At 33.8% G+C, this 104,184-nt stretch overlaps 7 protein-coding genes, 2 long non-coding RNA genes and 1 pseudogene across 31 annotated transcripts; 5 read left to right on the top strand and 5 right to left on the bottom strand.

Annotated features, from left to right (window-relative positions):
* Positions 1 to 3,812: 3,812 nt before the first annotated feature.
* LOC140957855 (uncharacterized) lies at positions 3,813 to 7,953 on the top strand. 3 transcript variants are annotated; one of them, XR_012171706.1, is made up of 3 exons: positions 3,813 to 4,198; positions 4,698 to 5,022; positions 5,091 to 7,559. It is a non-coding gene; the product is annotated as an uncharacterized lncRNA (long non-coding RNA). The 3 variants fall into 3 exon arrangements; XR_012171705.1 differs by having other exon boundaries at positions 3,820 to 4,198; positions 4,718 to 5,022; XR_012171704.1 differs by lacking the exon at positions 3,813 to 4,198 and adding an exon at positions 7,745 to 7,953 and having other exon boundaries at positions 4,316 to 5,022; positions 5,091 to 7,438.
* Positions 7,954 to 9,520: 1,567 nt separating this feature from the next.
* Positions 9,521 to 14,954, top strand: LOC140957468 (pumilio homolog 12-like). Its single transcript, XM_073414754.1, has 6 exons — positions 9,521 to 9,655; positions 13,583 to 13,740; positions 13,806 to 13,968; positions 14,044 to 14,210; positions 14,305 to 14,569; positions 14,649 to 14,954. Exons 1-6 carry the CDS (start codon positions 9,521 to 9,523, stop codon positions 14,712 to 14,714), a joined length of 954 nt encoding a protein of 317 aa, XP_073270855.1. The 3' UTR covers positions 14,715 to 14,954.
* A 2,845-nt stretch (positions 14,955 to 17,799) lies between these two features.
* LOC140958046 (uncharacterized) lies at positions 17,800 to 23,795 on the bottom strand (annotated as a pseudogene).
* Positions 23,796 to 37,106: 13,311 nt separating this feature from the next.
* Positions 37,107 to 39,309, bottom strand: LOC140957445 (germin-like protein subfamily 2 member 4). Its single transcript, XM_073414714.1, has 2 exons — positions 39,059 to 39,309; positions 37,107 to 37,757 (listed from the first exon to the last, which is right to left on the bottom strand). Exons 1-2 carry the CDS (start codon positions 39,180 to 39,182, stop codon positions 37,219 to 37,221), a joined length of 663 nt encoding a protein of 220 aa, XP_073270815.1. The 5' UTR covers positions 39,183 to 39,309; the 3' UTR covers positions 37,107 to 37,218.
* Positions 39,310 to 40,658: 1,349 nt separating this feature from the next.
* LOC140957442 (nuclear pore complex protein NUP98B-like) lies at positions 40,659 to 45,448 on the bottom strand. 3 transcript variants are annotated; one of them, XM_073414704.1, is made up of 9 exons: positions 45,320 to 45,448; positions 44,047 to 44,595; positions 43,743 to 43,958; positions 42,697 to 43,656; positions 42,539 to 42,596; positions 42,293 to 42,428; positions 42,065 to 42,181; positions 41,801 to 41,933; positions 40,659 to 41,379 (listed from the first exon to the last, which is right to left on the bottom strand). In XM_073414704.1, exons 1-9 carry the CDS (start codon positions 45,339 to 45,341, stop codon positions 40,811 to 40,813), a joined length of 2,760 nt encoding a protein of 919 aa, XP_073270805.1. In that variant the 5' UTR covers positions 45,342 to 45,448; the 3' UTR covers positions 40,659 to 40,810. The 3 variants fall into 3 exon arrangements, with proteins under 3 accessions (XP_073270805.1, XP_073270806.1, XP_073270807.1); XM_073414705.1 differs by having other exon boundaries at positions 42,697 to 43,647; XM_073414706.1 differs by lacking the exon at positions 45,320 to 45,448 and adding an exon at positions 45,090 to 45,286.
* A 1,157-nt stretch (positions 45,449 to 46,605) lies between these two features.
* On the bottom strand, positions 46,606 to 56,636 carry LOC140957443 (membrane-bound O-acyltransferase gup1). 15 transcript variants are annotated; one of them, XR_012171634.1, is made up of 21 exons: positions 56,474 to 56,636; positions 56,348 to 56,403; positions 55,830 to 56,011; positions 55,679 to 55,727; positions 55,076 to 55,179; positions 54,913 to 54,977; positions 54,579 to 54,649; positions 52,064 to 52,123; positions 51,833 to 51,946; positions 51,100 to 51,224; positions 50,929 to 50,980; positions 49,795 to 49,857; positions 49,583 to 49,692; positions 49,407 to 49,499; positions 49,227 to 49,308; positions 48,492 to 48,569; positions 47,927 to 48,002; positions 47,803 to 47,852; positions 47,639 to 47,722; positions 47,431 to 47,505; positions 46,606 to 47,175 (listed from the first exon to the last, which is right to left on the bottom strand). XR_012171634.1 is itself a non-coding variant. In XM_073414711.1 (21 exons), the coding sequence occupies exons 1-19, from the start codon at positions 56,577 to 56,579 to the stop codon at positions 47,666 to 47,668; spliced, it is 1,593 nt and encodes a 530-aa protein (XP_073270812.1). In that variant the 5' UTR covers positions 56,580 to 56,636; the 3' UTR covers positions 46,606 to 47,286; positions 47,462 to 47,505; positions 47,664 to 47,665. The 15 variants fall into 15 exon arrangements, 7 of the variants coding, with proteins under 7 accessions (XP_073270812.1, XP_073270813.1, XP_073270810.1 ...); XR_012171630.1 differs by having other exon boundaries at positions 46,606 to 47,286; positions 47,462 to 47,505; XR_012171632.1 differs by having other exon boundaries at positions 47,462 to 47,505.
* Positions 56,637 to 66,527: 9,891 nt separating this feature from the next.
* LOC140956508 (pentatricopeptide repeat-containing protein At3g56550) lies at positions 66,528 to 69,879 on the bottom strand. 4 transcript variants are annotated; one of them, XM_073413271.1, is made up of 3 exons: positions 69,754 to 69,879; positions 69,404 to 69,606; positions 66,528 to 68,641 (listed from the first exon to the last, which is right to left on the bottom strand). In XM_073413271.1, exon 3 carries the CDS (start codon positions 68,362 to 68,364, stop codon positions 66,628 to 66,630), a length of 1,737 nt encoding a protein of 578 aa, XP_073269372.1. In that variant the 5' UTR covers positions 68,365 to 68,641; positions 69,404 to 69,606; positions 69,754 to 69,879; the 3' UTR covers positions 66,528 to 66,627. The 4 variants fall into 4 exon arrangements, with proteins under 4 accessions (XP_073269372.1, XP_073269371.1, XP_073269375.1 ...); XM_073413270.1 differs by lacking the exon at positions 69,404 to 69,606; XM_073413274.1 differs by lacking the exon at positions 69,404 to 69,606 and having other exon boundaries at positions 66,528 to 68,576; positions 69,754 to 69,865.
* A 4,891-nt stretch (positions 69,880 to 74,770) lies between these two features.
* Positions 74,771 to 78,567, top strand: LOC140957323 (probable receptor-like protein kinase At5g18500). Its single transcript, XM_073414526.1, has 8 exons — positions 74,771 to 75,243; positions 75,870 to 76,538; positions 76,649 to 76,753; positions 76,874 to 76,996; positions 77,091 to 77,261; positions 77,396 to 77,525; positions 77,744 to 77,956; positions 78,263 to 78,567. Exons 2-8 carry the CDS (start codon positions 75,871 to 75,873, stop codon positions 78,359 to 78,361), a joined length of 1,509 nt encoding a protein of 502 aa, XP_073270627.1. The 5' UTR covers positions 74,771 to 75,243; position 75,870; the 3' UTR covers positions 78,362 to 78,567.
* A 5,301-nt stretch (positions 78,568 to 83,868) lies between these two features.
* On the top strand, positions 83,869 to 84,939 carry LOC140957027 (uncharacterized). The gene is made up of 3 exons (XR_012171573.1): positions 83,869 to 83,992; positions 84,244 to 84,466; positions 84,720 to 84,939. It is a non-coding gene; the product is annotated as an uncharacterized lncRNA (long non-coding RNA).
* Positions 84,940 to 91,149: 6,210 nt separating this feature from the next.
* On the top strand, positions 91,150 to 97,023 carry LOC140956746 (serine/threonine-protein kinase haspin homolog). 2 transcript variants are annotated; one of them, XM_073413615.1, is made up of 14 exons: positions 91,150 to 91,394; positions 91,469 to 91,558; positions 91,694 to 91,784; positions 92,012 to 92,571; positions 93,436 to 93,559; positions 94,035 to 94,144; positions 95,219 to 95,330; positions 95,461 to 95,553; positions 95,639 to 95,700; positions 95,781 to 95,911; positions 95,996 to 96,066; positions 96,150 to 96,202; positions 96,455 to 96,521; positions 96,648 to 97,023. In XM_073413615.1, exons 1-14 carry the CDS (start codon positions 91,261 to 91,263, stop codon positions 96,768 to 96,770), a joined length of 1,821 nt encoding a protein of 606 aa, XP_073269716.1. In that variant the 5' UTR covers positions 91,150 to 91,260; the 3' UTR covers positions 96,771 to 97,023. The 2 variants fall into 2 exon arrangements, with proteins under 2 accessions (XP_073269716.1, XP_073269715.1); XM_073413614.1 differs by having other exon boundaries at positions 91,466 to 91,558.
* Positions 97,024 to 104,184: the final 7,161 nt, after the last annotated feature.

Raw genomic sequence — 104,184 nt, 5'->3', positions numbered from 1 at the left:
TATATATTCAGCCTTTAAATAATAGAAATATACAGACTTCCATTCTTCTTCTTCTTCTTTATTTTTTTTTTATGGATATACATTGACACCTTACGCGTCGTACGAAAAGTTTTGATGTGAACAAGGAAATGGTTTTCATGAAATCCATCCCCATTGTAAACGACAGACAACTACACTTGACTTGCCGATGAAACCGAAGTTATCTAGGATGTTTTCTTGGACGGATATGGCTGCACGTTGATGGTGATTCGTTTTAATTCCTTGAAGAGTAGTTGCGAATTTTATAGGAGAAAATTATATAACATTTACCAGTTCAATATTTTCAAATAATTTTGTAACATAAAATATTTACCCAATTATTGAGGACGTACGTACACCCACTTTGATATAATATATTTGTAAGTATTACGAACAATAATAGTAATTTTCTTGGTTTCTTCTCTTTGATATTTCAATCAATGACGTCATGAAGAAAACAACATTTTCGCAAAACGAAAACCAAGAAAATTACATCACATGCTTGAGACATTTATAAATAAAAACTTTTAAAAGTACCGTCAAAAATAGATAACTATGGAAATACAACGTAACGACTAAGACGGATCATCGTTCACGATGAAGCCAGCCCGACCACCTGTCGTTGAACACCAGCATGCATCGTCATGAAGTAGACGCAAGTCATGAATACAGCCATGACCAAACCTACGTGAAACGCGAATGTCAACCCACGGGCCATTTCGAGTTTTTTTCCCAATTATTTTTTCCCTAATGTTACGAAAGCAGTGAGGAAGGTGAGTATTGAAGTTTCAGCAATGAGTTTGGGTAGAGGAGTGTAGTAGTAAATAGCAGTGTTCTAAAAAACCCGCTTAAGCCTCGCTTAAGCTTGAAACTCGACAAAAACACCTCGCTTCGGAGAAAACGAAAAAAAGCGGCCAAACTGTAGTTTGACCGAATTAAGCTTAATTAAAACGTTTAATTAAGCATATTTAAGCACAATTAATCACATCTATTTATTTTTTAATTTTTTTATTTTGAAGGTATGTCTTTTTATTTTAAAATAATAAATTAGGTTTATAATTTAGATGTTTATTTTTTTAATTTTAATTATGATTAAACGTGTCTGATAATGATTTGACAAATATTTAACATTTTTAACGTGGTCTAGTTGCAAAAACAAATAAATATTATAATTTTGAGATTTTTATGCTTCTATAGATATGAGAATTAATGCATCAGACTTAAATTTATCATATTTATGTATTATTTTATCTATTTATTGGTTTGAGATAATTACAATTACACTAAAGATAAAAAACGCTTTTTCATGCTTAAGTCTGTGTTAATCTCGCTTAAGCTTGAAAAGCTTGGAGCTCGACATCCGTGCTTCGGGACGCTTCACGCTTTTTAGAACCTTGGTAAATAGGAAGTAAGGTGCTCCTGGGCGGCGTGTTTATATAGTTAATTCAATGGTGATTGGTGATGCATTTGAGGTTGTCTTTACATATCAAAGGTCTTCAAATTTTCTCACCTTATTTAATTTAATTATTGTATTTTTTCTACCAGCTTTTCTTGCTTTTTACCTTATATTTGTGTTGCCTTGAAATAAATAAATAAAAGAAAAAATATTAATGTGAGATAAATAATTGCTTTATGAATTCAATAATTTGGAAAAGTTAAAAAAAAAAATTAACATTTACACGAAAGACTCAATTACGAGTTTTATAAGGATTTATTAGGCATCAAACTAATGTTAAGTACTAAGTTGTGAGGAATGATTGGATTCAAAAATCTGTAATTCGAGTTTTATTGAGGATAATATTAATTTCAAGAGTTTTATACATGATAAAATTGTTTACTCTGATTTTTAATGAAATTACTTTATGTTGTTTTAATCAAGTACTTATGCAAACTTAGTTACATTTCAAATATTTAGTCAATCATTTTATTTACTACTGCTTTTTGAGAGTTTATTACAAATTTAAGAAAAAATTTTATTTTCCGTAAATTTTAAATGTTTTTAAATTACGGTACGCTACATAATATCTTATAAATCGTCTAATAATTTAAATTGAACTTTAAAATACTAAAATTCACACATCATTTGAAATATCTAATTTTCTTGGCTTAAAATAAAAATATAACATTTAATTTTATCGTCTTAATCGTCTCCGGTCCATCGGTCGGTTCGGTTCGATTTTCGGTTTTTTATTTCGGTTTTCGATTTTATAAATATATAATCCGATATCCGAACCAATTTTCTTCGGTTCGGTTCGTTTTCTACCAAAACGGTTATGTTATTTCGGTCGGTTAATTCGGTTTTGGTATAATTATTTAAATTAATAATATAAATATATTGTAAAATATAATATGTTAACTTTCTATATATTTTCTTATTAAAATATTTAAATATAAGGTCTAAATTAATTAAACAAACAACAATCAACTAAAATTTGTTCAAAATTGTTTTTCATTCACTAAATATCATATCAAAATATATAATATAAATAAAAATATAAAAAAATTATTAATTTAATGAAATTTCGATTTTTTCGGTTTGTTCGGTTTTGACATATATAATCCGAAACCGAACTAAATAAACTTCGGTTTAACATTTATATCCGAATTACAAAATTCGGTTCGGTTCGGTGTTCGGTTTTTTCGATTTAGATTTTCGGTTTTTTCGGTTTTATCCGAAGTTTGAACACCCCTATCCCCGACCAAACATCGAATATTCACCTGAAAAACTCAAACTCGATAAATATTTAATTTTGAATAAACAAAGGCATATAAACACATTAAAAAAATGACTTACCTATCTTATGCATCATTTAAATCATTTTAAATTAATTAAATAAGTTAAAAGATTTAATCATGTATGGGTTTACGTGTACTGGTTTTTGGACAATACATGGAATATGTCCTTGTAAGTGGTCGATCAAATCTTCATGGTTTTGGCTTTGGTTGGCTCGATCGGATGCTAGGAGGGGAGAAGTGGTGCAAGGGGTGTTCCTGGCCTTGGATCAGACCCTGGTGGGTCTGAGACGTGGCATAAGGTGGCTCGTGCACGGCTGGTCGTGGTCCACGGGCAGATCTAATGAGCTAGAGGTGGTCGTGTCTCGGTTTTGGTTGTTTCGGGTGAATCATGCACGTCCACGTTCATGGGGCTGAGGACCATGGTTAGATCAGTCCAGGAGGGTCCAATCGTGGTCTAGGAAGGTCTGGTTCGGGCTGGTTCAGTGTAGGGTTGAGTTTTTGGCTTGAACATATAGTTATGGTTTCAGGTTTTTGGTGCAGAATTTTCCAGCAGCTTGCAAGGGGTTTTTCGAGGGTCTTGTATGGTCCGGACATGGTTGTTTTAGGCCTAGTTAGATGTCATCAAGTCATAGTTATACGTAACCAACAGCTGATACGAAAGTCACAACTAATGATCTGAATTCAATAAAAGAAAATGTATATATTTACGATGACATGATATGTTTATGTTTATGTTTATGTTCATTCTTTTGAAAATCATGCAAATTATTTTAATTACTGAACTTTTTATTGTTGCATAATATGTATACGTATTTTGTTATAACGGTTCAGGTGTGTTGAGTCTTTAGACTCACTAGGTGTGATTGATGCAGGTGATCGTGTTGAAGATGAGACTGGAGGTGCTGAGGACTGAGTGGACTGAGCCGGAGGTGCACGGAAACCGAGGACCTTGTATTTTTCCGCACATTATATGATTTTATGAGAGTTATGGTTAAAAGTATTGCAAAACGATCATGATTTTTATGGTTTGAGGATTGCTAGATTTTTAGTAATATGTTGATGTTTTATTTTAAACAGTAAACGTTTCCGTTTGTCACATTTTCAAGATTTGAACCGCACTCAATTTTATACCGGCTTTGGTTTTATGTTAGTGTATGGTTTGAATTGTATATATATGTGTATGTATTTTCGGTCAGCATTAGTAATTGTTAAAAAAAATTCATTAGTATTTTAGTAGTAGATGTTTTTGTCATTTTTATTATTTTAGGGAATTTAAACAAAGTTTTTTAAATTTATTCTAATTTTATATTTGAGTTTAAGGATTTATCACCAATTTATCCTTTTATATTCATATAATTTATATTGAAATTGAAATTGAAATTGCCAAAACCTAGAAACGTGAAGGGAAGTCTCTGCAGTGACCGAGGAGGACAGAACGATTCAGGTGAGTAAATTTTTCCTTTTTAATTCTTTGGCCAAATCTCTCGTCTTGCCCATCTGGTGAGCAAAATTTTCATTGTACTGTAAATTCACACATGTAGTGAATTGAATTAAGGTGCTCCAACTTGTGTTTTCTTCTTGTCAGCAAATAATTTCACCCACATTTACGCATAGTAGTTGTATCAGACACTTTTTGGTTTGTTTATTTTCTTTTACTGGTTTATTGGATAGTAATTCAATCGAAGTGTTTTGAGATTCGGACAAAAGTATGATGTTTCTTTGATTCTTTTCATATTTCTGAACCAAGGAAAGTTTCACTTGATGAAAGCTCCGATTACAAGCTCATGATTATCATTACGCAACCAAATTAGCTCAACATCACTTGTTAAATTCCGAATCTTTTAATCAATTTTTTTATTTATTATAATGCAGTAAGATTGAATCTTAATAGGCTAATTTAAAGCTAAAACCACTGGAAAATCCATAATTTTCTAATTTTGCAGATTTGAAAAATGGCTTGCAGAGGAACTCGTCGTCACACAAGAGTCCGTCGTACCCAAGCCCGTGAAGTGTCGTCGATTATACCGAAAGAGGATTATCAGTTGGGCAAACTATCCGTCTGGTGGGATATTGAAAATTGTCATGTCCCCAAAGACATAAAAGGCTCCGGTCTATATATTATTACTTGTAATATCATGCTAGCCCTAAAGAAGTTGGGTCATCAGGGAGAAATCTCCATATACTTGTATGGAAATTGTGCTAAGTTGTCCCCCAAATTGCAAAGGACGATGACCTCCAATGGGGTGCAACTTATGCATGTGACTCCTGGTATGGGTATTTTTTAAAGTGGATTTATTGGTGATATTGTTGTTTATTTATTCTTTAATTTAACACAGGGGAAGATGCTGCCGTCAAAAGTATGATAATTGATATGATATTTTGGGCACATGAAAATCCCGCTCCTGCGACTTACCTACTCATGTCAGGAGACAGTGATTTCATGTATGTACTGGAGACATTGTACATGCAGAAGTACAAAGTTATGATAGCGTGCCGAGAAAATAATCGTCTCTATAATCCTCCGATCACGTCAACTACATGGGATTTGAATAGCTTATTAAGAGGAGAGATTCCCATAGGATGTGAATTTTATTTTTGAAATTGGTGTTGTAAGGTTACATTTTATTTTTTTCCCTGTGGTTTTTCTTGAAGGAATGAGACTATAGAGGAGCTGCTATGTATGAACTAATTCATATAGGACATGATAACCTTATAGAGGAAATCATTCAGTTGGAAGGAGATTCTACCACTATTCAAGGCTTGTATGTTTTTAGTTCTATATTCTCTTCTTCCTATTGGATTTTTCTGTTTTCTCTTTGTTGCATTAATTTGCCATACAGCACCCTTCGTTTGTTAACTGATAGGCCACACTATGATAACCCCCTAACAACTCATCAAGTCAAATGAGAATAAGGGAAAGTGCATCTTCTCCACTTTCTCATTATCAAGGTTACCAAATACAAATTAATTTTTTGTGGTGTGATTATTATTGCTTGGTGTTGTCATATTTCAGTATATGAGGAAACAGCTGGACTAATGGTGAATGATCTTGTTCTTTGAATAATGTCAAGTGACTAACTCCTAGATTTTAAGATGTTGGTTTGTTTTTCTGTCAACTTGCCAAAGCTTCACCCAGAAACTTTATACAGCCTTAATCTATGGAATTGGGTCTAGAACATAGTTGTAGGAAACATGCGCCTACGCGCCTTGGTAACCACCCTTCTGTATTTTGAGTGAAGACTGGCCCAACCTCTCTATTTTTAAACAAAAATGGTCTGTAAATCCTAGAGCCGAATGTTGATTTAGAAAAAAAAAGCCCCGAGCATAAGCGTAAAAAATAAGAAGCAAGGCAGCAATGATCAAAGCCCCACACCAGCAAGCAACCTGAAGAAGAAGAAGAAGCGCAACAACGGCAACGAAGGGTCTCCAAATCATCAAACAAACAAAGAATCATTTTTGTTGATGAATTTTCACTCTGGTAAGCTTAATTATATCAAAAGTAATATTTTTGTCATATAATGATATAGTGTATAAATATGTTTTTTAAAAATTAATCATGCGTCTTTCTTCAATAAGGCACACCTCGCCTTTCGCCTAAGGTTCCAAGAGCCCTTTGCACCTTGGTGTGCGCACCTAAAAACTACGGCCTAGAAATTTTGGGAAATATAGTTGATGGTATCTAGGTTTGTGAAATTCTTCCAATTTCAAAATGTGAAACTCTTATAGAGCAGTTGTTCTTGATCGTTCTGTCTGTGAATGTCACCTCATGGTGTCTCTTTCATTTCTTGGGGTCAAACACTCAATGCAGAGGCCTATAAAAACAATCGCTCTAAAATCTTGTGATGTTTATATTCCTCGTGGTTTATTTGTCCCTGCACTTGACAAAGATACTCTTTGGGAATTTCAGCCTGAGAAAATAGGGCTTTGTTATTTATGTGACTTTTATTATTTTATTTTAGATTCAAAATTGTTTTGATATACAAGTAAAATTTTTGTTTCTTGATGCATCCTCGATAATCTAGTCTGGTACACTTGACTGCAGGAGAGTGAGATCTTTTGACATGTGGTGACTTGTATGCGGTGAATTTGACTGAAATATTGTCTGGAGAAACTGAATATCATCCCAACGAAATTCTATTGATAAGTTAATTAGCCTTTTTTTAATATATTTTGGCAGTAATGTCTTTGCAAACTGTATTTGAGAAAAGTTTGATGCAACATCATGTTGCACTTCCACCTGGTGCTATGGGGAAGATAACCTACACTGCGCTTGCTGGTCAGTATTCATTGAAGGTTTGGCCCCTTGCCAAACTGCACGTTAGGCGCATATGAATATCCTGTTGTCTTTTTCATTGCAGAAGAAATACTCAAAGTCTAATTGATTTGAACTCTTATCTTGATAGATTAGGATCACATCACTAATGCATTGAGTGTTCTTCTTCTGCAAGACATTGTCACTGAGCTTGAGTTTCAAGGCATAAACAATAAATTTGCCATGCTGTAGGCAACCCTTTTCAGTTGAGGATTATTTTTTAATATGGGTTACGTGGCAGGTTCAATATAATAAGCATACTTATTGCAAACTTGGCCACTGCGAACTCCTAGGCCTGTGCCTTCAAAGATTGCTCTGCTGATACTCATCTCTTGACTCATCTCTTGAATGGACAGATGACCAATATTTCTAGTGATATACCTTTTCCAATTTTTGTGATTTGTTGCACATACTTTTTGCCACTCAGCGTGTTCTTGACACTCTATCCCCCACTGTGCTTGGTGGTAGCTGTGAATTTTGTTGTGGAAAAACACACACACNAAAAAAAAAAAAAAAAAAAAAAAAAAATTGCTGCCAGTATTTGATTTCTTCTTTTATCGTTGGTCAACTGTTCATAGAAGTGTTATTCAATTTCCAACACATGAAGGAAGTATCCTCTGCTATTACTGCCACAAAATCATTTCTTCTGCTCAAGCTTCACCAATTTGTTGCTTTCAGCCGGAGTAGAGTTTCATCTGGGTGGATTATGTTCGTATGATGATGCTAAGTGTCACTTCATTTCCATTTCTAGTATTGTTGATTTAGCTGTTCTTCGTTGGTCACTTGATATACACTCATCAATACAAGTCATTTGATGGATTAGGGTTCGTAATGATTGGAAATCATATGCATGTACAGAAGCTATGAATGTCGATCTTCTGAAGCCCTTCAAACTGCGACACTTGCCATGCCATACTTCATATTTTTACATATATTTTCATTGTTTATTCTATGCTTTGATCTATCTACCTCTTGTCTATACAATTCTTATCTTCTTTTGAATGCCCAAGTGGCTGAATACTTCAAGTGATATGGCTACCATGGTATCATGTATATAATTTTAGATGAAGATGGAATTCCAAGATTGTTTAATGTGTTTTTATTTATTAAATTTAATCAGAAATAATTGAATAGTTTGCTCTCGTCGTATATCTCGATCACTCGTTTGAAATTTGATTGTATCCCAAGCTTAATCCTAACTTCAATTTATTTAGTTGTAAAATTTATATTTGCATAGAAAATCGATTTATATTAGCAAATGTAAGCATAGAAAATCGATTTATGTTTTAATATAATTTAAAATATTTTGACTAATGCATAGAAAATATAAATCCAACATTTGATAAAATTTAAGATGGTTAAAAATATTTTGTCTTTTTGAAATTAAAAAATTCTTCTAATATTAATATTTAGTAATTGCGCCATCAAACGTACTTAATACAATCAAACAAAATTTGTCTGCTTGTTTGTACTTTTTACTTCCTCTTCATTCTCAATCTCACAAGATCTTGTTTCCTTAATTAAAACATTGAGGTATGATCAAATTTGGGAGCATAACTTCTTTCAGGGTAAAGAACCCAAAAGGGAGTATCAAAAATGAATTGAAGGTAAATTAATATAAATTAAAAATACCTAATTAAATATCTATAAAAAAAAAATACACGATGGACTCAAGTGGGAAATATCAAATCCATCCATTTCAAATCTTCCTATTAAAATGCAATCTCAAACAATTGGAATAGTTAGACATTTAAATATTTTGATTTGAACAAAAATAAGTTAAGCAAATAAAAAAAAAAGAAAAGACGTAACGACATCTTAGGTCCTCTCAAATTAATAATTTGTTTTATAATAATTTCCATTATTCCCAAGAGTGGGTCTCATGTGAGACCGTCTCACGGATTTTAATCTGTGAGACGGGTCAACCCTACCCATATTCACAATAAAAAGTAATATTCTTAACATAAAAAGTAATACTTTTCATGGATGACCCAAATAAGAGACCCGTCTCACAAATACGACCCGTGAGACCGTCTCACACAAGTTTTTGTCTATTCCCAAACACGAAAAAATTTTATGATGGAATTCATATTTAAAACATTTTATGGATATTCGGGAAAATCGCAGATCTGGTCATGTAATTTTAGTATGTTATATTTGTAGTTTTGTTCTTTTTCTCGATGTGGCACGCTGAGTAATAAAGCATTCCTGTCATACTACACATAGGAGGACTATCTTAAAACTTTAAGAAGCTATTTTTGTAAATGTTTCGATTTTGTTAATATTTTGTAAATATATAGAATCACAATCCATATAAATTTGGAAGATAAATCCGCACAGGATCGTTAAAATTTTACGAGTATAAAAATAAGTATATGGTACCAATTCCAACCCCATTAAAAAAAAAAAAATCGTTTTCCAATATTTTAGTTGGAGTATTGAATAAATTTTACGATGAATAAATTTTATTTTTTAGAAGATTTTAAGGGCAAGGTGTTTTGGAAAGCAATGGATTATGGCAGCAGCAGCTTCTTGTGTGAGGTACTCGAAAGAAGGAAACCGAAAGACATCCGGATGATCTTTTCAGAGGTGAAGGGCTTTTTTTAAAAATATTATTATTTTAAAAGTAAATCATTAAAATATTACAAAATAGAGGAGTTTATGTAAATATTGCAATCCGTATAATTCTGTCCCGGATTCTTCTTTTTTTAAAAAAAAATTAAAAAAAGAAAAGAAAAGTAAGGAGAGAATCTGTCAACGGATTCTAGGACATTTTGCATTTCTTTTCTTTTTTTAAAAAAAAAATTTAAAAAAAAAGAATCCGGGACAGTGACACTTCTTCCCCTTTTAAATAAAAATACCTTCTTCTTATTCATTTTCGTACGGGTTCATATCCTCTGCGGTGCAGAGAAAAACAGCAAACGGTACTGTGCCATCAAACGACGTCGTTTATTGTCTTTTTCCCCCTTTTGTTTTCATTAAATTTTTACCAAACACTGACCAGCAACTTGGGCTTCTTCAGCAAAACCACATCATCAAATTTTGGTTTGCTGGATTAATTACTAACAACAAGANTAATTTTTTAAATTAATTATATAAATTAAATTCTTGTTAAATTTATTTTGTATGAAATAATATATATAGTTTAATGCTATTAAGTTAAATTAATGATTTTAAAATTAAATAATATTATATTAATAATAATATTTTTACCACTTGTTAACAATTTCTTCATATCATTTCTCTGAATTCAACGAGTATTGTCAAATTTATTTTTTCAATGAATACAACTATCAACAATATAAGAATATTAGCATGCTAATGCTTAAATTAAAATTTAGAACATTTACATCGTCGAGTATAATATAAAACTAAAAGTTAGCATTACATTTAATTTGTGTCTGAAATTTTAAAATATGTTTAGATTTTAAATTCAGCATACCCAAAATATAGTTTATAGACATTAAAAATATGACTACATTGTCTTCTTCATCAAAATGCAAGGTACATCCTCTAATCAAAATGCATAATAATTTCACATTTCCTAAAAATATAACCTAAAAATAATTCTAAATGTATATTAATTTCCTTAATATATATATGGAAAACTTTTTTTATTCATTTGAAATAGATGTGATCTAACATTTTTAATTTAATAATAAGTAGATACATAATTCAAAAAGATGAATAATAACAATGCATCATCAGTTTCCATGCATTTCAGTTTTTCAAAAATAGTCTAAAGATGAGATAAGCCAAACTCGTGAAATTCGAAGTATATTCCAATATGAAAAAAATAAATAGTTCAGACATTTTGAGCCTTCATTTCAATTAACACTATTATACCTTCAAAAAGAAAGAGAGCTATTCAAGAATATGTAAAGGATATATCTCCATTGAAATTCATGACATCAAGAGAATACTATGAATGGTCAAGTGCCGCCTACATTCGATAAGAATACAAATTAAACAAACATTTTCACCTTATCGGAATGATTTTTTTAAGGCTTAAGATTTTTATACACCAAAAAATTTCTAGACATCATTAAAGTTCATACGATCAATAATTCAGTTGTTAGGATCCGAGATTGATTTTGAGGGGGGTAAATAAACAATCTTAATAATTTATTAAATATAATTCAGTTGGGCTTAGCATCAATGAAATTTAATTCTCTTCAGTTGGGTATCAATAAACCAAAAGTTGGACATTGCGTGAAAATAGGCTCACCGATTTTGTTTGAATACAAAAATGGCTAATGTATGAAACAATAATGCTACAAAACTGACGGTAAAAGTAAGGTGATTGAAAACTAAATTGCATGTGTTTGTTTTTGGATGTTCGGAGACTTGAATAACTCATACATCACTAATTCTTCCTCACATAAAGATCATACTAAAAGAATTTGACAATTACAATGGTTTGCAACTACCCACTTCAGCAGGACGTACCAATGCTTAGCTAAAACTCTTAGTATCTCAAAAACTTAACATAAGGTTAAGACTTCTAACTATCAATAATTTTAAAATCATTAATTTAACTTAATAGAATTAAACTAGATATATTATTTCATACAAAATAAATTTAACAAGAATTTAATTTATATAATTATTTTGAAAAATTACCCTTTAATTAAATTTTTGTTGAGATTTAATTTTTTAAGTCAAGCTAATAATTAATTTATCATTTAATTATTCTATCGGGTGATTTTGGTCTAATTTGATTTCTCAGTGTGTTTTTTAAAATTTTAATAGTAATAAACTTTGCATGAATTAATTGATTGTTTAAAAAATAATTAATTGATTGTTTAAAAAATAATATTTAATTATTATTTATATTGGCCTTGTTGTTGGTAATTAATCCAGCAAACCAAATTTTGAGGATGTGTTTTTGCTGAAGAACCCCAAGTTGCTGGTCAAAATCAGGTACAAATTTAATGAAAACAAAAGAGGGGAAAAAGACAATAAACGACGTCGTTTGATGGCACAGCATCTGTGCTGTTTTTCTCTGCACCGCAGAGGATCTGAATCCTTTTCGTACGCGTTATTTATTTCCTCCAATTCATTTACGTAAAATCCATTTTCTTTCCTTCGACCTTGTATTAATATTATTTGTTTATTTTATCATCAATTTCATTCGAAGAAATATCAAGAGGTAATATTTAATTTCATTGATAATATTTTAATTATTTATTAAGAAGTAATAATTTTTTTTATATATTTTTGATAATACTTGTCATTTATTTCAGATATTAACATCGTCCGTTGATATTATTACAAGTTCCGTATAATTAAATCTGAGAAGATAATTTAACTAATTTTTTTAATATTTTATTTGTATTATTTAAATTATATTAATGTGATGGTAATTTTGTTCACTAATATTATATGATTAAGTATAATTTTGTTAAATAGTATATTTTTAATATTAATCGTGAAATTTATATAAAACGAAATTATTCCTTATCTGAAGTTTCTTAACTGAGTTGAATTGATTTAATCGGGTCAATTATAGGTTCAAATTTGCAGCACTTCTCCAGATTTTCCCATTAGAATAAACTTTGCCAACTTCATAAATATATATTCGGACTTGATCGGAGTCTGATAAGAAATTTAAAATGAAATCACACTACGTTAAATGAAAACTTTTATATATGATTCTTAAGCCTTATAAATCCATATACATTAAGGAGCATCTATTTAAAATTAAAAGGAAAAACAAAAACAAAATTACACAATTTGTTGATTTTTTTCCTCATGATATTGAATTTGCACGTCAAGCTTCATTATAGTCTTGATTTAATAAAACAATTTTAATTTTGTAATTATTACTACATTAAACTAAATTTAATAATATAAATTATTGCAATAATAAAAGTCAGACAATCAAATTTAGTTCGGTCAATATACGAACATTAATAAATATAATGAACAAAAATAATAACCATACTTCTTAAGATTTTCTCGTATGAAATAAATAATTAATCAACGAACAATATAATCACATGTCAATGTTAAACATTCTTAAAAAAAATATATTAGAAAACAATATTACATCAACAATAATAAAATAAAATAATACTTGATAATTCTCGATATCAAAAAAAAAATAAGAACATAACAAACCGACGAGAATTATTACCAACAAACGAAAATTTTGATGTTGCGCAAATAAAAATACCGAAGACAGAATAATATGTCACCGATTAGCCAACAAATGAAAATACCGAGGACAACCAACAAATTCAAAACACCAATAGAAATACCGAAGCCAACGAATTGAAATGAAATTGAAAAAAGGAGAAGGGAGGAATGATCGGCAATAAGGGGAGAAGGTGCAATAAATAACGGATTAAAGAATCTGTGCCCTCCTTCGTCTTTATTTTTTATTTTTTTTTAAAAAGTCTGAATCCGGGGTAGTGAACCCTGGATTGTAATTCTTTTGTAAACATTTTTAACTTTGCAATATATTTATAATGATTTTATTAATTTATAATATTTTTAAAAAAAACTCCAGAGGTGAAAGATCAGATATGTATGTTGATGTTCGATGGGTACAGTAGCAGTGTCATTATAAAGCTCGCCAAAGTCTGCGACGGACAACAGATGAACCAGTTGGTTTCTTCGGTCACTGCTAATGTCAATTTACTCAAGGCTCTCTGTCTCCACCCTCAAGGGTATGTTTACTTACAACTGCTCCTAATATATATGCACTGTAATGATTCGATTTCTTGATTTTCAGATCTGAGTCCATGCAGAAATTTCTCCCGTGTCTCAGGACACCTGAGCAAATAACTCGTATGATATCCGTCTTCAGTTCCCTCACCGTCCCATTCCTGAAGGATGAGTTCGGTTCTGGCGTTATCGACTATTGCTTCCATGTCTTCCCTACAGAAGAAACTCAAGTAACCATTACTGAATTTCATTCTATTTTTTCGAATTTACCATATCTGTGACTAACAGTACTTGTGTCTGCGCAGCCAATAGACGATGTGATAACTGATAATTTTCTTGAAATCGCCACCAATGAAAACGGATCCTACCTACTCAAAGTCTTCTATTCAAAAGGGTTTCTACTGGAATGCCGACCACGGATTCTCTCAGAAATAATATCAAATGCACATCATCTGTCTCATGATCGATTCGGGTATGCACACGCATACACCATTCCTTTTCTTATCCGGCCTCTTGCAAGTTTGCGTATAAAATCTAGTAAGAACCCAACAATTTTCTGGTTCCAGGTCTCATGTGTTGGTCTTCCTAATAGCATCATCTAAGATGCGGGATTTGGTTGGAGGAGGGATAGTAGCTCGACTGACGGGTGCTTTCGCTTCCCTGTCGATCAACAGATATGCATCCTCGGTAGTATTGGAATTGATGAAGCAATACAAAGAAGAATACATACCTCAAATCGTCAATGAGATAATAAGCAGTCCTGATTTCTCCAGAGTCCTACGAGATCCATATGGCAAACGTGTTCTCAAGTACGCCAAGAAATACTCTACGGTACCTCATCATCTTTATTTCTCTATCTGCAATATGGCTAGATTGTTTAGCTTTAATACAACCTTGCACAATATCGCAGGAAACCATTTGCGAGATTTTGAATCACCAGATCTCCCTACACTCTGATCACATGCATTATGCATAGTCATCGCCATGGAAAGAAGGTGCTTCCTAAAAGGAAAAGGCAGAGGAATGATCATCGAGAAATATGACCTCCTTTCTGCTCGGAAACCCCACTCCGTTATTCATATGACCTTGTTTATTTGTTTTATGGTATCCTCTGGTATTTAATACTTGTAATTTTTTGTTTTAGGATGCATGTGGTTTCGAAGATTGAATGAGTAACCTTATTAGCACGTACGTTTGTCTTCTGTGTTTGAAGTTCCATCCCATCTCAAGATAGATTTCCTCTCTTGATTATTTGAATCTTTTATGTCCATTAATTTCGATGTTCACTTATTTGATAATCTGAAAGTGCTTCTCAGTTATGATTATAGTTTTTATATATATATATAAGATTGAAATCCAGTAGATGAACTTAAACTGAAAACACATCTCTTACTATTTAATTTAGTTTGAGGGTTCTAGAGAAGCTGTATATGGCGTCAGGTTGTAACATTTTGGAATTCCAGAAACACACCAATCCCAATTAACTGAAAATGGAAAACATATGCCACTGGTTTCGATCTTTATAAAATATAAAAGGAAAAGGGTTGTGCTGTAATTTTCGCGGTCAGTTTTTCTAGCTTCCCATCTACGGAATCAAGATTTCACATCATCGGTTTCTCTTGAGGTCTCCTGATCTTGGTGTGCATCAGTTTTTCCCCTCTGCATTCAAGAGATTTCAGAGACCGATTTAAGTGATGACCACCTTGTTTCCCCAATGTCATTTTAAGCATCTAATCAACTCGTTTTCTGATCCACTGTTTATAATTTATTTGAATCTTGATATACAGTTCCCATCAGTTTGCTGCTGTCCTTGGGATCTTGACATTGTTCATCAAGGTTATGTCCTAATTTCTTTTTTACCCAGTTCTGGCCCCCATTAGTTATCCCCTCAAGAAAACCGATGCTTTCCTCTTGCAAATTAGTGTGTGCCATGTGTTTTGAGGAGAGAAGGAGTTGTGTGGTGTTGAGGGGGAATTGGGCTTGAGTTTTAAAGAGTTTGGGGTAGGGTTTTGGGCTAATAAATTGATAATAAAACTTATGTGCAAGCTTCAACCCATTAACTTGTTATACTAAATCCAATAAGCCCAATAATACATTTAAAAATTATTTTGTTTAGGAAAATTCGTGAAATTATTAACCGAATTGTCAAAAAGATCATATTTTCGTTGAAAATCAAATGCCGATAAAAATTACATCTCGGCGTATAAAATCACCTCTAAATTCCTTCTTTCAAAAATATCAAAAAACATCAACATTATTTTAAATAATTAAAAATAATTATTTAATAAAAACATTTTCCATTTTTCAGCTCTCGGTCTCTGTTCTTCGATCGCATCACGAATAACCTTTAAAAATACATTTTTATGCATTCATGTTGAAGTGTATATTTTAAACATGTAAACATGACATCATAATTAATTTATGAAATTAAAACATTCAATTAAAATACATAAAAAATTTGATAACTTGCATGCATGTGATTCACGTGGACTTTCAAATTTTCGGGACGTTACAAACCCTTCACGAAGGCACACTTTCATGAGCTTGTAAGTGAGAAGTGTCAGCGCTCCTGCGCATCTTTCCACATTCTTGAGAACTTGGCTGCTAAAGAAGTGTGTGGGGAATCTGGAGGAGAAAACAATAGAATAGTGAGTATATATGATAAAATCATCAAATGGTAAATTGACTGGTTGAAATTTCTAACTCATAAATCACATCGAGCCAAAGCAATCCAAAAAAATAATTTAAGCATTTTGAACTCAAAAATGAGTAGGTAATCAAACTAAATATCAACCAAGTTTCAATGGGGGTAGAATTATGTAACTTGGTCAGTGTGTCCTACATTCTCCTCTAACCAGAGTAATAACTTATGTTCCAAAACACCTTACATTTCAACTATGTAGCTCCTAATAATGATCAACACGTATCAACAAATTTCACAACACAACTTTAGAACAACTACAGCCCTCGACTGTGAACGCTTTTTAACAAGTGAAACAAATTTTCATCAGGTTTAGACCTTAAGACTGACTTGTTATCGACTTTATTCAACTTAAGAAATAAGATTCCATCCTAATCAAAAAACTTAATTACTCTTCAAACAATTGCTAATTTATTTATGTTCTTAAAATGTGGAAATGTACTCACTTGGACATTGATGCAACCGCATAATTTCTACCAGGCATTAGCAAAACACAAGGGGGGGGGGGATAAAAACTTGACAACGAGACGCTCTGAAAAAGAGATGTTGATAATGTACATTACAGAAAACTTATTCAAACAAAAATACATAGATGTAATTTATGTTCTTAAAATGTGGAAATGTACTAACTTGGATATTGATGCAACTGTATAATTTCAACTAGGTATTAGCAATAGCAACACACAAGAGGAAAAAAGCGAATAAAAACCTGACAAAAAGACGCTCTGAAAAAGGGATGTTGATCACGTACATTACAGAAAACTTATTCAAACAAAAATACATAGCTGTAAATCTATTTGTTTATGTATTACTTAAAATACAAACATAAATGTGTGACTATTTAAGAATACTAAAAGACAAGTCTGAAAACACGTGATCCTCCAAAAGAAAATTATCTTCCGTAAACAGAAGAACGCACCACCTCTTGTGAAAGAAGAATTTTTCGGGACGCCCAGGTGGCTTAGTACATAAATGCAGAAATGTAACAAAATAGTTGAGGGATTTACAAGGGACTGAGCATTTTGTAAAACTGTATTGGATGAACTTAGATTAAATTCTCAACTAATATAATTACGATGGTTCATTGTAAAGGTAATGAAATTATTGACAAATAAAATGTGGATGCCTATTGAAATAAATGTCAGACTATATTTTTAAATTCACAGTGCAGTTTAAAAGCAGTCCACGAGAACCCATAATGAATCAGCAACAAATATGCTTTCTTTAAACCTTAAAAAAATTGATTTTCGGCCTATAGAGTTTGCAGGAAAAATACAATATGGCCCATAGAAACAGTAGTTTCATATTCACCAAATTAGGCATGCACAACATAAGATAGCCACTAAAAGCACAAGACATGTTAACCATCAAAACCTTCTTGTATCATAAACATAAGGACAAATGTGGATACTTTACCTTCCGAATCTTTAAGAACTGAAGCATTACTTCGGAGGTATAATCTATCACACTGAGGTAATTCTAAGCCTTCCATCTTAGCAAGATCGTCCAACATATGACCTATAAACTGATAGGCGACCATACTCACGGCATCACAAGCTTCCTGCACCTCAAGGTATTGATTAACACTCCTGCTCTGCTCAGGGAAGGGGATTTTCTGTTCAACTGGTGCATCAGAAAATTCAAATTTCGAGGTGGAAAATGAGAATTTTGTCGTCTTTCCACCATTAATTTCATTGTGGCTGGTGTCAGATGAGTTAGATAGAGAAAATAGTTTTTTCTTGATTGTCGCTTTAAGAGGATCAGGATAAGCCAATCCACATTCCCCAAAACATCCCGGTAGGTGATGTTTCGTATCTGTGAATGAACAATCTAGTACTTTTGAGTCCCCGCATTTTGCGGAATGAACAAAACTATGGTTTTTATCTGGATCCATTTCTGTGGTATGAAAAGACATTAGAGGTACATCCAACTTACTGCTTGAGGACAGAAGAGGGGAAAAGCAATTTGATTTAGCCGTTGATACAGGTGAAGTTTCACAAATGCTTTCTGATCCACAATATGAATCATGAGAATAATGTCCACCATACTGAGGGTTCTCTCTTACTTGTTCATCGTCATCTTATATATAGAGGATATCACTTTTTTCTAAATCCTCCATGTATGCGTTAGAAAAATCTCGTTCAAATGCATACTCAGGTAGAATGTTCCATACAACTACTTTTGCTTGAGCACTGACAATTAATACATATTCTACCTCCTTTTGTATTTCCTCCTCCACTAACTCTTTGGTATGAATCCCTGAAGAGGGCAATCTTCTGAGACGTGGACGTCGAGATCTATCATTGATGATAATGTCAAGAGTTTCCAGTAAACAATTTGGGACCTTGTCCATATCACTGCACTCAAAAAGATATTCAGTCAATAAATTCCTTACAGCCCTGCGTAAACTTCTGATCGACATCTCAACATTAGGAGACAATAAAACATTCACTCTTCTCACTTCTATCAAGCTTACTATCTTCGGATCATTTATGAAGAAAATAGCCCTTGCTATGTCATTTTGTAATGCTTCGATTTCTGGTGAAAATTTCCTAAATTCTATTGCAGCAGGCTGGTTAAGCATCAGCTTTAATGTCAAGCCAGCAACTCCCAAGGCCCCAGCTAACGACTCTGCAGGCTCATTACCATTACTAAGATCCAAGAGCATCTTCATGCACTTTTTCCTAATTACATTGATTAAACCATCACGGCTCCATCCAGATTTTGGTGACTGCAGGGTTGGGATGTATCCCCTAACTCCTCTCACCTTCCTATGCATAGCGCTTAAAGCTCTAAAAGGGAAGTCCTCAAGCCCATCCAGTATCTTGATACCTGCAGCGCAATAAGCTTCAGAAGGAGTTGGACAAACCGCCTGATACCCACGAAAAATTGTCATATCTTTCAGTAGTTGAAAAATATGTTTCAATCTTGTTTTGGAAATGTCACTCTTATCAGCAAGAACTTCAGGAAGAAACTCTCTAATTATCTTCTTCATACACCAATTGGTTTTTTCGTATTTAACTAATCCCCCCGTGAGTATCTCAACGAAAGAATATAATCCTTTGTTTGTCATGTCATCAAGAAGGAAGAATACATCTTTGAGATCATCGTGGGAATTAAAAATTTGTAAACCCTCTAGAACACCATGGTTTTCCATTTTGCAGTTATATGCATTATATCCCCTTTCTACGCAACTTCTTATGTCATCATAGTTCACCTGGAATGAAACATCAAATTTCCAGAACATCAGACAAAATAACCTCCATATGCATAATGTAAATTCACGCATGTGTTCAAAGTTTGCAATTAAACCACTACACGAAGCATGTGATAAAAGGATCAAAAGAATGTGACCAGTGCAATTTTCTTAAAAAATAATAAGATATTTCATAATTTCATAGTAGTCAACGCAAGTCAGGACATATGATCTAAGTTATGTCAGGACGTATGATCTTATTTCCCTAATACAAATCAAGTTTGCAGGTAGAAGAGATGAAGTTCAAGAGGCATATAGTGCTCAAAAATCAAAATAGAAATAGAGATTGAGTAATTTATTTTCTAAATACTATTGAAGTTTCTAGAGATTTTGTTGTGTGATCTCTCCTTGAATGCTTAGAGGATTATAAGTAATTCCAAAATATCCAAGTCATACTTAGTCTTTTTCTTTCACTTCATCGCTGCTACTTTCCACCGAAACTTCAGTTTCACCCAGAATATCACTAGAAAACCTAATAAGGATGTCCTATAGAGAAGTAATGAGAATGTCAATGCCTCAACCCTACACCCCTATGCTTACACAGAAAAAGATGAAGGGACTGAGTGCAAACCATTAAAATAATCCAAAATCAATTAATCAAGTGTTATAACACAGTATTGTAAGAAAACTCACATCATCCTCTCTAACTAATGACTCAGGTAGAATCCTGCCAAAAAAAAAGAGTAAAAACACTTCACCACTATTATTCACTCGAAATCAGTAAAATGTTTCCAAAAAACCCGGAACCGCATTTATCAAAACATCAAAGACAATAATATCATCAAGGAAAAAACAAAAAATCCCCTAATATGCCCAACTTTAAAGCACAAATGCAATGTGTGGCCATAAATTATTAGGAAATAAGTATAATCCGAATTTAAAATATAAATACATTGATTGATTAATAAAATGATAATAAATGATAAAATATGACCATGTGGGAAAGTATATAATATTATTTTAAAAACAAAAATATATTATGGAGTTGGAGCATATGGTTACACATATAGAAAAGGTTTCACAAATAACTATAATAACAAAACCCTTTTCTGCAAAAAAATACAGAATATTTCAAGTTCATAACATACACCCGAAGGCTTAATGCACATTGACAATTTTTTAAAAAGACAATAACACATCCCTAATATAAAAATAAAGCAACAAACTGTCACATAGCAAACTCAAGTTTTTTTTAGAAAAAATAATGCACAAAAAAAATTTATATATCATGTTGATTATACCATGGGGTCATTGACAACAAATTTTTTTTATTTTCTTGTTTTTAAAAATATTCCTCATAGTTGGTAAGTAATATAAGAACATAAAATTAAAATTCATTCCGAACATAATGATTATTTGTGTAACCTCATATCCAAACCTCAACTCCCAACCTTGTCCAACCCCACTTCCCAGTCACATCCCGACTTCACCATCTACATTTAACGTGTTATAATTCCCTTCAAAATATAACCACCATTTTGACACAGATCTTCAAACTCATTGCTATATGTTAACCATGGAGTAAAACCATATTCAAACTCTTTAAAGCCAAATCTTTATCGATTTAAAGGATTACCTTGATAGGCAGTATAGTTTCTGTTTACAAACTTGGTTATTGTGATTGACAGATAGTAGGGAGTGTGATGTTCACCAAAACGTTAATATTGATTTATTTAGAATTCAACCTTCTTCGAAACAACTCAATAAACCCAGGAAAAAAAAACATACAAGGACATATTAGTTTTCATATTTCTCTTACGAACTCAAGCAAATTAATCAGCATGCTTAACATGAAGTAACATATCCAAGACTAGCAGTTCGTTGCTCACGCAATGCACGTGATAAAATATGAAATAAGTATAATCCAAATTTAAAATACAAATGCATTGATTGAGGAACTGATATGACGATAAATGACAGAATATGATTATGCGGGAAAATTATAAAATATTATTTTAAAAATAGATAAGGTTTCACATGACAATAATAACAAACCCCATTTTAGAAAAAAACGTAAACGCGAAATATTTCAATATCATAAACATATTCCCGAAAGCTTAATGGAACACATTGACAATTTATTTTTATTTTTTTAAGTGACAAAATTAACACATCCCTAATGTCAAAATGAATCAACAAATTTTCACATAGAAAACTCAGGTCTTTTTACAAAAAATAACAAAAACTTATATTAATCATATTGATTTTACAGTGGGGTTATTAATAATAATTTTTTATTATTTTCTTGTCTTTTGAAAATATTCCTCCAAGTCAGCAAGTAATATAAGAACATAATTTAAAATACATTCCAATTAAAACATTGTGGTTGTTTTGTGTTACCTCCTACCCAAACCCAACCTTGTTCAAACCTACTTCAGTCACATCCCTACTTCAAAGTTCAATCGCATCCCTACTTCAGTCATCTACAATTTAAGTCTTATAATTCCTTTCAAAGTATCACCTCTATCACAGTACACATCAAATATTTTGACAGTGAAAACTTCATACTCATTGCTATGTGTTAATCATGGAGTAAACCATACTCAAACTCTCTTTAAAGCCAAACCTTTAGAAACTCCCTTTAAAGCCAAACCTTTAGAGATTTAAAGGATTACCTTCAAAGCCAGACAGCCAGTACAGTTTCTCTTTAGAAACGTGATCATATGGCTTTATTAAAGTTAACATAACAGGGAGTCTGAATTTTTCACCATCAAAACATATATTTATCTGAAGTTCAACCTATTTTTAAGCAATTCAATTTACATAGAAAAAAAAATATAGAGACATAGTTCATACATCAAGTTTTTCACATTTATCCAATGAATTTTTACCAATTAATCAACATGTTTAACATAAAGCAACATGTAATAATAAAAGGATCTGGAAAACAAAATTTATACAAAAAACAAAGAAAATCTATACTAAGATAATCGAAGATGAGTATTATATGGACGAAAGAATTTCTAGCGTTTTCCATAAAATGTGTGTGGGACACTCTACATATTTGAGTAGAACAAATCGAAAGTCGTAGTTGTTTTAGGGTGACAATATCATAGTACTTGACCTTAAAATATTTCATCTACAAATTTTAAAAAAAAAATCAGCAACAATTCTTAGGAGGCTATAAGCTCGAAAGGAGACACCAAGCCCATAAAACTAGATTTCTAGGTAGATGATCTTTTCTAGACTTGTTAGCCACACCACATTTCTTGTTAGACGAGCTTTCTAGACTTGTTAGCCACACCACAATTTCTTGTTGAACCAGTATGGGATTCTTAGAGGCTGATTCTAAACAGTGTTCTTTTCTCGATCAATAATGACCCCAAAACTAGAATTCTCCACCATGATCACATCACACTGAAAAAAGGTTTAAAAAAATACACTCACATGAAAACAAAAACAAAAGAAAAACAATTTTGTGCATACTTATCATTGGGTGGCAGTAGTTCTTCAGCACGTTCTTGTTCTCTTTTGGACAAGGATAGACCCATCAAACATCTACGAAGTAATTTTTCAGATTTAATTACAAAACATGCGTCAAAAGAATGAACATAAAAAATATAATTAAGAGACAAAAGGAATGGAAGGAAAAGTGGTTGGAAGAATTAATTACCGGCGCTTGAGCCTAAGAAGAGACTCACGCTCCTTAAGTTGAGATGTCAAAGCTTTAAAATCTTCCTTATGCCATCCTCTTTCAGTCAGTCCTTCAAAATTCTCCTCCATAGAGTCGAGTCGTGAAGGAAGCTTAAAAAATAAAATTGCCGAAATAGGAGTTAGAAAAATTCCCTGCAATTACAAGTAGCAACTTTCCGCGAAGCTCAAGCAAAGTAAATCAGCAACTTCTAAATAAATCCGAGCATTATATTTAGTTTTATTGCTAACGCTGTGGCAGATAATTTATTTCAACGATTAATCATCAACCTTAATTTCAATCAACAACTTAGGCTTTATAAAATTTCAGAAAATTACGACTTTCAACTAAAATGCCCAAGCTCATATATTTTAGTTTAAATCACACAAATTACTAAAATTCACAATATTAATATTTCTTGGCTAGAATATTCGCAACATAATTGCATAATTTTCGAAGTATCGTTAAAGATAATTGCATTACTAGTTCAATAATAATTTATAGGTTCGTCGGAATATACCAAGAAATCGATCAACTCTTTTAACTACGATCTTAAGTCTTAACCCAGTAATTAACCAATAATGATGTGATATTTGAGCCAAAATTAATTTAAATTGAGTCAATAAAATTCCTCACCCCGGGCAGCTTCTATAATTGAACAATAAGCTTGAATCGAGCTTCAAAATCGCCGAGAACTAAAACAAAATTTCAGCAAGGTGCAATGTTGGTGGTGACAAGGCATAAGTTGACCGGAGAAATTCGGTTCACGGCTGGCTCAAAGTGAAAAAAGTAGGGTTGGTCGGAAAGTGTTCTAAAGTTCGAGTACCACATTCCTTATGTCGGAACCCAAGCACAACATTGGTAAGACAGCCAGAATCGCGTGGAAACAGAGCTGCACAGGTGAGGAGGCCTAGGGTTCAGGTTCAGCTCAAGTCGCGATTCTGAAATCCATTTGAAAGTATTTATAAAATATTATACACAAAATTTTTATAAAATATTTTAAATTGTTCTAAGAATATGTCTCCGATTAGACAATTACTTATAAAACGTTTTTATAAAAGTGTTTTTTACAAAATATTTATTCATAAAAACATTTTTATAAAAAAAATTATAAATAATTGTCTAATCGGAGCTATGTTTATTCTTAAAACAATTGTTAAAATATTATATAAAATATTTTATAAATTCTTTCAAAAAAGCTTTCAGAATCGCGACTTGAGACGAACCCGAAAACCCCTAGGCACAATCCTCGCCTGCATGGCTTTACTAACCTCTCGATTTCCGACTGTTTTACTGACGTTGTGCAAGGTTCTGACATAAGGAAGGCGGTACTCGAACTCTATAACACTTTCCGACCAAACCCGACCTATTTGACGTTGAGCCATCTCGAAACGAGTTTCTCCGGTGAACTTATGCCGCATTACCACCACCATTGCACCTTGCTGAAATTTTGTTTCAGTTCTTGGCAATTTAAAAGCTCGATTCCGGCTTATTGTTCAATTATAGAAGATGCTCGTGGTGAGGAATTTATCGCTTCGATTTAATCTGAGTGATGAGAAATATGCTGCATATTCAGTGAGGCATAAGCTATACGGCGTTGGGGAGGCAGGTCGAGGCGGCGAGCAGGCGGGTGGGGCGGGCAGTCAAGATTTTTAAATTGTAATCAACAAATTTAAAAACCTAGTCATCAATTTTAAAAACTTTGTCAAAGTCAACTAATTTTAAATATCGAAACCCTAGCACACCTTACTTTCTCTATTTTGTTTTTGGTTTTCACTCTCAACTCTCAAGTCTCAACCACCATACACAGCCCACCGCCGCCGCCAGCAGTCAGAATATTTAGGTTAGTCATTGCATATTTATTATTTATCATACTTTTTTTATAATATGCAATGCCTAACTTAAATATTATGTTTAGTCTTCTACTTGTCTAATGATGGATAATTGATTGAAACTTTGAAATTTAAACTTAGTTTTTTGGTAAAAGTAATCATATTACTTTGTTAACATAATAACATTAATATGATGATGAATCTTTATTAATTGCACATTATCTAGATGATATTATATTGTATGAAGCTTCTTTTTGTTTAAACATTATTTAATTGTACATTTTACATAAAAAAATGATGACTGTTTGTGATTATATTGCATGATTATATATAGAAAAAATTACTTAAAAAAATTCAACCGCCTAGGCGGCCGAGGCGTTAGGCGGTCATCGACCGCCCCGCCACCGCCTCCCGCCATTTACAAACTTGTTAGTACTTAGTAGCTAGACCTTATAGTTGTTGGGAAAAAGCTTATAATAGAGCCCCAAGGGAAATTATGAGGAGAATTCTAGAAAAGAAAGATGTTAGAGTAGCGTATATTGAAGCAATTAAGGGTATGTATGGGGATAGAATGATAAGAGTGCCAAAGAGTTTTTAACAAAGATATGGTTACATCAAATATCAGCTCTAAATCCATATCTTTTTACAGTAATCATGAATGAACTCATTGGACTTCGAGAGATACGATAAACCTGGTATGGACATGTACTTAGGAGACCAAAAAACGACACAGTTAGGCGACATAAGAAAATGGAAAATACGTATATTATGCCAGGAAAACAAGATAAAGTTCAATTAAATAAAGATGAGCAAATGGTGCGATTAGCACAATGACACAGGAGGATTCAAATAGCAGACCCCTGGGATAAAAGCTTAAATGTTGTTGTTGTATAGAAATTAACTATACCATCATTCATGACAACTGTGACATGTGATTTCGTTGTGAATGTCCTTTCAAAATCCAAATAATGATAATGTGAATAATGTAATTATAATCAGGCCAGTTGCACAGCTAAAAATGACCCAGATTGACATATAAAACCACCACCACACAAATTAAAAAATTGCAAAACTCCCAAGTTTCTTACAAGTATGACTATATCAAATATACAGAAATCATGTATCTCGCATAACAAAAATAGAGAACTTGGATATGAAAGATCAAGAACATACTTATTCAATGTGAGCACACCAGACAAGAAAAAGGAAGTCAGAAAATGGGAAACGTCTGCAAGTCTAACGTGATTGATAGGTAACGAAATCGAATAGCAAAAACTAATCGTCGTCTGTGGGAGAAGGAAGAACAAAAATTCAGGAAAATTTCCAATGAATATATATTTGAAAAGCCCACGAATAAAACAAAAAAGCGAAATTTCGTATCATCGTAGAGCTTACCTGTGTATAGGTATACAATTCAAGAACCAACGGAGGACTGTCGAGGGCTTAACAAAGAACTGTCGAGGGCTTCAGCTTCTGAACCAACGTTTGCTTGAAGAGAGTAGAATACAAGTGGGCTTCATCCTTTTATTGGGCCCCTCAAGAAAATAAATTATAATGAATTTCCTTTCAAATTTCCAAATGCAACTTAAAATAAATTTATTATCATTTTAATACATAATCTCTATCAATTGTTTTTTTTTAAAAAAAAGTTATATTTTAAAAATTATCTACCCTTCAAACAATTAAATATAGTTTTGTAAACGATTAGTTACATTTCTTTTTTCAGTATTTGTATAACATGATAAATCTTGTGCCGACCCTATTAAGTTTTCGAAACTCGAAATAATCCTAATTTGCGTATGTTTTTGGATCAAGTTACTTGATCAATGATTTCAAATGTATTATGAGTGTATTGAAAAGACTCCAATAGTCCGAGGATTTGGCATCTATTTTTATCAATGGATTTGAAAATTATACAGATAATCAAATCAATTTGTGGGAAAGATTTGAAATCTTGATCCATCACCTACAAATTCTCCTTCATTCCAAATGGAGGCTTATAATATTGGTGTTATCGCAAAGTAAAAAGATCTAAATTAGATTGCATGAATAAGAAGAAATCAGATTCTTAAGCACCACTTTTGCTCAATTGTAACTTTCTTGGCAGAAGGTCAGTACAAGTAACAAAAGTTAATGAAGAACAAAATAGCTAGCCAGCCCTCAACACTGACATTCAATTTTTATTGGACAAGTAGTTTCATCCTTATACAATCAAGGAGTCATGTAATACAAATAGCAAAAGCACAAATATAAATAACTTTCACATTAAGTTGATCCTTTGGAGCTGGCTCAAGATAAAAAATGAATACCTTCCAAAGTTACGGTAGCTGTAAGTTAAAACGCTAAGCATAAAAATCATCGTCCCTGAGTTTCTGCCCGACTTTCGTTCTTGTTCGGAATCAAAGTTGAGCTACTATCTGTACTGAATCTTCCCCATCTCCCTTATGGGGCAGGAGGGTTTCTGCAAGGAGATACAACTGTTGTGCTTCGAAGGATTTCTTTTACTATATCTATTAGTTTCTTCTGGTGTGCTTTCTGGCATGGTATCTACTGGCTGTGAACTAAAAATACCGAATTGATGAACTGGGAATGCTTGAATGAGACAAATCTTGCCTGGAAAATTCATTAGCAGGAACCTCCACTTGCACCGGTGTTCTGAATTTGGGTGATACATCTGTATAAACTTGTGGTTGTTTTCCTTGTTGTGGAACCTTGAAGGCTCCGTTCATTGGGTTCTGTGCAGCGGTGTCATAAGAACTTAATGGAGAATACCGAACGCCTGAACGAGAAGAAGGTTGCTTGGATGTTTCTTCAGAAGGGACCTCAAGTCGGCTGAGGTTTTCTCATTTGAGGTGACGTGTTCATACTGAATTGAGGCTTTCCTTGAGTTGGAATCCCAGGAACGTTACTAGGGGAGCTCCTTGTATCACTGTCACTTGTAGATATTCCAGAGCTTGAATCTCTCGAGTATCTATTAGCTATGCCTTGCTTTGGAACCTCCGTGGACATATAAGAGGCTGCATGGGATCGTGCAGACTCCAGTACAAGTCTAGAGCTAGTATCTGAAGAACAGGGTGATGTTGCAATTCCTGATTGTTCGTTTCTGGGCAGGTCATGTGCTTCATCCTCAATTTCAAAAACTGCGTCGAAATCTTCAGCACCATGAAAAACAGCCCATTCAGATTCGCTGGTCTGAGCATCTTTATCCAACAAATTCTTCAGAATCTGGTACATACCTCCCCAATTTCCAAGCCAGTTTCCACTATATCCTCATTTTCTTCCAAAGGAGATCTTGCAGTCGGCGCAAACCCACTATCCATTAATGAAGAGTACTTTTTTATTGATTCAGAAGCTTTGGTAGCTTTCTTTCCAGAGCTTTTTTTAGAAGGACCAAACTTGACGTGCCTCACAACCACAAATGCCTGCTTCTTTTCAACTTTTGGTTCACTTTCCTCAACGGCAACATCTTTTATCTGTGCAAAATAACAACTATGACATCATCAAGTGATCAGTAAGGAAACACAATGTGAAATAATAAGAACCTTGCATGTAGAACCATGAGAAGATTGGACGTGAAACTTTACCAAAGTAGAAAAACGAGATAGCAATGTTTCCAAGTCAACATCCCCGGTAGGCTCAATTGCAGTGCACTATCAAAGTACCAGAGAAATAAAGAAATTAATTCAGTCTATCTGCTTTCAATTTTTATCATGCAATTCTAAAACCCAGAGTTCATAATTTGCTTTCAAGAACCATATGATATTCTCTCTTCAAGTATTTGCCCTTGCAAAGAAAAATGATAGAACAATATGAAACTCGACTCAAAATTTTCATCAATCAAAAAAACTTTAATAAAACAAGATTTTAACTTAAATGGTTTTCATCATCATTACATGGTTTGGGATGTGTTTTGATGCAGGATCGACATGTTGTGGCATAGGCCTCGAGACAGCTGAAACCACATGAAACAAGGTACCATGTGCATGATTTGGAGTTGGCAGCCATTATCTTTGCCTTGAAGATATGGCGACACTATTTATATGGTACCTCGTTTACGATTTATACGGATCATAAGAGTTTGAGATTTTTGTTTACTCAGACAGAGTTGAATATGAGGCAGAGAAGGTGGTTAGATTTGTTGAAAGATTATGATTGTGAGATTGAGTATCATCCTGGTCGAGCTAATCTTACTGCTGATGCATTGAGTCGTAAAGTTAGTTGTAATGCAGAGGATGTGAGTCGTTTATCAGCTATGATGATGTCTTGTTGTTCCTTGGGATATGATTTTGATATCTCGACGACTCCTATCCAGGTATCTACCTTATTAGCTGAACCTGATATATATGGTTGTATTCGTGACGCACAGATGACAGATGAGAGAGTTCAGCGATGGAAGGAGTTGGTTTCTCAGAAACAAGATACTCGTTTTAGAGTGGCTGATGATGGCAGTTTGAGGATGAATGATAGATGGGTAGTTCCTGATACTTCTGAGTTGCGCCAGGGCTTGTTGCGGCGTGCACATTGTAGTCGATATTCTATCCACCCTGGTGGCAAGAAGATGTATAAGGATTTACGTTCTCAGTTTTGGTGGAAATGAATGAAACGTGATGTGATTGATTTTGTACGTCGATGTCTCAATTGTCAACAGATCAAAGCTGAGAGGAGAAGGCCATGAGGTGAATTGAGGAGTTTAGAAGTGTCGACTTGGAAATGGGAGCACATATCGATGGATTTTGTGACTCATTTGCCAAGAAGCACTGGAACTATTGATGCTATTTGGGTGATTGTTGATCGATTGACGAAAGTTGCACATTTTATACCCTATAGCATGAGTAGTACGTACTTGGAGATGGCACAGTTGTATATACGAGAAATCGTACGGTTGCATGGGATTCCAGTGTCTATTATATCTGATAGAGATCCTCGATTTACTTCTCATTTTTGGGAAGGATTGCAGACTGCGATGGGGACAGAGTTGAGATTAAGTACAGCTTATCATGCCCAGACAGATGGTCAGACTGAACGTACTATTCAGACGCTGGAGGATATGTTGCGTGCTTATGTTATGGATTTTAAATCTGTTTGGCAGTCATCTATTCCATTGGTGGAGTTTGCATATAACAATAGTTATCATAGTAGTATTCAGATGGCTCCATTTGAAGCATTGTATGGGAGACGTTGTAGATCTCCTTTATACTGGGATGATGTTGATCGAGCTGTAGTCATAGGTCCTGAGATGATTCTTGAGATGGAACAGAAAGTAAAGTTGATACAGCAGCGATTGAAAGCAGCTCAAGATAGACAGGCCGCCTATGCAAATAAAAGACGAAGACCCTTGGAGTTTCAGCAGGGCGATCGAGTATTTTTGAAAGTTTCTCTTTTTCGTGGCACAGTTCGATTTGGTATGAAAGGAAAGTTGGCACCGAGATATGTTGGCCCGTATGAGATATTGCAGCGGATAGGCACTTTGGCTTGTCGATTGACTCTACCTCCATCTTTATCTGGTATTCATGATGTGTTTCATGTGTCGATGTTGCGGAAGTATGAGCCAGACCCTTCACATGTGTTGGATATTTCTGAGATTCAGTTAGATCCTTATGTGTCTTATATTGAGAGACCAGTTTGTATTTTGGATTGATCTGAACGGAAACTTCGTAGTAAGCTTATACCGATGGTGAAGGTTCAGTGGGAGCATAGAGGTGTCGAAGAGGCCACTTGGGAGACAGAGCGGCATATGAGGGAGCTCTACCCCTACTTATTCTGACGATATGACATATCTTTATTTATGCATGTTATTACTGTTGTTGATTAATTTCGAGGTCGAAATTCATTTAAGGGGGTAGAAATGTAATGTCTGAAGTAAATATCACAATTTGTTGATTTAGTAATGGAGATTACTAAATAATTAATGATTTTTAAAGAATAAAATATGACATATCTTGGACATATGAAGTCCAAATGATTTGAAATTTGGATATAACGTAGAAAACTCAAAGATATAGAAGTTTCATGTTTTGAGTTTTAGAAAATTTGATTGTTTGACTGGTCCAAACGGATATATCGGTGTTGAAAATATTAAATAGTATATATTATATTATATTATTTTATTAATATAATATAATATTTAAAAAAATAAAAAAAATAAATATAAAAATATAAAAAAAAGTGTGAGTCGGTGGAATTCATTCCACCAACAATTGAGAACAGAAAGTTACTGAGAAATCGAGAAAGAGAAAGAAAAATAGCATTTCAATTTTCTTTTCGATCTTGCGACTTATCGGTTTATCTAATCGACGAACCGACTTCAGTTCTGAAATCGTTGACACGAGTTCTTCGATTTGATGTATAAATTTTATAGTTTTGGTAATGTTTGAAATTCGTCGATTTCTGAAATAAATCTGATAAATTGTTAAATCACACTGAAATTGAAGATTGTTGAGTAGTGTATGATTTTAACGAATTAGAGAAGGTTATAGTGGTGTTATTTTGAATTATTCTCAATTTATTATAAGTAGAGATTTTTAATTGTTGGATTGGGATTGGAGAGTTGTTTGTCAGTTGTTATTAATTCTGATTATATATTCTGAGTCTACGAAGTATATGCTACACGTTGATATAAAGTTTTCGTAATTTGACGGATGTTGTAAAATAGCCTATTATTTGAAGTTAATTTATTTGGGTGTATTTGATGGTAGTATTGTGAATTAAATACACCAGAATATTAAATTGTTGAAAGATAAGAATTTATAATCGAGTTTTATATTTTGTTGAAGTAGTGTTATTGGGCTATTTGATGTTATATAATGAGATTGTTATGATTGTGTTGATACGGTGACAATGATCTGATAATTGTTGTTGAATTATGTAGATACAACACAAGCCTCGGGATCAAAGAAATAACCAGATTACATATATACTCGATTATCAGGTACGTGTTGACGTACGAGCATACGTTGTTATTGTTTAGTATTGATAAATACTATTGTGTTGAAAGATGGGAAATCACTGGAATTGGGTGATTTGATATTATATTTGCTGTTGTTTATTATTGTTGATATTGTTGGCTGTCGTTTGTTGGGAGATGTCACGTCGATGTTGTTCGTTCGATGATATTGATGTCGCCGGTGTTGGGGTGCACATATCGTCGATGTTATTCATTCAATGATATTGCTGTCGTCGGAGTAGGGGTGCGACGTATCGTTGATGTTATTCGTTCGACGATATTGCTGTCGTCAGTGTTGGGGTGCGCCGTATCGTCGATGTTGTTGTTGCAGTAGTATGGGAGTTATGACGTTGATATCGTTGGTGGTTTGATTGTCGAGTGTTCGCACATGGAGTATTTCTGTTATCATTCCCGTTATATTTTCTATTGTTGATAATATAACTGTTATGTATTACGATGATGATTGTTGTGTATGCTCATCCTTTGGGGGCTGTTTTTGTTGGACATGTTACAGGACTATGCCATGAGACAGGATAGTGGTGAAGGACTAGGTGTGTCTAGTCAAACAGTCCTGTAGTTGATAGTAGATAGAAACAGTATAGTTTATTGTCTTACTTGAGTTGTATGTGTGTATTTATTATACTGTTTCTGCTGCATTGACGTAGATAGTGTGGTGATTGCATTATTTTGTCGTATATGCATTATATTATTACGTCGTTGAAAAGAAAATTTTTATGCATATGACGTCACATGTTGTATGATTACGTGGTGAGGTTTGGGGCGCCACATGAATAAAAGAAGAAGCAAACTACAAAGGCCAAGACACCGACAAGAGAAATCAAGTGAGTTTGTTTTATCATCTGATTACGAAAATGATAGAGAGAAAATTTCTCTTACTCAAGTTTTAAGCACGAGTAAGAAAGTAATTGACCCTGACAAGCCAAAGGACAAGACTGAGAAACCAAGAATGAAGAAAATCAAGCTAATCAAAAATGTTAATGAGCTATTCATACCAGCTTCAATCACAGTCGTTCATATCTCCAATCTGACAGGATTAAATATAGTGAAACGAGAAGAGGTTAGTTACCGGACCAGTTTAGCTCTAGTCAATCCAAAAGCCAAAGGAGATGAAAATCTTATTTAGGAATACAAGATTCGAATGTGCAAGCCGCCTTTGACAGTTGGGTTGATTATCGAACATTTGTCCATTTTGAAGTGATCAGAAAATTGAAGAAGTTGAAGGCAATGGCATCACTAAAGCTGAAGATGTTGAGGTGGGCTGAAATAAATGTGATCTCTGAAGCTCTGCAAAGACGAGACTTCATTGAAATGGAGCTAAAGGAGAGTGCCTTGTGATACCTTATCCAACAAAAGAGTAACAATTTTGCTGGTCACGGTCCAACCACTAAGGATGATACATCAGTCATAAGTCAATTGGAAATTGACGTCGTCTCATTATCAATGATGGTCAAGGTCAAACGATATGAGTATGAACTCCCAGCTGGTGAAGAAGAAAATATCTCAGCCTTCTTTGACCTAGGAGAAAGTCAAGATGGTAATCAACCCATATCAGAATACATACAAAACAACATGATGTTGAGATGTAGATACCCACAAAAGAAAATTTTCAGGTGGAAGAACTTTCTCAAACTCCAGCTATTGGTGAAAGCATAACTCAGGCTGATGGTCAGGGTAACCAGCCTGATTCATATGTGTTAATCATCGTTCAAATTCCTCCATCTTCTCTGCCAAAACTGTTTCAGACTAAAGATCTCCCAGATATTCGATTGTGGATGAAGTTTTCAGGTCCTTATCACAGTTTGAGTTTGACCAGTCAAAGATGGACCCTTCTTCTTAAATGCTCCAAGACCATACCGCTGAGCAAGAATGTGTCTATGTTGAGAAAGACTTAAATCTTGAATCAATTACAACCACTCCAACCTGTGAACCAATAATCGATGATCAGATTATTTCTACTGAAAATCTGACTAACGAGGAGATGGTAGTCTCCAGATCTTTTACAACAGACGCTGATCAGGTCCAACTAGGACAAGAATTTATGGAAGAAGTGGCTGATTCAAAACACATATTTTATTAAGACACAGAAGCATGAACCACTCCATTAGTTACTCCAACTGTTGAATCTACAAGTATTGCATGAAGCCAGTTCTTCTTCAAATCTATCCAGTGGAAAGTTAATTTTTCATACCGCTTCCTCCCCTCCACCTCAAATCAATCAAAACCCTTTCAATTGACTAAAGATGGCTCTCTCTTTCTATCTCAGAATGATGAAATTCCTATCTTTGATGATGAGCCCTCGAATGATGACATGTTTTCAAATATTCTGTCTCATATGCATGTTGTCTCATCCAAGATCAACAATATGAAGATTAAGCAGTTTGCACACTCCGCCGCGTTCGACAATTTTAAAAGTCGTGTACTGAGAATATGATTCAACTCATGAGCACTAGCCATACATCAATGAAGACTCAAGCCGCCGATATGAACTCTTGAGCATTCTGGACAAATAACTCAAGTCAAGCTTCATATGGACGCACAACTTGATCTACTCCAAAATACTCTTGGTAGCTAGCTGTAGGAAGTTATCGAATTCATGCAGTGTGGTGATGTCAAAAAGAGAAAAAATCAGAAGAAACTAGAAGATCAAAAGAGAAAAGCAGATAGAGATAAGTTTAAAGAAGTTCGGCGTAGATATGAAGAATAAGCAGAAGAAGAAAGAAAAAGAAGAGGAGGTTGCAGGGGTTCAAGTCACCGTAGATAAGTTTTATTAAGGTGTAATAGGTATGTTTTTATGTGTTTTTCTTGCTCCTGTATTAATGATATTTCATCTACTCAGTGAAATACATTTTTTTCCTAACATCTCTATTAATTAACTGTTAATATGTAACAGATATATTTAGTCTTGCAATTTGATTTTGTATAAAAAAAAGAGAATTGTTAGAATATCTTTTACCTTAAGTTTTTGTGATTAACAAATAAACAGTACCGAGCTGTTTCAGGATCCAGTTTTTTCTCGTATATATTGACAGGTTTTCCAACCGCTAGATAAGACAAGCCGCTCAAACATATTACCAATTGTTCAAGCCGTTCAGAACTCTAACTGCAAGAGATCATTTGACATCTGACTGGATCAGTCCTAAACAAAGTGCATGAGTATAAATTGTTAAACTGCAATTGGTCAGATATGAGTAAATCAAGGTGGATATTGAAATTCAAGTGATTCAACAACTACAATTTATAGTATTATTATACATTACCCTACCAACACCCGATTTACATAAATTTTCCTAAACTATCAATGGTCTACCAACTTTTTCAAAAGCTAGGAGCTAAAAGTCACAAAAGAAAATAAGCATTAAATGGGAATTTAATGATAGACACGGTGATCGAAAGCGACAAGGCTACTCTATCAGGAAAGAGTACAGATGATTGTTGAAAAGCAAATCCTACCGTTTGAGTTTTTCAACTATAAGTATGCAGACTCAAGAGAGAAGAAAAATTCTCTCTGCTCTGAACCTACCTATAAATAAAAGTACGCGATCTTACAGTCTGCATATACAAGATATCCGATCACACTTAAGCGATCAAACTTTAAGTTGCTCAACTTAGTACACATCTATCAGAATCTATCAGATTTTCAAGGATCATCTTGTGCTAACCTACCAACTCAATCCGTTCAAAGTTGACTGTTTGATAGTACATACCAACTCAAGTCATTCATAGCTGACCGTAAGATAGTATTACTGGATTTTCTGGTAAACCGATTGTTCTTAAACATCCAGGACTTGTTGATTGAACACTAAGAGTTTCAACTTAGTCAGTTATAAGTCCGAATTGAATTTGGTTGTTTCAAAAAGTTGTAAAATCAAAGTCTTTTAATGAAATCATTTCTAAGAGGAATAACGGGTGACGTAAGAGTATTCATCTCCGAAAATTCATAAATTTGTCTTTTTTTTTTTACCTTACACATTTTATTTGTTTACATATCTAGCCGTTTCTTGTTAATTATCAATTACATCAAATAAATACTATATCACTAGTCAAATCGGACTGTTTTTGCACTTATTTATTTTCAGTGGTCCATCAAAACTAGTTGTTCAAGAAATTACCCAACAAATGAGTATCTTGATTTTGGTTCCATCTTCTATTGAAATTGGAACGATCGATTTTGGTAAGAATGAATGTTGTATCCAAATTATACATAATTGAGCTTTGGTTTCATTTTTCATTCTAATCGGAAATGTCGTGTGACATTATTCATTAGACAAAGATTTGATGATGATCCATAATAGCTTATGATATAATATAGAATATTACATGACTAAATTTAGAATTATTAATGTGCAATGATCGACCATCCCACCAACTAAACACCACAAGAATTGGCAATCGGCATGTCTTTGTCGCTTTGCACTCTCATTACTTGATAAACAAGTGATCGATCGATTTCCCACCCCTTGACTATTTTACATTTCTTACACCATTTTAAGAAAAATCTCGATTTCACATTTCAATTCGTATTAGTACTCCAGAACTCGGAAAAGAGTTCATATTTGTCTATTATAACAATTTAGATTAATCATTTTCGTTAAACGAATATGAATACGAATACGTGAGCAATCACACTTTTGTCTACGTCTTTGAATTATAATATAATATTTTGGTTATGTCGCAAGATGCACATATAGAAATTAATTTAGAAAATAAAAAAAATACTAAATGTACAATATCGTTAATTTTAAAAATAACAATATCGTATCTAATTAATTATTTAAATTAATTACCAAAAAAATTTACAAAATATATTTCTAAATTTTTTAATTTCACTATATAAACTTATTCATATTCACACATTATGTACTCAAATAACATATAAATTAATCATTATTGGGAACAACTAATTAATGTTACTGTAAATTAATACAAAAAAGTGTGAATTTATTATAAATTTTATATATAAATGATAAAAAAATTTATTTTTACATTTATAATTTTGAAATAAAATATTAACCATATTAATAATACAAATTATGGAATTAATTTTCTTTAACGATGATTAGCAACAATACAAATACAATTAAAAGCCTTGGCTCTTTTCATTTCTTGGGTGCGAATCTGGACTTGATCTTGTCAATCTCTTTCGTCCCCACCTGGAACGCCTTGGTCAGAACATTATCCGGCACGGGCGGCGTGGCAGCAAACAGTGTGGCGGCTATAGACTGCGTTCCGGGGAGCTGGCTGTTGAAGGCGGCGATCACCGAGGCGGCGGTCTTTCCATTATTCTTCTGGAAGTGAACTAGTCCTCTGGGAAAGACGAAGATTTCCCCTTTCTTGATAGATTTTGATATGAGGACGTTGGCGGTGGTGATGAAGCCCACGTCGAGCTCCCCTTCGAGGACGAACACAACCTCAGTGGCGCGTGGGTGAGTGTGCGGCGGGTTCAGGCCTTCGGGGGCATAGTCGATGCGTGCGAGGGACACGCCGAGGGTGTTGAGGCCCGGGATTTTCTGCACATTGGCTAGGGTGACCAGGGACCCGGCGGAGTTGTTGGTGGCTTCGGGTTTGGCTAGGCCGGCGAAGAAGAAGTCCTCCGCCGTCACGTTGGACTTGCATGGGTATCCGTTCACCTTCACGGCTATTCAATGAGAGATATTTAATATATTTTTATTTTATTTTTTTTGAATATTTTGAGTTCAGCGATGGCAAAAATATATTTTCCTTAAACATTTTCATTCCATGAGTCGTAATTAATTTTAATTTTTCATAATTAATATTTATTTTCTCAGTCTCAATTATATAGATCACTTTTTTTTTGTCTCAAATATATAGATTTATACCATATTTAGTAACTTTTTTTTTGTTCTTTTACTAATATATCCATATTAAACGTGTAATCATTTTTTGAATGCATTAAACAGAATAAAATAGAAAATTTTTATATAATTTATTTTCCAATTATTTTTCTTAACTTGTGTGAAATTAAAAAAATAAGACTATATAATCGGGACGGACGGAATAGTATACAAATTGTTACATAAAAATATTATGGAGATTTTATCTCCATTAATCGAGTCATATTTGTTTAATTGAGAATGTCATATGGATATAATAATTTCAATTATATGCAAGAATTTGCAAAAAAAAATGATCGATTGTATTTGTCCCACATACATTTATATAGAAATGAAATTATACATAAAGGAACATATATGATTTCATTCCATCTAATTAATATATTACATTGTGATAATATCTTTGATTTGTATTTTCTTGGTTGAGTTCCCAAATTTTTTTCTTTCTTTTTTTTTAAAAAAACTGACTGTAAAAAAAAGTAAATTTAATGTACACACTCCAACATAAATAGATATTTTGAGAGAAAAATTGAGATGAAACTAAAGTAGGTGAAGTTGGTGTACTTAATGCAAATTAAAATTTTAGCGCTGGCCTAAAAGAGTAGGTCTCTTGTAAGGTGGTATCACGAATCTTTATCTGTGAGACGGGTCAATCCTACCGATATTCACAATAAAAAGAAATACTTTTAGCATAAAAAATAATACTTTTTCATGGATGACCCAAATAAGAGATCTGTCTCACAAAATGCAACATGTGAGACCGTCTCACACAAGTTTTTGCCATTGATTTTATATTCTAATTAAAGAACTCATCTTAATACAATATCTTGGATTCTTTTGAACTTTTACTACCTTATTATTATTGTTCACAAAATCTGAAACATCATATCAATAATATTGGTTCTAGATTCGATCGACGTGATCTAACGACTCTACTGTACATAATTTCATAACATCAGCGCGACCCTAGTTTCGAAAATAAACATATTAACTCACAGATCATTAGCGATTTTCCCAATTTTACCCACTGAATAAATCTCGACATGCAAGGAATGAATATCATCACATTATAATGAATGCATACCAGAAGTGAGATCAGCAACACAAATATCTTGAAGCATGTCTGGATCCGCAGAAACGCTACTTGTAAACACGACTATAGCTATAGCCAAAAACATAAACATCCCAGCTCCACCAGAATAAGCCATTGGTGGCTTGTGTAAATAAACAGTGAAAAGGGTGTAATAATATATAATGAAGAGCTAGCAAAATTAATTTTAAAGATGGTAAAAGAGAGATATATATTGGTGTGTTACTTATAATAATGCCTAGAAAATGGGAGTCCCCTTAAATTAATAAAGAGTAGAAAGTTGGAGATTGTGTTTGTTAAAGCACGAAACAACATGGCTTCGTAAACCCAAAGTAAAGGGATGAATGATGGATACATAAAATATAAGTATTAAATGGATTAGTGCACGCATAATAAATTAAAAAACAGCAAAAAATTGCGTAAGACGGTCTCACGGGTCGTATTTTGTGAGACAGATCTCTTATTTGGGTCATCCATGAAAAAATATTACTTTTTATGCTAAGAGTATTACTTTTTATTGTGAATATCGGTAAGGTTGACCCGTCTCACAGATAAAGATTCGTGAGAACGTCTCACAAAAAACCTACTCAATAAAAAAAAAACCAAGAAAAGTAAATTTTTGTGTCAAGTATTATAAATTTTCTTACTTATTAAAGTTAATGTTTGGTTTTCAATCTTATTATATTTCGTTTTCCTTAAAAAAAAAAAAGTTAATTCAATTACGAAAATACATATGTATTGCATCACCTAACTTTGATGTATCTATCTTATCTTATAATAATATTGAAATATATGTAGGTGACTTCTCATTTTAGTAGTTCAATTCCTTGCAAGAGATTTCTTCACTTTATGTAGCAAAGGATGTTAATTTGGTATTGTACATTGGCCGACCTTATTATTGTAGTTGTGACAATTAATATTCTTTGGTGGAATGAAATGAAAATCATATCTAAATTGATATTATATGCATAAAATTACCCACTAATACCTTATTGTAGTTGTCACCTGTGATTTTTTTTAAATACATTATTATATTATTATTTGTTATGATTTTAATTTATTACTATTATCAATAGAATTACCTATCTATTTATATTATTTAAATTTGATGGCATAAGCTGCTTCTTAAGCATATATTTATTTAAATTTTTATATTATAATAAAGGTAGTGACTTCCCATTTTAGCAATACAAGACATCTCATCTCTCCTCTTTATGTTGTCATAAGATGTTGGAACTAAGCTTTCAATGACTTTTGGCATTCTGCAGGAAATGAAATCATATCTATATTGTCATCATATAAATTACCATGAAGCTTCATTGTCAATGTATGGTGGTGACATCTACCTTTTTTACCAACAAAATGTTTTTTTCTTTTCGATTTTCCCTTTTTCTTACAGTCCGAGGTGTGTTTTCCAGCGAAGCCGACATTCACTTCCCAGTAGATTTTTTTTAAAAAAAAGGTCTGTTTTATATTCATTTTGTTTGAAAATGTAATTTTACTTCAAAAATATGTTGTCTTCCTCTTAATTTATGATATTTTAATCGGAATAAGATGATTCAAACGAACAAAAGGACTTGTTGAAACATGGAACTGACGAGAAGTTGATTTACAGAAACATTAGCAAAGGTTTTGGTGAAGACTGAAGCCTCAATCAGAAACAAACTCTATAATTGCAAAGTAGCAACCACACAGCAAAAAATGCAGAAAATTCTTGCAAGAATCACTCAGTGAACTAAATATAGACTAAAAGTGCTGCACCCTGAATTTCCACACCCCTTCAACTGGATCGTATGAAACGAACTCAGCTCCTTTTTCTTCCGTTTTCTTGATCAACATTTCTGTATACCTGCGAACCTTCTCGCCATCCATGTACTGAATCCCTGTTTTTTTATCAATGCATTTGACATTGAGTAATGTGACCTCAGCGGGTTTATTTAGGCTCTGTCCCACTGGAGGCTTATTAAGATCATTTAGATAAACGATCACTTCACGTTTGTTAAACTGGACAATAGATTCAAGATCAAGATAACGGACATCTGTTTCTCCCAAAAACTTGATGCTTCCATAATCCCGCCTGCCAACCACTAAATCATGAACATGGCTGCAAAATCCTGGTTCTGCCCTTTCACTTTCTGCCAGCAAGATGATTGGAGGTTCAGTATAATAGTCTTCAAGTCTGAGCTTTGGAAGTAGTGGTACTAAATCATCAAAGTTTTTCTCTTGAATGGAAGTTTCATGTGTCGCCTCAGGGGAGGTCCCCTCTGGTTGGGAGGAAGAAGTTGCCAAGCCTTTGTTTACAGAACTTTTTGTACCTGAAATTATAAAACATCGAGAATTAGAATGAAACTAAAGAACAGAATTCGGGGATAGAAAGAGAAGTAATTAAGTTAATAGACATCCTTATGTCACTCACTCTCCAATTTGTTCAAGTTTTCCTTTAACTAAAATATGATGAGTATATATGCCGCAATGACTACTACTGAAATTTATAATTGATGTAATTGTGCTAGTGGCTCAATATTATGATTAAAGATCATGTTGTAATTCCGGTAAATTCTATAGTATAAGGGTAACTTCGGCAGATTTTAATAATTATAATTCAGTGCCGATAACTCAAAAGTGGTATACTCTAGCTCAAGAATCAAGTGATTCTGTTCATGCACCTATCAAAACGATTTCAGTAAAGAATGAAATTGAAGATCATATACTGAGATAGTCTAATTGAAGACTTACTGTTGTCACAAGTATTAAGAAGTGTATTGTCGACCACATGCAATGAGTTTAGAACCCAATATCTGGGGTTCATCCGTGGCATCAAAGGAGCTACTGTACAGGGTTTGTCTTCTGTATCTCTGAAAAATGGCACCTGCGACAAAAGTTAATTGTCATAGATAAAGAAGAAACATTAAATACAGGATAGACAGGTTTTCTGTGATAAAAAATCAAAAAGTGTGGGGCTGAATATCACAAATGATGATGCACCATCATAATTCTCACCTTAACCTCCTTGCTTCCAGAATTGAGTCCTAGAGCAGGATTTCTGTTCTGTCTTAAGGACCGATGTCGGATCCTCAAATGGGTTGCCTTTCTGACAGGTGAAAGATTATTTGAAACCTGCACACATTCATTTAAAAAATTAATGATGAAATTTACAAGAATATTCACATCTTTCAGAGCATTCCACAGTATGAAACTAAGAATTAGTTAGCGAACTGAAAGACTTACAGATAAGCTTGAAATTCCATTTTGTATGGATATTATTGAATCCGGTTGACAATTTGATATATTTACTTCGACTTGCGGGCCAAAAGTATTTTGGATACATGATAGCTGCTCGTTCACAGTGCTTGAAGGCACAAACCTACTAACATTCAGAAATCACAACCAATTTATAAATACCAAACGAATCATTTGCGTAACAACAAATTTCAAGAATAGCATAAAAAGAGCGAATAAGCAAATGACACTTACTGTTGTACATTGACGTTCTGACTGTCAACCTGTGAAACCTTTGTAAAGGCAGTTTGGGCTGATTCAAAGGAAAACAAGATTATATATAAAACAAGTCACATCAATGAAATGTCAAGTGATCTTTGAAAATGAATCATACGTTTAGAAGATTCGCTTACCTAGTGATGGTTCAGTCTGATTGGTAGTAAATGAGAAATTTGCATTTGGAACAGCTTGTCCAGTTTGTGAAGTCCTCAGAAAAGATGGGAAAGGGCCTAATGTCTTTTCCAAGGCAGACAATATGGAGGGTGAGAATGTGAATATAGGTTCACATGAAGAAATCTTGCTGAGCAGTGGAAAAGTTAGGACAGGAGATGATTTGGGAAATAGAAAATTATTGGACAATATTGACTGATCAACCAGATTTGGAGAAGAGAATGGATTTATAGACTGTGTAAAAGGAGGCGTATAGGATGTTACGGAGCTTTGAGGTTGAGTGGCAGACTGTACGAATGGCGTAAACGTGAATGATGGTTCACTAGAAGAAACTGGGTTAAAAGGCGAAGAAGTGAATGCTTTTGATAATGAGGGGAGACAACTATCAGCTGTCATTGACTTAGTAACAGGATCTAATGAAGAGAACAGATTTGGAGTTGGGGAAAATGCAGGACTGGTAGATGTTACAGTGCCTTGAGGTTGAAAGGTAGACTGTATAGATGGTGAGAATGTGAACAGTTGTTTGTTTGACGAAATTGTGTTAAAAGGCGAAGAAGTAAATGCCGTGGAAAATGGTGTGAGTTGATGATTATTGGACGGAATTGGATGACTAACAGGATTTAATGAAGAGAACGGATTTGGGGCTGAGGTAAATGAAGAAATGGAAGATGTTACATTGCTTTGAGATTGAAAGGAATGTGATTGAGGGGAGAATGTGTAGGAGGAAGGAGGAAAGCTATTCGCTGGTTTTGTAAGTGTTGGAGCACTGGAGGTCGTAGCAGCTGGAGTAAAGAAATGTTGAGAATTAGAGAGAGTATTAGAAGCACAAAAGTCAAATGCTGCTGGATTGAAGATACTTTCTTTTGTAGCAAAATGCTTGAAACCAGATTGACCACCCCGAGAAGTGTTTCCACCTGCAGAAACTAATATCACGGATAGTTAGAACTTTTATTTGTATCTAAATGCAAAGAAGAACAACAATGGCTGATTCAAAGCCCAAAAGTTTTACCTTTATTCTGTAGCTCATAATCCTCCATCCTCAACTCTTCATGACTTTTATCACTATAAATTGGCATTGCAGAAATGGACTGCATTTTCTCAAGATAATTCCTACCACTGCCTCCATTGGTTTCCCGTGTTGCAGAATAAGGCGCAACACTACTTCCTTCAGACTGTTTACCAGTCATTGAGCCAATTGCCCATGGCGATGTTTTACCCTGTGATCCTGCAGTATGATATGTTAAATTAAGATGAAGGTTTCTAATGTCATTAAAGAATCAAAATGCAATATTTTTTCAAGACATGATTCTCACCAGAATTCTGAATTGCACACACACTGCTGTTGCTGCTGCTGTTAAGGAACGTTGAAGCTGAATTGGAGCTATTCTGAAATGGGGTCGAGAAAGAAAATCTAGAACTTTGAGGTCCAAATAAGCCGCTGCTAACAGATGATGAAGTTGAGCCAAACAAAGGAAATCTAGATCCAATGGTGTTGTTCGTATTCAGATGGCCAAACATAGTTGTGCCAAAACCACTGTTTGCACTCTCCAGTGCAAGAGATGTCACGCTAGGTACGCCAAATATGGAACTTGTACTACCATGAGCTGAATTTGATTGGAAAATTGGAGGTGTGGACTCAAAACCACATCCCGAGTTTCTTGGAACACCAAAGATATTTGTGCTTGGTGCTCCAGAAACATAGTTGCTCTGAGGCTTATCAAGATTTTTGTAACTGGCTGGTGTTGTTCCAAATCGTGAGGCGACAGAGGTTTGGTTTGACAGCTGAGAGAGAGTCGAAGGACCGAACTGAGTGTTTGGCTGTTGAAATGGATTTGGCTGTTTCTGATTAGAAAACATATTCCCTGCAAGGTAAAAATAACTTGTCATCGTGCATGTTTCTGTAATAACTAATAAGGGGAGTATATTAAAACATGCTAAGAATATAATATGAAACAAAACAAGATCTTGAATTTCGTATTACTCATACTGCAACTTCAGGTAGGCACATTTAATTCCATCAAACAAAAAATATCCAAAATTTTTGTAACAATAAAAACTTTGCCCCTAAAAATCATTCAGTCAACCCTCGTTCCGAACATCGGGTCCTTCCACCCCAAGTTGCATTCCTCTCCCCTCGAAGAATCTCACAAATTCATTAATACTCAGCAGAAAACATCAAGAATGTAAGATATTAAAAAGAGTAAATTCCTCTCTTCTCTTCTGTTGGAACCTTGCGCAAAGAAAACAAGGGAACCCATCATTAGCACACAAATTTCATCACAAAAAGTAAAAAAAATAAAACGAATCTCAGTAAGCCAAGACAACTGCAAGAAACAAAAGCAGTAAATCTGTTTACAGTCTCAAAGGCATTCATTCAACATAAATCCCAGAAAACATAAGACCATCTATTTGTTCTGCAAGAAGGCGACAGGAAGAATCTCAAAACGAGAAGATTCCAGGCTTCCAGCCCATTGCATGCAGCAATTCAGCATCCAATTTGTTACAGAAAAACAAAATCACTTTCAACACAAAAAAACCCAGAATCACAACGAGATATACAAAGAGGGAGGGAAAGATCAAACTTACAAGAACTTGAAGCAGTCTCCATCTTTCGAAAACAAAAAGTTTAGTAGAGGGAAATATTCAAGATGACGAATATTGGAAAAGTGCCACTCCAAAAGTTTCTTCCACAAAACTGTGTGTTTCAACACATATAAACACACATATCTATATATATATATAGATATATATGGCGTGGGCCCTGGTGGGGTGGGTTGACGTGACGAGTAGCTTAGTTATAAAGCGGTGTTTAACCTCGTAGCTTATGTTTAAAGCTACGAAGCAGAAACGGTTTGAGATATTTTCAACTGCCGCCCATGGATTTTTGTTAATTCTATTTCTGGTGCAAATCCACTTTTTAAATTTACATTTTGGCCCTTCACTTTGATATGAATACATATTACATTCCAAGTGAATTTTACTTGGTAGAAAATAAACTCAAAGAAACATTCAACCATTAGCAAATATAAGGCAGAGAAATTTAGTAAAAAAATCCTTAAATAAAAAATATAATACAATTACAAATATTGAAAGAACTTGAAAATACCTAGGATCCTGCTTTTTTAATAAAATTTAATATTTAGAATACTTTATAATATATTTCTCAAATTATAAACTTTAGTAAGTTTTATTTCTACACAAATCATACGGTTTTTTTTCATGATTTTTAAAATTTTAATAGATAAATTTCATTCCAAACCTAAATCCCCATAAACCTGAACCATATCCAAACTAAGGGTCGTATATCGTACCGTACCGAAAATCCTATACCGTATACCGTACCGAAAATTACGATATAAAAAAATTCATACCGATACTGTACCGAAATATAACTAGCATATCAATTATACCGAAATTGTACTATATACCGAGATTTCGGTACGGTACGATATCGGTATATACCGTTTTATACCGAAAAAAACCTTGCATTTTAAATTTTTTATAAATTTATTGTTTTAAAATATTATATATTTTAAAATTTTCTATATTTTTTCGGTATTTCGGTATATACCGAAATTTTCAAATTGCATATCGTTACCGTACCGAAAAATTCGGTATTGTTACCATACCGTATCGAAATTTTCGGTATACCGAAAATTTGGTAAATTCAACATTTTTTCGATACGGTAATCTCGGTATACCGAAAATTCGATATTTTTTCTCACCCCTAATCCAAACGGTTCAGTTTTATTTCCACAACCGAAACTATCAATTTTCGAACCATTGTCATGGATACTTCTTGGCCTACAATTTTATATCGTTTTATTGGATCTTGATTTGATTAGGAATTATATATGAATTTGAAATTGAAATTGAAATTGAATCAATGTATACCAAAACTATCATAATATCGAAAAACATGTTCCAAACCAAATAAGAAAAAAAAAAGGAAAAAAAAAATCCACTCCAAAAAATAATAATTTAGATGCACAAACATGTTTTCCTCTTTTATGTTCAGCTGCAATTGCCTTGAGAGGAAACAAGAAGAAACCGAGAACTGAACTCTAACTTAACTGAAACTACAATAGAGACAAAGGGCTGATGAACAAAATTTCATAGAATAGACGCCACACCCCTGCAAATGTGTATATGTTAGTACAACCTTCGCTTCCAAAATCATATCAAAATCTGACGAAGACGATACCAAAAGATAATCAAGGCTGCTCTAGTCCATGGAATCTAAAATACAGTATTCGTTTTTTACCAGTTCTTAGTTAGTAACAGTACTTTCAAGGAGTGAGCATCCTCCAGCAGTAAGGAGCACACCGAACAGGAAGCAGTCAATTTGTGGACAAAATAAGCTACTTCTGAGGAATTAAAATGTGCATTCCGACAGTTCTCGCCACCAAATTTCAACGCAAACTTGTGCAGCTTAACAGCATCTGAAAGTGTATTAAAAAAAAAGTGATAAAATGGGTCCCAAGGCATCAAAGACGTCACCAAACTGAGTCGTCAAAAACATTGTCTTTTCTTTCCAAAAATATTACAAGTTTCTGAAACAATGTAGATGTCGTGAACTGAGTATTACAAGAAACATACTGTTTTCCACACCAACACCCTTGAGATAAGCCTAAACAAGCTCCTCTTGAGGAGGTTGGGCAATTACAATGACACATTGTAAAGACATATTTATATACCCTTAATGAGTCAGAGGATCGTTATTCAAACCTCATGGAAGATTCTATATTTAAGCCTCCTATGAAGTGCCAGTCCTGTTTAAGCTAAAGATAATGAGACTTGTCCCCATTCTAGCAAATAGTTCGACTGCTAAAGGAAATTAAGCCATTCTCCTTCATAGTATTGACTTAACATATCATAAGGGTAGATTCCACATTGGTACTTAACTATTTACTTTAGGAGAAGAATGCACCTTTATGTCTCATCTAATCTGTTCTTCTGTTTCTTAGCATCAGATATGTGAAACATAAGCTGCATGTTTAGATTAGAAATCAAATTAAACAGAATCAAGAAACTAAAGATTCAGTTAAAAATCTTCAGGGCCACTTCACCTTGGTTCCAACATAAAATGAAAATAACAAGCCACCAAGCGTAGCAAGTCCTGTAAAACTCAGAAAATGATAGTTTTTAATCAGTAATATACCATTTATAAGACAAGAAGTAAGATAAACAAACCTTCTTCCTGGAGGAATCCAGAAACCAACCAATTAATGCCCGATGGCCCAATGACAAACCCGACAAGATTAGCCACCTTCAGGAAAAAATCTAAATTACTTTCTCCTGAATTGAATTTCGAGTGTGTCCGTAATCAACAAAGGTGCTAACAAGGTCATAATAACTTAATTAATCTGATATTCATTCGACTTCCAAAGCATAAAATATTGCTGTCTTCCATAAGTTCATGTAAAATTTTTGCAAAGATCCTAAAAATAACTTCAATATGATAATTTTTTTCGAGATCCACGGTTCAGTTAATTTGCCACCGCAAAGTTGAGAACAAATCATTCTGTAAGAGGTGGATAGAATAGGCATTTATGGTAAAAAAAAATTTTATTCACAGGTGGACTTAATCTGGAAAATAATATTAATTTATTATGACTAGACGTGACTAGGAAAGAGTAACAACACTGTACTGACATGCACAAATTTTCCTAGATGCCTCTCATATACCCAGGATGATGATTTTAAAAATATAAAATATGCACTGTTTGGCTGAATGATGAATAAGCTGAAGACAAACCATGAGACATGTTATAGTTACTGCACCAGCAACAGCACTTAGTTCACGGAAAATAAATCTGCTGAGAGCACCTTCCACCTGAAATAAATGTGACACAAGAACCTTGTGAGAATTGTGATGAGTTGCCAACTCATAAAGATGAGCATGCACATAATTTTCTCTTTGTTTACTTAATCAATTTACTTGCTTGCTAGGGAGGAATGGTAAGTCCTGTATGAGTTGTAACATAATTATCCCCTTCCAAATGTCAGAAAAGCCCAGAAATTGCATAACGACTATCCCATATATAATTATTGTCTTCCAAGATTACAGCACACATAGGTTTTCCTTATTTAGGAAACACGCTTTCTAATAGAAAATAAAAATGATATTTTCTGATATGATTCTGCCTTGTTTTCCATATAATAGTCCATTTTTCTTAGTCTCTTAGTTTACTTGCATCTCTTACGTGCAATTCTTCTGTAGTTTCATGGCACAGTTATTTAAATTAAAGCCTTGCTATCCCAATCGTTTTTCTTTCTATTTAGGACCCTAATTTCTCAATGCTTTGGGTCCCTCATGTCAAGAGATAACTAATATAGGTAGTTTTTTCTCCAATTCAATCATGTACAAGACCCACCCATTCTATTCTATATCCTAAAAACTCGAAACAAATTTGCAAATTGAAATTTAACAGACAAGTAGATAATTTACCTAAGTGTGGAGACAAAATATGTGAGTGAAATATGGAGATACCTGAAAGCCCTTAGCCACTGATTTTACCAGCATTTCTGGTATGAAAAATATACATGTCAACCATGCCCAGGAAATAAGTTTCCTTTAATAGACACAAACTGATGTTAGATAAGCAACTATGTGGTGATAGAGTAAAAATAACTTTATTTACTCAGCTTAATTCCCAGAAGCAAATAGTACCACTCTAAATCATGCCATATTGCAACAAACGTGAAGATGACCCAAACATTGAGCATCTTCTTTTGAGCACCACCAAGAGGGATATAAACATACCTAAAACCGCAATTAGATGTCATATATGCCTGACTAAAGAGATAAGATCAAGAATAAATGTAACCTCGAAAGTAGATTGCTACCTAACAAGCCATTTGTTGAATGAAGCATGCCAATTTTTCCAAAAACTCTCTAAGTTATGGCAGTTATTTATACACCTTGGCATATTCTCAGGAGCCACAATGCCATTAATCTACATGCATATGTTAATGTTAAAGGGCACTCTCTCATGCCACATGTATGGAACTGTTAAATTGCTGTGACCAGGAAAATGAGTGATTGTGTCAAAACCCACCAGTGACCAGAATCGGAAGTAGCGCCAGATCAGCAAAAACTTTAACCACATGAAGTTTAGAACCTGTTAATATCAATATACCAAAAGGTTATGAACATTATACCATGATTAAACTTTCAAAAGCCAGAAGAATGCTACAGAAAATAGATGACTCTACCAATCATTAGGCGAGTATTATATCTAACAAGTAACAACTACCAGTCCAACTTCAGATATAGTGCACAATGAATAGCATTTTATATTTTAAATTATTTTGGTTAATTACATCATCTAATCAAATCGAAAATCACAGAAAACCTGTTGAGGTCCTACCTCTGCCAATTTCCTCATTCGCACCTCCAACCACCCAAACAACCTCCTCCAACAACAGTACACCATGCCAACCCCTCCACCTGACCCAATCTACCCACTTGACTATCCTTCATGCAGAGTGCACCATTAATGGTAAAAGTGGAGTACACTTTTCATGAAAGATTTTTGGTCGCTACTATTTATTCCCAATCCAACAGCATCAGTGGGTTGGAGAAAGCAGATGTTTTTCTCTATGCTTACAGTGATATGAAAGAAGTAGTGTGGCTTAATAGGAGAGGGGCTAGAATCTTAGATTGTTCAGTCTGGCATCAATCAATCTATACTTGAATTCACGAATTCTAGCTACAAAAAAAGAGGGAAAGTTTTGGCCTTTTATAGATTTCGAGCATCAAAAGTGGCAACTTGGAAGGATGCCGGCGCCATAGAAAATCAAATTCATAGCTTCAACCTTGAGGACAAGGCTGATTTTGAATAGGGTGGTAAAGTAAGGGCTCAAATAAATTGGGCCAGGAGGAAAGGTTGGCAGAGGAAAAAGGGAAATATACAAGATTGGAGTTCTTTAGGAGGAGCATACAAGTATTATTTTCCTGTTTGGCTAGTTTGTGCTAGGGCAAGAGAATATTGTATTGCCTGTTGTAAAGGAATAATTTCTTTGTCTGCATGACAGTACATCAGACTGTGAATCAATCTATTTCAGTCTATACTCATTACTAGAATTCTGTTACTCATCTTGTTGTTTTTGAAGTGCCAGAAAAAATTGATCCTAAAATAAGTCAGGTTAAAGTCGAGAAGAATCTGTACAAATCAAATGTCAGCACCTACCCCATATCCAATGATAAAGATGTCCATGGGAGATAATTGTTTCCACATGCCACTGCAAGCAAAAGAGGAAAAACAAAGAAAAAAAAAAGAGAAGTTAAATGATTTTCAAAAGATAAAGTTAAATAACTGAGTGCAGACAGCAGTTAGCGTCATTGATTTTACAAGACTCACCTAATGGCAAAGGCGTTAAAGTAAAAGAAATGTGATATTGATTCCATCAAGAAAAGACTAGAAACCCAGCGAAATCCATACAAAGCGATTTCACGAGATGAGTAGATTGATTGGGGAGAATTTAGCTGCCACAAAAATGAGTCAGTCATATTTTTTTTCCTGTCACATCAATCATGGTACAATAAGATATTGATCACAAGGAAAATTATGTTGTTTTAAAGGTCAAGAAATGCCATTTGTGGTAAAAGATAAGCAAATAAGATGATATGGTATTTTTTTGGATTAAATATAAAAACCATGTGCAACTATATGAATGGATAGAACTTCATTACCACTTGGCGAAAGGTCAATAATGATATGTTCAGTGTACTTGTACCTTCAACTCTCTTTTCACCATTAATGATATGTTTCATATAAAAAGATAATAATTTCCTTTTGAAGTCTCTGCTTCATTTGGAGAGAAAATCATATCCGTATAATGACATTTGATTAAATTGAAACGTGAAAGCCTCATTCAACAAGGAAAACCAAAATTGATATCCAGATGAGAAGTCACTCATGGAAATGACAAACATAGAGCATTCCATTTCATAATATATGGAAGAAAAAAATCATAATAATACAATTCAAAATTATATATAATAATAAAATTTTAAAAATTCTATACAGGCTATTGTACTGAATACAACCCTCCATAACAAAATAGAAACAAAAATTACTTTTTTCAAAATACCTGTGAAACAAATGCATTGAAGCTAATGATTGGACCAGCTATGTAAAGAGGTGCATACACCAAGTAGCACAAGTATATTGAAAATGAGAACTTGTCATTGGTGACACTTCGCTCCTGGAAAATGTAAGATTAGAGTTGAACCAAAAGAATCTAATCTAAGCATAAAAAAAGGTTGAAGTAACTTAACATATCTATTTAATTACAAGAATAACTCTTGCTAAGACAATTTACCTGTAAGAACAGGTAACAAGTCTTGCCCAATGAACAATGGTGACAATGCTGAATATGCTTCTTCAGATGGAAAAATAAATACATTATCATAAAGGTGCCAGAAAATAGAAGTATGCAATTTCCTTGGTCAATATTGTTAGGCAGAACAACTAACACCAGACTAGATGATGCATGGTGACAGGTTAGCCATTACGTAAATAAATTTCAGAGTTATTTTAAACTAATTAGCAATGTTCTGAAGAATCAAGAAACATGACAAGCACTTTTTTCCTAGTTAGTAGTATAAAGATACATACAGCATGACTCGCATAATCCACGAAAATTAAAATGTACTGCTTACTTGGATCACCAGAAACTTAAGAGTTTTTTTTTTTCCAATTATAGATTCTAAAGCAGCTCTCATTAACATGTCTTGACATTTAGGGTACAAGGCAAAGGGTAGACGAGTTTAAAAACATTAGCCAACTGATGTGTCCATAAAAAATTGCCATCTGGTCCTTAAGGTGTGGCATACTGACTTATTTTGCTGTAGGTGTCTGATCATATTAAAGACCTCACAGAGGAATTTCCAACTAAGTGCGTATTTTAGACCATGCAACTTCCTCATGACCTATAGAGAGTACAGCATGGACGTAGGTGAATTTTTTCACCAACACATATACCACATTTTTTAAAGAGCGGAAGGACTATAAGGAAATGACAGTTATGATCATTGTTCTCCAGAGGGCATTGATCAGAGAAAATCGGCAGGGCAGGAAGCCAATAGAAATGCAAGTCTAAAAGTTACTGATGTCCACGTCACAAAAATTAATTTCTGACCATGTGATCCATTTTGTGGTTCAGAATTCAAAAAATAATGAACAAGTTGGAGGTCTCCATTTATATAACACCTTTAACATACAACATTATCATAAACACATTGCATAACCTAAAGTCCATCAATTCCCTTGTCAAATATTTTAAGCACTTCACTGACATTAGAGAGCATTGTTCGACCCAATTAAGCTGGGCCGACTCAAAATCAAGAACCACGGAATCAAATATCATGGGAATGATTTGGAGCCAAGAATCATGGATTGATGTACCGATACATGATTTTAGGAGTGAGAGCTCCTAGATGAGGTTGTAATTAAAGGCAAGCACACATGGAAAATTGGTACACAAGAGAGAGAGTAGAAATTGTTTGAAGTTGACTCCTTTAATAGTCCTGATTATCATTTAATGTAACTCCACTGTTGTTACATTGTTTTCCATCGTAGATCCCCAGCTTTTAATTCGTAGATCCCCAACCCCTTCCCTTTTTTAGCTCCCGCCTTCAAATAAAGTTGCTTTTAGAACTACTTGTCATTCTCCTCATTTCTAATTATGTTCCTTCTATTTATAGGTGGAACATAACAAGCACTTTCAATGTCAATATCACTGTAACTACACAAGATCTGCAGGAATAGGAAAATAGTGCTAGGATTATAAAATTAGCACTGTACATGCAATATAACTGTCAAATCTAGTCAAGTTGTTACAGAAAAAACATCACATACATCTGTCAAAATGGAGCGTGTTTAACCTCACCACACATTCAATTTTTATTCGTCTCATAAAGAGCATTTCCTTTTCAGTTTTGTTACTAATTTCCTTCCGTTCAGACACAAACCCAAGCGAGAAAAAACAATAAGATGTTGTTTGATTAGACTTTCAACTCAACTAAACTAGAAATTACAAAAAAAAAAAAAAACATTTTGGAGTATTTTTTGAAATGTTGTTCGGACAAAAGAGGTGCAGAAAAAATATGGAATGCAATAATATGTTTTAGATAATACTTCAAAATGTAAGATAACGATTTGATTGAAAATTTTAAAAAATCCAACCAACTGAAGGTTTTGAACGTAAAGAATGGTTATTAAAAGCTCATCAGTGGAGGCCCAACGAATGCTATTGGCATTTCAAGGCACACCTTTTTAGTGAAGCATTCACCTTGGCCATGAACTTTGTCTCTTTGTGCACCTTGTGTTTATGTTTTAAATGAAATCATATTATACACTTTCATATTTGCTTATATATTAATGAATATTTGTTTTATAATTCAATAATATGTAAAGTTCATATTAGATGATATATGATATACTTTTCCTAACATAGCTAAATTCTAAAATATCATTTTACGGTATGTCTCACTATAAGGGAAAGATCTGAGCTAGCGTCTTGATCTTAGGCCCCAAAACCCACGCCTGTTTTAGTGCCCCTTGCGCTTCTAAGAACTCTGATGTTTAGTAAAATTATGAATTTTTAATTGAACTGAGTTTGAGAGCTCAAACAAACACCTCTCAATGTGATTGGAGCAAACTCAATAAACGAAAAAGGATACAAAGTTCTGCTTTGATTTTTAAAACATGTAACTGGAAGAAAATATGTGTGAATGATTTCCGCATCTCTGTGCAACAGAGAAGTAAAAAAGCTGTACCTCATACATTTCCCTTACGGGTAAGTAATGACAGTTAGTTAACGCTTTACTCCATACCTTTTTATCAAATCGATTGTACTGTTCAGCCCAATGGTAGTCATAACCAAAGCTTATCATACGCAGAACAACTGTCAAAATATAACAAAGTGTGAAGAAAGGCCAGACAAGAGAAAAACAATTTGCAATAATCAGTGATAGAGTAAGGACCGTAAGACACCTGAAAGCATGCGCACATATTTTAGGCCGGTTAAANTACAGGAGATTAAAATCATGATAAGGTATGCATTTCAAGCATTCGAAAACATCTCTTCAGGGTAAAAGGAAACAACGACATTCATGGGTGGAACAAATATTAAGATAAGGTAATCTAAATAAATGACAAGATTTCTACCAAAGTTAAAGCAGATATGCCATCTGAACGTTCCTCGAAAGTTATCCAAGTAAGACCAGTACTCCCTACAACAAGAAAAAAAATGAAACGATCATGGATAAAAATATTTAAAACAACACATTTTTTTAAAGTTCAAAAAGATCATATAGAAAACAAACCTTACCCAAAACTAGAGAATCGGTATCCCTCATAAACACGATTGAATAATAGAAAAAATAAGTTAAAGCTCCAGAGTACAAATGGGAAATATCTTGTCCTTCCAAATATCTGCAGAATTTAATGGGTAAACATGAGTGGATCAGAAGTTTTATTATTACATGCACAAGAATAGCAGCTTCACCTAAAAATATGAACTGCAATCAAAATGAAAAAGTGAAACCCGCAAATCATGAAGCTTTATTGAAGGTAACACACAAAGTGGCCATCCTAAATGACTGAGACTTGAACAAAATAAAAAAAGAGCAAGGCATCTAAAACAGAGAAAGTTTTGTCACCAAATTTATTTATTTCATTTGACATTTTCAGGTCCAATTAACTCTTTTTTGTGAAGTTTACAGAATATTAACTGCGCAACATACAACATTGTTATCCCACCAAAATAAAAATTAAATAACTAAATCATAGGCCACGCTTTTAATGATTCATTAAAAAAGAGCATATAGAATAAGTGAAAGTTATAAATCATCAGTATTCTACAAATCAGTAGAACTTTACATAAATACAATACACTGGCAGAGAAAATATCAAGAGCTAGAAGAAAACGGACCTTTACTATAAGAAAATTAAATGAAGCAATGGCGATGACAAAAATAATGCTGCAAAAAAGGAGACAACATCATAATGACACATCTTAATATATATAAATACTGCTAAAAAGGAGACAACATATATATCTTTCTTATATTGACAATGCATACCAGGCTCCATGTAGATACGATAAATAAGCTAAAGAAATCAGAACCCAAACAATAGACATCCCCTTGGCTTCTAAACAAAATGATCTTCTGAAAATGCTGGCGACCAAGGTGAAAATCCCAAAAACCAAGATGAGAATTGGTAAATTCCCTCGAAAATTTCTCCATTGGGCATCGGAGACATCCTATATAACAAATAGGAGAGAAGCACAAGTAAAAAAAATGCATAAGAGATTTCAATAATCCCAAATAACTTACGAATCAATCAAAAAGGGAAATCAAGATAGCTAAAGAAAAAACAACATTGACGAGTGCCCGATACCAACAGAATAAAATAAAAATCTTGTCTAAAATTAGCTCTAAGTTCATTAAAGTAGCATCAGAATGCTGTCACGCATCGTCTTCTTGTTCAAAAGGCACAAACTTTGTTTCAAATCAATAAGAAAAAGAAAACAGTCAGGAATTAAAATTAGTCAAGAACAATTCAAATAACAAAATCCAGTATAGCAAAATTGACATACATTAAGTCGTCCAGCGATCCAGCCGTGGCGCAGACCATAAAGCTTGGCGTGATGATCTGCTATTACAGTTAACGAAATTCGTAAAAAACAATGCATACACAAGCTGAGGTGGGAGAGAAGTCGCACCGTGGGAGAGCTGAAGAGAGCGGCGAACGAGGTAGAGGTAGAAAACGGCGGCGTATAGTACCAGAAATGCGAGCTCCTTCTGCCGCCAAGAGCCCATCTTCACCATTGCTTGCGTGAAAATTGCTCTCCTTATACTCGCTTCGTAAATACACCAAAAATATGAACTATATATCTGTTATTATATTATTATTAATAATTATTATTCGTCTAAGATGCTCGTAATTCTTAAAAATAAAAATTTACGATAAAAAATAAAAATCTCAAATTCAAAAACTTTATTAAATTACAAACTTTATAAAAAAAATTTCACTTAATTGTTTTTTCTTCACAAATTGAAAGAACTATTTATAGAATTTTTTTTTTTATAAATAATCCAAAAATAAATACATATATACATGCATCAGCACTTGTACAATTCGCCAATAAACTTAAAGGATTTGATTTATCCATATTAAAACGTTTAAGGACATTTTCTGTATAATTTGACTGGTGAACAAATATTCAACATTCTTTTTATTCAATTTGCAAACACAGACAAACTTTGTTTTTCCAAAGTCCTTCATTTCAAATTTTTCTTTCAAGTACGATACAACTTCTTGAATTTTCTTATTTGTTCCAATGATGTTTAAATCATCAACATATACAACAATAATCACGCATCCGTATGTTATTTTCTTGATGAAAACGCAAGGTCATATTGAATTGTTAACATATCTTTTTTTCATTAAATATTCACTTAGCCGATTATACCACATTCGGTCGGATTGCTTTAACTCATATAATGATATTTATAATTTCACATAATAACATTCTTTAGGTTTTGAACTTTATGTTTCAGGCATCTTAAATCATTAGAGATTTTCAATATATATTACTATTGAGTGATCCAGATAAGTAAGCTGTGACAACATCCATAAGACGCATTTCTAAATTTTCAAATACAGTCAAACTAATCAAATACCGAAACATAATTGCATCCATAACAGGAGAATATGTTTCTTCATAATCAATTACAGGCCTTTGAGAAAAACCTTGTGCAACAAGTCGAGTTTTATATGTTACTATTTCATTCGATCAATTGCAAGGAGCTTCGGTATTTTCAAAGATAGATCTTAGGTCTGGATATCAGCAGTTGAGAGTTAAGGAGACGGATGTACATAAGACGGCGTTCAGGACACGTTATGGACATTATGAGTTTTTAGTGATGCCGTTTGGGCTGACTAACGTCTCATCGATCTTCATGGATCTCATGAATCGCGTATTTCAGCCGTATCTCGATTAGTTCATTATTGTTTTCATCTATGATATCTTGATCTATTCCAAGAGCCGTGAGGAGCATGATCAGCATTTGAGGACGACCTTGCAAGTTTTAAGAGATCAGAAATTATATGCAAAGTTCAGCAAGTGCGAGTTTTGGCTAGAGAGAGTGGCATTCTTAGGCCACATCGTGTCAAAAGAGGGAACATAGGTCGATCTTTCTATGGTCGAGCCAGTTAAGCAGTGGCATCTGCCAAAAAGTGTGACGGAAATACGCAGTTTCTTGGATTTAGCTGGTTACTATTGTAAGTTCATCAAGGGTTTTTCATCCATGGCAGTACCCTTGACGTCATTGACGAAGAAGAATGCAAAATTTGTATGAGCACCGGAGTGTCAAAATAGCTTCGATCAGTTGAAGCAAGCACTCACTACAGCGCCAGTTTTAGCTATGCCGACAGAGCAAGGGGAATATGTGGTATTTACTGATGCTTCAAAACTTGGATTGGGCACCGTTATCATGCAAAATGACCGAGTCATAGCATATGCATCTAGACAACTAAAAATACGTGAAAAGAATTATTTTACGCATGATCTTGAGCTTCCAGCAGTCGTATTTGCGTTGAAAATTTTTATGCACTACTTGTATGGTGAGAAATGCAAGATCTTTATGAATCATAAAAGTCTTAATATTTCTTTACCCAAAAAGACTTGAATATGAGACAAAGACGGTGGCTGGAGCTTGTTTAGGACTACGACTGTGACATTAGCTACCATTCCGGCAAGGCTAATGTAGTTGCGGATGCTTTGAGTAGAAAGGGGACAGTCTTGACACATTTATCAGTACAGAGACCTCTACAAGTGGAAATTCAGCGCTTTGATCTTGAAGTTTATGCTAGAGGAGAGGCCCCTAATCTCGCTACATTGACATGTATTCCACTTTGCGAGATAGAATTTGAGTCAGACAGTCTAATGATGAACAACTGCAGAAATGGAGACAGCGAGATGAATCGAAGAGCAGCATGTTATATTCAGTCGAGGATGACATTGTTAAGTATCGAGATCGACTATTGATTCCTAATGGTGATTCACTTAGAGTTGACATTATGACTGAAGCTCACAGTACCCCTTATTCTGTTCATCCCGCAAGTACCAAGATGTACAAGGACTTGCAACTTTTATACTGGTGGTGGGGAATGAAACGAGATATTATGTGATTTGTATCCGAATGCTTGACATGTCAACAAGTGAAGGCAGAGCATCAAAGACTCTCGGGAATGCTCCGACCACTTTCCATTCTCGAGTGGAGGTCGGAAAACATTACTATAGATTTCGTGGTAGGATTGCCAAAGATGGTGAAAGGACTCAATGTAATTTGGGTAATAGCGGACGGTCTTACTAAGTCAGCACATTTCCTACCAGTGAAGACTACTTTTTCCATGACACACTATGTGGAGCTATATATTCGAGAGATAGTTAGACAGCATGGGATTCCAGCGTCCATAGTGTAGTGCCCAAAAATCAGTACACGTAAACTGCATGCATAATTTAATATGTTAATTAATTTAATTGATTTAAAAGAATTAAATGATGAATTCAACATGTTTAATTTATTTTAAATTTGTATATGTTTATTTTTATGAGATTTAAATGCATTTCTTGAGTTTGAGTTTTTCAGGCGAATATTCGATGCTTGGCCGAGTATAGGAGACCGGAGACGAATAAGGAGATAGAATTAAATGTTATATTTTTTTAAGTCAAGAAAATTAGTTATTTTAAATGATATATGAATTTTAGCATTTTAAAGTTCAATTTAAATTATTAGAGGATTTATAAGATTTTAAGCGCTTTAAATATAAATTTGGAATTTGAGGATTTAATCTTTAAATTGGGTGTAAAATATTTTTATAATGAATTTTATGCCTCAATTAAATTATTTAATTAGTATTTAAGTTAAATTAGGATTTTAAGTACTCTATTTAGCTATTTCGAAATTTAGAGATTTTAATCTAAAAATTTGGTAATTGAATATTTTATTATATTTTTGAGTGGGTCTAAATAATTAAATTAGTATGAGTTTAGCCTATTAATTTATTTTATTAGACTTTTACTAACCCTAATTACTTATACTAATCACACACACCTATACCTAAACACACACACACCAACGGACACAAACATACACGTTACTTTTGGAAGAAAAAGCTAGGGTTGTGCCTCCCTTGAGCAGCAGCTTCTTGATTACTCATCCTAGCAATATTCTGGAGATTTTGGTAAGTTTTTGTCAAGAAAAACATCAAGGAATCGTCCTCCATTCATCCTCCACGTACCCTCGCATCGGTATTCATTTATTTGAGTGTTTAGACGTAAAAGCATGTATAAACTTTTCTTTTACGCATCAATCTCGTCATATTATGTATTTTGATGTATATTATGCATGAAAATTCGTTCGTTATATGCAAAGTTCGATAGATTATGGTTTAAAAGATTTCTGAAAAATTTTGAGTCACAAAACTCTATTTGATGTCATTTTGATTCCTGCGGTTTATCAGTCAGTTTTCTGGAAACTTTTTCAACATATGATTTCATAACTCTATGTTATCTTCGATTTAATAGCAAATTTGTAATTTTTTGATACGAAACGAGGGAGATATGATTTTTATTATAAAACCGCACAAGCTGTGAAATTTCTGTGTCACAAAACCAATCCCCTTCTGTTATTTAAAATTTTGCGACTTATAGGTTGGTTTTCTGGAAATGTGTTCAACATATTATTTGTTGCACCCTGTGTTACCTTCGATTCGATAGCAAATTCATAATTTTTTGATTAGAAACGAGGGAGATATGATTTTTATCGTAAAACTGCACAAGCTATAAAATTTCTGTGTCACAAAACCCATCACCTTCTCTTATTTTGAATTTAGCGACTTATAGTTTGGTTTCTGGAAACGTTTTCAACATATGATTTGTAGCACTCTGCGTTACCTTCGATTCGATAGCAAATTCGTAATTTTTCGATTAAAAATGAGAGAAATATGATTTTTATCGTAAAACCGCTCAAGCCGTTGCATGTTTTTCACGTTTTCTCAAGTTTTTGGTCGCATGCTTCGTTGGGATCTCTCGGATCTTTGCTGATGTGGTTGGGGCAGCATGTCTAGAGCGTTCCAACAAAGCCCACGACATTGTAAGTATGATTGACGTGCAAAAAAAATATTTTATTTTGGAGGTATGTGATTTGTCTTGTGGCCACCCGGTAAAGCATGACTTTGGATTTATAATTATGGGATTGGAAAGGGTAAATCATGACCGGGGACCTCTCCACCCGCTAAAGTATGACCGAAAATTTATGTATATGGGAGTAGACATCCGGTCTAAAGGCTGTGGTGATCTCTGCCAGCCCAGTACTGTGGTTTAGTCTGATCAGGCGATTTATGTTACGGGCCACTTGCTTTGAACATATTTCTACACAAAATTAAGTATGATTATGTATGTTATGATGGAAGCACTTTTATGAAAATGTTTATGCAGTTATGACAATTCATGTTTATGTATGTTCAGTTGTTATTTCGTAAACGTTACTTTCAAATGCATGTGATTTTATTAAGTACTATTTGTTATTCATGGTTTATGTGTGTTGAGTCTTTAGGCTCACTAGACTTGATCGATGCAGATGTTAATGCTTTTGAGGAGACATGAGGTGCTGACCAGTGAGCTTGCTCGGACTGTGTGTCTTGCAAACCCGAGGACCGCTATTATTATGAAAGGATTTTATGCACGTTAAACTTTTTACTATGATTTTTATTTATTCAAAATTTTGTTGGCAAACAAATCTTTTCAAATGCTCGTTTTGGATAACGCTTTAACAGTAGTTATTAATGACATTTTTTTTATGCCATGAAAATATTTTGTACTTGGATTATTTTCAGTAATGTAGTCGATTATTTTATTTAAATTCAGAAGCCGATGATCTACTATTTAAATAAGAAAAATTTTTATTTTCCACAAATTTTAAAGTAGTATTAGTTATTTTATTATGAGATGTTACACATAGTGTCGGACAGAGACACACGTTTCACTTCATCGTTTTGGAAGAGCCTACATGCGGCCTTGGGAACCAAACTACTATTCAGTACCGCATTTCATCCTCAGACAGACGGTCAGCCTGAGAGGGTCATACATATTTTAGAGGACCTACTCTGAGCATGCGTGATTGATTTCCAAGAGAGCTGAGAACCGAAATTACCTCTAGTGGAGTTCACTTACAACAACAGCTTTCAGTCATCTATAGGAATGGCTCCATATGAGGCACTCTATAGAAGGAAATGTAAATCACATATTCATTGGGACGAGGTAGGAGAAAGAGCTACATTAGGGCCCGAAATAATTCAGCACACCGAGAAATGGTTGCCAAGATCCGAGATAGAATGAAAACTGCCCAAAGTCGACAGAAGAGATACGCGGACAAAAGAAGACGAGATCTCGAGTTTGTAGTAGATGATTACGTGCTTATAAAGATAGCACCTATGAAGGGTATTATGAGATTTGACAAGAAAGACAAACTTAGTCCAAGATTCATTTGACCATTTGAGATACTCGAAAGAGTGAGAGCATTAGCATATCGAGTGGCGTTGCCACCTATTCTCGCAGGAGTTCACAATGTCTTTCACATATCGATGCTCCGCAAGTACATGTCAAACCCTTCACATGTACTGAACTTTGAGCCACTGCAACTTACACCCAACCTGTCCTACGAGGAGAAGCCTACTCAAATCTTGGGTAGACAAGAGAGAAGGCTACGGAACAAGGTGATAAAGATGGTCAAAGTAAAATAGCTAAATCACTCGGAGGAAGAAGCCACTTGAGAGAGTGAAACCGAGATGAGGATTCGTTATCCCGGACAATTCGGCAAGTCTTAATTTCGAGGACGAAATTTTTATTTACGGGGGGAGGATTTGTAACGTCCAAAAGTCAACCCACGTAAACCACATGCATGCAAATGAATTAAATTGCTTAATGATTTTATTTAATTGATTTTAAATGCTTAAATGATGCATATTATATGATTAAGGGTCAAATTGCATGATTTTATGAAAACTGTAGATTTTGCCTGAATATTCGATAATATGCTGGGGAAAGGAGACCGTGGACGATCAAGAAAAAATAAATATTTTCAAGGCTTATTAATATGATTAAATATGATTACATTTTTCTAAAAATGGTAGAGTTCAAATTATTTTACGAGAAGAGCTTGATTTTATCGTGAAGCCGGTTTTGGGCAAACGAGAGACTTTTAAAAGACCAAAATTATTATTTTTGAAAACTAATTTTTATAAACTTTAATTTTTCAATTAAATAAGTGTTATTGAGCCTAATTTACCTAAGATTAGTAGCCTCAATTGCTCCTAAACTCAAAGGCCCAAAACCTAAGCCCATTAACATGCAAATTTTAAATCTATAAAATAGAATACTAGGATTCTTTAGACACCATTCAGCCGTCCACTTCACACACCACACACACATAATTTTTGAAAATTTGGAGAGGGAGAAACAAGGAGTCTCAGTCGTCCGTTCGTCCTTCTTTGCATTTCAGGAGATCAGTGTGGGTCATGACTAAGGGTTAGGAAGAGTCCTAGCCATGGACAGTAGCTAGGGAAGAGTCCACTTGGGGTAGGACTCTTCCCCTTGCACGCACACGGCTAGGTTCAGGAGAGAGGAGGCTCGCGACTGGTCTGGGGCTGGCTAGACTGGTCCAGTAGGGTCTAAGAAAGATGGTTAAGGGTCATAGCAGGGCCTGGTGCAGCCGTGGTTCGTAGTGGCTCGAGAGGAACGAGGGTCATGACTTGGAGAGGAGATGAGGGCTGGGTGGGTTTGACAGGGGCTTGGGCTGGTTCATACTAGGCTAGGCTAGGTTGGTTAGGGTCCATGAAGGTCTGTGAATGGTCTGGTCCATGATGGCTCAGTGGTGGCTCGAGGGAATCGAGCCGTGGCTTTACATGCATGGGCTAGGGTTCAGTTTTGAGGCTAGGAAGAGTAAGAGATCGAACCATGGTCCACGGGAGTCGATTTATGGTTCACGAGAGTAGTTTAGGTATAAAAAATTTATGTTTAAAGTTTGGAAAGAAAATATTAAACTTTGGATTAATTCGGGATTAGAACGCTTTACGGTTTAGTAAATAAGAAATTAAACCAAAAAACTCGAGTTTACGTTAAATAAAAATACTAAAAGTCAAATTTAAGCTTAAATAATTATTTGAGATAATCTCGAGTCAATAAAAGTGAGAAAAAGTCAAAATGGAGAATTTTAGGGTCCAAGGGCAAAACTATCATTTTACACCTGGGTAGTACAAAAAGGTCTGACAGTGTCCCGAAGTATCATAACGCATGGTATATGATATTTTAAAATATTTACGACGAAACTATGAAATTTGATGATTTATGGTAAAATTGTGCAATTTTTACTGTTAAAATGCTATTTTTCAAATGTGAAAAGGACACGATATTTATGATTAAAACGAAAAAGAAAAATATTTTAAAGGATGTGAACTGACTGTGAAATAAATGATATGATATATGATTTTTAGGAAAATCGTGAGCTAGAAGACCCCAGAGAGAGCCCATTTACGGGAGAAGGCCCCGGAGGGAGCCCAACGATCGTATTTCCATTTTACGTCAGTGCATAGTGCCCGTCTTTATGCGCAATGGTGAGCTAAGACTGATCAGTCGACTAGAAGATACAGCTAGTCACTTTCAAAGATCAAACTTCACCCAAAATGATAAATGATTGACAACTTTACTATTTGACGATTTATGATTTTGTTATGCTTACAAGCTTATTTTGAATAAAAGTATGATTTTAATTTATGTGCTTGTATATTTATTATTTGCTACTCATGTTTAGAACGTGCTGAATCATTAGACTTACTAGGTTTGAACGCTGCAGGTGATGATGATATTGAGGGAGACGCTGACGCTTGAGTGGATCGAGTCTGGCAGTACACTCCCGAGGGACATTATTTTCCTCATTAGCTTGATAGTCAAAGTTTTAAAGATTTTGTTAATGATTTAATTATAGATTTTTATGTTTTATTTTGAAGTTCAAAATTGAATTATTTTTAAATGTTAACGTATGATTTTAGTGGTTGACGATTTATGAAATTTTTATGCATTTACGATTTTTGAAAAGTTGTGTGGTTTTTAATTAAAGGTTTCGAATTTTATAAAGAAAAAAAAATTTAGTAGTATTTTAAGGTTAAAAAGTAGTGGATGTTTCATAAACGGTCAAATTCTTATGTCTATGATATATATCAATATTGAAGGCTATATATACAATATATTGAAGATTAAATGCAAGCTTTGGAAGATGATTCAAAGCATGGACAACCTACATGAAAAAATTAGCTAGAATGAAAGCAAGTCCAAGTGTGGGGATACATTTGATATATACATACACTATAAAAATTTTCACATACAATCACTCACATATATAAATGAGAGTTGACCTTCAAAGTTTAGATGAATGAGTCTTCGCACAAAGACATTAAAGATTATGTTTATTGCCTTGACATAAGAGACGTTAAAAATTATGTGGATTGTGAGGTTGCGACCTACCATCGAGTATGCTAGGAGTTTCAATTAGATAATAGATAAGTCCTAAGTTGAAATGAATTTGTACAAGGAGTTGTATAAATCAAAATTTTCTAGTGGATACTTTCTAGGTGAAAGAAGGTGTGACGTAGGAGTTGTTAATCTCCAAACATCCTTAAACAAATCCGTGTCTATTTGTTTATTGCATTTAATTATTGCTGTTGTTTTTAAGATGTATTGTTGAAGTATTTTTTATGTGTTCTTTACATACAAAATATTACATATCAAATGTTTGATAAAATGCTTCAACCAAAAACGTTTTTACACATTCAACTTTCATATCTTTTAAATGTTTTTCAAAATATTTAATTAGTTTATACGAAATATTATTTTGAGTGTCTTCCGCTTTGTTTGAAAACTAAATTCGATTTAACTAATCGGTGTTCAATATTTCAAAAACTGAACTATTGCAGCTTAACGATTATCCACCAATCGATCCTATCATCCTCGCAATCACATGAAATCTCGACAAATTCATAACTACATCGAAATCTCTTGAACAACTAATAGAGAAAGCACTGAATTAGGAATTACGTAGCTTGGATATCGTCTTGAAATTGAGATTGAAGACTTGCGCCGGTGAGGTGGCTAACTTAATTTTGTCAAACAATTTATTTATTTTGATCGCTTAAAACGGTTTTAATATATTTTTAATATTGTTAAAAAAATGTTTTTTTTAGGACATCATATATACTATGGTATAACACTCACTTATTATTTTTAATACCGCTAAAATAATTGTAAGTGATCTGTTCTAAAATAATTTTATTTTACAAGTATTCTGAGAAATATTTTTTAAAATCTTCATAAAATTAATATAATTATTTAATTAAATATAATTTTGTATTGATTATAAACACAGAACATTTTAGATTAAATTCAACCAAATTAATGAAAATAATTTGTTATCTTAATTATATTAAAATTTAAACATTTCATATGATAAAATACATTTTGAGTTTGAAGAGAATTATGCCATTCATGTTTGTGTAGCATGATGTATACATAGAACCCTTGAAGAATTTTGTAAAAGTGAAAATAAATTAAAATCAACTTGCACTCAAATAAATAATTAATACTATTGGTAATGTCTAATTACTAAACAATTTTTGTAAGTGTAGAAAACTTGTTTGTCAAAGATTAAATAATTCGTCGTCGGGGTTTTGAATTCAATATTTTCCCACGTTTTTTATATAGACATAGTTGTCTCGTCCAAGTTTTCGGAAATGCCCGAAGTAATTTTATGTGTCCCAATCTCACCAATAATTTTTACAAGAACAAAAGCCATTCCAAAAATGATGAAAACGAACTCGATCTCGAACTATAATTTCTCTGTTGTACGCTTTGGCGACAAACTTGGTGAAAGAGTGGCAGTCTTCACACACTCTCAGGTTCTTCACTATCCGCAGGCAGGTTCCTGCTCCAGTCCGTGCAATTCCAAAAGCTATTGCTAGCTTTTCGCTGTGACATGAACCAAACCTCTCCCAAGGTTGATCCGTAGCAGGATCACAGAGAGTAGTTGACGATTCTCTGATGTAGCCAGCAAGTATAGCATCATGTGTAATTTCTTCTAGTTTACAATAAATTTCCTCAGAATCAATCTTGGATCTATCATTTACTAAAAACCTATGGATTTGATCATTAATTTCAATCCAACTCCAACTTGGAGTGGTCTTAATGTCACTATATTTGATCAATTTCCTCATTCTTGTTACACCCTCGAGATCTTTGGCTTCAGCATAGATTCCAGCCAGAAGTGCACAGTCTCCACCATTCAGCACCCCAAGTTCACTCAACTTTTGCATTGCTTTCTCTCCCTTGTTGACGTCTTTATGAACCTTGCATGAACCTAAAAAGGATCGCCAGAGGATCATATCGTTTGGAAATTGAGAGTTTTCAATAATATCGAGTGCCTTTTCTAGCTTCCCAGAACGCCCAAATAGATCAACCATGCAGCCGTAATGCTTGACCTGCGGTTTTAAACCAAATTTTGAGCTCATCGATTCAAAAACTTTGACCCCATCATCCACCAAACCTTGGTGACTGCAACCACATAACAAGCCAAGAAATGTTATGGAGTCTGGCTTCATTCCACCCCGCAGCATTTTCTTGAAAAATGAAATTGCTTCATCCCCAAAACCGTGAACTCCGTGTCCAACTATGATCGAATTCCACGAGTAGATGTCTCTCTTTTTCATCGAATTGAACACAGAAACAGCATCAGCTAAGCTACCACACTTGGCATACATCTCAAGGAGCGCATTCCCCACAAAAACATTCTCCAATAGACCCTTTTCACGCCCCAACTCATGCAACTTCAGACCAACATTCAAAGTCCCTGCCTGAGCACAAGCAGATAGCAAACTCACGAGACTAAACCCATCAAAACCTACACCCTTAAACTTCATTTCCTCAAATAATTTCAATGCTTCATCATGAAAACCCATCTGGGAATAACTTGCAATCATTGAATTCCATGTCACCAAATCCCTCTTACACATTTCATCGAACACTCTCCTCATGTCCCCCACTTCCCCAATCGCAGCATAAGCTCGAATCAAATTGGTACAAACAACCACATCTGATCCAAAACCCAGTCTCAATACCGACCCATGAATCTCCTTACATTTGCTTCCAGCCTTAGCCTTCTCACATGCCTTGAGCAATAACGAGAAGGTCGCACCAGCAGGTTGCAAAGATGAACAAGAAAGCATATGATTATAGTATTGAATGGCATGTCGAGCATTTTGGCTCTGAGAAAAGAGCTTAATAATTGCATTCCAATGTTGAATCTGCAGGTTCTTGATCTGGTGAAAGAGAGTTCTACACAAAAGCAAAGAATTGGTGCATATGGCGTAAGAGTTCAGAAGCCCACATGAAACGGATGGAATGGCGAACAGGCCGTTTGTTACGATCTTTGCATGTAATGTCACTAGTGTCCGGACATCACTGCATTGATGGAGGAGGTTAAGGATTCGAGGGGATTTGCACATTAACACCAACTTCTGCTCGTTACGTAGATAACATCATGTTCTTTTGTTCAAAAAAGGTACAAACACCTTATCGGAATCGGGAAAATTTTTTAAAAGGCTCTGCTGTGTGTTTTTTTTTTTAAACAATAGACCTTCCATTGTATTTCATTGTCCATCTTTGTCTTCAAATGATTTCTCCTCACAAAAGATATTCAAATGATTTAGAGCACAATCTGAGATATCACCAGAATTTGTGGCAACACCATCTCTAATATCCCAAGGCTCCATCTCCATTAAACTACAGAAGTCACAAAAAATACACGGATGAGATTTTAAAAAGAAAAAAGAAGAACTTCAATCGAACAGTGAATAGTATTCACCAGTCAAAACTACAATTTAAAGAAAAAAATATGAAATATGAAAGATGAAAGCAAAAACTCAGAAGTCATCCATGTTTTTTTATAGATAACAAAGTTAAACTCTAGCCAAGAGATACGGGGGAACTCGGTCAATGACCCTGGTCAAAACTAAGTTTTGAAAAATGAAATCTGCTCCAAATATGTATGATCCCATGTTGGTACCATGTGTTTCTTGTCAAACAGAGGTCGGTCTCACAAAACATACTAAATTCGTGAGAAGGTTGAATGACAAACATTTCCTAATATCATTTCTGCTCAACAATTTAGAATCATGGGGAAAAAAAACATGATTGCCTGTCTAAAGAACGTGAAAAATCATAATGCCTTCAACAAAAATCTTGAATGTGCCTATCGATGCTATGGCGAATTTGCACACCGCTGCTTGGGCTTCTTATTCATCTCTCTCCTAATCATGGTTCGTCATAACAGTCCGGAGATCATCGTAGAGCCTACTAGTCTAGTTCCATGAGCGGGTGGAATGGCCGTCGCCCATTTTTTTAAAAAAAAAGGAATTTTGGTGAAATTTTGGTGAAAATATCAAAAAAATTGGGGAAAAAATTCATAGTTATGCAACGGGGGCGATCGCTGTTACTTTCGGCGACTGCCGCGAAATTCAAAAAAATGGCATTAAAGTAACACACTAGTTTCAGCCTGGAATTTGACACGGCAGCTGCCATTCCCCTCAGTTCCGCCGCGCATGCTCCTAGCCTATTCAGTATTTTGCTGTGGCAGAAGAATGAAGACGAGGAAACACAACCCTATCCCAAATTCGCTTTCTTTCTCCCATTAACAATCTTCATCGTTTCAACAGTACTATACTCACCCACCTAAACACTTACGATATCTACACACACAAAAACATGTATATACATACGTATACAGATAACTACTGGAAGAAGTCACCTCGCAATCACACGAAACCTCTACAAATTCATAACTAAATTGAAATCTTCTTAAAAAATTAACAGGGAAAGCACTTAATAGGAATTACCTTGGACATCGTCTTGGAATTGAAGGATTACGTTTGAGCAATGGAAGGCTTGCGCTGGTGGGAATACAAAGAAGAAGAGGGAGGCGTGTAGGCCAGCTGAGAAAAAAGGTCACCTGACCCGAACCCAATCCAATCCAACCCACCCGAAAAATAACCAACTCGACTAATCCGAAAAGTATTATTTTTAAATATGAATTTTTTAAAACAAATATATTCTTTCTTAAGGGTAAATTTGTGAAAAATCTCTATGTCATTGTTTGAATTAAGATTCAGTACTTATTTATAAATTTTTTAAGATTCAGTATCTGACAATGTCATAATTTTAGTTTTAACTGTCTACAAACCCCAATTTACATTTTTTACCCTTTTATTATATAAATAAAAATATAATTTTATCCACAAAAATTACGCGTGTCTTCTTCATCTAAAATATAATTTTAAAAACATATTGTTTCTCAATTATCATGAAATAAGAGTAAATATTTATTTTGACATACAAAATACCTATTATTGGGTTTCAGATACTTGATTTCGCTGTTTGAATACTCCAAATGTATAAGAAAATAATATATTTTCGAGTAATCACCACAAATTCAATCATTGTTGGTCTTTTTATGAAAATGTATTAGGATGAACTATTCATGTTACTTTATTTAAAAAAACATAGTTCATCGCTTATCATAAAATAAGATTAAGTATTTATTTTGACCTATAAAGTACCTATTTTGGAGTTCCAGATGATTGACTTGGTTATTTGAATACTCCAAATGTGTGAGAAAATATTGGATCTTCGAGCGATCACCATAAATTCAGTAATTGTTGTTCTTTTAATTGAAAATGTGTTAAAATGACTTATTCATGTCATCTAATTTTTGAAAAAACACAGTTTTTCACTCATCATGTAATTAGAAAAAGTACTTATTTTGACCGATAAAGTACCTATTTTGGGGTTTCAGATCTTTGATTTGGCTACTTGAATACTTCAAATGTGTAAGAAATTACTTGAGTTTCAAGTAGTATTAAGTGCATTTTGATGGTGTTATTTGTAAAGTTAAAATGTGATACCTAAATTAATACAAATAAGACATAATTCGAGTCTACAAATACTTGATTTTACCCTTTTAATACTCAAATTCGATTATTTGAGGATGACCAAATATATAATTTGAAGTTATTATTGAGTAGTTTTTTATGATGAGATTTGTGAATTAAAAAAAAACGAAAGAGATCATATGATTTTTCTAGCAAAACTGCTCAATCTATTCAACCTGTTTTTTTTTTTTTTGCTTGCATATTCATGGGGTCTGTGCCTAGGACACGGACCATAAATGTCTTTTTTTTAAAATGTATATAAAGTATATGAAAGCGTTGAGGCATGTTTATTACATGATTTATTTAAATGAAAAAAAAAAGAAAAATATTTTGTGGAATGTGAATTGATTGTGACTAAGAGGTAGTGAGGGATCGGACAAAAACGGGGGCGGCAAACTCGCAATAAAAATGAGGAAAAACGTCGAGAACTAGGACGAGGACGGGAGCAGGGATCTCATATGAGTAATGGATTCGTTGATAACAGAAATGGAGAACTTACCGTATGATGATTAGAGGGATTCGACAATAACAGGGTCGTTGAACTCTGTCATCCTAGTACTATGGTTTATAAATTGATCAATCAAATAGAGGAGTCACTTTCAATGAACAAACTTAACAAAATATTTATGAGGAGAGGTTTATGTTATGAACAAAAACTATTTTAAAGTTTAAGATTGATATGGATGCATTTAATTTAAAAGTTAAAAGTATTTTCAGTTAATGTAATTTTAAATGCATATGATTGTGTGTGTGTGTTACTTTTTATAATGGTTTGAACGTGTTGAATCATATATTAGGTTTGAAATTGTGCAGTTGAAGAAGATTTTGAGACATGAAGGGTTGACTACTGAGCAAATCTGAACCAAAGGTATTACACTCCCGAAGACCTTTTAATCAGCTATAATTTAAAGTAACGAACGTTGACGAGATAATTTTTATTTAGCATGATCGAGATTTTTTATTTGCTGAATTTTATTGTCTATTGAGTATTTGAAACCTTATTCAAATATTACTCATATGTTTATGCGTTATCCGGATCGTTTTGGAAACTTGAAATTTTTATTTAAATGCGACATCGATTTAAATTTTCATTAAAAATTTATCAAACCGAGGATCCGAATATTTTTCCCCTTGAATAGTGAAAAAAAAAATTTCTTGTGTTATTTATTTAAAATTAGAGTCAGAGACGTTTCAAAAGTTATATAAATATTTAGCAAAAAAAGTACCGAAAACATTATTTATTTCCTTACCGACATGGACATACTTTTTTCTTAATTTTTTCGATTTTATGTTTTTATGGTTCAAAATAGGAAAACAAAGGCTTGTTGCAATTGTACATTTAAGATATTGGTCGAACCTTTTCGATCGAACGAGATATTTGCTCCTCTTCCTCATTTTCTATTTATTAATAGTAAAAATAATATATCATTTATAAATTTCTTTATTCACAATTTTATCGCCCCTTCATAGAATATTTCATTGCCCATAAGATGAGCGATGGATACTTCATAATTTTATCGTCGGTGTGTTACACCTCCCCACCTCCGATTGACTTGAATATAGTAATTATTAAACATATAAAAAAATAAACGACGAAAAACACAATAAAATCAACTTATAGCACCGATTTTATTTTGTTTTTGTTAAAAAATGTAACTTATATTAGACCGTTCAATATAATAGATATGTCTTCCGATTATATCTTTTAAATCGTCCACAATGACAATAGACATATTCTGTTTTTGTAGACGAATACTACACATGCAAATGCAATAATGCGTTGCGTGCGTATTCCAGTTTGGCATGCCACACAACACTGTATAGGTGCAATTTCTAAGTGATACACACAATACTTGATAACTTGAACCATATCCATTGGACTTGACCTATGGTAGACACATTGAATATTGACTTCTTCTTAAATAGATATACTAAAACATGTATCAGATTAACAAAATCCATGTTTTTTACATATGTTGTTATAATTGTTGGAGTATCGTTTTCTCGCACTCAAGATGCATTATAAGTTTAAAAGTTTCGAATAAAATTTAGTTTTGACAATCAAAATATATTCTCGGACATCTATGATTCAAATCCATGCATATGATGCTTAGAGTTGTTATCTTTGCGTTCTAAGACGTTGGACATCAAACTTCCAGATTTTAAGCAAATATAGTCTTTTTTTTATAAATCCTTACGAATGATTTACTGGACTAACCATCGTTCTTCAATGTTTGAATTAGGTCAAAGATTGAAAACTGGATTCTTTGTTTAGATTGCACTAGAAATCTAAACAAGCTTGGCGTTAAGAATCGATCGCTAGAATTTGGCGGAACCACGACTGCAGCACGACGGCTAGAGGCTACAGTCGACTGTCGGTGGTGGAAGATGGTGGTGCTCGGCCGTGGGTTGCCAAACAAAAGGTGGTTGAGTTTTGAGACTTGTGCGAAGAGAGAAAATCTAGCATCTTAATATGACATGTATTGTCAATTTTATAATTTTCATACACTAAGTTAGAATCTTACTAGGACATTTAAGTTTGAAACCTAATGGCATTCTTACTTGACCAGAAATTTCTTCCATTATTAATTCATCAGATCACATAAGATATCTATACTCGTAGGTGAATAGTGAATCCCCGACTACAATTCGTCAACTCCTATGCATATCAGAACTACACCCAATCTTGTCATCCGATGACCTTTTTGGAGTTGGTAAACTAGTCAAAGTGCAACGCTAGTACATAGAGCAGCCATGTTGTCCCGGGTCTAAAGACTAATGATGTGCAAACATAACCGCTGACTAATTCACTCGATAAATGATAATATCCGATGGAGGGTAGTTCAGTGCAGTCATCTTATAATAACCAATCTGTATGATTTAACATCTTCATGCTCATACCAATTAAACGTAACGTTAACATCATATATGCTAGTTTTGAGTTCAAGCGACATTTATCCTTTTTTTTTTGCTGCTGAATCGAATAGGAAAGAAATTATAATATACATTATACTTCTAAATGGATTTCATAATTCACGTGATTTGTGGACCTCATGCTACTTATTGTATATTCAAGCGTTTTATTTATACAGCTTGCATGAATATACATATAAAATAAATGTCATAATTGGATAAAATCGTAAAATATTATTAAAATAAAGATTTTTTTTACATAAGAATCAATAAAACTCAAGCCACAAGTTAGTTTGTTGGACAAATACTCGAACAATAATCACACTAAGATAGTGATATGATGCTAGTGGAATTGGAGCACTCACAAAAATATAGCAATATGATTATGAATTGATGCATGCACAAATATCTGTATGTTACAATAAATGTCCACCTGTGTAAATAATCGAAACGTGACGTTTAGACTGCTATATATATTAAAATATTTGAGTTGCATCATTATTACCAAATATAAATCTTGATAAATCGAAAAATATCTGGTCTTACAATATCGAATAATTATTTCGCAATCTCCAAAATATTTTATATTTGAATTATTACAATATGTTATTATCAAGAATAATACAACTATGACTTCCTGTTGATGAAGCACACAATTCAGAACGGGACGAGACAAACCAGCCACTTTAGTTCTCTATAGCATGTGATAGTGGTTGTTCTTTTGTGATAATATTTTTAAAAAGTATTATATATTATTATTTAATATATAAATATAAACTATACATCTATCTTTATCTTCCACAAAAATTAACATTCACAGTCGACGAATGCACTGATTCATTTCTAGAAAAAAAAAGTTGCATTTTATGAAAAAATTGTGCCATGTTTGCTAGCATGTTATATTCACAATAAAGTAGTTATTTTTTAGTATTTTATTTATATATATTTTATAAATAAAAAGGAGCCAACCAACAATCGAAGGATACCTTCCATCTCTGCGTATGCTTCCATTTTACTGGTGTTAAATGTAATGAAGGCACTTTGTCATCACCAAACACTGATAACTGCACTGTCCCTTCCACTTTTATCTCAGAATATAATATATGTTCATATTCCTCTACTGAAATCATCACAACAGCAATTATGAACTCGTAATTGGTAGCCCATTAAATATAAGCGCCATTTAGCATTCTTTGTACCTGTGATGTGATGTCTCCGTAAATACAACTACTTTGGTGTCATCTGGATAAGCGTCTTAAAAGAGAGGTGTTCGAAAGTGCACTCTAAGAAAAAGAAATTTCATCAAGTTTTGTCCATTGGGGAGTTGTTTTTTGGATAAATATTCGACTTTGAGATGTGGGTTGTTTGAGAGTATCCGTTTGAGTGACAGATTTACTGACCATTTTAATGGTGATGATGGGGTTTTCAAGATCTGGGCTTTGAAGGGTCAAATTCTTTATGTTGTGATCTTTTTGAGATACTGAGGTATTTTTTTTCCTTCTTTTCCTCTTATTTTTCCTTCACAAAGTGCATTTTGTTGATAAAAGGGCCTTTTCTACTGTGTTAATTTTCTGGGACATGATGATGTTAGAGATGGAAATTTAGTTTACATTGTGGTATTGATGTACTTGATGGTTGGAAAGCTCTTGTTCTTGTCTTGCTTAGGCAATCATTTTGCATTTATTAGGTGATTGATTGGATTTCTGTTGGAAAAGGCATTGCTTGAACATGTAGGATATCAACTTTTTGCGGGGAGGATCTAGAATGTCGAAAGTTTAGTGCACCTTTCTGTTTAGGGGTGTGAAACTTATAAAAAAAATTGCGCATAAAATTCAAATATTTATTCAGCTGAGAGGCTCTCTAGACACCCATTGCGACTGCAGGGGTCCGCCCGGTTAAAGCGATTCATGGCATGCTGTACTAACTACTAACCACCCCCTGATTAATGATGGTGTGAGCATGAACAAATTTCAGTATAGATAAACATTGAAATGATCGATGTCCTGCAGCACTCTATCCATTTCTTGCTGAACTATGTAGGTTGGCATCATATAAGTGTCAATTTTTATGTTACTTGGGCTGATTTTGCTATTTTTTTTCACACATGAAAGGATGGCTTCCGATCTGAACATGGGACTCTCTAAGAATACTGGAATTTTCGGTCTCGAAGTATGGCAAGTAATTGGAATAATGGTTGGGTTGTTGATAGTGGTTATCCTGTTTATGTTAACATTTTATCTCACTTCAAGAGAAAAATCAAGAAGTACCCAAGAAAAGACTCTTCCCCTTAGCCAAATACCTACTGTTTCAAAGGAAATCATGGAAGTAAGAGTTGAGCAGGTATCAACTGATAAATTTGTTCCACGTGATGGGATTCTTCTCACAATTCATGACAAATCAAGTGATAAAGAATCAGACAAGGTTTTAGTCCATCTAGGAATGCCGAAAATAAAAATTGTGGATAGTAACAGTCAATCAAGTTCATTCAATCCTCTTGATAAAGATCATCGTGGATCACAATCTGTGGAAGGGAGTTCTGGAACATTTTCTGTACATAAACCATCTTCATCACACTCGATAGCTGCTCCTTCGCCTTTAAGTGGTTTGCCTGAAAATTCTCATTTGGGTTGGGGTCATTGGTTTACTTTAAGAGATCTTGAACTTGCAACAAACCGATTTTCAAAGGAGAATGTTATTGGAGAGGGTGGCTATGGAGTTGTTTATCGAGGACAGCTTATTAACGGCACTCCAGTTGCTATTAAAAAGCTCCTCAACAATCTGTAAGTCCAAAATATTTTTCAGATAGTACTCTATTGAATATCATTAAGCTGCAACTGTTTTTGTCGTATTTCTAGATTGATATACTAATGGTTTGCCGTTTTCCAACCAGAGGTCAAGCAGAAAAAGAATTTAGAGCAGAGGTTGAAGCTATTGGCCATGTGCGGCACAAAAATTTGGTTCGACTTCTGGGATATTGCATTGAAGGGACTCATAGGTATATACTATTGTCGAAGTACAATTATGTATTTGCCATTTGAATCAATGGATGAGTTACTTTCGCTTTAAAAATGTAACATTTTAAATTTCCTTATTTAACTTATTCTTGGTGTTTCAGGATGCTAGTTTACGAGTACGTCAACAATGCCAATTTAGAACAGTGGATTCATGGATCTATGAGTCATCATGGATACCTTACTTGGGAGGCACGAATGAAGGTTCTTCTTGGCACGGCTAAAGCGTAAGTTTGTTGCTATTTTTCCAGAAACAAATCTTTGGCGTATTTTTTGTAATTAGCATTACTGACATCAATACATACGACACTTTACTTGTAGTCTTTCCTACTTGCACGAGGCAGTCGAACCAAAAGTGGTTCATCGGGACATAAAGTCGAGCAATATCTTGATTGATGAAGATTTTAATGCCAAGGTCTCGGATTTTGGTCTGGCTAAGCTGCTTGGATCTGGAAAGGATCACATCACAACTCGAGTCATGGGCACCTTTGGGTTAGTTTTCATTTTTCGTGTTTGATAGTTGATGGCCTTTTGTTTTGGGGCCTTCTACAGTGATTCCATTTTGAAGGAATCCCTGTTATTTTTAAGTTAGATTTCTTTAAAACTATATATCTGTGTATGTCCAGTTATGTGGCTCCCGAATATGCAAACACTGGGCTTTTGAACGAAAAGAGTGATGTTTACAGCTTTGGGGTTCTTCTATTGGAAGCAATTACTGGAAGGGATCCAGTAGACTATGGCCGTCCTGCTCCCGAGGTATTTGTCCGTTTGACATTTCTAAAAAATTTCACTCCTAGTGTTCTAATCTTATATGTTGTATTTAGGTGACCGATTTATGCCTTTTGTGTATACACAACAATAGAGCACTAGTTTTTACCATAAATATGTTGACTTGAAACATTATCTGAAATACGAGATTTGAACTCATGAAGATACATTCTGAACTCCAGTTGCTCTAAATGAGAAACTTGCAGGTTAATCTGGTTGACTGGCTGAAAATGATGGTAGGTAATAGGCGCTCAGAAGAAGTGATAGACCCAAACATTGAAACAAGGCCATCAACTAGAGCCCTCAAGAGGGCTCTTTTGACTGCTTTGAGATGTGTTGATCCAGATTTCGACAAGAGACCTAGAATGAGCCAAGTTCTCCGAATGCTCGAATCAGAAGAATATCCTATACCAAGGGAGGTTAGTGTGCAGTTTATGTTAACCAATCTTGTCACCTCGTACTCTGTTGAATCAAACTCAACAGTGTGATACTGTCGATTTTGACACTAGATTGGCATCAACTCTAATCTTTGTTACAAGAAGTTTCTTTCACCTTATTCCAGACTCGTGAAACATGACCATAAGATTTCCTCCATCATATGTTTTGTATTAACTGCACTCAAATATTCTTGCTTTTATCCCAGCTTTACCTACAAAACTCGAATTTCTGAGTCGGGCATCTACAAAATGACTCGTTCTTGATGGTTAATGCACTTCATCGTGTAGGATCGAAGGCATAGAAGAACCCGAGCAAGCAGCTCTGAGATGGATACCCAGCTAGAGAACTACGACACCGATAAAAGTGACAATCAAGATCTTAAGTGAGAGACGAGCAGAAGCAGTCGTTGAACACAATCACTTGAAGAACTCTTGTGAATATAAATGTCTATTTGTGCAGTAACATATTAATTCTGGTTAAGGGTTACCTGATCAAGAAATGTGGCCAAGTGGTAGAATGGCAACAGTTTTCTTCTCTAATATTTTGTATATTTTGGTTGCTGATTCCTTCTAATTTTTTATATTTTCTTTTACCCTTTTTCTACTAGGATTCTTATTGTATTTAAAGGCAGCCCCCTTTTACCAGTATTTATTTAAATAACATGTGATGCAAAATCACTAAATTACCTACTCCCATTAATTATTGGCAAAAACTTGTGTGAGACGGTCTCACGGGTCGTATTTGTGAGACGGATCTCTTATTTGGGTCATCCATGAAAAAGTATTACTTTTTATGCTAAGAGTATTACTTTTTATTGTGAATATGGGTAGGGTTGACTCGTTTCACTGATTAAGATCCGTGAGACGGTCTCACATGAGACCTACTCTTAATTATTAGGAGACAAAAAACAAAGGGAAACATCCTTTATTGCCTATTTATGGTTTTTTAAATTTCTGGAATGCATATTTATTTATTATGAAAATAATTTTATAAAAAATTAAAAGAGAAAATAGTATAGATTTAAAAATATTTTGAGTCGTCGAATTTCATCATTGTTGTGTTAATAGTAGAATACTATGAAATCACAATTTTTTTTTAAAATTTTACAATACTTTAATTTTTGAGATGAGATGATATTTTTTTATGAAATTTATTATTTCTTTCGTATTTCGCAGTAATCACTAATTCTGTCTTTTTTTGTTAACTTTTTTTTATTATTGAATTCGATATTTGCTCATTTGATGATACTAGCCTATTATTGTGTAAACAAAGTAAAACCCTATAACGAGCTATGACTTCAAAATTAGTATATTTTTATAAATAAATGCAAAATACTAATCAGATATAATGCAAAGCAAAAGCAAATAAAACAAGCAAATTCAATGTATAAAAAAGGTTACATGAGTGATATATTTATAGGTATAAGAAATCCTTAGATAAGGTATGATGCGATCTGGGTGAAATAGATGAGCCGAGTCCGGTGCTCCGCCGGATCTGCTATCAAGATAATGAAGGAAATAAGAGCAAGGGAGAGTATATATGTGATGAAGATATATCTCTGTAATATGGCTCCAGCTGTAACCTGCACACAAGGAAAGAAACTCGTGAATGGGCGTCGGAGGGGTGTCCGGCGTGACCATTCCGATGCTTAAGTCAGTGAATGACTCAACAAAAGACCAATGTAACCAAGTGATGGTTGTGATATTGGTGTAAGAGTGTAGGCCATAAAAATGAATTGTAAATGTGAAGATAAAACATGTTATTTATAGTAGGGGATGCATTGATGACCTCAATCTGCGTGCTACCTACTAATTATAGTAGGACGGCTACATTCTGACATGTCAAATCACACAATAGTCACATCCCGCCTGTCTGACTTTGTCAACCACTTGGATTAGTGTCAGAGATTAAGACGGTCGCCCACATCCTATTCTGCTAGTGTACTCGAGTGCCGTGCTCATATCGAGGTGGTCCGGTTAGAATGCCTACCGGGGGCTTATATAAGAGCCCGGACGTCTGGTTGCCCGGAGAGTAGAGCCCGGGTTTGCACCTGCCCTGCTTCAGAAGAATCCATCCTGCAGATTGACCCTGATTTGGGAATCCATCTGATATCCCGGGTATCCGTGACTCGGGCTCTTACAGAGGTATCATCACACATCCCTTAAATAGTCGGGCTAGAGTCATACTCGTTGTCCCGATTAATCATGCTTGGATTCCCAAAGATATGATCAATCTGGTTTTATAAAAGCATCGGGGGCTTCATGTCTCCCAGAGATGGGATGAGGAGCCGGAGTCTCGTGTCTCATGGACTTGAGATAAGATGTCGGGGCCTCGTGTCTCCCGGACTTTGCATAAGATGCCGGGGCCTCATGTCTCCCGGGCTCGAAATGGTCGAGGTGCGGAGCCCCGAGCCAAGGTACGGGTCCCTGGACTTAATAGATAACCAAGGTGCGGAGCCCTGGCCTTCATGAATGGTCGAGGTACGAAGCCCCGAGACAGGTTTGAGAACCCTGGGCTTATAAATAAACAAGGCGCGGAGCCTTGGACCGAGGAACATGTCCCGGGACTTGGGAGTGGTCGAGGTGCGGAGCCCCGAACCAGGTTTGAGAACCCTAGGCTTATAAATAACCAAGGCGCGGAGCCTTGGGCCGGGGAACATGTCCCGGGACTTGGGAATGGTCGAGGTGCAGAGCCCCGCGCCAGGTTTGAGAACCCGGGGCTTTTTGTTGATCGAGGTGTGGTTCCCCGAGCCAGGGTGTAGTTCCCTGAATCTTAGACAATATGCCGAGGCCTGATACCTCCCGGGCTTAAGACAATATGCCGGGGCCTCGTGTCTCCTGGACTTTCAAGATTTTGCTTTTCCTGCTGTATTAGTTTTATTAAAAACGAAATCACTAACCTGGAAATACTGAATCTGAATTCATTTCCGATAGAGTGAAACTTCTCTGGTTGAGCTAAATTAGGTGACTAATATAGCTGCATGCTACTGAGTACATAGCAAATGCTCTTCATGCCAATCCGGGATAGCTGCTGAGCTTTGAGCCCATATGAAATCCACATACAAGATCTGAGTGCCGAGCTGGTCGGACTTGTATGTTTGCCAAGCAGAGTTAGGCTTATTTTTTAATGGAAACCATATCTACGTCTTGAGCTCAAATTCCCACAGACGGCGCCAATGATGCGATCCGGGTGAAATGGACGAGCCGGGTCCGGTTTTCCGCCGGATCTGCTATCATGATAATGAAGGAAATAAGAGCAAGGGAGAGTATATCTGTGATGAAGATATATCTCTATAATATGGCTCAAGCTGTAACCTGCACCCTGTGACCTGCAGACAAGGAGATGAACTCGTGAATGGGCGTCGGAGAGGTGTCCGGCGTGGCCACTCCGATACTTAAGTCAGTGAATGACTCAACAAAATAACAATGTAACCAAGTGATTGTTGTGATATTGGTGTCAATGAATGAATGTAAATGTCAAGGGAGAACCTGATATTTTATAGTAGGAGAAGCAATGATGACCTCGTTCTTCGTGCTACCTACTAATTATAGTAGGGCGGCTACATTCTGACATGTCAAATCATACACTAGTCACATCGATAGGACGGTCGCCCACATCCTATTCTGCTAGTGTACTCGAGTGCGGTGCTCATATCGAGGTGGCCAGGTTAGAATGCCTACCGGGTGCTTATATAAGAGCCCGGGCGTCTGGTTGCCCGGGGAGTAGTGCCCGGGCTTGCACCTGCCCGGTTTAAGAAGAATACATCCTGCAGATTGACCCTGATTTGGGAATCCATTTGATATCCCGGGTCATCCATGACCCGGGCTTTTATAGGGGTATCAAGGTAATTATGATATCAAAATAAATTGATATGATTACGATTTTCTATCATCTCCAAAAGTTATGATTACCCTTGCAACACTCCCCTTTCGATGTCCTTCGATGAATGTGCCTCGTTAAAACCTTACCAGAAAAACCCAAAGGGATAAAACCTAGTGAAAGAAAAAGAGTAAAACATTTTTCGTGAATGTTAACTATCTCGTTAAAAACCTTATCATGAAAAACCAGATGTGAAAAATCATGGACAAAGAAAATAGTACAATTTGGATTTACTCCACCTGTTGCAAATTTCACTTGACATCTTGAAGCCGCCGCATCCCTATCTTATATACCAGTGTCTCAAAAGTTGATGTGGGCAATGATTTCGTGAAAAGATCGGTCAGATTATCACTTGAACAAATTTGTTGAATTTCGATATCACCTTTTTTTTGCAAATCATGAGTGAAAAAGAACTTTGGGGATATATGTTTCGTTCTATCACCTTTTATATATCCATCTTTTAGCTACGCAATACATGCGGCATTGTCTTCGTAGATAGTTGTCGCTGCTTGTTTACTTGAAGACAAGCCACATTGCTCTTTTATGTGATGAATCACCGATCTCAACCAGAAACATTCTCAACTAGCTTCATGGATTGCAATAATTTCTGCATTATTAGATGAAGTGGCGGAAAGAGTTTGTTTTGTAGATTTCCAATACCTTCGTGTTGGGTAAGAAATGTATCTCGCCAATAAATTTACAGCAAATGCTATGTCCAGTCTTTTGCTATTTATGAGGTACATTAATGCACCAATGCAATAAGATATGTTATTTCTAGATCAAGCAGTTCTTCTTGCTCCTCACGAGGTCGAAAAATATCCTTTACCACATCAAGAGATCGAACAATCATGCTGAATCTTTTATCGTCAAATATTCATTCTTCAAACCATCATGAAGACAATGACGAAAAAATATCATAACCTTCGCACGATTTTTCGGTGATTCACTATTTATCTATTTGATGGTATTACCAACGCCCATAGCATCTAGATGTGTCTCAACATCTAGAATCCAAGAGAGATAATTGTTGTCGGATATATCAAAAGCGGCAAATTCAAGCTTTGAGATATTTGATATGATCAAATCTATATAAAACAATTTATAAGTTAACAAATTATATAATATTCATTAGCAATAAAAATAGAATTAAATATATAGATAAATCACAAAATATAAGTGACATGTTCGTATTCATGAGGTGAAACAATATTTAAGAAATTAAGAAAAGAGGTGCATAAAAGAGCTGCATATGTATCAAATAATAAGCTAACACATAATAATCGAAATATGAACATTGGAAAGTTGACCATGGATAGTGTCATACATGAAATCTCATTATATATGCATAAAATTAATTAACAAACATAAACATACATTAAATCCACTACAAGACATATCCAAAATCAGTGATAGTGGGTGACATGAATAATCTTTTTTCTTCATGCCTTGGCCCGAGCGGCTCATTTATATGCTAGTCCTTCTACTTATTTTGAGATTCCACATTGTTTGATTGAACATTTGGATGATGGTTGTAGTTCTTTACATGCTTAATGAAATTTCCTTCAAAAAAAATGAATTGATATGATTATGATTTTTTACCATCTCCAAAAAATATGATTACTTAATATTTAATTATCTTGACATCCACAATATTGCAACATATATCTTAATTTCGAAAATTAACTCAATCCAGTTATCCAAAATAACTAAATCTAATTTTCTCTGATTAGAAATATATCCTCCATAATGAAAATTGATTGGGATTAAATAATGTATTGATTGCATGTAACGTGCATAAGATTCTTTAATCAAGCTTATTCACTTTAGCTAAACAATTATTTACAAATACTTTTTAATATTAGAAATCGTATTCTGGGATAAATAAGGTAAATGCCATATTAATTGAAATATCATATATTTCAAAATTATGTAATATGCATTAATTCCAAAAGATTTGTGCCATTCATTTCACAGCTATTTAAACTCAACAACATACATACAAACTTGTACACAACAAAGCTAAACAATCGGAGCCTGTTCAAGAAAGAACAAATCAAATGGCCAAGAAAATTATATCTTTGCTTCTTGTTTCGATCTTTTTCGCAGTAGCGGCATGGAAATGCAACGCCCGAGAGATAGTAAGTTGTTAGGTTCCGAGCATTTTTGAAGATATCTGTACTATCTATACTATTATATAATACGAGAGCACCATATACTAACTGAATGAGAAAATTTGTAAAATATCATCGGTCAACTATTTAATTAAGAAAGTGACCTCCTCATGACGATCTTTACGATTCATTATTTATTTCTTTTTTGAGTTGATGATATTTTTTATCAAATAATAATATAACTAATTAGTTTTTTTTTCTTCCAATTTTCATTTCAGCCGACTTGGTGCATCGCGCTCCCATATGCCAAACATGGGGATTTGCTAGCATTCCTAGAATTCGCATGTTCTACAGTTGTAGGCTGCTCCCCGATTAATCCAGGGGGAGAGTGTTACGCGCCCGAAACATTAAAAAGTCACGCGTCGTTCGCTCTCAATTACTACTACCATGTTAAGGGCGAGTGCCGGAGAGGACTCGGCGAAATAGTTTTCGTCAATCCGTGTATGATGTTTTTGCTTTCTCCCTCAATTTTGGTTGATATTTATTGGTATATGTTGCATAAGAATATGTTAATAATGGATTTTAAAGTAATTTTGATATCGTGTACAAAGATTTATTTATTTCTTGTATACATTATTATAGCAATATTTGGGATAATGATTAATTAAGGCAGTTTTCTAGTAATTTGCTATACTTATTAGTTGGTTTCAGTTAATTGATCTAATTTTAATTTCTTTTTGTTGATATTTTGCAGCTCATGGTGATTGCCATTTTATTCCTTCATGAATTAATTGAGGCGGAACATGATTAATCGGAAGAATAAAGCGCCGATTATCCAGATTGCAGCGGCAAGAATAACGACAATTGTGTGTCTAATTTTGGGTGTAATTCTATTTACTTTCAATAGTGGAATATGTTTCTTGAAATCATTTAAGATACGTTAGTTGGAAATTTGAATTAAATTCAAAGTTTGAATTAAAAAAAAATAGCTTATGAATGTTCTGAGTGTCTTTTAGTTCTCTACATTCTTGAGTATTCTTGAGTTAGTTGTACCTCATGATTGTGGAAGTGTCTTTTGAATTTCCACGTTCTTGAATTACTTGGAGATTTTTTACTATACATGTTCTTGAGTTAATTTCAAGATTAATTGAGTTAATTAATATTGCATGAATTTTGGTGTTCATTTTAAAGCTTATAAATAGTGTGTTTATTTCCTCAATCTATATATATATATAAAATTTTTTTTACAAACAAACTCAAGATCTCACTCAAGAATTCTCTTGTATTTCATATTATTAGCTTTTCATTTGGTCTCCGTTATATTTTGGTGATAAAGTTAATGTGTGTTATTAGTTCACTGGTGTTGTTACTTCATGCTCCCAATCTAGCTGAGGTTAACGGAGATGTGCATACTGCTAGTACTATTGATGCATGACACCATTCAGATTTCTTGTGTAGAAATTACATAATGACTGATTTGGTTGATTCGCTTTACAATGTTTATAGGGAAAAGAAGATGACTCGGGAATTGTGGAGTCTCTAGATTGGAAATACAAAATCGAGGATGTCGGAGCAAAAAAATTTATTGTTATTCAATTCTTGGACTACTTGATGGTCCATTACAAAATGGTTATTAGTCTGGTACAGGAACTCCAAGTGATCATGTATGATATTTACGCGAAGGACATGGTGCTGAGTGAAACCTTCCAAGTGGCGGCTATCATTGAAAGTTGCCTCCGGCTTGGGATGATTTCAAAAATTATCTGAAGCACAAACGAAAAGAAGAACTCCTTCCTATCAATACTTGCAAGTATGAGGATGTCTTTCTAATGTAGCAATCCATTTGGCTTTAATTCCTGTACATAATATAATTTAAAGAAGTCGTTAAAAGTCTATTGACATTTGAATACCTCTAGAGTTTTTAAAAGTCAAGTTTGAACATCATATGAATTTTAAAGTCTACAAAATTTTACCTTGAGAATACCACTTAACTCGTATAAAGTATATGAAACTCTAGATTGAATACCTCTAAACTTTTAAACTCTATAAAAGTCATTAAAACTACAAATAGATGGTGTGTTATGCTTCGTAAAGAGAGAAAATACATAATTTACTATGTTGTATCTAGCACGACCAATTTTTTTTGGCAATGCTCTTGATTTAGTATGATCACATGGCTCCAAGATTAAACTTTTCAAACGCGATTTTAATGTTTTTTTCCCTCTCTCTCCTATGTCTCCTCATTTAAATGACATGAAAAAACTAACAAAAGAATTTTAAAGAGAAAAAAACGATATGTTCGGACTTCTTGGCCAAGCACATATATAGCGGTACCTACTTGTGTGTCCGCATAGATGTCGTCGTTGCTTTCTATGACTGGAGGGATCTATCACTCTATTGCTCTTCTATTTGAGATATAGAATAACATAAAACTCAGAAATTGATATTTGTGTTACGATGACAACTCGAAAATTTGTTTGGATACGTGGTCACAAGACATTTACTAGGCTCGTGGAGGACAAGTCATGGCGATGACTATTGAATCATTGCTACACATATACAAGCTCAAGTCAATAATCTTTATCGTGTTCCTTCCAATTTTTACGAATCTCAATATGATTTAACTTTTTTTGTAATCACAAATCGATGCACATGAAACTGCTTTGATTGGTCTCGTTGAACGCGAGGAGTAAGTGGTTAGTGAGACATGGATTTACGATTGTTTCGCGTACAATAATGTCTCACCAAAATTGTTGTTCCGTTATGTACATGAGGCGTGATGTTCTTTTCAAAAATAGCTTGGTTTTACTTATTTTTCCTCTAATAAAAAATAAATTTATTTTTTTGAAACTTGAAAAAATTGATTGTTGATCTATGTCTGGAGAACCCACAGACACTTGCTTGGATATATGTCCAGGTTCATATATCATTTATACAACATAACATCCAATATATGACATACATCGTTTAGGAATTAGGATTAGGAAGAAAAGTTTAACAGCCAAAGACATTATTTATATGACATATAATTAGAGATGTTATGTATATTATGTGGAAATATATAATCATAGGAGCCATTGGAGAGGATGAATGTGTTTGAAGAATGAGGGATGTAGGAGTGTCAAAATCGGACCCGACCCGCAACTCGATACGATTAGACCAAAAAGAATCAGGTTTGGGTTTGAGATTTTTAGGTTCAGGTCAAGTCGGGTTGGACCCGATGTCTAACCCTAAAAAATAATCGGGTACAGGTCCAGGTTGACCTGAAAATTTTAATTTTTTAAAAAATATATAATTAATAAATATTGCCTATATATTGTATGTTTGAAAAAAATTTATTGTATATTTATATCATAAATTTTCATAATTTAATATTTATTTTGTACATTTTTTATTTTTTAAACAATTGTTTATTTGATTTAGTAAATATACTTTAATTTTCTAGGATTAGACTTTAAAATTTTAATCAGGATATTTTGTAATTATGTATTTAAATTAAAATATTATTTTTTTGAATTTTATTTATTTTTTTAAAAAAATCTCGTTGAGTCGGGTGTGCGTTGTGAGTTTTCGGGTTGGTTCGTGTTCAGGTGGGGTCGTGTTGAGCAATTTTTAAATTTTACTACGCATCAACCTAACCCGACCCACCCTATGACACCCTTAGATGTATGAATTATGAAGAAATTTTTTTTTTGCTTTTATTGATATTGATCGGATGTTCGATGTTTTACAAGTTGAATAGATTCTTGTGTGTATGTTCTTGGATGTGCTATAAATGAGTAAGCCTTCCTTATTTATATGTGAAAAATTCTTAAGATTATTTTAGAATATTCTAGCAACTGATCTAATTAGTTAAATTTTTAGAACATTGTATAATGTTCTAGTATGAGTTTATAACCATGAGATATTTATATAAATTTGTCGAGTCTTCCATAATTTTATAGAAACTTCCGTTGTCTTCAAAGTGTTGTAGTTCTTCCGTGCTATTGAGATTTTCTTGTCATGTCAGCCCGATACTTAAAAAAATTTATAAGTTTTGTTATTATCGTTAATTATTTCATTACCCATATATTTTTAAAAAGTGTAATTAGTTTTACTTCCTCGTCTCTCATATCTCCATGATCGATTTGAATAATTAATTACTTGCAAAATCATTTACTAAATTTAAAGTCTAGTTTATCTATGTATCTTACTTATCTATTCGTTTTGTTTTTAATCAATACTATCTATATTTAAAATTTATCTATAAAATATATTTGCATATGTTATTTATATTAAGTTTTAAGTATGTTTGAGACTATATAAATTACACAAATATATAACATCTCAGAAACATAAATCTATTATTTTTTTCAAGTTGAAAGAGACATATAAAGAGATAAATTGAACAAGTATTATCGTCCTTGTTGGGATGTACTATTAAACCAAAGTTGGGTTTATTGCTAAAAACTACGGGTAGAACAGTTCATGAATGTCTTCACGGCAAGTGAACAAAGGTCTGGCAAGAAACCACGGACTTGGTGCGGGCATCTTCATAATGCATTTTCATAATTGTTTTGCAAGAGTGTTTATCCATTTTTATGAAATTATTGGTGTGTTTTTATATATGTTGTTCTATATGATTGTCTATGTAAATTGAGTAGTTGAGCTAAAATTTAAATGACATTTTGTGTTATAAGGTTGTGACACATAGGTTCTTGTGGATTAACTATTATTAATCAATAGTGCAAAAAGCAATAAATTGCGTAAACAGCGAAAAATACTCCTCGTCTTAGAAAATTTTCAAAATTAAATCTCCGTAAGTAGGACATCACAAAAAACACAGACACCTATTTAATATAAAATACACTCAAACTAGAACCATTAAACACAAAAAACATGAGTCAAAAATCTATAATCGCACTGGCCAAGACTAAACAGAATTTAAAATCGCACACACATCTCACATGCCCAAACACACTAGAAACAAAAGCAGACAATCAAGATACCATCAAATATTAATACAAATACACGAGACATCTCCCCTGAAAAATAAACAAAACTCTGACATAGAAAAATTCGACTCCAATGATGCATATAATAGAACTGGGAGAATGACGACATGACCCAACCTCAACCACGTGTTCCACTGACAAACTCTCCGTCTAGAGCTGCAAAACCACTTAGGAGACCTAGCAGAATGCCCAAAAAATAGTCATAGCAGCCCCCAGTAAAAATTAAGGTTTAGAGCTCAATACAACTGAACCACGGGAGCTAATAAATTGTACGATACAACTGGAACAATGCTCGAGCAATAACATACACATGGGAAGCCACGTCATAACTGCAGCTAACTTGCCCTTGTCTAAGTATGTGACGAAATACCATGATGTACTACCGAACTATCACCATGGCTCATCTACATACTGCTACAATACAACAAGAAGTTTCGAATTCGGGCATTGGGAGTACGATAAGATCTGTCCGAACCACATCTTTTTGCAAACGAAGCTCCAAATTTCTCACAATGATCGAGGTAACCATTTGATCACCAGAAAGAATGGACACTTTAAACCCAAATCCAAATCTTCGTGTATAATCTTCAAATATTAATACAAATACATGATACATCTCCCCGAAAAATAAACATAACTATGACATACAAAAAATTCGACTCCAATGATGCATATAATATAACTGGGAGACTGACGACATGACCCACCCTCAACCACGTGTGCCACTGACAAACTCTTCGTCTAAAGCTGCAAAACCACTTGGGAGACTTACCATAGTGCCCAAAAAATAGTCATAATAATAATAATAATAATTAAACATCAATTTTAACTAAATATTTTCTTCATATGTAAATATTGCAATAGCAATCCTTTATTTTTATGAAGATCCATTTAACAATATAAATAAAAGAGCCGAATCATAAATATTCAACTTATTGAAAATAAACATAATTATTATATTCAAAATGAGAAACACAATTATTATTAGTTATTCTTGAGCCCAAAGTACTCTTATCGTTGCTTTATTCTGCTAATAATTATGTCCCACCATCACCTTTGCAAGAAATGACAATCACCATATGCTGCAAAATGTCAATACAAAAATAAAATAATTCAATATATGTACAAATACATATATATAATGTATATGGTATCTAAATTACTTTAGAAAACAAAAGCAAAACCTAAGTGAGAAAGGGAAGTATTATTATATGGATTATTGAAAACTATAAGACCGACCCCCCGCCTACAGTTTTCCGTAACAAGTGATTATTCTATGCTACATCTGGAGTATTTATCCTCATGTGGTATGGTCAAATTTTAGTCATTAGATCATCAACATATATGTCAACTTCCATAAAAATGTGAAATGACTCACATGATTTAATGATATTAGAATATGAAGAGAAACACTCTCGGTGTAGTTTAGACTAACTTTGTAGTACGGTAATAATAACTGAGAGCGAAAGAAGTGTTGTTCCGCAGTGTGTTGGGTGTGTAATCGGGACACAGTCTCAGCACGTGCGAAGTCTAGGAATGCTTGCAAATCGGCATCAATGGCGCCTCCATACGCGACACACCACGTAGTCGACTGAATATATACAAATAAGGGTTTTTAATTTATCAGGGTCAAATTAAACTCGATCAATATGTAAAAAAAAATTAAATGTCATCGAAGGAAGTGACGTACTGTCCCTTGTGCAAGGCATTTCCATGCGTGAAAAAGATCGAAACAAGAAGCTAAATAGATATTTTTCTTTGCCATTTGGCTGATTTTCTTATCTAATTTTGTTGTGTAGAAATGTTGCAAGTTTTGTGAGTTTAAATAGCTCTGAAACTAATGGCACAAATATTTTAGAATAAATGCATTGCATAATTCGAAATATAATATTTTTTTTTTACAAAGAAATTAAGGTTTCTCAAATTCATATCATATCAAGCAAAAACAAAGTAGAGATATGATATTACGAAATTGAGTTTCTTGGGGTCATTTTTAATTAATTAATTAATAAGAAAATATTTAGTTTGAATTAAAGAATTTCGCACATATATATAAATATAAAAGTATAAAAAAATTAACAACTTTAATTTCGAAATGATATACTTTAAATTTTGGAGATTTAAATAAAATTTAGTTTGGAATTCCAATGAAGTAATACAAATGACCCGATGCGATTTTATAAATCGCAACAACATCAAAGCAGAATGAAACCGGAGGGAAAGAAAACGTAGGGGTTCCCGCCCGACCATAATCCTTTTGAATTATGCTGCAGGAAATAGAGAAATCATAGCGCCAAAACCATGGGTTCACAATCTGTGAGTGATCTCTGGTCAGAAATTGTGGCAGATCCACCAGTTGAATTTCCAGACCCAGAAATTGCGATAATTTATCGAAGGCAAAAGGGTAGTATTATTCCCAGTAAAGACGCAGCAAGGTTAAGGAAGAAAAATCCAGAAATTAGTTCAAGTTTTTAAAGATTTTGATTTTTGATTAATTTATTTGCAGCAGGCAATGGAGATCGAGCAGCAGCGGGAACGAGAATCTGCAAATTCTGGGGCAAGTCAAGCGAGTCAGTTGGAATCGCTCTCTCTCCACTAGGTTTATGACCTGCTTCCACTGTGATTTATATTATTGGAGTGCTTTCGATTTTTTAGCTTGTTGGCTTCAAATTTTATGTTATTTTCTGGATGAGGCAATATTAAAGGTTATTGTATTTCATTTACTGGACTGCAGAGGAAGAACAAGTATTGCCGCTTTTGCATACGTGGAATATCAACCACAAAAACGTAAAGCTAAAAGAAATGCTAAACCGCCTCTTCCTAAGGTGTTTTCCAAGCTCATATTTTGTTTTTGATTTCGATTTCCACTACTAGAATCGGGTTTCAAATCTTTTTCTTTTGGGTCGATTTGCCATGAGAGCATCGGCACGAATCTTTTATTGTTTTCATTTGTAAAATTTGCTATTACTAGTATATTATATTAGTGAAGACTGATGAGGTTAGAAACATGTTGCTGATGATTCCTTCTTTCCATGCATATTTTGGTCCACAGGGGAAAGCCAAACAACCTCCAAATTTTGATAAAGAACGGGCGTATTTTGAAGAGGTTGATGCCTTTGAATTATTAGAAGAAAGCCCGTCTCCCAAGAAATCTAGTACATGGACCACGGGTGACAAAACTGAAACTGTCATACCATATTTGTCTTCAGTATTGAGGAAATGGCTGATTTCTAAGAAGTTAAACAGAGCTTATGTGTTTCCTTGTTCGCTATCAAAAGTACTGGAGACTCCTACGCCATCCCAAGATCCTGCGCATCATGTTAATCATTCATCTTCAATTCTGAAGTACTTAGGAAAAGACTCGGTGGAAGTCCATTTAAGCTTAAATCCAAGCCATTCAAGCTTAAATTCAATCCAAGAAAAGCTTGATTCAAGCTCGGGAATGCTTCTCGAGGAATCTTGTGAAGATATTGGAATTGCTGTTAGTAAACTTTCCCTGACCTCAAGGCCTTCATCAGTGGATGATCGCCATTCGAGTTCTTTTTCAGCTCTTTTGACTGCTTGTGGCCAGTCAAGTCCATCAACACTAGCAGACATGTTGTTGAGTTACTGGTTTGTTGTTCCTTTCCTACTCTCACATTTTGGTCATTTCTCAATTGTGACTGCATATCTTTATTATTATATTATACAATGTCTTGCCTCAATTAAGGTCAAACATCATTAATTGACCCAAAACTCACATAAACTTGGAATTATAAATCCCAACTTAAGAATTTAAGGTACCAAATTTTGATAAAAAATTTACCCCTAAAATCAAAGTGTAGGTTTGTCGCTATTGTGCTTCTTCAGACCCTAAATAAAAACCCTTACATTTGTGAAGGAAACAATTGAATTGAAAACTCCAGGCGCGCCTGGACCGTGCCTTGAACCTCTTTGATGTCTGTGCGCCCGTGTTAGTTACAAGTGCATTGACAAGTGCTTCTTTAACAACTCTGAATATTCCTGCATTAGATGTGTATTCTGTTTATAACCATAGGGCAATTTAAAGACGGGGTTTTCTCTACATTTGGTTTTATAAGAATTTCTAAAGTCTTGACGTGTTTTCATTTACTGACTTTACGCCATTGTACTTCCTGAACTCCATGCTCCAGCTAATGAAATTGTATCTAAAATCTTTTCATGATTATGATTTCTCAAATAGTATCTAAAATCTTTTCATGATTATGATTTCTCAACTGTGAAAAAGACTGATCTGGATGGACCTAGGAATATAATGCAAAGTACAACTTCGTTTGTCTACTCATAAATCTTTTAAGTTAGCAGGTTTTTGGAAGTTTTAAGCATGCTGGTGTGTCTAGTAAAGTTGCCACCTTTGTAAAATATTCTTGGATATTTTCGTAAAGAAAATGTTTCATTAAGAGTTGTTTGATTTACTTCTTGTATTCTTATGTTTGGAATTACAATGTTTGAGGACAGTGACCGAGAAAATATAACCAAGGTTGGGGAAGGAACGTATGGAGAAGCATTCAAGGTTGGCAATAATGTATGCAAAATTGTGCCATTTGATGGCAATTTGCGAGTGAATGGAGAAGTTCAAAAGGTATAGATTTTTATTCCTTAAGTAAGATCAACCCATAAGGAGATTAAATTGCTTGTTTGGCAGTATTTTGATAAAAGCAGATTTTTTGGCCAACCTTTACATGCTATTTGGCTAACCTTTACATGCTCTAAAGAGCCAAATTATTACCTTCGGTTTGATAATGTTGTTGCTATCAGCCAAAGCTGATTTATTGCTTGCAGTTTATTTCATTGACCCACCCGTACATTAGTGGCCTGTGTTGTTAACACTTTGTCTTCATGATAGGATGCTAGTGTCACCATTACTTTTGATTCCTACATATTTGTATGCCTCTTAGACATGATTGGCAAAATCATAAACCTAGGTAATGTAAATAATTGATAGCCAACTGTGTAAATGCTATCATCTCAGTTTGTAAAATTTTGTCTTCTTTATCTTGGTTTACGAAGAAGGGAATTTTTTCGCCTTCTGATCCTCGTGCCTTTATTTGCTCCAGAGATCGGAAGAGTTGCTTGAGGAGGTTGTCCTATCCTGCACTCTCAACCGCCTAAGAGGATATGAAGGCCATGTATCCAATGCCTGCACCACCTTCATAAAAACAATAGAGTAAGCCTTCTGCTTCTCTTTAAGGACTGTATGACAATAGTAAGCTTTGTCACTGTAAGAGCTAACACAGAAGCTAACTCTTTTTTAAGCTTTGGTGGTAAGAAATATAGATAGAGAAACCTTATTAGTTTCTATGATAACACCTGCTTTGGTATGATAGGTTATTATTTTATACCTTTCATCTGTTTTGTTGAAGCCGCCGTTGTTTAATTTACAACTTGTAAAAATTAACGATCTTTCAGAAATGGTTTGATTAGACTTCCTATGGTATTAATGACCTTTCATAAATGGTTTGATTAGATTTCCTCTCTTATTTTGAAGTTGATAACCAACTTTTCTTAGCTTTCTCTTAGGTTGAAGTTTTCTTTCTCTTCCAGGTGACATTTCACCCAAGCTAACTTGTAAGCTGATCAAATTTTGAACTCTGGAGTTATATAGAGTAGCATGTATCTGGTTTGTGTGTTCTGGGTGTTACGTACTCATATACATTATTGAAGTATAAACTTGATCAGTGGATATTAGATAATTCAAATCTAGTTCCCAGAAGCAATAAAAAAGATAATTCAAATCTAGGCTCCTTGTAAGATGATCCACAATGGCTGCCCCAGAGTGAAATAGGCTTGGGATGTTAATTCCTCCATTGCTTATTGGATGTAAGTAATAGTATGAAGAGATTTGTTCATGGAAATGTAGGACTTCAGTTGTTCTAGGTGATAATCTCATATTTAGTCCTTTTCTGCTAAAGGATCCAATGAAAGATTTCAATTGTTCTAGGCGGTAATTTAATATTCAGTCTTTTACAGCTTAAGGATTATTAAGTAGATTTTGGTGTCTTTGTGAGGGGATTATGTATTTTGTAGCTATATTTTATCCTAGACCATTAAATTAGATTTGCAAAAATTCTGCTCTGTTTACTGTTTTGCATCTTTTCATAATCTTAAACGGTAGCAATGGTAGGATATCTGCGGGAGGTTCTAATAGTTTCTTGAAAGAAAATACTTGCATCCAATTTAAGAAAAGCTGAATTATTTATTTACAATTAGTTGACATCCTATTGTCATTACTTTCTTGTAGTTTGAGGGTGTGTCAAGGCCATTATGATTCTGCTTTGGTAAGTGCATGGGAAGACTGGGATGGAAAGCACGGCTCGGAAAATGATCATCCTAAGGAATTTCCTGAAAATCAGGTATGCTTCCTGTTATAAATGTGGTCTTGCTTTATTCAGGAACAAGTTTAAGGTAGATATTGTACTTTGCTTTATTTATTGTCTGTTGATTAGATTTAGTTCGCTAAATCAACTAAGCCTTCGTTCCCAGTGCTATGTTGTTTTTGTTCAAGAACATGGTGGTCAAGATCTCGAGAGTTTTGTGCTTCTCAACTTTAATGAGGCACGTAGTTTGTTAGTTCAGGTAAAATAGTCAATATTATTTATACATCTGCCTAATTGCGTTAGTTTGTACGTGGTGCGTTACACAATATAATCAAATGTTGCAGGTCACATTGGGTTTGGCTGTAGCTGAGGCTGCGTATGAATTTGAACATCGAGATTTGCACTGGTTTCATCGACATGCTATGATCTGTTACATCATCTTGCCTTTTCTCACAAAATGCTGACTTGGGTTTGTATTCTAAACAGGGGGAACATTCTGTTAAGTCGGAAAGATTCTGCTACTCTGCAATACATTCTCGAGCAAAGAAAAATACAAGTCAAAACTTTTGGACTGCTTGTATCCATAATTGACTTTACCCTTTCACGGATTAATACAGGTCTACATCAATCTTATTTATTTTTCCACATTTAAGCTTAGTTCTTGATGTTTTTAATATGGCAGAATTTGAGTGTGTCAACAGGTGAAGATGTACTGTTTCTGGATTTATCTTCAGATCCAGAAATTTTCGAGGGTCCAAAGGGAGACAAGCAAGTAAGAAACTGTGAAAGTTGCATACCTTGTTCAGTTTTTTATGCTAAAATTTGTGATCTGGTGGTCAACAATTATTCATACAGGCAGATACATATAGGAAGATGCGGGACGTCACAGATGATTTCTGGGAAGGGAGGTACACAATTTCAGTTCCTAGTATTGCTTACTGCATTGCTTCATTCATAGTCATTCACGCTGCATCCAACACTGAAAGCATGATGCATGAGCATTATATATCATAAAACAAATTGTGGACATCATGAACTAAAAATACCTTTCCATCAATTGGAAATTGGATAAGATATTATTATCAATTTGTTCCATACATGTACAATGTTTCTTTCGATGATTTTGGTACAAACAATGATCATGTTAACCATTATGACAGTTTTCCCAAGACAAACGTGTATTGGCTTCAATATATGATTGACATCGTGCTACAAAAGAAATCCTTTGTAAGTCTTTGTTCGGAAAACTTAATTTCTCAACATATAGAATTTCATATAATTAGTAATTGCAAAGTTACAACCTTTTTTTGGAATATCAGTCTCAAATCATCTGGATGGAATTTTATACTACAGGACCGAAGCTCAAAAGATGAAAGAGAACTGCGTTCTCTGAAGAAACGGCTGAATAAATATGGTTCGGCCAAAGAAGCAGCCTCGGATTCTTTCTTCAGTGACTTATTGACTCATGAATCATGAGGAAGCACATCAAGTCTGCCACAAGACAAGGGATTCTTGTAATTATATGTAAAGCTGTCTTTTGATGTATGTATTGGAGGTTGATCCAGCTTCTGAAATGTTCTGTACGCAGAAACCAAGTTGCTTTCCTGTCATAAATCTCTTTATTTTGACTGTTACAGAAGATTTAGGACAGAGATGGGATCTTTTTGAACTGTAACTGTAGCTGCAGTTTCAAATTAGTAGAATGTCATTCACAATTTGTACCATGTTACTGTCATATTTTATATTTCAAATCTGTAGGTGTATTTAACGGGAAATTGGCCTTCAGTCCTCAGCTGTCGTTTTTTTGTGTGTTTAATCCTGAGTATTTTTTTAGTACCACATTTCCATATGAAGTGTACCACAATTTGTATGACATAGTAACACAATTTTGTGGGTAGGGAGTGAACCCAAAGAAATGTTTTGATTGAGGATTTTTCACCAATTTCCTTTGTATTTAAACGTGTGTGTTAAGTAAATGAAAATTATTAATTGTTTGTTGTGAGTGTGTTTGAGGTAATTTGAAATCGATTTGAAATTTTAAATCCATTCAACTGGTTGGATGAATTAATTTGGGGTGAAATTCAAATTTACTGTCATTTCATTTAGGTTGTGTATAGTTGAAAGAATTTTTGAAGTCATGAATTTTAAATTCATTTGGTTGTTTGAATGAATTTATGTTGGTTATATTTCAAATCTATCTATTGTTATTTTACATAGATAAAATGATAATTATGATGAATTTAAAATATGTCCAGTATGAGTTTTATTTTTAATGCATCTCTTAAAGTAATTTTTAGATCAAATCTTTCCATCCAAATATAAGGTTGTCTTTGGAAGGAATGATTTAGATTTGAGAAAAGATTTCCAAGTGCATTCAAATAATTAAAATACTAATTACCATCATTAATAAATTTGATGTAATAAAATCTTTCTATCTAAATGCAATGGAAGGTTACAATTAAAATGTTATCGTGGGTAAGAAACTTTCATAAATGCATTAATTTTTGAACTTTTTTTTTTGTTCTGTAATTACTAAAATTGAAAATTATATACGATGCTTAGCGGGTTTATCGTTTACGGGTCTAACCTGATTGAATGGACTCGACAGGCTTTGGTATAAGGGGGGGTCCGGGCTTGAGTCCAAATTTTTTCTTGATAGGACGACTCTTGGAAAATTGCCAAACTCATCCCAGAATTGTCATGTGATCATCCCCACCCGAATTGTAGGAATTTTTTTTTGTATTCTAGTTCGAGCTCGAACTTTTATTGTTTCTGGCTCGAATTTGAGCTCAATTCGAAATTTTTAAGCTCGAGTTCGAGCTTTTTCGAGCAACTGCTAGATTTTTGGCTCGAAAATCAAGACTCCGTTTAGAAATTGTGTTACAAAATACAAAATTTTATATAAATATACAAAACCCAAAATCGAAACTAGAATTCAATGTATACAAAAGACAAAAAAAAAACGAGAAAATAATAAAAGAAGAAATGAAAAAAGCTCCAAAAATTAAAATTCGTTGAAGAAAATAATGCAATTGGATCTTAAACACAACGAAAAACAAGAATCTTCTGAGCTACGATGTCTTTCATGACCACAAATTCGTAGTACTTCACGAAACAAAGAACGAAGAAAAGAAATGAAATCAAGAAACTCTTGAATTCTAAAAGAAAAATGGGAGCAAGAAATGTCAATCAATAATCGACTCATGTGGAAACCTGTTGAATTTATCAAGCTGGAATTAAAGCGAAGAAATTTAGATTGCTCTTTCAAAAAAAAAAAAAAATTTTGAATTTTCAATCAGAATAACACTTATATTCTTCTATTCGAGCTTCAATATACAATAATTGGCACCGAGCTGTGGAAGGAGATGGCTACAACTCAGAAGAAGATGGGTGAGCTCGACGAGGGTAAGAGCCGCCAAATTGAAGCTAGATTCAAGATCTACACAAAAAATCCTTCTCTAGGGTTGTAAATGTTCATATACTTCATATTCTATTAATGTAGATGACAAGCTAGGTTGAATATTAATACTTTGAGCTAAAGATAAGGATATTGATTGAAATTGTATTGATTTTCACAGCTTGAAATCAAGCAATTGTCTTTCCACGTTTTGCTCAAGTAAGCTGATGCTTATTATTGCTACGGGAAATTTAGGCTAATAACACTCAACAACATAATATTTAAAAAACTAACACTCACTTTTGAAATGTCTATCCTACCTTCATTTTTAATATTTTCAAATCCTTTTTTTTTTCTTTTAACCCTAAACTAATGTTTTCTTTTTTCTTCTATGCAAGTCTCTTTTACTTGTACACGTTGTTACCCAAATTCCACTATCTCCCGATTTACCATCAACTTTCCTCTCTTCGATTCTCCCGACTCCGTGTTGGATTTGCTAATTGTATGTATCCATACCTCGGCGACGCGTTGATCATTCATCCAAACTGTCCGATCATCGATTGACGAAAGTTTTGTGTTTCCGAATGTTTCTTTTTTACTAAAAGCTGAATTTACCATGCGATTATATCACCGGTGTTTTTCTTCTTTTTTCGGTAAAAAGTTTTTATGTTTTTATATGTAACAGTTGCTTAATTATTGGTCCTGATTTATGTGGGGAAAAAATCCGATTAACTAGTTTTTTTTCTCTTTGTAATTTTTTGATCATTGGTGCTTTTTTTAGTACGATCGTAGTATACAAAGTCGTTTGCTTTTGTTGTGAATACGTGAAGCTTTGTTTTTCGGAGTTTTGCTGTATTCTGTTTAATTGTTGGTTCCTGTTTTTTCACATGAGGGCGACCGAATGGCGACTGAGTTATATAGTAAAAAATAGTGAGCAAGTTCATGTTTTATATAGTACTTAATATATTAACATATATTTTTATTGATAAGATATTATAAAATGAAAAATATTGTGAAATAAGCTAAAAAGCGATTGAGGGCGACCGAATGACGATTGAGTGATATGGTAAAAACAAAGTGAGCAAATTCGTGTTTTATATCCCATTTACTATATTATGGTACGTTTTCATGGATAAGAAATTACGAAATTAAACATAGTGTGAAATAAGGCAAAAATGACTGAGGTTGACCGAATGGCGACTGGGAGCGACCGAATGGCGACGGGATCATATAGTAAAAATAGTGACCCCGAGCAAATTCATTTTTATATTCTACTTAATATATTAAGATATATTTTTATGGAGAAGAGATTATAAAATGAAAAATAGTGTGAAATAAGCTAAAAAGCGATTTAGGGCGGNAATATTTTCTAGTACATCAAGTGGTTCTATTAGATCACTCATATATCACTCAGTCGCTCTTTGTATTATGACATTATTTTTATATTTACACTATCACTACATTATACTATACTAAAATAGAGTAAATAGACCCCAAACGTGAAGTTGTTCGTATTTTCTATTATAAGAATCATATATCACTCAGTCGCTCTTTGAATTATTTTACGCCACTTTTATATTTTATACTCACACGATTATAATATACTATAATATAGTAAATAGTCCACAAAACATTAATTTGATCACCTTTTATACATTGAATAACACAAAATATCTTCGATTCATTCATACAAAATCATTAATGTTCAATTACATTTTTTTTTTAAAAAAAAACATCCAACCTTCCACTTCCAAAAAATAATATTTTTTAGTACATCAAGTGGTTCTATTAGATCACTCATATATCACTCAGTCGCTCTTTGTATTATGACATTATTTTTATATTTTACACTATCACTCCATTATACTATACTAAAATAGAGTAAATAGACCCAAACTTGAGGTTACTCATATTTTCTATTATAAGAATTATATATCACTCAGTCGCTCTTTGAATTATTTTACGTCACTTTTATATTTTATATTCACACGATTATAATATACTATAATATAGTAAATAGTCCACAAAACATTAATTTGATCACCTTTTATAGATTGAATAGTACAAAATATTTTCGATTCATTCATACAAAATCATTAATGTTCAATTACATTCTATGATCAAATTACTATCATCAATGGAAATAGCTGTCCATTCTTTAAATTCGGATAACCATGTATAAATTCCTTGTTCATCACTCTTCCACTCTCCATTAGAATTAATCAAAATTTGGATGATCGTCATTCCTATACAAAATAAGCAATAAAGATGTCATAAAAATTAAATGATTTAACATATAATTGGATGACATAACATATCAAAGTGGGCGACTGAAAACAGAATTGAGCGACTGAAACCAGAATTAGGCCACTGAACCCATAATGTTTGGGCGACCGAACAATTAAGAATGAAATATATGAAAAATTATATTTACAATATATATATTGTAATAAAAACCAGTAAATCGATAAAAAAAATTGAGATGACATTAGAACTTACACCTGATTTAAAATCTCTGACAATGTTGAGAAAAATTGAAACTTTTTTTAAGAAACAAATGACTACAATATTCTCTTGCTTAATGTAGAGGAAAAAAAATTGAAGAGAAGACCAATGAGTGAAGGATGAAGAAAAAAAATCGTTGTGAGAAGGATGAGAAGAATGGAGGGAACAAAAATCCATTTCCTTTCTCTCCTTTTTGTTTCTACTCTTCTTTTGTTTTTTAATTAATTAATTATTTTTTTTAAGTGGATGCTATTTATCAAATTTTGAATTCTAAAAGATTAATATTTAAAATTAAAATTTACTTAGGGTTATATTTTACATTGCCCCCCTTATTGCTACTCATATGGGATTATGTATATGTTTTGAAAGATTTTTTTACATAAAAATAAGGCTTATGATATATGTCGATATGTACAAGGTCGATATTATGATTTTTTGTGATATCCTTGTCCCACATCTTAAAAATCAAAGATTTAAAATGAGTTTATAATGGCTTACAATGGACTTCTATAGCAACTTGGGTTAATCATTTTCGTAAAGCGAAGACGAATACGAAATAGTTGCTATAGGGGCTCATTGTGCAGTCACGCAGGCGCGGGCCCAGGCTCGAGGCGTGAGAGCTTAAAACACTTGTCTTTCATAGTATGAGATTGAACAAGCTTCATTTGGGTATTATGTTCATAGATATCTTATATTAGAATATAAAAAAAATATGGCCCATATGTTGCAGGTTCAAGTACTAAGAAAGAATAGGACGTTGAGCTTCTAGTGGATACTTGCATCGTGTCTGGTCTTACAAGAACCAAGATATGACTAAAATATGTCTTCTGCGTATCATGAATCTAATATGTCTATGTTATGTTGAATAAGTATGGTTTGGGGTTTTACAAATAAGGAGTTGTAGTTTATGAGTATGTTTAAGTGATGGTTTGAAATGTCACTCAGAAAATAGTACTATATCGTTTTGAAGACCATGTGAGTTTATTTACTGATTATGTAATGATATGTGTATCCTATGTTTAACTTAGTTAAGTCTACTTTCTGGATTTTAAAACTGTGTTACGAGTTGCATGATCTTGAAAATGGTAGTCGATACTAAATCATACATATTCAATTGTTGATTGAGATTTTAGATAGGTCCAAAATACGAGGAAGTGTTGTCAAAATTTTTATAATCAAAATACAAGTTTTTAGCTCAAATTTCTTCTGTCATTCTTATATTGATATGTAAATTGTGGATAGTAAATTTTTAAAAGCTCAAGTCTTCTTTATTAGCTTTCATTCGAATTATGAATTTTATAAGTAATTTTATTGTAAACGATGATCATACATGAATAAGTTGAATGCAGAGCAAGTGTCACATCAAGTCTCTCAAGAAATATATTTCTATATTTCTTGGGGTATAATGTTGAGTTAAGCATACATGAGTGAGAGTAGTACTTGATGAATAACATCATCAGAAGTTCTCGTGCGTTAAGCTAATGACGTTGCACCGCTTGATCTAGTTTACTAGGTGGATCATAAAAGAGTGATGTCAAATCTGAACGGGTAATATTGTCTATGCTGAGGACATGGTCGGTGACGGAGAAATGGTGAGACAAATCTCTAAGGGATGTGAGACAACACCAGCAGATAGAAAGATAGACACGTATCTCCTCGGATTCATAAGCCTGACAGCTCGACCCATTAACATCCAAATAGGTGCACCTGCGCTACCACGAATAAAAAAAAAAACAAATTTGTGCATTGGCTAACAGATATAGCTTTTAGCCCGATGATAAACATTTGATGCTAACAAAATCTAATCACTTGAACCATCCCTATGCAACCTTACTAAATTATATGAACCTGAGAACCGACCCGTTAAATTTTTTTTTAAGGAACCATACAGCTCTAAAACAATAAAACATAAATACATACCCAACCCATACCCGAAGTTTAACATATTGGATCTATTAAACCATCAAAAAAGTATATTTATTATATATTTTTACATATCTAATTTTAATTAGCAAAATCATAACAAAAATAAACAAAATAATTTTAATTAAAGCTCTTATCACAAAAATAAATGTATTTCTCATCACCAAATATTTTAAGATACGCTGATATAATTTTTACGTACATAAAAAAATGAGATAATTTTTTAAAAATGATATAGTTTGATATATTATTATGAAATTAATATTTTTCAATTGCATCGTTTTGAGCTTAAATATAAATTTGTAAATTGCCAAACATCCCCAAAACAAAAAAAAATTGATTTCAGTCCCGTGTCAGAAAATGTATTTGAATTCTCTGGGCTCATATGTCATTTCTTGGATGAAAATCGATACAAAACATTAAAATATAGTACTAATATATGATACTTGAGTATCAATTGTTTCAAATTTGATAATAATATATGATTTTTGAGTACCCAAACATATATAACAAATATTAATATTAATAACACATTTGTCTTTTTCGATCAAAATTGATATAAAACATTGAAAATATGGTTCAAATGATCTGATACAAAAGATAAAATTTTGAATATAAAATTGTAACAACTTATAATATCAACATTTGCTATACATGTTTGGGTACTCAAAAATGATATATTAATATCATATCTGAAATAGTTGGTACTCAAATTCATATAGTTATATCATATTTTCAATATTTTGTATTGATTTTCATCCGAAAAGACAAATGTATCATTAATACCAATATTTTTTATACATGTTTGGGTACTCAAAAAATCATATATTAGTACTAGATATGAAACAGTTGGTATTAAAACATTATATATCATTACTATATTTTTAATGTTTTGTACCGATTTCATCTGAGAAAAGACATGTGAGATCAGACAGCGTAAATACATTTTGTTGTATATCAGGACGTGCAAACACATAATTTTTTTGATAGAGACTGAATGTAAATTTAAGTTTGATTATGAAGATTTAAAACAAATTTGTTCATATAAAAAAATTACTAATATTA

This window comes from Primulina huaijiensis, chromosome 14 (genome assembly GCF_012295235.1).
Source record: "Primulina huaijiensis isolate GDHJ02 chromosome 14, ASM1229523v2, whole genome shotgun sequence".
NCBI classification, from domain to species: Eukaryota; Viridiplantae; Streptophyta; class Magnoliopsida; order Lamiales; family Gesneriaceae; genus Primulina; species Primulina huaijiensis.
Note: the sequence above shows the minus strand (reverse complement) of the source record. Positions and strands in the feature narration are given on the sequence as shown.

Excerpts from the sequence above, each read along its gene's own strand:
- LOC140956746 (XM_073413614.1), top strand. The coding sequence starts at position 91,261 with ATGGGTTCACAATCTGTGAGTGATCTCTGGTCAGAAATTGTGGCAGAT. Across the intron at positions 95,554-95,638 it reads CACGTAGTTTGTTAGTTCAG|GTCACATTGGGTTTGGCTGT; the intron begins GTAAAATAGTCA and ends CAAATGTTGCAG. Across the intron at positions 96,067-96,149 it reads GTCCAAAGGGAGACAAGCAA|GCAGATACATATAGGAAGAT; the intron begins GTAAGAAACTGT and ends TTATTCATACAG.
- LOC140957442 (XM_073414704.1), bottom strand. The coding sequence starts at position 45,341 with ATGGAGACTGCTTCAAGTTCTT. Across the intron at positions 43,959-44,046 it reads GTGTGCAATTCAGAATTCTG|GATCACAGGGTAAAACATCG; the intron begins GTGAGAATCATG and ends ATCATACTGCAG. Across the intron at positions 41,380-41,800 it reads TCTTAATACTTGTGACAACA|GTACAAAAAGTTCTGTAAAC; the intron begins GTAAGTCTTCAA and ends TTATAATTTCAG.
- LOC140956508 (XM_073413271.1), bottom strand. The coding sequence starts at position 68,364 with ATGTGCAAATCCCCTCGAATCCTTAACCTCCTCCATCAATGCAGTGAT.
- LOC140957468 (XM_073414754.1), top strand. The coding sequence starts at position 9,521 with ATGAATAAATTTTATTTTTTAGAAGATTTTAAGGGCAAGGTGTTTTGG. Across the intron at positions 13,969-14,043 it reads TCCCTACAGAAGAAACTCAA|CCAATAGACGATGTGATAAC; the intron begins GTAACCATTACT and ends GTGTCTGCGCAG. Across the intron at positions 14,570-14,648 it reads ACGCCAAGAAATACTCTACG|GAAACCATTTGCGAGATTTT; the intron begins GTACCTCATCAT and ends ACAATATCGCAG.
- LOC140957323 (XM_073414526.1), top strand. The coding sequence starts at position 75,871 with ATGGCTTCCGATCTGAACATGGGACTCTCTAAGAATACTGGAATTTTC. Across the intron at positions 76,539-76,648 it reads AAAAAGCTCCTCAACAATCT|AGGTCAAGCAGAAAAAGAAT; the intron begins GTAAGTCCAAAA and ends TTTTCCAACCAG. Across the intron at positions 77,526-77,743 it reads ATGGCCGTCCTGCTCCCGAG|GTTAATCTGGTTGACTGGCT; the intron begins GTATTTGTCCGT and ends AGAAACTTGCAG.
- LOC140957443 (XM_073414709.1), bottom strand. The coding sequence starts at position 56,579 with ATGGTGAAGATGGGCTCTTGGCGGCAGAAGGAGCTCGCATTTCTGGTA. Across the intron at positions 50,981-51,099 it reads TTTAACGCCTTTGCCATTAG|TGGCATGTGGAAACAATTAT; the intron begins GTGAGTCTTGTA and ends TTTTGCTTGCAG. Across the intron at positions 48,003-48,491 it reads TAACTATAACATGTCTCATG|GTGGCTAATCTTGTCGGGTT; the intron begins GTTTGTCTTCAG and ends TTTTTCCTGAAG.
- LOC140957445 (XM_073414714.1), bottom strand. The coding sequence starts at position 39,182 with ATGGCTTATTCTGGTGGAGCTGGGATGTTTATGTTTTTGGCTATAGCT. Across the intron at positions 37,758-39,058 it reads TGTTGCTGATCTCACTTCTG|CCGTGAAGGTGAACGGATAC; the intron begins GTATGCATTCAT and ends CTCATTGAATAG.